The sequence below is a fragment of the Mustela nigripes genome, chromosome 16 (genome assembly GCF_022355385.1).
Source record: "Mustela nigripes isolate SB6536 chromosome 16, MUSNIG.SB6536, whole genome shotgun sequence".
Classification (NCBI taxonomy): Eukaryota; Metazoa; Chordata; class Mammalia; order Carnivora; family Mustelidae; genus Mustela; species Mustela nigripes.
In genome coordinates, this window is record NC_081572.1 from 14,102,646 (window position 1) to 14,245,283 (window position 142,638).

A 142,638-nucleotide genomic window follows, 5' to 3' on the forward strand; every position below is an offset into this window, starting at 1 on the left:
AAGGCAGCTGCTTAACCGACTGAGCCACCCAGGTGCCCCTCTGGCGTCCCCTGAGGACTGAATCTCTGTGCGAATCCTGCAGGAACATGGATGCGGGCTGCTCACCAGAGGAGGGACTCCACTACCTAGACTGGTGAAGACTGAGCCAAGCCAGTATGCGCTAAGGTGGGCCCCAGCACTGACCTGTCACTGACTTTCCCCCTCATCAAAGTACTAAAAATCCAGCCCTGGGTGGACAGATTTAACAGGACCATGAGATGAGTGATGCATGATAAAGCACGTCCTGTCCACCACACTAATGCTCCCCGCTTCCTGCCTTCTCTCCCCGCCTTTATCTGCTCCAGCCAACCCTTTCCTCTCACAGCCTCTTTGCAATCTTTCCCTGGCCTTTGCTCAGAGAACCAGCACGAGGGACCCTTCCCTTTCTGCTGTCTCCCTCGAGCTCTAACATAAGCCACGGTAAAAGCCTTGTCTGGAACTTTCAGTTTGGGCTCTCTGTTGCTTGGCTAGCCCCAGGACCTGAAATGGTAACGAGCCGGTAACCACCGGTGTGTTCCGGTGTGTTCCGGTGTGGAGCCACCGGAACGCTCACACATCGCGGGCGGGACGGTAAGATGGTGTAGCCACTTTGGAAAACAGCCTGGCAGTTTCTTGAAACGTTAAGCATACACCTACCATACCATCCAGGCATTCTCCTCCTGGGTATTTACCCAAGAGAAATGAAAGTGTATGTCCATACAAGGGCGTGGTCCAAGCAGTTCTCTCTATTAGCTCAAAATTAGAAACTATCCAAATGTTCATTAATAAACAATGATAAGCAAACTGTGATATATTCATGCAATGAAATACCACTCACCAAGAAAAAGAAATTAATATTTGACGACGCTGACTGAGAGAAGATAAATGCTCCCCCAACTAAGTACTGTATAATTCCATTTTATAAAATTCTAGGAATAAACACTTTACCTATAAGGACAGAAAGCAGGTAGGTGTTTGCAATGAGGGATGGTGACTGTGGGGTAGCTATTAGAGAGGTTACGTATTAATTTACGTGTTAGAGAGGTTAGTTCTTTGTCTATGATGTAAATTGCAAATATTTTTTCCAGTTTGTATTTTTTTCCTCTTGACTGAACTGTTTTTTTTGAGGAGGGCTGATGAGGAGAACTTTTTTCATGGAGTATAATTTGTCAGTCTTTTATAATTTCTGGATTTTAAGTGAGAGTTAAACCAGACTTCACCATTCCAGGGTCATGAGGAACTCTTTCATGTTTTCTTCTAGAACTCCTATGGCTTCATTTGTCCTTTCAAATGGTTAGTCCATTTGGAATTTATTCTGGTGCATGGTGTGAGTGGTGGGATACAGTTTTTCTTCGACGTTTCTTTTAAGATATTAACACTTATTTTGAAATGAAGTTTTATTTTCTCATGATGTTCTAAAAACTATTAGCATTGTGTACGAAACAATGACTAAGTCCTAGAAGTTTACTTTGGGACTTAGGGGACATGGGGTGGGGCATTAACCACCGTTGATTGAAAGTCCCTTTGAGAAGCAAAGTTTGGTTAGTCTGCCATAAGCGAAAGTTATCTTTGAAGCCAACATCTATTTTGGGACTCATGGTGTTTCTTTTTTTCTCCACAAATAGAAATTTGGTGGCTGGGTGGAGGTGATTTCCAGTAAGTTGTTGAAGAAGAGAGTTTACAGTGGGGAGTAGACAATACCAAACACCGAAAGTAAATGACACAAAAGAAAACATTCCTTTTTGCTGCATGACTCTTTAATATCTCTTCTCATAACTTCCACTGAATCATAGAACAGAGAGAGAAGTTGTTTTCTAGAGAATAGAAGTCTTTGGTTTTCTTTGGTTTCTATTTGTCCCTGACTTAGCTTTACCGGGTACAGGCTCAGAGGGGTAGCATTTCAGAAACAACACTGCTCTCTGACCTCAGGGCAGTAATCTAATTCAGACAGTACGGTTAACTTATCTTCATTCACCCAATCACCGATTCTACTAATGAATTTTTGTTTCTGTTATTGTTTTTTTGAGAGAGAGAGAGTGTGTGTATGGACTCCTGGGTGGGGGAGGGGCGGACAAGCTGGTGAGGGGATCTCAAGCAGGCTCCACTCTCAGCTCCAGTCAATGGGGAGGGTTGAAGGGGGGGGGGGGGCATCGGGAGGGGATAGGTTTCCATCTCACGACCCTGAGACCATGACCTGAGCCAAAATCACCAAAGTAGAGGTGCCCCTCTACTAATGTTTTTTGATCCCCTACTAGGTACCAGGCTCTGTCCCTGTCTTCATGCAGCCAGCAGTCCCCTTGGGGGAGGACAGGCCATTATGGCACACTATAAAAAGTGTCTCACAGAGGGAACACTAGGGAGGTGAGGGATCCAGAGGAATGGCAGTTCAGTGTGGGGAGACAGGAGACAATTCTGCAAGAGTGGATGCCTAAACTGAGTTACGATGCATGGGTGGGAACAGACCAGAAAAGCAGAGGGGGAAGAGTCCTCCAGGCAGTGGAACAGCATAGACAAAGGCGCAGACACATGATGTGTCCTGGGAACTATAAATTCTAGCAATCAGAATATGGGGGCCAAGAAAGAATTGGTGAGCGCCTTGGCTGGAGAGGTAAGCAAGGACTGGGTTGTGGAGGATTGTAAACCGACTCTCTCTGGAGGGCAGTGCGGAGCCATCATAAGGTTCCAAGCCCGGGAGTGAAAGGAACTGATTTATATCTCAGAAGGCTCTCTGTGGCCTGATACACTCTGTGCATATTTAAAGGTACAGGCTGGGGGTGCCTGTTTGGTTCGGTCAGTAGAACATGTGACTCTTGTTCCCAGGTTCGTGAGTTCAAGCCCCACATTCAGCATGGAGCCTACTTAAGAAATAAAAAGTAAAATAAAGGTTCAGGCTGGAGGGAGTGACCAGAAAAACATGCATAGCAGGAGCCAGGGAGAGCCTCCTAGGTACACTAGGTTCCAAGCAGAGTTTGCCACAAAGCAGCTGGTCTGTCTGGTGAACCTGCAACTTTCTGGAAAAGTCAGCCCTGTCCCACAGCATTGCCAGGAAAGGCGAGAGGTCCAAACTCATGCTGTGTGGAAAGAGGCCCCTGGGCAGCGGGCGTGGGAGAGATGTGCTCAGGAAAGATGGAGAGATCTTGTTGAGTGTCCAAAGAGAGAAGCCCTTTGGGTAGAGGTCGGAAAGAGGGAAGAACCCTCTCACACTGCCATGAAAGAGGCTCCAAACCCAGGTGAGACAGGAGGGTCAGGGGTACCAGAGGCAAATGTCACTTGTGCCTTTAAAACAAAGAGTCTGCGTTCAGTGGCCCCTCAGGAAGGCCAGTCATTTCCTGAGGAGATATCAGGCGGGCCCATACTTCATTGTTTCCAGTTTCCAGCAATGGCTGCCATTACCTGACCAGCACCACAGCCAGTCTCTCTGCAGCTGCCAGAAGTTACGAGAGTGGTTTCTCTACTTTCTCAGGGCAGATTCATCTGGGCCACGTGGGAAGCGTCTTCTGCCCCCAGGGGCATGGCCCAAAGGCAGAACTAACTGCCTGAGGTCTTGTCTCTCAAGATGCACCTGGAGTGGGCCCAAGAAGGCAAGATGTGGCTTGGAGTCCTGCTCATGCTTCTGCTGTGTGAGTTTTTATCCTCTTCCACATTACTTAAAGTTCATGAAACTCGAAGCTGATGGAATCAACATATTTCTTCTGTGTTTTCCAGGTCCAAGCCTTGAGGGACAAGAAAACTGTAAGTTGTTAAGTTTCTACCTAGCTTTGCTGTGTCTTTTCATGATGCTTAAAACTCACATCAAATTGCTTGGGTTTAGTGGGTATAAAAACTGGGAAAAATATTCCAGTCAACAGCTAACATGTATTCCCCCCCGGCATTTCTAGAAGGCTTTTAGAAGAAAACCCTCATTCTAAGCCAAGTTCTAATCAGCATGTTCTAGAAGTCGTATACATTTTTTTCCCCTAGAAACAAGTGAATTGCTATTTGTTTGGATTGGAAGCTGATAAAAAGAAAAGGAGTGATTTCGCATTTTATTTCTTGTCGTTTTTACCATAAATGTAGTCTCCCCATCCCCGATTGTTTTTCATCACAAATGAGATGTAATTAATTTGTTAGATTCATGAGGACAGAACATAATTTGTTGTTATGGCTTTTTCTTCTAAATGATCTATAACAGACATTGGATTTAATTCCTCACTGACCTGGGAAGCTAAGATTCTATCTGTAATATTTTGCACTCATGTCCATGGAGGGGGCTTCTGCCCAGCTTTAAAATTTCGTTTATCATTCATTTTAGAGCTAGTTTTGAATCTTTAAGATGCTCGGCTGCGTCAGGGTCTAAATGGAGGGAGAGCCCACAGAACAGGACCCCTTTACCAGCGCAGTCACTTCATTCCACAAAGAATGGGGGATGGTTGTACAGCTCTTTGGCAATGGTATATGTGCATGAGGCTGGTTGGCTGAGCCCAGGCTCTGAGCAGTGAATGGCTTCAGGATCGGGGAGGCTAGCGCAGCTACCAGCAAAGCCAGTTTGCGGGTCTCCTGCCCCAGTGTTCATGTGCTTTGGCTGGCTTTTGACCCCTGCAATAACCCGAGGAGGCAGGGTATCCGTTATCTTCCTACCATCCTAATGAACTGATAAGGTCTCTGTCCTCAGAGAAATAACCAACCAGACCAAGCCAGAGCCAGTTAGCCGGGCGCTGGCAATAGAACTTCTGCTGTCTGAAATATGACTCTCTGTCTGGAACCAGAAGCCCAGCTCAGATTTCTTTTTTTTTAATTTTTTTTAAAGATTTTATTTATTTATTTGACAGACAGAGATCACAAGCAGGCAGAGAGAGAAAGAGGAAAGCAGGCTCCCCACTGAGCAGAGAGCCCGAAGCGGGGCTCGATTCCAGGACCCTGAGATCATGACCTGAGCCAAAGACAGAGGCTTACCCCACTGAGCCACCCAGGCGCCCCCCAGCTCAGATTTTTAAAGTCGCTTTCACCTGGCCTCTCGGAGCCTTTTCCCCAATCTGTAAAATGGGGATGTTATGAGCATTGATCCCGTAGAGTCAGTTCGAGGATAAGGTGAGCTAAGAGGAGGTGACTCAGCTGCAAGGCAGGCGGTGACTAATGACAGTTTACTGTCTGGTCCTAGCCCTCTTTCACAGTCACAGCCCCTGCGCCAGCCCCCCACTACCCGCGTACCCCCCATCTGTCCGCTGCTGCCCACATACCCCCCTCTCGTCTGTACCACGCCCTGCAGGCGCGCAGGCTGCTGCCTTCTGCTCCCCAGGACCCCCAGTCTCGAGTCTCTTCCACCTTCCCCACCTCACATGGATGTCCACGGCTCCCTTCCCAGGGTTCCTGGAGAAAAGCCTTTGGTCCATTCAGGGCCGACCTCAGAACGGCAGGACTTGGAGCACTGGAGCAGGGGAGACTCTCCCACTGCTTCCTCAGGCCGCCATCCTCCACCTTGTTTTAACCCTTGAGGAAACCGAGGCGCAGAAGCCATGGGGGGCTTGTGTGTGGTCCAGTGGGTGTCGGCAGCGTGGGGGCCAGGACCAGCTCTCCCGTTCCTGCCGTCGCGCTCATGTCACATGGGACAGGCATGACCCGTCCGATCACCCCACATTGCGGGCTCTGTGGTTGAGGTCCTTGGTTAGCCTTGGCCCTTTCTGTTCCGTTTATCCCAGGCTCCCCCACCCCCACGCCAGCCCTCCGGCCTCAGGAGATGACCTCAGAAAACACTGCAGTCTGGAGGCAACTCCCTCTACTTCCCGCCCTGCCCCAGCTCCGGGCTTATCTTCCTCCCCACCCATCCTCCCGGCTTCAGCCCTGTCGCCCCTCGTGGCTGACGTTTTTGGGGGGGGGGGGTGCAGCCTGTCCATCTGGGCTCTGAGCCCATCCCTCACAGCACTCCCGCCCCAATCTCGCTCTGTCATTCATTCAGCTCCCCTCCGCACTTTAGTATCTCTCTCCCCCACCCTCTTCTGGCTCTTTCTCCTCATTCTACAGACACAATCGGTAGCTCTTGTTCTTTTAGGAATAAGAAAAATCACAAACAACCCACCTGCCTCCAGACTGGTTTACGGCCCCTGTCTCTGCAACCCTAGCTCTCAGTCTGCCCTCACTTAGTATTCTGGCCTTAGTGCTTGGTCCCCACATCTCCCTGGCACTGGAATCTTCTCACTGAGGGGTCATCAAAGACCTTGTAATAACAAATGCCATGAATACTCTTTAGCCCTTAGTCTTCTGCACCCCTGTGATGCCTGTGCACAAAGCCTCCTGCCTTGAGCTTCTAGACTCTTCCTTGGTGTTCTCCTGCCCCTCTGACAAACCTTCTTCCCCTTATTCCAGAGGAGACTTGAACTTTCCCAGGGTCTGAACGCCGTTCCCTGGTCTCTGCAGTCTCTGTGGTTCTGAAGTTCAACGCATCCCTCCACTTGTCCACATCCCTGCCCTGGTCCTCTTCGCTGAGCATCTGGCTCCAGAGAGGAGCCAGTGGCCGACATCTCCTAGCGGTCCCTTGGGCCCCTCAAACCCAGTGGCACCACTGGGATCTTGTCCCGTTTTTTTATCTTTTTCTGGTGTTCTCTGCTTCGGTGGACCGCACCCAGTCCCTCCTGGATACCTGACCCAGGAAACTTGCTTTCTTTGCCTCAACCCTCACATCCAATCCCACAAGTCTTTTCTTTATTGTGCTGATCTATATATAACAAATTTGGCTACTAATGACAGTACATTCATAATGCCGTACAGACATCTCCACTGTCTAGTTCCAGAACACTTTCATCACCCCAGAAAGCAAGTCCTTTCTCGTCCGCTAAATATTCTCAAGTCTACTCCTTCCCAAGGTCCCTCCATGCCTGCCCTAGCACAGGCCTTCTGGGCTATCACTGAACCGTGGTCCAGGATGTTTACAGGCCTCCGGTCTCTCCCTCCAGCCCACAGTGATCTTTCTAAAGCTCGGGTGTCATCTTGTCACCCCCTTCCAAATACCCTCAGACAGTCCAGCTTGTCAGCACCCCAGGCAAGGCCCCTCCTACCTGGCGCCCGCCCCTTCGGGCCTCATAGTCCAGTTCCTATAACTGCACGTGCCCAGAATGTGCTGATTTCCCGGTTCTAGGTGGTTTTGCCATGAATATCTTTGCTGTAAGCATTTTCGCTGCATATAATAGGCCGTAGGCAATCTTGCTGTGAAAGACTAAGTAACAGGTTGGCAGTTTGTTGGTTTTATCAACTGGTTGAGTTTGGTTTCATTTCTCCATTGACACAGGCTCCATATATTTTTTTAAGATTTTATTTATTTATTTGACAGAGATCACAAGTAGGCAGAGAGGCAGGCAGAGAGAGAGGGAAGCAGGCTCCCTGCTGAGCAGAGAGCCTGATGTGGGGCTCGATCCCAGGACCCTGACACCATGACTTGAGCCGAAGGCAGAGGCTTACCCCGCTAAGCCACCCAGGCACCCCTCCATTTTTATATTACATAAATCTTGGCCCTCATGATGGTCTATACAGTGGTGCAGAGTTTGAACCCACGTTTCCCACAGAACTTGGGAACAGCTACTAATGGGCCTGTGACAATTGGCCAGAACAAACAACAGTGTAGGAGGCAATTCGCCTTCTCGATGTAGTACAGAGTTCTGATACAAATATGCATCCTAGTATTTGGAAACACTACCTCTCTTTTATTTTTATTTTACTTTTTTATTTTTAAGATTTTATTTATTTATTTTTAAAATATTTTATTTATTTATTTGACAGAGAGAGAGAGAGACAGTGAGACAGGGGGAGCAGGGCGTAGTGGGAGAGGAAGAAGCATTCTCCCTGCTGAGCAGGGAGCCTGACACAGGGCTTGATCCCAGGACCCTGGGATCATGACCTGAGCCAAAGGCAGATGCTTAACGACTGGGCCACTACCCCACTGAGCCACCCAGTTACCCCAAGATTTTATTTTTAAGTCATCTCTACTCCTAATGTGGGACTTGAACTCATGACCGTGAGATCAAGAGTTGTAAGCTCCACACCAACTGAGGCAGCCAGCTGCTCCAGGATTCTACCTCTCTTCCTGAGGAAGAAACTTCAGTTAAAAAAAGAATGAGGCGCCTGGGTGGCTTAGTAGGTTAAGTGTCTCCCTTCTTCAGCTCAGGCCCTGAGGCTGGCTAGCGTCCTAGGATCAAGCCCCACCTCAGGCTCTCTGCACAGCAGGGAGCCTGTGTTTCCTTCTCTCTCGGTCACTTCCCCTGCTGGTGCTCTCTCAACCACTCTCACTCTGTCAAATAAATAAAAATCTTTTTTAAAAAATGAGGAGACCCATCAACAAACCAAAAAAAAAAAAAAAAAAAGAAAAAAAAAGTATAATTCTATTAACAAAAGACTTTGGGGACACACACTTAGGTACAATCCATGAAATACAATCAGTTATTTACATAGATTTGCCATGAATCTCCACACATTTGAAACGTATTCAGTTATTTTGTGTTTTACAATAGCTTTCTGATTTTGTTATTCATTCCTCATGCTTTGTTATGTCCCCTTTAATGAATGTCCCTCTTTTATATTTTGTGATTTTATCTTTGATGGCAAAAATGGCTTTGCAGCAAATAGTTACGTGGTTAAAACGCTTGCAGCAAAGAGGGTCCCTGTGGAAATACCGAACCTGTGAGTCCTCTTGCCCCTGTGCCCTGGTACATGCTGAGCTCCGGCCTGGGGCGCCCCACCTGGTCCAAGGCTGGTTCAGGAAGCTCGTCCTTCAGACTCCCGTGGCCCCTCCTGGGCTGCCCTTCCTCTCGGTGCGTCTGGAATTGTCCTTCGGTTATCTGGGTCCCCGCCAGCCAGTATGGTGTAGGACAGCAGGGACGATTTCTTATCTACCTGCAATCCCAGCATCTGACACAGGTGCTCCATAAACATCTCACTGAAGGGGACCCAAACCGAGATGGGAGATGCTTGGGATCCAGACGAGATGGGTCAGCACATTCTCCACTGAGCCCCAGAGTTCACCAGGGGCTCTGTGCTAGCTGACTCCCTGTAATTTTCCTGACAAAGGGGGAGGAGGGGGGTGCTCTTCTCCCTCCCTTTCTGAGTCATTTCCAGGTTGCCGGAGAGGCTGGCTGAGTCACGATGCCTCATCTTCCCAAGGAGCCCGCATCCGCTGATGGGGGGCTCGAGGTCCAGGAGAGCAGGCCCCTTGTTTTAGGGTCTAGTGATTTGGCACAATGGTTCATGGGTACCTTATCTGTGCTCTGGTGACTGTTACATGGGTCCCCCTCTGTCAGCCTTCCTCTGTCCAGATTGAAAAGATCTGACCTCCTTAGGCTGCTGCCTCCCCAAAAAAACTTTGATCACAATGGTTCTGAACTGTTTGGGCTCAGGAAAGAAAACTGTGGCTCCTCTCTCCCCACCCCACCCCAAAACCCCACACTTGAAGGCGGTTCGTGGGCCCCCTCCCACCTGCCCGTGAATCCCCAGGGGGGCCAGGTGTGAACACTCACTCTGTTGTGTGAATTGTGAGAGCTGTACACAGCAATCCAGCTTGGCTGTTCCCCAGCAGTTCATTCACGAAGACGACGATGTGTTCTATACTATCTTAACAATCGGGTAGAGATTTTTGAAGAGGAGATTGGTGGCATATCGCTGCTGAACTACTTACCCCCAAATGTAGTGACTCAAGATAACGGTTTTTTACTTCACAGCGTCTGAGAGTCAGGAACCTGAGGGCTCTGGCTCAGGGCCTGTCAGGAGGAGATCGCCCAGAGAACGCTGCTGGTCAGGAATACAGTGAACAGAGGGCTTGTTTGGGGCTGGGGGGTTGCTTTTAAGCTCACTCTTGTGACAGCTTCTCACCACGTGGACCCCTCCAGAGGGACGCTCACGGCTTGGCTTGGCTTGGCCCAGAGGGAGTGATCCTAGTAAAGGAAAAAGTGCTTAAGGTAAAAGTTGCCGCGTCTTTTATCATTTCAGAAGCAACAAAGCAACACTTCAGTGTGTTTGGTTGGAAGACCAACCCTGGTATGAGGTGGCAGGGTGCCTGTAGGACTCGTGGAACACGAGCCTCCCTGGGGGCCATCTGGTCTGGCTACCATGAGCGAGGACATGGAGGTGGGGACGGTGGGCGTGTTGAAAGCTGGGCCGCTGCTTTTGCTGGCCTCACATCGATGAGGTTTTGAGCTGGGTTTCATAAATTTACAATAAAGTTATTGATACATTTTATAAAATCCTTTTCCTTCTTCCATTTTGCCTTCCTTGTCCCTTGTCTGTTGCTGTTGGCCACGGGAGTGTGACGTTTCTTCCAGTGACCAGGCTGAGTTGATTTATTAAGCAGATGTGTGTTTGTGGCTTAGAAAAAGCAGTTGGCCGGAGTGCCCCGGGCTAGTGGCTCTCATCCTTTTGAAAGAAACACCACCTGATGCTTTAGCTGATTTGCTTTAGGGCTTCTCTAAGAAGGATGTGCATTAGGTCTACATAGGTAGGAAGCCCAGGCAGGGATGATGCTGAAGCTGGAGGGTCTGGAATAGAGAAGGCTTGGGATTGCAGATGGTGAGCTCCGGGGGAGCAAAGACCGTGCTGATCTCACTCTTTTGTGAGCTTCCAGTATTGGACACGGTGCCTAGCACAGAGAAGGCCCCTTGAACATGGGCCAAATGGTGCTAAGGAAGAGGGAAGGGGCTGTTAGCCGGGGACCAGGATCTGCCCCTCAGGGCTCTCGGCTGCCTTGGCTCAGTCATTCTTCAAGGCTGAAAGACAAGGGAAGGCAGGTACTCATGTTCCCCATTCTATAGGAGGAGAAGTGGTAGCTTAGAGGGGTTGAGAGACCCCCAGCATCCCCCAGCTAATAAAGTGGGGGTGATGAACCCCAGGAAGTCTGGAGAAGTCAGTAACCTGGGAAATTAAGAAATGATTTTCTTTTGAGAAAATTTTGTTAGAAATAGGGAATGGATGCAGAGTTTTGGCACCCTCGAGACTAAAGTTTGGCTCTGTATCTGTGACTGGCAGACCTGGCTAACATTTCTCAAGCACTTCTTCTGTGCCAGGAACTGTGTTTCTCGTACTTAAACTTAGGTTCCCATTTATCCTTACTATCATTACGTCCATTGTATGGATGGGCGAACTGAGGCTCAGAGTTCAGGAACTGGCCAAAGCCACACAGTTTGTGAACGGAGGTGGGATTTGACCGAGGCAACCTGACTCTGCACTTACCTCATTCTCCTGTTAGAATCACTGTGCTAAATAGCATGGTTTAAAATGAGGAGAAGGTAGTGTGGAGGGGAATGAGACTCCTGTCCTTACCTGGGAAGGGACCAAATTAATTGATGGGAAACTAAATATGATCCAAAGAGATTTTGTTTTGAGAGCTCACTGAGCAGCTCCTCAGACCAGGACTAGTAAGGAATAGACAAAAACAAAAAAGGGAGTTCTAAGCATTCATGCTACAGGAAATAACTTGCATTTAAACAACCACTTTGCTTCATCTTGTCAACTGATCAGATGCCATTTTATTTTTGTTCATTTAATTGCTCAGAAGAAAGGGACAGGTGTGGACTGTTGTATTCATTTTAAAACCTGAGACATATTGTAGCCAAACCAAATTCTAAATTGTTCCGAAAGATTTGGCTTTATTAAAAGAGAGAGAAAGAGGGGTGCCTGGGTGGCTCAATGGTTTAAAGCCTCTGCCTTGGGCTCAGGTCATGATCCCAGGATCCTGGGATCGAGCCCTGCATTGAGCTCTCTGCTCAGCGGGTAGCCTGCTTCCTCCTCTCTCTCTGCCTGCCTCTCTGCCTCCTTGTGACCTCTGTCTGTCAAATAAAAAATTAAAAAATCTTTAAAAATATAAATAAATAAATAAATAAGTAAGTAAATAAATAAGAGAGAGAAAGAAAGACAATCTTTGCCAGTATCTCTGGTCAGCTAGCTAGCTATCTATACCATTTCTTACTTGAAAAATAATTTGGGACCACTTATAACAGTTACTATTATTGTTCAATAGGAGAAAATCAGAATGGGAAGGAAGAAAAGGCAAGCAAATAAAACTGGGGGGTTCTTTTAGCATATAGAAATTCATCCCAAAGTTTGCTAGAAGCAGAGATGAAATTTTGGGTTTATACTTCTTAGCAGTCAAAGCAAAAATGAAAACAACATCCATTAGAAAAATTTCAGAATCTACAAGATAGAATAAACACAGCTTTTTTCTTTTTTTAAGATTTTGTTTATTCATTTGACAGAGAGAGAGAGAGGGTGAGCAGGTGGGGGGTGAGGGGCAGAGGGAGAAGCAGACTCCCCGCTGAGCAGGGAGCCCAATGAGAGACTCAATCTGAACACCCCGAGATCATGATCTGAGCTGAAGGCAGACGCTTAACCGATGGAGGCACCGAGGCTCCCTAAACACAGCATTTGCTGATGCAGTTGAAACCCAGTGAAATCATGAACAACATCCTTGTGGCATCCTGGACCAGACAATATCAGTTTCCATAAGACAATTTCTCACCAGCATCTATTAGTTTCCTAGGACTACCAGGAAACAGACTAATACAGACTGGGTGGCCAAAATAAGATAATTCATTTCCTCTTAGTTCTGGAGGCCAGAAGTCCAAGACTAAGATGTCAGCAGGTTTGGTCCCTTCTGAGGCCTCCCTCCTTGGCTCGCAGATGGCTGTTTGCTGCTGTGTCCTCATACGGTCAACCCTCTGTACGCACGTCCCCCCCCCCCCCCCCCCCCGTCCAAATTTCTTCTTATATAAGGCCACCAGTCAGTTTGGATTAAGGCCCATTTTAACTCAGTCACCTTGTGTCAGGCCTTTTGCTCAAGCCCAATCACTATCTGATGTTCAAGGGGTTAGGTTTTCAATATAGGAACGTTGTGTGTGTGTGTGTGTGTGTGTGTATTGGGGGGATGGAACGCAATTCAGTCCCTACCTAACAGCGTTTGATAGAGTGCCAAACTTAATTTGTTAGTACCAGGCCATAAGGGACCATAGCCGAATGGTTCAAGCTTGCAGGTTTCTGAAGATCTTCCTCTGTCCCAGGGTAAAGAGATTCAGGTTATGCAGGGTACCCAATAAATATACATTCATCAAGCACAGCCCATGAATATTTTTGTGATCAAAGTATCTGAGAAGAACTGAATTTGAGGAGCCTTACTTAAGCCATGTGACCCTGTTTTGCTTGAATAACATGGGGTGCCCACAGCCCCACACTGTCTCTGGCCCCTGAAGTCCTCATGGGCCATATAAACTTTAGGTCAGAAGCCAGACTCTGCCTGTCGAAATCTACCTCTTGTGTAAAAGCTGTGGGGTTGGGGGGGGGGGGAATAAGTAAGAATTTATCTTTGTATTTGCTTATAGTTGTATAAAGACGAGCTGGAAGAAACGAAAATCAGTGCTTACTTCTGCAAGGGGAGGTGGGAACTGGGTGGACCGGAAAAGAATGGGAAAGAGACTTTACCCTGTATCCTCATACAGAAAATACATTCTCTTTTGGGGACCTCAGGGACACAGAACTAAATTGATTATAATTCCTGGCTCGTAACATACCTTCATCTGTGATCTATGCACAACTGCCTTTTGTTTTATTTATAGAGACATGCTTTTAGTAACATAATGAATTCACATGAGCCTGCCACCCAGTGCTAAAATGAGAACATCACCAACACTATATCTTTCTGTGTATTCCTATTCGTATACCCCTCTTCCCTTCAGAAGTGACCACTATCCTGTTTTTTTTATATTTATGATCTCCCTCTGCTTTTCTCAACGTGCATTATTTCAAATAATGCCTATACAATATAGACATCATATCCTCTGCCTTTGGGGGTTTGGAAACGCTTGACTGCACTGGCCACTTACACGTTTCAATAAAATGTTTCTAATCTCATGATTGTCCTATTCACACTTCATGGAAGCCGATGAGACAGGAGGCTCACGAAGCATACCAGACACAGTAGCTCCCAACCCCAGGTCCTGATGTTGGAGAGATGGCCTCCTCGAGAATGGGCACTACACACAGCCACTCGCTGCCTGGTCGCTGGGGTCCCAGGAGCCCCTGGAGGCTACACTGCAGAGGGTATGATCATACCAGTCTGATGTGGTCAAGGACACCGTGGCGATGTTCCTGAGATAAGAGGTGTGTCTGCTCTCCTTCCCTTGGCATTTAGCTTTCACCATCAACCACATCTACATGGAGATCCTGCCAGGCCGGGAGGTGCAAAATGGGCAGAACCTGACCCTGCAGTGTGTCGTGGACATCAGCACCACCTCGCACATCAAGCCTCAGCACTGGGTGCTGTTCTATAAGGATGACGTGCTGTTTCACAACATCTCCTCCGTGGACACCACCGAGAGTTATTTTATTCCCCAAGCCCGGGTCTATGATGCAGGGACATATAAATGCACCGTGATTCTCAACAACAAGGAGAAAACCACCTCGGAGTACCAGGTGTTGGTGAAAGGTGAGTCCTTGCATTTGAGTGAAGCTCGAGCTGATGCATTATAGCAGATGTGAAGGCAAGAAGAGTAATTGAGTGGCCGGGAACACCGGCCGCACTCTTCCCACTCCCCTGCCTGGCATTTTCCTAACCTGAAAATGTGGGCTTTAGACATGCTCCCAATATGCCAGGCTGTCTCTCCTCTCCGTGCCTTTGCATATGCTAGTCCATCTCCTGGGAATACCCGTCTTCCCCTCCTGTCCTTACCAACTGCTTTTCCTCCTTCAAGAATCAGCTTAGTGATCTCTTCTCTGACGCCTCCCCAAGCGAAATCGATCACCCCCAGGGTCCTGGTGCTCACAGCTCTTATGCAATCTCGGCATCCAGTGGTATTTGTAGAAAGGCCATATGCTAACTGCTGACCCCGGCTGCTACGTCCCCTCTGCCTGGCGTCTAGTTTGGGCAAATCCCTCAGCCTCTCTAAACTTTAAAATTCTCCTCTGTGAAATGAAGATAACAGTGATCCCCAGCTCGGGGAGTTATTGGAAGGATTAAAAGACATCTCGTAGGTGACGTGCTTAGTATAATTTCCAGCACATAATGAGTTCCCAGTAAATGGTAATTACCATTTCATGGTATTGGAAGCATTTCTCACGCACCCGTCTGCTCTTCTGGAATGTGCGATCACAAGGAAAGAGATGGGCTTTGGTGCCTTTTTGTATCTTGAACAAAGAATCTCGCTCATAGTAGGCACTCAATAGATGATCGTGGAATAAATTAACCAGAAGAAAAAGGGAGGTACAAATGGAGAAACGAGGGAAATCGTGGGGAATTTGGGTTCAGAGATAGAGGATTCCATCCATCCACGCATGGATTTCCTCCCTCAAGGAGCATTTCCCAAGGCTGAAAGTCAGGAAGAAAACCAGATGCAAGGCGTGAAAAAACATTAGGTCGGGGCCAGCCCTGGAGGCAGTTGCTGTCTGGTGGGGAAGAGAAACATGTACAAGAATAATTAGAGTCTAATAGTCACATGATCTGAGTGCTTAGGGAGCACAAAAGTGAGTGGAAACAATTCCTCTTGGAGAAGGTAGGGCTGGCTTCCTGGGGGAAGGGACACTCGGTCCAGATACAGAGGATGGCATAGGAGTTTGCTCGACGGTGAAGTTGAGCAAAGGCAGAGACGTGGAACATAGCATGGGTGGAAGAGCAAAGACTGAGAAAGATTGGCAGGGCTGAATTTGGGCAATGTTGTTGAAAAGAAACCTGCTGGCAGGCTTTTGAAACTTAGGGTAATTTTTTTAAAAACTTGGATGGTTGAATGGGTAGAGTTAGTGAGGTGAGCCCTGTACTTCCTTGACAGTGGCCACCATGACTGTCATTTCTGCATTTTTGTGTTCATGTTGGTCATCAGAGCAGTCATTGTAAGAACTACCCCCTTATTAGGCCCTCATGAAGTCAACAGTTAGAAGTGCTTTACACACATTTTATTTAACCCCTGTAGTAGCACTGGGAGCCAAACATGGTCCCCCCCCCCCCACCAATCTAATCATTTCCAGGGGCAGTCACAGGCTCAGAGAGGTTGAGCGGCATGTTCATGCCTTGGAGTTGCTCCAAGGCAAAGCTGGTTAGAACCAAGATCTCTTGGACTCCAAAATTGGCCTCTCTAACTCTTAATCATTATTGGTTTTTGAGGTAGACAAAAGGCTATTCATTCATTCATTAAATATTTATTGAGTCCCACTCTGAGCCAAGCCAAGAACCCAACAATGAGGAGGACATGACCCCTTCCTTTGGGGAGATAAGCATGAAGCAGGGGAGTACTTTCTAATAGATACTGGCTGTTTTGTTTTGTCTGTAATTGTATTTATCAGTTGAGAAGACTAGTCTTCCCAATGGGTTAATAAACTCTGAAAGCACAAACCACCTCTTAAACGTATCTGGTATTTTTCAAAGTAGCTGCTATAGCTCTAGGCACATACAGGTTCAATAATTACCTGATAGGTAGTAGAAACAAAGCAGAAGACCCTCCAATGGGCTGAATTTCCCAGCTGAGGGAAGCTTGCATATCTACAGCAAATGATACTAATGGGCTTTCTCTTCTCCCCAAGGAGTGTCTGATCCCAGAGTGATACTGGACAGGAAAGAGGCAATAGAAGGCGGGGTCGTGATGGTCAATTGTTCTGTCCCAGAGGAAAAGCCCCCAGTACAGTTCACAATTGAAAAACTCGAACTACACACAAACAATTCAAAGCAAAAAAAAAAAAAAAAATCGTATGACCAGAATTTTGTGCTGCTGGAATTCTCAGTGGAGGAGCAGGACCATATTATATACTTCCAGTGCCAGGCCAGCATCTTCTCTGAGACCCACATGGAGTACTCGAGAACCATCAGGAGTGAACTGGTCACCGTGACAGGTCAGAGTCTTACCCTCCTTTTTAAAAATCAATTTTTCTGGTTTGCTGGTTGGGGGTGGGGAGAAAGGGCCCAGAATTCCGGAAGCAGGCAGGGGCCTTCTGGGCTGGGCTGCTGTTCTCAAGACTGTTCTTAACTACCTAAAGATTATGTTTATTGTTTAACGTGTGTGTGTGTGTGTGTGTGTGTGTGTGTGTGTGAGAGAGAGAGAGAGAGAGAGAGAGAGAGAGAGAGGAATTTCCCAAACAAAAGTTTCACAAATCATCTTGATATATGGGGCATTTTGGTATTTTCTGTTCCATTCTACTTCAGTTTTTTTTTTTTTTTTTTTTTTTAAGGATTTTATTTATTTGACACAGAGAGAGAGATCACAAGTAGGCAGAGAGACAAGTAGAGAGAGTGAGGGAAGCAGGCTCCCTGCTGAGCAGAGAGCCCGACCTGGGGCTCGATCCCAGGACCCCGAGATCATGACCTGAGCCAGAGGCAGAGGCTTTAACCCACTGAGCCACCCAGGCGCCCCTCTACTTTAGTTTTTTAAAACATTGGTCACGACTCAGGGAAACGATGCACTGTGGAAACCACAGCTTTAGTCCAACACGGGTCAGACACCAGGAGGTGGAGTCTGGAGGGAGGGAAGGGCATGAGGTCCTCAGCCTTTGCCTCCCACATTTGATAAAGGACTCCCCTCTTCTACCCACCCCTCATCACCGAGATTTTGGACAAATAAACCAATGAGGTGTCCTAAGGCATGCTCTCTAGAGAGAAAAGCCATAACAGGGAAGCCTGCATGTGCATGTCCAGAATGATGGGAGCCCTGGGACAGGCAGCCCGCAGGATGAGACAGGACTCACGAGCCAGGAAGAGTCGAGGGAAGGCACACCCTAGTGCAGATAGCCTCAAGTCTTATCTATAGGAACCCCAAGGTTTGTCATAAATACCCTCCTGCTTGTGGTATCTGTGTCACCACCCCATTGTGTATGGATATATGTCCACATATATACAGGGATGATAGTATGTATATATAATATTTTTCTGATTATAATACATGGTGTGGGTTTAGTTTTCAGAAAATAGGGTACAATATAAAGGGTAAAGTGACAATCATTCACAGCACCACTGCTCAGAGAAAATCACTGGTAGGTCCCAGCCTTGTTCTGCTTTATGTGCTCACGCACACACACAACTTTTATTGTGTTCTTCTTTGTTTTGACAAAGAAATACAACCTGCCAAACATACTATTTTATGACTTTTCCTTAGCAGTATTTTATGAACTTGGGTCTGTGTCAAGACAGACAGACCTTGGTCAATCTCTGTGGCATCTCAGAACCTTATCCTAGAGAGAGAGGTACCATGATTTACCTCATTTTTCCAATGATAGACATTTAGATATTTTCCCAGGTTTTTGTGGTTAAAACAATCCTGGAATACACATTCTTAAACTCATCATTTGGGTACTTTCCCAAGTATTTTGTTTCATTATTATTTCCAAGGTTGATTCCTGGCAGTCAATTTGTTGATTCAAATGTTTTGTGCGTTTGAAATATTGACGTGTCTGGCCAAAGCGCTTCTCAAAATGGCTGAACATTTCCATCAAAAGCGAGGCTGGTGTTTGTTTCCCCACATCCCTACTCTCACAGAATATTATTTACTTTCATTATTTTTGCCAGTCTGATTGAGGCACAGTGATATATCACTGTTCTTACGCTTTGTATTTCTTTGGTCTTTACTGAGGTTGAGTGTGTTCTTTGCATTTATTGGCCTCTTACATTTCCTTCCATAAACTTCCCGTTCATATACACTTGGCCCATTTTTACTGTTTCTGATTGGTTTGTTTGAGTCCTTTATAAATGAAAGGCATTAGCTCTTTTTGGAGTGCTATGCACAAATTTCCCCGAGTTCATCATTTGTCTTTATGATAGGTTTTGCATGCAGAAGTGTTTCATCTTTATTTAATTGAATCTATCCATCTTTTTCTTTTTGGCATTTGTTTCATGATTCATACTTGAACCTTACTAAAGGTTATTAAATTAGGGGCACCTGGATGGCTCAGTCAGGCTAAGCAACTGGCTCTTGGTTTCAGCTCTGGTCATGATCTTGGTGTCGTGATCTCAGGATCGTGAGATCAAGCCCCCGCCCCCCCATTCTCTCCCTCTCTCCCTCTCTCACAAATAAATAAATAAATCTTTAAAAAAATTATTGAAGTAAAAATGCACTTATGTTTGCTCTTACTATTTTAATGTTTTTTAATTTCCTGCCTTTAGATCTCTGGCACATCTGGAATTAATTAAGATATAAGAAAAAAAAACCCTTTAGTGATTATTATGCTCTTCCATAGGGTAGTTGTTGAGTGTCCTAAAAGGTGGCCTCTCTTTTTTGACTTTTATTCAGGAAAACAGACTATTTTAAAAAATATTTTATTTATTTATTTGACAGAGAGAAATCACAAGTAGATGGAGAGGCAGGCAGAGAGAAAGGGAAGCAAGCCCCCCACTGAGCAGAGAGCCCGATGTGGGACTCAATCCCAGGACCCCAAGATCATGACCTGAGCCGAAGGCAGAGGCGCCCCAGACTTTTTTTTTTTTTTTTAATGATAGTTACTTATTGTGAAGTTAGATGACTTTGCAGAAAAAAGGTTAATGAGTTAAACTACTTTGGGCATTTTTAAATGTCCCATCTGATTTTGCATAGTTGGCCATCTGTGTGTATTCTCTAATGCTCTGCAATTCGTTTTGCAGAAGCAAAGGTTTGTCCCTACTTTTCTTACCAGCTCCTGAAGATCCCATGCCCTGGCATCCAGCCCATACCTTATCAAAGCAGTGTTTTCCAAACTGCATAAGTCATGAAATCAATTTAGTCAGTCAAGGCCAACGTTAAAAAACAAAACAAAACAAAACAAAACAACAGAAGAGACAAGAAATCACTTTTGGGTGGGGGCATATCGTTATTTAAATGTGCATTTCCATGAAGCAGCACAGTCGTTGTCACTTTTGAAAGCTATGGAATATTTATACTGATGCCATAGTTCCGTGAAGTGGTGTGAGAAGAGCCTAGACAATTCTCTGTGAGCAGGGGTGAGAGTCTGTTTCTAATGCTCTGATTATTTTTGAGGTCGTTTGGAGAAGATTCTGTAGATGAGCTCTAGAGAAGGTGGTTTCACCTTTGGGAAGCTCAAGGGAGGATTGCAATTAAGTCTAAAGATGAGGGGCGCCTGATTGTCTCAGTCATTAAGCATCTGCCTTCAGCTCAGATCATGATCCCAGCATCCTTGGGATCAGAGGCCCTGCATCAGGCTCTCCACTCTAAAGGAAGCCTCTTCTCCCTCTCCCACTCCCTCTGCTTGCGTTCCCTCTCTCACTGTGTCTCTCTCTGATGAATAAATAAATAAAATCTTTAAGAAAAAAAAATAGGCTGAAGATGCAAGAATGAGTGAGAAGGGAGAAGTGAGAAGTTATCAGAGCGACTTAGAAGGTTTTTGGGGGGAAAGATTGAATTTTTTTCATTAACAAGGAAGAACAGTGGTTGGCAACAAAAAGCAAAAGAGGGAGGGACCTAAGTGCCTCTTCCCCTCCCCCAGGTTTGAACCTGAGTCCAACCAGCTTGTCCTCTTCTTGTAGAATCCTTCTCTACTCCCAAATTCCACATCAGCCCCGAAGGAGTGATCACAGAAGGAGATCAGCTTCACATCAGGTGCACCATTCAAGTGACCCATCTGATTGAAGCGTTTCCAGAAATCATAATCCAGAAGGACAAGGAGATTGTAGCGCACGAGAGCAAGGACCTGGAGGCCACCTACTCTGTGATGGCCATGGTGGAGCACAATGGCAACTACACGTGCAAAGTGGAAAGGAGCTGGATATCCAAGGTCAGCAGCATCGTGGTCAACATAACAGGTAGGGCTCCTGCTGGAGGGTGTGGGAATAAGGCGGGCCTGAGCAGTCCCCATGCTAGAATGCAAAATGGCCAGTGAGGGCCAATGCTTCTGCTCCTGCTTGTCTCAATGATGTGCTCAGGTGGGTGTGTCGTGCTTAAGGGGGAAAGTCAGTGCACAGCCGGTAAGCAGTTAGCCGTGGTGGTCACGTGTGGAACCTCTGGCATCAGATACCAGCACTGTCGCTCACTACTTCGGTGACCTTACTTAAGTTATACAGCTGCTCCGTGCCACAACTCTATGAAACAGGGATAGTGATAGCACTCAACCTGTAGGACTGTTACAGTGACTAAGTGACATGTCTTGCTATAAAGCACCTCATACAGAAGAAGCCCCTGGTGAATGTGAGCTAGAATGTCTATTATGATATATAGCACATTTATTTTTTCTCTGGGCCACATTGTAGGCTAGATCCCAGACACAGGTTCTCAGACAGGGTCAGGAGTGACAAAGCATTAATATATTCAAAAACAATAGGAAAAATTCCCTTTTGCTGAACACGGTGTGAGTGGTTTACCTATGTTTTCAGTTAATGCTCGTAACAAAGCTATGAAATAGCTATCATGATTCTGCATTTATGAATATAGAAATTGAGGCTGAGATGTTACGTCATTCACCCCGCAATCACAGGGTTACCAGATGGCAGAATGAGTCATCCCCAGGCCCATTTGACTACCAAACCTATGCACTTAAAAGTTCTATTAGACTTTTTTTCGCTTTTCCTGGATTTACTTCTCTCCATAGTACCTATTACAAAAAAAATATACTCTACCTCTACCTGTTTATTGTATGTATCTAGGCACTAGACTGTAAGCCAATGGGAGCAGGGACATTACCTATTTATTCCCTGTTAAGTCTTTAACACCTAGAATAGTGCCTGACACATAGTAGGATTTCAATACATATTTGCTGGGGGAATGAATGAACATTCTCTCTGCCCTCCCTCAGGGCAGAGAGAATCAGCACTTCTTGGTTGCCAAATGAAGGTGTTCATTCATTCCTTCATTTACTGAAAGCCTTCAAAGTGTCAAGCACTGAATGTAGAGTCATAGGGACAATCCATAGTATCACAGGTAGGCTGCCAACTTTCCAATGTGGTGATTGGTCTATGTGTCAGATCCTGATGGTCTATAGTGTGTACTAGCAATTTATCATTGATAATGACAAATATCTTGATAGTACATGATGTTTTTCACTGGTAAGACATAGTACCTCATTAGCGAAAAGTATTCAATTGAACATACATTGAGTGCCTACTGTATGCTGGGCAACTTATTGGAGATAGACAGCTCTAAGGTTGAGCTTTGCTCTTAAAGAATTCACAGACATAAATAGACCATTCAAATGCGATATCATGAAAAAGTACAATAACATGGTGGGCAGACTGCTGTGAGAGCAACAGGGACCAAGTGGTGAACCAACTGACTCTTGTATCAGTCAAAGCAGCACCACTACCCTTTGGGCCAAGCTACTTTAGGAAAGCATAGAGCATCATTGGTCCCTAAGATACTACTGTTGTAGGTGATCACCTACACCCAGAAGTCTGTATCATGTGGGGTATACAATTCATTCAGTGGATCAGTCTCCCTGGTCCAAGGTTATACTCAGCCTGCCCTTCCCATCCCTTCAACCTGAGTGCTCTGTGATCCTGACCTCTGCCCTTTCTACATGGAGCTAACTGAGCCATACCAGGGCTGGCATGCATCCTCACGTTCAAGTTCTTTTAGGCCTTTGGAAATGTCTCCAGCACCACTTATACCTCTGTTGCTATCGAGCCTCACTGTTACTCACTTCTGTTACTATCGAGCCTCACTGTCAATGGCTCTATATAGTGATATTAGCAGCTCACAATAATTTTATGAAGATAAAAGTCATTGAATTAGTCATTTGTCTTTGGGGAGAAATGACACCTTTGCCTCCCCTAGCCCTGAAACTATCCACCTTTACAGATCCAATCTGTCACCAGGTATAGTTGAGAGTCTCTCAACTCTGTCCTGTCTTCCTATATTTGTAATCACATCCTAACACTGGCCCTCACACCAGGATTATCTATTGCAGGGGTATCCTGGACCATCTCTGTTCCAGTTCATTCTTCAACCAGCTGTAGGAGAAGCACTTCTAATATGGCCCCTATTTGATATCACTATTCATGGACTTAAACTCCTGCATGGTCATGATCCTTCACTTTGACCCCATCCCTGTCCCAACATGCCTCCTACTCTGACCACCCTTTCCCCTTTGGCTACTGAAAAACTTCTGTTTTCTTTAAAGACCAAGCCCCAGATATCCTTTGAAGCTCCCCCAGGAGAGTCCCATGGTCACACCTCAGTTCCCACCACACTTCTGCTCCCATCTTCAAGTCAGCAATCCCTGCAAAGATTTAGCATCTGCCACAACCACTCTGCATAAGCTCTCAAAAGACCAAGTCTGGGCCTCAATTCACCTTACATCATTGATACTTAAAACAGAACATGACACATTGTGGGAGTTCAATAAACATTCATTCAGTGAGCAAATAAAAGACTAATTCTGATTAGTGTACGTGATGGGCCTGTCTGTTATATTACATCCTTTACAAAGGGACTATTGTTCGCTAACATTTCATTCCTAATTCTAAACCATCTTACACGTACTTCTGCAGGATGGTTTTTACTTTTCACATTTTCGTTTACATATTTTTAAACAGAGAGTCATTTCTTTGGGATTCTTGCTATATCATTTTTTTCACATTTTTTTGATATCCACCCAATGAGCTTGTAAGGCATTTTAGGATGTCAGTCTCTTTGGTTCCTTTCCCCTCCCCCCAACCTAGAGCTTTTGATGCAACAGTCCTGCAACAGTCCTTTCCTGATTTTCTCTTTTCTCTCTGAAAACAAGTAAGTCAATGATTATATGGAAGAAAAAGATGGAGTGTGTCTTAATAAAATATAGGTTAATTATTAGGCTACCACCTTATTTGAAGTTTTATTTGATTTTATTGAGGAAACTAGGAAGGCATTGGGGACTGATTACAATGGAAATGATTTCTATAGCTATGTAACATCAATGATAATGACAGCATTGATTTGTACCCACAAACCTGTATGGCAGGTAAATTTAGAATCAGTAGAATTTGATTCCCTGACTCCTGGCTGCATTCTCAAACCTGTAGTCTAAGAAGCTTTCCTAGGAGGAACTTTGGGTCTCTGTTCCTTTCTCAATATGCAGATAGTGTCAAAAATTACTGACTCCTGGGGCACCTGGGTGGTTCAGTTGGTTGTCTGCCTTCTTTTCTGGTTGTGATTTCGGGATCTTGGGACTGAGCCCCATGTTGGGCTTCCTGCTCAGCAGGGAGTCTATTTCTTCTTCTGTCCTTCCTAACCCCTGCTTGTACTCACTTGCATATGTGCCTCTTAAATAAATAAATAAAATCTTTAAAAAAAGTTACTGACTCCTTCCTTCTGCATCAAAAGCCAAAATCCTGAGCCAGAGTGTACTTGCTTACACAAAGGACCAAGTCTTCACAGCAGCTAAGTAGTTAATTAGTAATTTTCCAGTATCTGAAAATAAAAACATATCCCATAACAAGATCTTGACATATATCAGGGAATATTTAAACACGGAGATGCCAAGACTTCTTAAAAGTCAACTTCTGTCTTTACTGCTGTTGACATTCAACCTGAATTACGGTACTGGTGACTCCTTAAAGTGGCGTAGAATGTTCTAGTTTACAAATTATTCAACCTTGGGTGGCTTCAGGTGTCATCGTCATCGTCATCTTTCTCTGTGGGAAGCGTGGGAGGGATGGTGGCCAGCTGCCACTTCTCCCCAACCTCATGCTCTCACTCTGCTTCAAGCCTGTACTACATCCCTCCTGCTTCTAGTCTGGGCCCCGTCAGTCCCTTCTCCTTCCAGATAGCTCGCTCTAGCAGAGCCTGATGCCATTCCCCTGACCCAGACTCTCCATGGTTCCCATTGCCCCTAAGATACAATTCACACTTCTTTAGGTGGTTCCTAAGGTCCTTCAAATCTATAGGTCTTCCTGTGACTGCTTCTGCTCCCACTATGTTCCAGAATGCCTGAAATTTCGGGTACTGCTTCCTGCCAGGCCTGTTTCACTGCTTCTGGAGAGCTTCCTGCAACAGTCCTTTCCTGATTTTCTCTTTTCTCTCTCCGTAAAGGGGCTGTGGGAGTGGTGCCCAGAAACATCTCACCCTCTTCCACTCATTGGTCTTTCAGAGCTATTTTCCAAACCAAAGCTGGAATCTTCCACCACCCGTCTGGACCAGGGAAAAAGCCTGGACCTGTGGTGCTCCATTCCAGGAGCACCTCCAGCTAACTTCACCATCCAGAAGGAAAACACGACTGTGTCAGAGTCTCAAAATTTCACCAGAATCGTCTCAGCAAGGGACAGTGGGACATACACCTGCAGAGCGAGCGTGGGCAGGGTGGTCAAGAGAAGCAATGCAGTCCAGATAACCGTGTGTGGTAGGTACATGTTCACTGGCTCAGAGAATCTTGGGATGGGACAGAGGCTGTTTGTCACCAGCTGCCACCCTCTCCAGGCTGAAGGCAGATCAGACTGGGGCAGGGGAAGAACTTGGGAGAAAGAGAGAATAGTGAAATCAAGAGGCCAAACAAGTGGGTGTGTTCCCACTCAGAGTACCAGGAGGAGGCAATACAAGGCAAGCATAGGCAAAAGTCAAGTTCATGCCTTTATTGTGGCTGCTTGCTGATGATGGAGCTGAGCTGACAAGATTCTGGCTGCTAGAACAGGCTCCCACTCAGGGAGGAAACACTCCTTATTCAACAGCAAACTTTAGGATCTAAGTCCCTCATTTTTTATCCATATCCTGGCTGACAAGCAAGCCTAGGTCTTCTGGTGGGCAGAATGTAGGTGCTGGGACCACCTAAAGCCATGCTTCCCAGAGCTGACCGTGCGTGCAAAACCTGGTTAGAAGGCAGGTTGAGATGGAGCCAGATTCCACATCTCTCACTAGTGCCTGCCTTGGGGATGCTGGGCCGTGGACCGCCCTTGAAGTAGAGGTCGAAGTGAATGTGGAACTCTGGTCAGGCTGTCACAGGCTCTGCTGTGACTCAGTCACTGTCCTTTAGTTTAACCTATGGCTATGCTCTATGCAGCCAAGATCTTACTCTCTGCTCAAACGGGGTCATATTTTCTTGTCAACTCTCTCTCTCATCATAGAATTCCAAAGGAAATGATGTAAGAGACAATGGCGGACTATTACATTTTATAAGCTTTATAAATAAGCGAACTTTTCAATAAGGACCTAGTAGAATTCTTTTTTTTTTTTTTTTTTTTAATTTATTTAGTCAGAGAGAGAGAGCGAGAGCGAGCACGGGCAGACAGAGTGGCAGGCAGAGTCAGAGGGAGAAGCAGGCTCCCCGTGGAGCAAGGAGCCCGATGTGGGACTCGATCCCAGGACGCCGGGATCATGACCTGAGCCGAAGGCAGCTGCTTAACCAACTGAGCCACCCAGGCGTCCCAGGACCTAGTAGAATTCTTGCTTCTCGAGGCATGCGATTTACTCTCAAACGAGGCTGAGGCACTGAGGATTTGTTTTCAAATCGAATCCATTTGGGTACTTGTTATAGATCTTCTGCTTTTCCTGTATCTTTTCTCAACCCAACAGCAACATACGGATGTGTGAGCGTACAAACATATAAACGTGTATTTAGGAAGATGTAATGTTTTTCTTAAATTGGTGTCACCCTCGTTTTTGTTTACAGCATTCGTTTCTCCTCTCCCTCGCACCCCCACTCCTCCCCTTATGCCCACACACATCACCTGTCCATCTTCAAATAGTCCTGTGAAGGTAGGTGAGACAGGCAAGTAACTATGGTCAAGCCAGAGAAGCGAAGAACAGAGTTTGGAGAAGGACCCTCTTGGGCTGGATGTTTTGTTTCTGCCTTCAGTGTTGTTCAAGCTGTTTCTCTGTCATTCTAGAAATGCTCTCCACGCCCAGGATTTTTTATGACTCCGGCTCTGAAGTGATCAAAGGACAGACCATCGCAGTCAGTTGCCAGTCTGTAAATGGAACTGCGCCCATTTCTTATCACCTTTTAAAAGCAAATACCATCTTATATAGCCATGACATGAACTCGAATGAGCCTGCAGTATTCAAAGACAAACCAACGAAAGATGTAGAATACCAGTGTATTGTGGATAATTGTCATTCCCATAATGAAATGGTCAGCGAAGTTCTGCGGGTCAAGGTCATAGGTAAGTTGCTGTGCTGGGGGAAGAAATCTTGTGGTTTGGGGGCTTTACTTCACATCTTCAAAGGTTTGGGGTTCCCCAGGGGTTGTACACACTAGTGGTTGGTACTCGTGCAAAAGCCCTAAACATGCCATGTGGCAAAGCAGGACCAAGACCCAGGTAAACAGGGCCAGAAAATATCTGGTTGCTCTTGGTGTGGCCAATGACATCTCTTGGCAGAACCTTTCAACTGAACTGCTGAAATATCAGAGTAAAGTGTCCTGACATCAAGAACCACTAAAGTTGTGTTATGGGGCTCCCTTTTTAGAGGAACTGACCGCCGTCTCTGAGAATTGTAGACCAGAGTTCTTCTCCGCTGTTGACCCTTGATGTTGAAGATTCCATCATGTGCAGAACCCACAGCCATGAGAGCTGCAGACTGTGGTTTCATGGGACTGACACTGTCATACTCAGGAGAAATAGACTGTTGTGCGGGGGTGTATATTTTCCATTGAGCCTCTGACTTGTCATCTCTCAGAAGGCCTCAGGACCACCATTGTTTGCATCTCTGAGATATTCCACATCCTTTTGCAAAAAGCCTAATAGGCTTCTCCTTCTTCATCCTCCTTCTTGTTTAATAACTGCCTATCTGCAGGTACCACTGTGGACCTCTTAAGTAGGATAGAGATTCTTGCTTCTATTAATGTATGGTCCAAAAGGAGCCATATATTTCAAATTAATATCAATATATATAAAGCATCTAATGCTATAGGGCATACAAAAAAAGAAAACATATTGTTTTCAATGACATAGCAAGAAACACAGGATATCCTGATTAAATAATGGAGAAATAGTTTAGTGTATTTGAATGACAGTGCAAGTAAGCATAGAAAAAAAATGCTGCTAGGGAACCCATTATTGTCACATGGACTATCCTTACAACTATGGTGATAGAAATTTGGGCCATGAAAGGGCGATCATCTAGCTTGAATCCAAAGACCTGGGTTGGGAGCCAGGTCTTGACAATGGGTCAAGAAAGGACTGGGTCAAGAAATGGCCAACCAGTTAAATACATGAGCAAAATGTCTCCATGGAACTGTTCAAAAGACTGGGTAGATCAGATGGCTGGAAACAAAAGATTGGGACTGGAAAATCATTGGATATAAACTGAAAATGTGACTGAGCTCAACTGTGAAGGGCATCGAATGCTGGTCTTTAGAGTTGAGAATTTGTCCTGTATGCAATAAGAGCCAGAAGAGGAAAGGGGGTCATGAGGAGGATGGAGCTTGGGGGAGATGAACTGGGGGGCTCTATCTCTTAGAAGTGGAGACTTCAGACCTCACAATAGCTTAAGAAGTCAATGCAGAGGCCCATGTGAAACTGTTTAAGTTGGTTTAAATTGGGTCAATAGTAGCAGCTAACATTTACCATGAACCTTGACCATGTGGGCATCCCAATGTGAAGTAGTCTAGTAAATTATCCCCATTAATACTTACAATAGCCTTGTAAGACCCATGAAAATACTATCCTTGCTTTATGATGATGCAGCAAAGGCTTAAGATGAACAGCTGATGGGGAGTGGGACTGGGAATTGGGGTTGGGCAGCCGGGCTCCTGAAGCTGGTTTGCCACCACCCCACTGTGCTTCAGCAGGAGAGAGACTGCCAAATCAGGCTATACCCTCCAGGACTCTGCCCTTATGGTTGACTTCCACCCTCCCATCTGGGTCCTGGTGCTCCCTTTTGTGGTACTGGCCTCTCCATGGCCTGGCCGCCCACTGCATGCTCAAGGAGGTGATTCATCTCCAAGTCATATGTCAGGGGCGTCTGGGTGGCTCAGTCAGTTGAGCATCCATCCGACTGTTGGTTTTGGCTTAGGTCATGACCTCAGGGTCGTGAGATGGAGCCCCACATCTAGCTCAGAGGGGAGTCTACTTGGAATTCTCTCCCTCTTTCTCTCTGCCCCTCCACCTGCTCTCTTTCTCTCTCTCTCTCTCTCAAGTGAATGAATAAAAAAGAAGTCAGATATCAGTCTGCTGACCATTCCATTCTCACACTAATATGGAGATCTCCTTGGGAAAACAATTGAGGATCAGAATTTTGGTAATCAAACTTGGAAATGGTTTATAGGAGGAAATTGAGTTCTGCTTGGATCTGCTGGGAATGCCAGGTTGGCAGGGCTTCCTGGTGGAAACACCCAGGTCAAAATCAAGACCTGGAATTCAGGAGACTAATTGGATTAGAGCTATCTATTTCAGCATTAAATGCTCTGTGTTTATGTGTTAAATACACGAACAGAAGCTATGATGTAGGTGAAATCGCCAAAGAGGAGAACGGAGATAGAAAGCCAAGGACTGAATTTTGTAAAAAGTCCATATTTGAGGGGCAAAAGGAAGAAAAACTAGTGAATAAAGAGGGAGTGACAGGTGAGGAGGTTAGAGAATCTGGGCTGGGAGGCATCAGAGAAGCCTCAGAGGAAGCCACACTGGTTCTGGATGGGAAGAATGGATGGACCCCTATTAAGGACTGAAATTAATCTGCCGAGGACTCAGGGATGGGATCGTCAGGGGATCGGGTGACCTTTGCCGTTTCTTCAAAACTGGAGTTGGAGAGCAGTTTCCAAAGCAGAGGGATGGAAGTCAGGTGACAGGGGTAACAAGGTGGGGAATGGGGATGCGAGAGCAGCTGGTTTCGAACATTCATAAAGGAGAAGGTAGAAAAACAAGAACAGCTAAAGATAGTGGGTCAAGGTTACTCATAAGACCTGGAAGTGCCATCCATCTTTGTAAGCACAGGAGGGAAATCACACACACACACACACACACACACACACACACACACACTCAACAGGATACAGAGATGAGCTGTAGTGTCAGGCTGAGGGGTCAGTAATACTTGAGGGGTAAGCGAAGGGAGGTGTCTCCAGGAGGCATCGGTTGCTGCCCTTCTGGGCTGAGGGAGGAGGGAGACATGAAGGACGAGGGATGAGGGTGGTGAATTGAGTAAAAGGCACACACAAGTAAGTGAAAAGATATGGTAATTGACTCTCTCTGCTTGAGTTATTTCACTCAGCATAATCTCCTACCGTCCCATCCATGTTGCTACAAAAGTTGGGTATTCATCCTTTCTGATGGAGGCATCATACTCCATTGTATATATGGACCATATCTTCTTTATCCATTCATCTGTTGGGAAGGGCATCTTGGCTCTTTGCACTGTTTGGCAAACTGTGGCCATTGCTGGAGCACTGGGTGTGGGGCATAAACAATGAATCTTGGAACACTGAAAAAACAAAATTAAATTTAAAAAAAAAAAAGAAAAAGGGGTAAAATTTAGCATAGGGGAAAAAAAAAAGGCACAGACAGCCCTAGTCTCTGTCACAGTTCAGCAGGAGGCTGGCTTTAAGCAGTGCTGTGTCGTGTTCTGTCCCTTGCATCTCCCCCATTTCTCAGCACTGTCCCTTTCCCTGCCTTTCAGCCCCGGTGGATGAGGTCAAGCTCTCTATCCTGCTGAAAGAGGATGTGGAGTCTGGGAAGGCCGTCGTGCTCCGATGCTCCGTGAATGAAGCGTCTGGCCCGATCACCTTCAGTTTTTACAGAGAAAAAGAGACCAGGCCCTTCCACCAAACCACCTTGAATGAAACCCAGGCCATTTGGCACAACTCAAAGGCTAGCAAGGAGCATGAAGGACGGTATTACTGCACAGCCTCCAACAGAGCCAATCATGTTAAAAGCAGCCCCCAAAGCAACATACTGACAGTCAGAGGTGAGTCAGGGTCTCAAAAAACAGGGGGACCTAGTGTGACCTCAAAGGGTGAGGCCAAGGCCTCACCCCTTGGAAGAGGAGGTGGACCACTGTTTAGCTCATTTCACTGAGGATTAAGAGACCAATGTCCTCCAGGCTCTTTTGTTGCAAATGACAGACACACATCCAAACTATATAAAAGAGGAATTGGTTATTACAAAAAATTAGAAACTTTTCCCATAGTCGTAATTCCAAATTCTTGGTCAAGAGATACCAGTTGGTTCATGTTGGGTCAAATGTCCACCCATGGACTACCTATGGCCAAGGGGATTGGGTCATGCAGAAGGGACATAGGGGAGCCCACACAAGTCTGTAGAAGGTGCTCTCCTAGCGAAGGAGAAGGGCTGAATAGACCCCAAAAATGAGTCAACTTCAGCCCAGTGGTCCTTTAAACTGATGCTATAGTACACAAACAAAAAACACACAAGAACAGTTCTGCACCAGCTGTGAACAGTGTCTTTCAGAAGTAAGATGCTAGTTACAAGGACTATAAAAATTAGTCTTATTTGTTGCTTGAACCTGGTATTATTTCTTGCTGGCAGAGGAAAAACCTGTGTTTGTGTTTGTGTGTGTGTGTGTATTTTTTTTCTTCGTTTCCAGTCTTTCTTGCCCCATGGATAAAAGGACTTATTGCAGTATTTGTCATTGGAGTGATAATTGCCGTCTTGGTACTTGGGGCCAGATGTTATTTTCTGAAGAAAGCCAAGGGTGAGTACAGTTCTTTCATTCCATTCTGATAGGTTGCTCTGTCCAGGAAATGGGCCATGGACAGGAGGGGCTTCAGTTTCGTGGAGGCCTGGTGCTCTGCCCCACTGGGAACCAAGGAGACACAGCTGAGAACAATTGTTTTTCTCTTTGTGGTGTCACCTTGATAATCAAAGACTTTGGCTTTGGTGGGCCAAAAGGTTTTATTGCCCTTTGGATTTAGTTAGGCACAAATGAAAGCAACTGCTTTCCTAGTTGGACAACCCAGAAAAGATGCATTGGAGCGGTGGTGAGGGGGGGGTTGTAGCTATGTGTGGTCAGAAGATACTGTTTCATGGGGTTGACCACACCCAGTCCTGCAGCTGGCAGAAGGCTACGGACACCTGCCCTGCATAGATTCCCATCCACTGAATGCCTCCCAGTTGATCTGCCGTTTGTGCCATGATTTCTACCCTGTGCTTGAGGTTAACCACACATGGAAAGGAAGTCAAGATCACCCAGACACTCAGGAATCAGTCAGCCATCATGAACTTAAGGAAAAGGGCACAGCCCCAGTAGATTCTGCATAAATTTTTGTGGAGTGCAGCAGTTTCTTTTGGAGCTCCAGACCTGCTGCAGCCTGGGATGGGTGGGGACAGATGGGATGAGGCGGGGCCCTGGGCTTTTTCTAGAACAAGAAAGCTGCAACCCTTCTGGGAAGACAGGCTCCAGAACCAGCCCCTTGCTAAGGTCTCAGGCCAGCTTGGAATTAAGAGAATAGGACTGATGGAGCCTTTCCTTCTTGGAATCATCTTGAATTGAAGAAAGAGTTGCCTGTTTACCCTGACCTGGTTCCTTGACTTCATCTCCATCACATGCCAGTAAAGAAACTCACTCCTGGCTAAAACAGTCAGAATGTCCATATTTCTGGAGGAAATGATGCAAAATCTCTCGGTATAAGACCAAAAGAATTTTGTTTGGTTGGTTTTTTCTTCTTTTTTTGAAGCGGAATATTATTTGGCTTTCTTTTTTCTTTTTATGGGTATTCAATCTTCAAGGAAGTCAAATATGGTGGAGAGGAGTGTTCCTATCTGGTACAAACATGGATACATTATATTAACTTTGGATTTTCTCTTTCTCTTTCAAAGCCAAGCAGACACCCGTGGAGATGTCCAGGTCAGTGTGTGTATTTTGGAGGGAGGTGGCTGCTTTGTAGACATGCATCAACTAAAGGAAAATTCTGGTCGTTAGAGGGTTTTCAGTATCCCCTGGAAAGCCCAGAAAAATAAGGGTCTTAGGTGTGAGTAGCGTAGGAAAGTGTGAGTGTGCACACGTGCGTGTGTCTTTGGCTCCATGGACGATTGCCAGCTGTCCTTCAATGGGAAAGAGGGGCTTTATTCTGAGGTCATGTCCCTCCTATACTGTTCCTTGTGAGATCCCTTTTTCCTTATGAAACTATACTGGTAATAGATGGAATTTTTAAAATTTGCATACTTGGCAAAATAGAGTTGACCTAAAAAAAAGAAGGTGGTAATATTTTTACTGTTCTTGAAATCCAAAATCTGAAGGTATGGAAAGGATAATTCTGTTCTGGAGAAAAACAGTAGCATAGGATGAAGAATTCAGAGGGACAGGATTCATCTTGGCCCTGACACTTTTTTTTTTTTTTTTAACAAACACCAAATACCGAATTTATAAAAAAGCTTCACATATTATATATAAATTAAAAGAAATTACACAGATTCCCAAGCAAACTATTAAAAGGTGTCATTTTCATTTCTAGTTTGAGGCTAATATTGACATGTATGAGAAACTGTGTGAGAGCAAATAATACTCTTGATCAACAATAATGAAATCATACATACTACTTAAGGCAAAATATTTTATATTTATAGTAACTATAGTGTACAATAATATTCAGTTTGGCAGAAATTTATCTGAAACAATTTCTATACATACAAGAATAGATTCCTAACAGGTAATTTATATGTAAGTGAAAGTAACAAGGACATATGTGTATATGTATTTGATTAATATAGGATAATTTTGGTGTGTCAAATATTTATGAGATGATAGACTATTTAATGAATGGAATAAATAGAATAATCAAGCAATTCTGGAAATAAGTGAAGACCGTCCAAAGGAGGTCAAGAAAACGTTACTTCTTCAGAGCTTGCTACAGTGTAGGAGGGCCCTCACACTTACTTTAACAGCAAAGAGTTTTTATCAACCTTCTGGAAAAATGGTTAGTTTTCCACAGAAGAGAGTAACCTTTTCCTCACTTCAGAAAACTGTTTTTCCCATGATCTTTCCATGATTGTTTTCATAGCTTGAAGTTAGAGCCAAAAAAGTCATATTCTTTCTTTCCTTTTTCATTTCAAGGCCAGCAGCTCCCCTTCTGAACTCCAGCAATGAGAAGATGTTGTCAGATCCCAATACTGAAGCCAACAGACATTACGGTAGAGTCGTGGTTTCTTGCTAAGTGTTTTCCCCTAGCTGGCTGCACACTTCCTTACCCTTCTTAGAAGCAGAATCTATAGGTGGCAAGAGTTCAAGTTGGAAGGGAGGCCCTGTCCTCAAGCAGGGGCACTTCATCTAACCAGTTGTGCAAGGGTGAGCTGATAAGCAAAACAGAAATTTAGGAAGAAAGGCAGAACATTTTACCCTAATCTCACCACCTCCTAAACATGCTGGGGAAGGAAAGGTAGAATGATTACAAGGTTGCAGATACCCCATCCTGGGTTATCGTCTAAAACTTTGAACATGGCCCAGGTATAATCATTATCCTTTTGTTAGAGAGAGAAAGAGAAAGAGAGAGAGAGAGTTATCCACTGAAGTCATCCACTGAAGTCATCGGTAAAAGATCTCAGATGGAATTATTTATCACAAGCAGGAGACAGTTTCCTTTCAGCTTTTACCTCAACTGCTTTCGATAGGCATTTAAAAGAAAAAAGTAGTACAAGCAAAGAGTATCTGATAAGGCTTGGGGCAAGCTTGGGAGCCGGCTTAGTTGGGTGGGGAGTTCTTAATCCCATCCAGTCTCTGAGAAAACTCCCAGCAGGGCCGATAATACTATTCCCTGCAACTAGTCCTGTCCCAGACCAGGTTGGGGGCAGTTTTCTTTATCAGCAGGTCTCGGAAGAGAATGCTGATGTTCTTTTCTAATTGTATAAGTGATCCACAAAATGAGAATTTTAGGATACTCCTCTAGCAGGGCGTACTTGAGAAATATATTTTAAGAATTGAGCAATTCTTATAACTACCAAATCACCCACCTTTAAAAAGTGAATAAAATAGCGCCTGGCTGGCTCAGTGAGCAGAGTGTGAGACTCAGTCTCAGGGTGGTGAGTTCAAGCCCCACACAGGGCATGGAGCCTACTTTAAAAAAAAAATAAACACATAAACAAACAATAAACATAAACAATATGTTTATGTTATGTTAATATGTTAAAACAAACAAAAAAACATAATAAATAAATAATAAGCAGATAGAAGAACCTGGGAATTCCTAAAGTCCATCAAATAGAACAGGAAATAAAGAAAACACACAGTGAGGTATAATCCTTACTAAAAAGTGAATAAAACATTTGTAATAACAAAAGTAATACATTTGTTACAAATGTAAAAACATTTGTAATAACAAAAGTAAAGTAATGGACCAATAAAGAAAGTACATAGTTTAAATTGAATGCTAATATAGACTTACATTAAAATAAGATAAAACATGGAGGACATTGGGAGTTGGAGAGGAGAAGTGAGTTGGGGGAAATCAGAGGGGGAGACGAACCATGAGAGACTATGGATTCTGAGAAACAAACTGAGGGTTTTGGAGGGGAGAGAGGTAGAGGGATAGGAGACCCTGGTGGTGGGTATTAAGGAGGGCATGTATTGCATGAACACTAGGTGTGGTACATAAACAATGAATCTTGGAACACTGAAAAAAATTTAATTTCATTAAAAAGAAATAGGATTCCCCCCCCCATATTTCCAAAAGACAAGAAATACTCTAATTATATTGTCTCTTTGTGGATTGTTTCACTTTATGAAGTATTTTAGTAATCACTGTAAGCCGTTAACTTAAAAGCATAATGGAAAAGTCATGTGTTCTTCAGAAGTATTTATGTTATTTATAATCCATAGAATTATTTTTAATAAAGAACAACTTGATGGGGGGACAAAAGTTAAGAAGTTCTTTTTGCCCACTGAGGTGGCAGCCTGGAGGTACCACCATTTCTTTAAACCACGTTCTCCTGCATCCAGCTCTCTGGTTGGAGCCGGTTAGTTTGCTAGCGTTCTTCGTGTCTCTGCTTACAGGCCCACTCCTTTAGAATTAAGCTTCATTTCCAATGAGCTTGCTCAAAGTGAACAGTTCTGAATCTTGAACAATTCATAAGCAGATGTATTCCTCCCATGGAATGATGGGCATCGCTGGTGTTAGAAACTGACCACTTGGGGGTTGGCAGGGGCCATAGGGGGGGTGAGGAGGGAATCCAGAATCTTCTATGCAGCTGGTGGCCCACTATACCAAAGAGGTTAAACTTGACTCTGTGTGTTTGTGGCTCCCAGTTTTTCTGCAAGTTATATAGGAAACTAGGATTTCTGTTGCCACTCATCCTCTTTGTTATTTTTCAACTAGGTTACAATGAAGATGTTGGAAACCATGCAATGAAACCAATAAATGAAAATAAAGGTAATTATCAAATTAAGTTTTTGGCTTTTTTTTTTTAATTTTTTTATTATTAGAAGCATTTATAGAAAAAAAGACCTCTAGGAAAGAACTAAAACTGTTAAGACCTGGGGATATTGTAACCCTTCCCTTCACCCCCCAGGGACCCTGTCCCTGGCTGCTGTATAAAAGTGGTGGTCATTTGCTCCAAAGGTGCTATCCTGTGTCCTTACTGGAAAGTAACCTAGGGACCCCTGGGTGGCTCAGGAGGTTGAGCATCTGACTCAGTTTTGGCTCAGGTTACAATCTCAGGATTGGGAGACTGAGCCCCACGTGGGGCTCCGTGCTCAACATGGAGTATGGTTGAGTTCCTTTCTCCCTCTTCCTCTGCCCCGCCCCCAAACTTCCTCTCTCTCTCTCTTTCTCTCTCAAAGAAATTTAAAAATCTCTTAAAAAAAAAAAAAAAAAAAAAGACGGTAACCTGAATTCCAGGAGGAAAGAGCTGGGTTATACATAACAGGGAACTATGTACCGGGCACCATAGAAGGACCGCCTTTCTCTTGAATAGTGGAAGTGGGTGTTTTCTATAATAGCATTGGGGTAAATCATCAAGTTGTACACCTTACACTTATACAAGGTTTCATGTCTTTTATGCTTCAGTTAGGCTGGAAGGAAAGTATTAAGGGTCTGGGATGGGGAGAGGCACACAGGATACTTCAGGGGTAATAAAAATGTTCTTTTTCTTGAAAAGGGTGAAGGGTACACCATTATTTATTATTATTATTTGTGTTTTATACATAACTTACAAATATTTTCTGATACTTAAGTATTTAATAAAAATAAAACACACTATTAAAAAATATAAAATACCACTGCTGCTAATGTTTAAAGACAATGAACAATAGATTCCTTGCTGCAGCTTTAAAGCTCAGAAAGATGGGGCTAACTCATTTTGCAGAAGTCGCTTCGCCTCCGGGGTCCTGTCACAAGAACTAAAGATCTAAAGCAGTAAACACCGGTGTCCTCAACCACACATCAGTTTCTGGTGCTGGTGAGAAAGACCGACTCTGAGGCTTCAAAAATAAAACAATAATGTGACTTTGAGCTAAAGACCAGCCATTTTACCAGATTTCACCCTAGTGGCCTGACTGCTTTCATCAGCTTGTTTTTCGATGCATACGGCTTGTGTTCTCGGAGCATTTTTAGGATGGGGAAACCTGTTCCCCATTTCCTGAGATTCTTTCCTTCTTGGAGATAGTTTTCTATGCCTGTGGCTGTGGAATAAGCTTCCAGAGTTAACTGCTGTGGCTGATCCTGAGCTTTTAACAATCCTTCCCCTGTAGGAACAAGGGGGACCTGGGCAGGAGGGTCCCCCCACGTCCTGGGGAGAGCAGGACTCGTCAGGGTCTTCCCCAGCCTGAGGTGTCCCTCTCACTTGGAATAAATAGCCTTTAGCCTGTGTCTAGCTTCCTCCTTGAAACAGGGACTTCTGCAGTCATTTGGAAATCTGTAATGCAGGGGGAGGCCCCCAGAGGAGGTTTTGTCTAACGGCGGGGTGCTGTGGTTCTTTTGAGCAGAGCCTCTGACCTTGGATGTAGAATACACAGAAGTGGAAGTGACCTCGCCTGAGTCTTACCAAGGTAAGCACCAGTACTGGGGTGACCCCCCATGCTTTGTTCTCTGCTGGGGTGTAGACACCAGGGGGAGGTGTGCTGTGACCCAAGGACAAAGGTCCCTTCAGTCGGTCAGACCTGCTGGGCATGCCTACGGCGGGAGCAGGGACGCCTGCCTAGGCTTTTGAGGCATTAAATAAATTTCATTCTTATTTATCTCACTATTAATAATGAGTAGGTTTTCCTGAGCAATTACTAAGTGCTAAGAAATGTGTTTGTTGAGAAGCTTTTTGAGGGCCTCACTGCCCGTGTTTGGACTTTCTTCCAGAGCTATGTTCCTTGCCCGCGCCTAGTATCTTCCTTAAACAGCCTCTTGCACACGGAGCCTGGGGAAATGAAACACATATTTGAAGGTGGTGAGGGCTTGGCTCTTTAAAGAGGGACTCTTGGGGAAGTGCTTCTGAAACCAGAGTCCCCTTCTGTGTGAACAGTGGCACGAGCCTCCCACTTCAGGTTTTGTTTTTCTGTGTGCGGTTCTCTCAGGGCAGCTGGCCCAGGGGGTCCCTGGCTCTGTGGCTCCCTTGGGGACACAGATGCAGAGCGGGCTGCTCCACAGCGAAGGCCAGAATGTCAGTTGCAGTTGCTTTTTTGCCGCCCCTGTCAAAAAAACGATGCATCTCCTCCTGGCTTTCCTTCACCCTAGCCACCCAGAGCCTTCTTGCCCTGCTGGGAGGCTCTTTAAGGCTATATAGCCACACATCCCCCCTCCCACTGAGGCCCAGGACTGCTGCTGGGTCCACTCCACCTGGCAAGCTGAGGGCCCTTTTCCAGACCGGCCATGCATAGCATTAGCCAGAGTCCCAGGGCAATGGCATCCCTTTGTCCTCTCTGGCTCCCTGAATCCGGAAGAGTTTTGGGTTCCTTCCTGCTTCCTTGCTTAGGTCCTGGGCACCATGTCAGCGGGTGTGTGCACAGAAGCTTCAGGTTCCCCTATGGCTCCCGGGCTCTGTGCTACCCAGTGGGGCACCATTCCCACAGTCCGCCACCAGAATGGCCCCTAGGGTTGACGCTGCCCCATCTGCATGATCACTGGGCATCCCACTTGTGAGACTGGACTGGACATGGGAAGGGTGGGGGCCGTGGCAGGCCTAGAGTTCTCTTCCTCTTTATTTTGTTGTAAAGAGGTTCGCTTGTTAACAAAGTAAAGTCCTTGATGGGCCAGCCCTTGTGCAAGCAGCAAAGGTTCATATATGGCCCGTCTTCCCGCCCCCCATGGGGGTAGAGCCTCGGTAGAGCCGAGAAAACACGGAAACGAAGAATATATAGACAGTGCCAGGTGATGGTTAGTGCTCGGAAGGAAAGGGAGCAATGAGACGGCACGAAAGGCGGCTTTGGGGGCTGGCATTGAAGCTGGGGCCTGCAGGGCACAAAGAAGGTGGCCCCAATAAGAGGAGAGAGGGTTGGGAGGACCCAGGAAATGGGCAGGACAGCGTGCGGTGGCCCAGAGCTTGGCTCATCTGAGGATCTGGAAGGAGGCACAGGTCGGTGTGTCGTCCCGGGCCAGAAGGGGTGAAGGCGGAGACAAAGTCCCAGCAGTGGGTCGACTGGAGAGAGATTTCAGAGACATGCCACCGTGGATGACATTTTATGGCAAGGATCATGGAGACCAAATCAGCACAGGTCTGGATGGACGGTCCCGATATCTGAGATTGGGAGGAACAGGTCTGGTTAGGTTAAGCATGAGATGCCGAAGAGGAGACAGCCCCTTCGGGGGTTGGTGCTCAGAACAGAGTCTGGTTCGGCTGCGGCTAAAGGGGCTGTAGGGGGCTCCCTTCCAGCCTTTCCTGGTCCTGCCAGAGCCGCTACAGATGCCCCTTTGTCACCGTGCATCATGGGCTCAGTTCTGGCGATAACAGTTTCCTTCCTCTAAAGGGGAATTCAGGCCCGGGAAGGGAAGGGGAAGCATAAAAAGAGGACAGGGCTGCCCCAAGATTTTGCATATGTGTAGAAAAACCCAGCTGTCCCCAACCCTCCAAACTCCATGGGGTGCTCGAGCTGACAGGGATTGCCCCGGGCTCGGGCCTCGAGGTTCTCATGCTCCTCCCGCAGAGGGCCAGGTCCTGTCCTCGCCTCTGCTGCCCGCTGGGCCAGGACCAGGTGGGATTAAGAGCACCGGGCTTGATGCCTCGGAGGGTTTGGAGTGAAGGCCGATGATAGAGAAAGGATGCCGGGTTGTGTCCTTGCAAAAGGGTCCATTTTCCTTTCTTTGGGGAATGTTTCCATGTTAGAGTGTCTGGTTTTCTTTTTTTGCGTGAGCGTGGGGTGGGCTTTAAAGGGAAAAGAAGTCTTAGGACAGGATGACAAGGGGTGCGTGCCTTGCTAGGCTGTGCACAGCTGTGGTCACCATTCCCCACGTTGCTGCGAGGGTCTCATGAGAGCTAGAGTGATAGCCATGTGGGTGGAAATGGAGAGTTTCTGGAAGATATACGTTGTGTTTTCTGGATCCAGCCTCTTGGGTGCTCAGGGACAGCAGGGGAGGGCCAGCCTGGCCTAGGAAGCTATCCCCTTGCTTTCTCATGGGTGGTGGGTGGAGTGTCCCTAGAGTGGGGAAAGGGCTTTGTGGTTTCAAGGCCAGTAGTGAGTAAACTTGATGTGGTCTTGGCCAACCCAGTTCCCTAACCTCAAGGCTCCCTCTTCCACAGCTGGGGTGGGGGAGGGGGTGAGGCCTGCGTCCAGCAATGCCTCCGACTGGCCGCTGACCAAGGAATCACTGGGGGATGGAGGCGGGGTGGGAAGGAACTTGTTCAGCCCGGTCTGTTGCTTGTTTGCTCTGAAGCTAATTGCTGGGAAAACCCCATGACGTTGAAGCCATCTCTTTCTCTGAGAACAGAGAAAAACAGAAGCCAAAATAAAGCCCCATCCGGAAACATGCCTGACAGCAGAGACAAACAGCCTGTTGGCCTGGGTTACTCATTAGTGGGCAGCTGCAGAGCAGGGCAGGGGTGGTGGAGGTGAGCGGCCAGCCCCGGCCCATCACTGGGGGCAGGACAGGGGGGCAGCGGGAGGAATTGCTGGGGCAGCTGCAAAGATAGCCGCTCGGCCAAGAAGTGGAAACGACCCTGCCACCCGGACTGATCCACAGTTACAAGAAGGAAGGGAGTCAAGTGTGGTTCTTGAGTCCAGAGGGTGTGAGAGTGTCCCCAAGGTGACCAGCGAGGTCTACCGGCCAGCCTGGGGGGGTGTGGATCTTACAAGGTGTCCAACCCCCAGGCTTGGCCACCCCACCCCATCCCTTCCTTTCTTCCCCGCTGGCCCCGGCTCCCATTGTGGGACAGGGTCTGAGGATGAGCTGGCAGGGCCCCAGGACACCTGGTATACAGCGCCTTATACCATCATTTCTCCCCGCATTGTCTGCCCCACAGCCCGGAGCTCCTGAAAGCTCTGGGTCCAAATCACCTTTTCCCTTCCTGGTCCAGTGCCCAGCACAGAGCAAGTGTTAGGATCACACTGGATGCGAGACTCACCCAGGCCTAACACGTTGCAGAATCCCTTGGGGATGTGGCAGATTCCCAGGAGATGCAGAAATCCCTGGAGCCTCCCTGTGCACCCCCGAATCTGGTGCCATGGAGGGAGTGTGGAGAGCGGGGTAGGCATCTCTGCTGGCCTCTTAGAAAAAAGCAGGTGTCCTAGCAGAGGGGTGCTTGGTGGCTCAGCCACACTGGTGAGTACCAGGTTCTGTTTGGTGTCTTGGTGGAGTCCTGTGAAGCCTTCTGCAAGGGCCTGGCCACCCCAAATGTCCCAGACTCGCCTGCTGGGGGATCTGAACCACCCCTCCACCCCCAGCCTTCCTCCTGGAACCACTACCGTTCACCATTCAGCGTCTGATGAAGGACCATGACTTTGATCACCAAGATCTAAAACCTCGGGGAACAGGCTGGTTATACTAATACCTTCCTCAGGCTCAGGGGTTTGAGAGAGCTAGAGACCCTTGCAAGGACATTGACTGGTGCCTTCACTGTCCTATCAAACGTCTATGCCTCCAGGTAGCCATGCAAGGCCTGGGCCCGAGAGGTGAACCCAGAGCTCTGGGTCCACCAGGGAGATAGTCTTGGGGACAAATAATGTTGGTGTGGTCATGGGAAAGTGTCCCCAAAGTGCTGTGTGAGCACAGGGGTCCTGTGTAACTGCCCTGGGCACAGGGAAGGGGTGAGCGTGTTAGGGAGCAGGTAGGTGTGTGAGGGTGTGTGAACCCAGGTGCAGGAACAAAGCTTGTCCTGGGACTTGGAGGACGAGGAGGAGTGGGCCAAAGAGAAAGGGCCTTGCGGGCAGTGAAGGGACACGCTTTGGGTCAGGGGGCATCTCTGGAGCCTAGTGAGTCAAGGGCATCTTGGTGCAGTTAGAGTCCACGGGCGTGGCCCAGCCAGCTGCCGGCCACCAAGGAAAACAACAGCCACTCGGTACAGAAGACGGTCAGGAAGCGTCTTCCCCTGTCTGGGGCTTCGTTTCCGGATCCGTAGAAGGAGAATGTTGGCCACATGTAGAAAGCTACCTTTCCACAGTGAGGCTTCTTGGTCTTTTGTGCAGGTGAGGGGAGGCGGGGGAAGTGGCTGGGCCCCGTCCTGTTTATGGGGGGGGGTGTATATGTACGTGCTGTGTGTGTACACACTGGGTGTGTGTGTATGCTGCGTGTAGACACAGTATGGTGTATGTACAAGTATGTGTATATACAACCTGTACGTAGACTTGAACTTATTTTTTTTTTTTTTAAAGATTTTATTTATTTATTTGACAGACAGAGACCACAAGTAGGCAGAGAGGCAGGCAGAGAGAGAGGAGGAAGCAGGCTCCCCGCTGAGCAGAGAGCCCGATGCGGGGCTCGATCCCAGGACCCTGGGATCATGACCTGAGCCGAAGGCAGAGGCTTAACCACTGAGCCACCCAGGTGCCCCTAGACTTGAACTTAAATAGATGCCCTTATGGGTGCTTTGTCCCCCAAACCCTGAGTCTCCTCAGGGCTTAATGCATTCCCCAGTCCTCTGTCTGCCCTTCTGAAAGAGTCCACACCAGAGGATCTCAGCCCGGTCTGCGTCTTAGAATCCCCTGGAAGCTCTTTAAAAACCCCAGTGCCAGGGCTACCCCAGACCAGTCAGAACCAGAATGGGGCCCCGGTGTTGGCATTTGACGTCAGCTGGCCCGGCAAGATTTTAAGTGGTTCTTTGTCCCAACTGGTCCTTAAAGTCACAGACGATGCCCAGGCTCTAACCCAGGCCTCAGGGGACTGGGAGCCCAGAGCCCTGCCCCCTGGGAGTGGCCAGGAGAGTGGCTAGACACTGGGACACCCTGGCAGGGAAGGAAGGGTGGGGCCCCTGAGCTGGAGGCTGGAGGCTGATACTGGGGACCTCTCCACCTGTGGTCCTTCAGGCCCAGGGTTCCCCTGGAGCAGCTGGACCCGCCCCTGCACTGGCCTGTTGACCTCATCCTTCCAGGCTGAGCGCCACTAGTTAGAGACCAGGATCTTCTGAAGCCAGGACGTGGCCTGAGCTTTGTGGCAAGAAGGTCTCCAGCCCCTGCTGGAGAAGGGTGCTCATGGGGGCAGGGGTTCGTGGGCAAGCAGGGAGCCTCGGACCTTCTCCTGCTTCAGCGGTGGGCTGACCTGGTGCCCAGAGGCAGCTATTGACCTGTACCCGGTCACTTTCCAGGTCTGGAAACCAAGGGCACAGAGACGGTGTACAGTGAAATCCGGAAAGCTAACCCTGGTGAGTTAGGGCCCTTGACTCCCCCAGCCTGGGGGATGGTTCCCCCAGAATCATCCATGGGGGCTTGGGAGTGGGCGGGAGAAGGAGAACTACTGCCCCTTATACTGAAGCTGGTGGCTGCCTCTCTCCTGCCACCCCTAAAACATAGCCACATGTTACATGTGCTGTAATTTAGTCAACACACACTTATTAAGCGCTTACTGCATGCCAGGGATATAGAACCTCACATGTTCAGACCCAGCTCAGGAGCATCTGGGCTGGAGTGCATCCTGGCACCACTGTGTGCTCCCGGGACCCCAGGAGAAGCCGCATGGCCCGACCTGTGCTCAGGTGCCAGCCAGGGCATCTCATCTGCCCTCCCCCCCCACCCCACCCCCACGGGCCCTGGTGCATGATGGGCACCCATAGTTCATAGACAAAGTCAGTGCTTTGCTTTCAAGACGTGGGGGAGCTCAGTCTCTATAAGAACACACTGCCTGGGGGTGGGGGGGCGTAGATCTGCACCTTCCATTCTCCCTTTCTCTGGTGCTAGACCCCAGTTCAGTCCCCGTCTCCACCACTTCCCCCATGAAGATCCTCCCCCAGGACTGAACATGGTACCCAAGCAGACATGGAACTGGGGAAGCTCCCAGCAGTATCATTTTTGTTTCATCATTCTATCCCATTCTGGGGAAATGAATGGAACACAAAGACTCCTTTTACAATTCTGAAAATAGGTCACAGGCCAAAAGGCCAAAAGGAAATAGTCACTATGTGGATATCTTGCCTCAGACCTGTATTTAAGTGGATTTTCTGGGGAGCATTACAACTGGCCAGGAAGCTTCGGGACAGCCCAGCTACTCTGAGCAGGGTCTGCAGACCCACGGCCGAGGTGGTCTCAGGGCAAGTCCAGACCCGTGAGAATCAGAATCTTCAGAACCTGAACTCTAACAGGCTGGATTCCAGATACTGTTGACAATTGCTAACATTGGAGAAGCACTGTCTGAACCACGGGAGACCCCCTTTTCATCTGAAAGAGGAATCTCCCTTTAGTGAACATGTTTTTTTAATGGTATTTTCATGGGTAGAGCAGAAACTCAACCTCTTGAGGAACTTGACACTGAGTGACCAATTTTCAGAAAGCATCTCCGAGGGCAATTTTTGGTTTCAGTGTTTCATTTTGCAATCTCAATACATTCAGAGCCAGCAAAATGCAAATTGAGAAGTAAATAGACATTCTCTGTTCTTCCAGTGTAACAAAAAGCTAGAGCTCCAGTAGGGTTCACCCAATTGTATGAAAACACCCCTTCTGCTCTCCTAGAGGTCCCTGAGATCGTTCACATTTAATTGCTTTGGTTATACAAGAAGGACAGAAAGCTTATTATGTTGGAATATCTCTGAATCCTCACAGTAAGTCCCATTTTACAGATGAGGATACTGAGGCACAGAACAGTTGAAACACTTGCCCAAGTTCGCACAGGAAGCAGGTCCCCACACTGGCCCGCCCTGGAGGTGGATTTCCACGGTCTTGATCACAGATCAGGGAACTGCACTGCCTTTGGTTTTGGGGAAAGGAAGCTGGTGGATTGTGGAGCCCACAGGGGTTGCCTCCAGAGCGACCCCCCCCCACCACAGGAGACCCGCGGGAAGCCTGCAGTCTGCTGTGTCCTGAGCCTGCTGCTGGAGGCTCTTTACAGCTGGAAAAGGCCACCCCCAGTGTGCACCCCGAAGGGTGTGTGTTAGGTGCCCCGCAAATTAGGCTGGCAAAAGACAGGTTAACAGGAGAAAAACCAAGTGATGGGAAACTGCAGAGTGGTTAGAAGTGGGAGCTTATATAGGAAGTTAACCAAGAACAATAAAAATTTTTTGTAGGTGCTTTCTGCGTCCGTTGACTGTCATTTGCCTTCAGCTCATGTCATTTGCCTGTGCTGATGTGGCATGTTTGGAGGAGGCCTATTGTGATTTTCTACCCCTGCTTTAAGGCCGCTGTTCAGATGGGTTCCCTCAGGGTCCCCGGGCTGGTTCTCTAGGCCTGAGTCCTCGGTCCCCCGCTGTGGGAACCCAACTGCTCCCTCTGACCTAAGGCAGGAATGGACTGTAGGCTAACCCTGTAGGGATTTGGGGTGGTGAAGGGCCCTATTTTGCTGACAGACATCGGAGCCCCAGTCCCCGTGCGGCCACTTGGCAGCTGTGTGACTTTGACCAAGATATCTAACTCTTCTGAGACTCCAGTTTCTTCCACTGAGATTAAATGAGAGAAGTGGGGAGATGGTGCACATTACCCCAAGCACCAGTCCTCATAGTATCCCTGTCCTACAGTGAGCATCCAAGCCCTTTTAGCTGAAAGATGCCAGAGAAGCTTGAGCCCAGGCAGAGACTAGAGCCGTGTCCTGATTCCCGGCCAGGGCGCTCCCCCTGTGCAACCTGGGCGGAGTCAGTGGGGCCTTGGGCACCTCTGTAATCTGGTCTCCGACCCAGCACCCAGCTCCTGCCCAGTGTTTGGGGGTTATTGAGAGAGCCCTGGGTCTTGTAGTCAAATCCCCGGTGCTGCCTTGGAAGTCCCTGCTGGCCCCTCACTGAAGAGGCTCCGTCTTGGAAGCCTCAGGAGTTGCTGTTCTGGAACATTTCCTGCTGGGCTGCTGCTCCCCAGGGGGATGGGGGCCGGGGGCGGGGAGAGGCTGGCAGCCTCATATGCTACTCTATGTGCAAGCCTCAAAACCAGCTTGGGGTGGCGGGAGCTCTACTACTCTTCCTGTTCTGCAGATGGGGAAATGGGCCCAGAGGTTAAATAACTTGTCCCGGAGCAGATCCCAAGGCCAGCGGTTGGCAGAGCAGGTTGTCGGAGACAGGGAGGCTGGCTGCGGAGCGCGGCTCCTCACATCTCCTCTCCACGCTGCCGAACCGATGGACCACGCGCTGCTGCGTTTTCCAGCTCTCTGGTCGGCTTCCCATCATTACCAGTCTCCCTAGAGGAGTCGCCTCTGTTAAGAGTGACAGCCGGTATGGTCTGGGTGACCCTGGCTGAATCGTGGAACCTCTAGGGACCCTGGTCACTACCTCAGTGAGATGAGGGGCAGATGCCCGATCTAGATGGAGTGTTCCCAGGTCTGTTAAAACACAGACGGTGCAGCAAGCAGCCCCCTGAATTTTGGATTCAGTAGGTCTGGAGTGAGGCTACTTTGCATTCCTCACAGATTCTCACATATCTGGCTATTGGTCTGGGGACCACACTTCTAGAAGTTTCCGGGTTCCCTTCAGGTGATGCCACTCAAGTGCTTCTTGTTTGACCAGGTGGGGTCTTGGAGTCTTTCCCCCTCCTCAGCAGTCTTGGAAGGATCCCTCAGGGTTGGCAAGCAGAGAGAATCCTCCAACACGGGTGCATGGGTGCGGGTGTAGATGTGGAGGCGGGGGGGTGGAGAAGGGTGACAGCTAATAAAATAAGGGACCTAGTGAGGGTGGGTGTCTGGACAGGCCAGTGAGCAGGCTGCGTGCAGAGCTACGTCTTCTCTAACTTTTCCTTCTTAGATTTTTTTCCTTCCCACCTTAGTTTCTCAGTCCTCGCCACCTTCCAACTAGCCGCACTTCAGGGCTGGCTATTTTGGGAAATGGCTCACAGGGCGTAGTTCTGGCTCTTAACCCCCCTTTTTTCCCCTGAGTGATACAAAGGAAAACTGCTCCTCTAGATAAGCTAAAGGGCATCGGGCAGGCCTGCCTCCAAGGAGCAGCCCCAGGGCGGGGCTCTGGGTAGGACCAGCGCCCTGGGGAGAGGGTTGCGGGGCGACCGGCTGAGGGCTGGCGGTCATCTGGAGGCTGGGGGAGGAGCCAGGTCTTGGCAATCGTGGCTTTCGGCTCCAAGTTCCGCCTTGTCTGTGTGGGAGTTTTAACTGTGAGAAAACATACATCACACTTGGCATTTTAATCACTTTTAAGTGTACATTTCAGTGGCATTAAATATATTCACGCAATCCTACAATCATCATCACCATCCATCTCCAGAGCGGTTCCATCTTCCCAGAGTGAGACTTCATACCCAGTCAACAGTAACGCGTGACTCTCCCAGCCCCTGGCCACAACCATTCTCCTTTGCACGTCTCTGAATGTGACTAAGCTCCGCATTTTTATGTCAAATGAGGTAGTTGGATGGATGATCTTAAGTTGCCTTCCAGTCAGAACATTTGGAGAGTCTCGGTCCTGGCATTTGGAATTAATGGTCATTCGTCTTTGTTTTGGTCTGTCTGGAACCCTTCCCCTGAACATGTTGGTTCTAAGTGACTTCTAAGAGTTACTTTTTAGGTCCCTTGGAGCCAATCCCAATCTTTTACTCACCCTTGATTCCAAGACCCTATAGGTATTTGCACCTAAGCCTGAGTTTTCCTTCAAATCTGAATTAAGTCATGGATCTCCAGGCCCAACTCACTGTGCTTCTGCCGTGTTTGTGTTGGCTCACGTCCACCTGGATGGTTCTTTGCACTGTAATCCTGAGGGGAACACCCTAAGTTGGGAGATAGAGGCTTGGGTTGATTTTCAGCCCTGCCCTTATCCAGTTGTATGACTTGGCTCCCACCCCTCATTTTTCCCTTGGGTGTTACTTTTCTCATTTTCAATAAAATGTCCCTCGCTCATGTGGGACTGCTGCAGAACACTCTGTGTTCTCGGGAGTGTGCTGGGGCTAAGAGCTGTAGTGGGCAGGTGGGTAGGAGTAGTGGGTACTGTAGGGGGTAAAATGGGGAAGAAGAGGACATCTCTTCCAACCCAGTGTCCCCTGCTGGGTCGTGGTGGTTAGGTCTGCTCTTCTGCTGGGAATCTACTATTTCATTGACAAAGAGCTAAGCTAACATCTTGTCCCAGCCGTTAACTCCATCCAGGGCAAAGAAACCCCTGATCTTACAGTTCTCCCCTCTCCAACTCTTAGGTGATTCATTACAACATGTTAGGGAAAGAAGGAGAGGGGTTCTCAGTATTAGGAAATTTATTTCTGAAAGAAACCCCATTGAGAGAAGCCTAAGGAGAAGGGAAAGCAAGCCCTGGAAAAGAGCCAGAACGGGGTTGAGAAAGAGCTTCTGCATCTACGTAACCATGGGCAGGCTTAGCTAATGGAGACCACGCAGATAATTTCTCATAATTTGGTTCTGCAAGGATAGCATTTGGGTTTTTTTTATTAAGTACTTATTCTTTCTCCAGTGATTTGCCTGAGGTCAGGTTTGCAAATCCCAGTCAGCTACAGTGGCTCTGGTTTCAGCATCGGACCTGACTTTCCAGAAACAGGAACAAAGTCTGCTTTTATGTCTCTTGTTAAGCAGTAATGTAGGTAGTCCAAAAAGTGAGTGCTTAAAGAAAGTCATACAGGTTATAGTAACAGGAACCAATCGTTACTGCAGTTGTGACACTCTCATGTGTCACGCCTCTGAGTTCTCTCGATTTACATGGTGCTGCCCTCCCAGGGGGCTCGTTCATAGCTTTGGTGCTCTGAGGTACAGGGTGACTCGGCCTCAAGAGCCCCCCATTTCACCCCCAAACACCACCTCCCGAAAACCTCTTTGTTCACCTGCTGTCAGCTTCCTCCTCCTCTGACTAATCCAGGGAAAGGCTTGTTTTTCCTTTCCTCCCTTGCTCTCCTCGTGACAAGACCTAAAAGAGAGACATTACAGCGGGGCTGGGCAGGGAGCCTCTCCATGAAGGCGTGACTGCCTCTGACTTTCTCCACAACCTCACTCAGCCTGGTTGAACCTCATGCAAACTGCTGTTTCTGGCTACGCAGGAAAATGTCTATCTTTACTCTGAATCAGTGCCTGACATTTTCTAGTGCTCCTGCTCATTCTAAAGGCATTTCATAAAACGACTTGCTGCTCACCTCAGAGCAAAACCTATTCATGTATATTTACCTTGGATTTTAAAACTGAAGAATGAAGTGGTTTCCTACAATCAGAAACACAGTCAAGTTCTTCCCTATGAAAGAAATCAGGTCTAGGATGACATTTCCACTGCTGGGAGCACTGGTTCTCGAGGCAGGAGACATTTTTGGCTGTCATAATTTGGGCAGGGGGTGGAGGGTAGAAGGGGTGTTCTCACATCTAATGTATGGAGGCTGGGAATACTGCTAACCATCTTACAGTGGACGGGACAGCCCCCAGAGCAAAGAATGATCTAGCCCAAGGACACCTGGCTTGCTCAGTTGGAGGAGCAGGAGACTATTCATCTCAGGGTCATGAGTTTGAGCCTCACATTTAGTAGAGACTATTAAAAAATAATAAGTAGGGGCGCCTGGGTGGCTCAGTGGGTTAAGCCTCTGCCTTCAGCTCAGGTCATGGTCTCAGGGTCCTGGGATCGAGCCCCGTATCAGGCTCTCTGCTCAGCAGGGAGCCTGCTTCCCCCTCTGCCTCTGCCCGCCTCTCTGCCTACTTGTGATCTCTCTCTCTCTGTCAAATAAATAAATAAAATCTTATAAAAAAATAATAAGTAAACTCAGAAAAGAATGTCCCAGCCCAGAATGTCAATAATGCCAGTGTTTAAAACAAAAACAAAAACAAACCTGACTTATAAGAACTTAGCTCCTGTGAGTCTTCGAACAGGAGAGCTGGTTTTCCTTCCTGGATGCCTGGGTCCTTCTCAGAAGGTGTCCTGAGCACACCCCACTGAGAGCTCCCGGCCCTGGGAAGAGATGCCAAGTCCCTCTTCAGACATTAACTCTGGATGGGACACTAACCTATACCTTCCCATCCCGGTATCTGCTCACTCAGCCTTCGCCTTCTGCTCTGGCTTTTCCTGGTATTCCAGATGTTTCCAAAGGGGGTAGAAATTGACTATACTAAGAGTAGCTGTCATCAAGAAAGAATTATAGAGCAGAGGGCCTCTCTGTTCCAGCCCCTCTGGGAGGGAGAGAAGAGCACTTGGGGGTCAGTCCCCACCCATTCTGTGGGGTCCAGAGCCAATCAGGCCAGCGGTCACTGTCAAACCTGCCCCAGGTTGCTGTTTCCCACTTGAGAATCCAAGCAGGTAAAGAAGTACTTTGAAAAAAAAAAAAAAAAGATCCTATTTTTTTTTTTTTTAAGATTTTATTTATTTATTTGGGTGGGAGGGAGAGAGCATGAGCAGGGGGAGGGGCAGAGGGAGAGGGAGAAGCAGACTCCCCTAGAGCAGGGATCCTGATACGGGGCTCGATCCCAGGACTCCAGGATCTCAACCTGAGCTGAAGGCAGACACTTAGCTTAACTGACTAAGCCCCCCAGGCGCCCCCACCATATTTTATCTTTGTGGTGATTGCTCTATTACTGAAAAGAAGCAGAAACTACAAGTGTGCATAAACCTAGAGTTCCTTCAGTATGTACCAGCATATTCGAAGTTTTAGTATTTTATATTCATATTGCTTTAAGAAACAGCCTGAGACTCTCGCTTTCTTGTGTCTGATTGCAGAGCCGCTGGGGCTAAGGGGGAGTGGGAAGCATGGGGTCCTTTGGGTCCTTCCAGGTCAGGTTTGGGTTGGAGGTGGGAGTCCTGCCCGGGCCTCACTCAATGCGTGGAAGTTTATACAATGGCTTGACTTCGTGGTCAGGCTGATTCATCCATTTGGCCGTTGACGTCTGCCTCTGGCCCAGCCAGGACAGAAGGGGGCCCCTTAGGAACTTCTGGCCCTGTTCCCTCTCAAGGGGACGCACAATAGAGCTGTGATAAGACAGGGTTGGAGGGGGAAGTGGACTTTTGGAAACAGGATATTTTTAAATTAGAGAAAGAAACAGAAGGGTTGTGACTCCCGTTGCGACAGGTGGGCCCTGAGACTTCCCCAGACTCTGAAGGGACTGGGTTCAAGGTTGGACAGCAGAGCAGAAACTGAGGCCCCTTGGAACGCGACCGTCTATGACACTGAGGACTCGGAAGGGGGTGGGTGATGACGTTCCTGCCATTACCTCTTCCGCCTTCAGGAATGGCAACCACCCCCCATGCCCACATCTGCTTTCTTCCCCAGACCGGAAGTCCCCATAGTTTCTCTATCTCCAGGTTTGTGTCCATGGGGGTTGTTTGGGGAATCGGCCCCAACCATTTGGGCCCCTGTTCATTTAGAAACTATTAGTGGGCGGCCTGATCCTTTCCAAAGGGGCAAACCACAGTCTTCTCTTGCTTATGGTAGTGAAAACCATCTCTAACTAGTAGGCGAGCATGGCTCACTCTCACCATAATGTCTTCTGCGCTCCTTTGCTTTTCTTTACCTCATTCTGATTTTCCAGACCTCTGGTCAGGCCCATCTTCAGCACCGCAGCCTGGCCGGGGCTGCTGGTTCCCCCCACCGCACTCTGGCAAGAACATGGTGTTGAGACAGCCCTTGGGCCGTGTATCCCAAGAGCGATAGGTAATGTTTATACCTTGATCCCACTCCTGGGAATGGACAAACTATAGGAAATATGGAAATAGCTTTATTCCCAAAGAGGATATGGCAGCATTATTTAAAATAGTGAAAACTTGTAAAGAACCTAAATTTTTACAATAAGGAACTGGATAAGTAAACAATTGCACATCTATTTAATGATAATTACGCAGCTACTCCCAATTATGTCTAAGAAGGTGCCAGAGAATGTTCGTGGAATCGTGTTATGTAAGAAAGATAGGCTATGAAATGGCCGGTATTATATATCAGAACTCAGGGGGAAAAGAACCTCTGGAGAGCAGAAAATCACTGGAAGACAAAAGTATCAACAAGGTTTGAAGAGTAGAACCAGAGATCATGTTTATCTGCTACTTTCTACTTCCCTGTAGTTTTCAGGGTTTTTTCCCTGAAATACCTTAATGTGGTACTAATTTAAAAAACAAACAAAAACCTACTTAAGGGGCATCTGGCTGACTCAGTGGAATGTGTGACTCTTAATCTCAGGTCATGTTCAAGCCCCACCATGGGTGGAGAGATTACTTAAAAAATCAAATAAAATCTTTAAATTGTTTTCAATGTCTAGTGAGCTGCCAAGGACTTTATGGGCTTGTCATATGGGGCTACAGGGTCCAGAGGAAGCTGTCTGTGGGCAAAGGAGCCATCCAGCCATCTGGCTGAGGACCTAGAAAGCCTATGACTCTGGGCTTCTTCTGCATCCCACACCCCTTCCTTTTACCTTGGAGTTCCTGAGATTTGAGGGGAGGGGGCCTAAGGCACTCTGCATCTTCTCACCTCCCTGTTATCTTTTGTTTTGCAGATTTCATGGAAAACAGATATTCTGTAAGTATACATTTCATTAACATTTTTTTAAAATAGTCCAGTGAACACTGTAATATTTCTAAACTCACCCAGATTCCGTGTTCCCACGAATTACACCCCTACACCAGCCTTGTCTGTTTTATTAGACCAGGAGCCCCAGGTACGTCGCAACTACCCTGGGACAGGGAAGGCTTGGTCATCTGGCTGACAGGGTGCTCTGGGCCTGTTGTGGTTTCAAATACTCTCTCCCAAGGTTGCAACATTACATCTCAGCCCTCCTGTGAAGAGATACCCCCCATCCATCACCACCACCATGGGAATGGGAACCTAGGGCATGCCCTAGCTGCCCATGAGTAGAGTGCACAGTTCCTCCTAGTCCAGCTTCAGGTTTTGGAAGTGAGGCAGACTGGGGGGTGGGGGTGGGGGAGAGTCTGCTTGAGGAGAGGATCCAACAGCTCATTTAAACTTTGAAGTCTGGGAACCTACGCCAGTCACCCCAATACACCAGGCCTTCTGATCTCAAGGTCCTTGACCCAATGAGGGAATTAGATAAGTTAACACTGATGAGGAAGCAAGGTGGTCCTAACTCACCAGATGCTATGGAAATGCAGAAGAAAGACTGGCCTGGTTAGGGGTCTCCTCGCCAAGGAAGGGGTCGTTGGTATGGGCTGTGAGGAATGAGTCTCACTATATTTGCCAAGCAGCTCAGAATGGGGGAAGAAAGTGTGTGGGGGGCAAGTGCCAGGAAGAGGTCAGTTAGGGTTTGCATGCAAAGGATTCCAATGCCTCATTAAGTACAAGGTTTCACCCTGTAGAAAGCTGAGGATTTAGGAAGCTGCTACTTGGCAGATGGGAATGTTTTTTAAAAATGTAGAAATCCAAAGTTCGAATTTTGCCAAGACCTGTCTTCTGTCTTCCCACTCCTGACCTCTATACCAACTACCCAGCAGTGCGGGGGTTAACTCACTGGGCCTCTAGTACCTTGAGAAAAAAGGAACTGCTTCTTTAAGGTCTGGGAAGAACTCTATGCAAAATTGCTGGTCACCTTCCAATGGGCCCCCTGGCTTCCTTTGTTTAATTCTTATAAAAAAGGGAACTCCTTATGCCTTTGCTGGGCAGGAAACCACTGACATTCTTTTCATGGAGGAAAGCTATCAATCTGAGGAAAAGAGGAATGGAATGAATGTCTTTTTCCAGCTTAAACCCACCCAGACTCCTCAAACCAGAGACTCGCACTGGAAGGGCAGGGGGCCCAATTTACAGGTGGGCTTAACAGCCCGGCCAGGGTCAGCCAGCTAGGTCATAACAGGGCCAGGACTAGAACCTAGGTCAGATCTGCAGACTCCCTCGAAGAAGTGACATCACCCTTCAAGGCAGGTCTGCTGGATCTGCGGGACTGACTTATTTACTTTGTCTTTGATCCAAAGGGTCTCTCTGGACAAAGGCTCTGAACTCCAGGACAGATAGAACTTTCCTTTCCCCCAGAAGATGGCCCGTAGGTCCTGAAGTCTGCTCCCAGGATGCACCTGAGATCTCACTGGCAACCCAGTCTGCCCCACCCCAACCATAAAGCCTTTTTGGCGGGAGCTCTGGGGTGCCCAGCCCTTGGGAGAGAGATTTGAAATCTTTAAGCGAATGCATTTTGTCTATAAAAGCAGCAGGTATAGTTTTGCTAATAATCAGCTGGTGAGGGTCAGGAGAAAATTAATTCAATTGCCCAGCAGGGAAATGGGAGGAGATTTCCTTCCTGAAATCAAACCTGGCGATCATTCCCAGTTGTTTAATGGCCGTTGCTTCTGAAAACACATTGGAGGAAATATCTTAACAATGAGATAGCCACTTAGCCAAATACTAATTTAGTATTGTTTGACTTGCTTCAATGGCACATGCTGACTTCATTTTTCCTCTGCCATTTTTGCCTTGTTTATAAATTGTGCTTGTGGCCCAGGCAGACAGATAACGAGAAAGAGAACACCTTGTACTTGAACGGAAGGGGTGAATCTGGACCTTCCTGGGGCTCTGGATCTTGCAGACAGCCTTGCCTTCTCATTGCCAAAAGGCAGCTCCCCGTCACAACTGGCATTCTTCGCTCCAGGGAGCCAGCCGGCCCCTGGGCCGTGGTGGGAACTGGACTACGAAGGCCAGTCCTCCAGCCGTCTTTGGGGGTGATCCTGTCCTCCTCAAAGCTTCCCAATCTGTAAAACGTTGATGGTGAGACCAACATAAAACACTACCAGCGACCCAATTAAAAGGGTCTTAAGGGCAAAATCAGAAACAACGTGTGCAAAGTATTTTACAAACGCCCATATAAATGCAGCTTGGTTATCTCTTTAAAGACCTTTTTTGGGGCGCCTGGGTGGCTCAGTGGGTTAAAGCCTCTGCCTTTCGCTCAGGTCATGATCCCAGGGTCCTGGGATCAAGTCCCACATCAGGCTCTCTGCTCAGCAGGGAGCCAGCTTCCCCCTCTCGTCTCTGCCTACTTTTGATCTCTCTCTCTGTGTCAAATAAGTGAATTTTTTAAAATCTTAAAAAAAAAAAGATAAAGTCCTTTTCATCACTCTGGCCTTATGAGGTATGGATGGGGGATTTACATCCCTTAGCCCTGAAATGTCTCTTCACAGGATTCAACCAAAGCCAGGCTTTGACTTAAGAGCCGGAGACCCCCTCCTAACCCCCAAACCTAACCTTTCCCTGATGAGCCATTCACTAGCCATGTCACTTTGGGCAGGTTTCTTAACCTTTTGACGCCTTGGTTTCTTCATCTGTAAATTGGAGGTAAAAACGACCCCCCCCCCCGGCCATTGCAAAGATTAAATGAGGGTCTAGCACACACCTGGTTTATTGCAAGCGCTCTATAAGGGGCACATTGTAGAAGCAGGAAGTAGAAATCCCAGAGGTGTTAGAAGCAAAACGACCTTTGAGAGCATCCACACCATGTTCTGGACAGAAGTGGGGCGATTTCAGGACTGTACTTGGGTGGCTGACAGCTGGTCGCTGACTGAAGCACGGGGACAGACAGGTCTTGGATGTGAGCATGTTAACCTTTACTTCAAGGTCCGGTGGCCGGGGGCCCAGCCCTTTGCATCCGCAGTCCTTGCCTCGCCTGGAGAAGGAGAACGGAGGCGTCTAGGGAGGGGCTTGGTCTGGGGCCTGCAGGAAGCCTGGACACCAGGGTCACCCCTGTGGGCAAAGCGGAAGAAATGAAGTGAAAGGAGCTGCCGAGGGCCTGGCAGGCCTCCAGCCCCCTGGGGCCAACACCTCTCTCTTGGCCGGCTTGCCAGGCTCTCTGCTGGCAAAGGAGGAGGCAGAGCCTGGGCCTGCCAGCTGGAGCTCCTTGGACCTGCGTCCTGTTCTGACGGGGCAGGGCCAGAACAAAAGGGGGACTCGACCCCAGCCGCCAGCTCCAGGAACCCACCAGCCTGGCCACAGGGCTCCCGAGACCTGGCTCCCGAGACCTGGCCTCCCTGAGGTCCCCCTGCGGCAGGGCGCCCTCTGCTCCCAGAGGGGCCAGAGTCAGGGCTTCCTTTGCTGCCTGCCCTTCGGGGCCCAGGGCACCTCTACTGCAGTACTCCCCATCCACTCGCCCCCTTGCCACATGCATTTGTCCAAATCTGCCCCACCTTGGAGGCTTTGTCCATGACGCCGTCTGTGAGTCCCCAGTGAGCTCCTGCGGATCGTTGGGAAATCTTCCACGGGGCCACACCGCCGTGATGGGCAGGGTATAAAACTCGAGCATCCTCAGTACAGATAACAGGGTCCGAGGTGGGTCTAGTCCCTGGCGGATGTGCAGGTATCAAAAATCCCATACAAAGCAATCAGCGAACACAAGATGGAATCTTCTTTTTTTTTTTTTTTAACTTTATGATGCAAAACATACACAACAAAATTGACCACTTTAGGCATTTTTAAGTATCCAGTTCTGTGACATGAAGTACATTCCCATGGCCCTGCAGACGTGACCACCCTTTATCCACAGAACTTTCTCATCGTTCCAAACCAAGAGTCTGCCTGTTCAACACTACCTCCCCATTTCCCCTGGAAACCAGAGCTTTTTGGTTTTTTTTTTGTTTTTTAAAGACTTTATTTATTTACTTGACAGAGAGAGATCACAAGTAGCCAGAGAGGCAGACAGAGAGAGAGGAGGAAGCAGGCTCCCTGCTGAGCAGAGAGCAGGATGCCAGGCTCGATCCCAAGACCTTGGGATCATGACCTGAGGCGAAGGCAGAGGCTTTAACCCACTGAGCCACCCAGGGGCCCCTGGAAACCAGAGTTTTCCTTTTCATCTCTCTCAGTTTGACTGCTCTGGGTACCTTGTGGAAGTGGAACCCGTATTTGTTCCTTTTGTGTCTGGCTTCTTTCCCTTAGCAGTGTAATGGCTTCAGCCTTCAGTTGAAGCCCTTCAACTTTTCAACAGACCTAGAGGCAGGGCTGGAGCAAGAAGCCGGGTCTCTCTTAACAGTCCTAGTCTTGCTCTGTGGCTAAGGGTGACCCTCCCCCCCCCCCCATCAGGGACACAACCCTGGGGCACAGCAGGTCCTTGACAGAGCCGGTAGACCTTCTGCTGTGCGCTGTATCTCCGGGGAGGACAGGCTGCAGGCTTACAGAGTTGGCAAGGACAGAAGGGAAGAGTGAGTGTGGCCAGGGGCCGGCCCCACAGGGTGGAGGTCCTGCCGAAGACAACACTGCTTTGGAGCTCCTTTGTGAAGGGCTGTCTGGAGTTTTGCGTCTCTTTCCACCAGACACATCTTCAGTCCTGAAGGGTGTGACCGTAGCTTGTCTTCTTCTCTCTTGTCTCTGCAGAGAACGGAAGGCTCGGTCGATGGAACTTAGGACTGCGGGAGCAGACACTCCTCCGCGGGGGGGACACCCACATTCCAAGAAGAGCAGATGATTCCCGTATTCCAAGAGCTCTGTGCGCTTCCTTATGATCCTGCCCTGCTCCCACCGGACATAGCAGTTCCTCAGGCCAAGTCACCAGTTCTTCATCCCTCCTAAGACCTTTATGTGGGGCACAGAGGGATCCAGAGGGGCTGGTGAATTCCCACCCAGCCCCCCCCCCCCACCAAGTTGGAGCACCCTCAGGAGTGGAGAGCCGCAGAAGGACGTTCAGGGTCAACAGCCCACTGGGATATTTTGAAACTTGAATATTTTATCTCATACAGAGATAAAGAACTTTTCCAAGTATCTTCACACACACAAACCATTTTTGTTTTGCTGTCAATCACTTCCTAGCGAATGGCCTGGCTTAGGGGCTAATTTTTCTCTTTGCCTTTGGTCCTTCAAAGGCCTGTGGTTCTGGGTAGTCCTCGCTCCTGGGTAGACAGGTCCACGGCACTGACCAGACAGCGGCACCCTGTTCCCTCTGTGACCTCGCCTGCCACAAACGCGAAACCAAAGCTGCCTGGGAGTGTCCACTTTGAGATGCCAACTTGAAGCTCAGGTTCATTCCGGGCAATGCACAAAATAGAAAACGACACTGGACCAAGCACAGATGTTCTTAAGCTGATTTTCTATACCTTTTCTTTCTTTTCCTCTACCATGCTGAAGGCAGCAAGACAGGAGGATGTTGGCCTACAGCGGATACTGTTTTTAATAGAAAAATGAAATACATATTTTTCTTACTAATTTTTTTTTAATTTATTCCTTGCTAAAGAAATGGTCTCCTGAGTTCTTAAGATGTTTCTGATGGTGTCTTGAGTGGTTGGATGAGTAGCTGCGACCATTTTGTGGTGGGATTTCACTAGGGAGCAGACCTAACTGAACCCATCCATTTCATTTCCCCCCAGCCGCCTCAGTGACACAGCTGCAAGGTTTTGTATTAAATAAATTTGATCTTTACTCTTCAAAGATCTGTGAAATGTTCTCTTCTAAGAGGCAGCACGCATATAGGATGTGTGTAGTGTTTGAGGACTCCGGGCTTTCTGAAGTCACAAAGAACCAAGCAGGTCTTACCAGCCGGTTGTCTCATATGGGCCAGGGCCTCTGGCCTTTGCAGAAAGCAGAGCCAGAGGTAGTCCGAGTGTCAATCACTGAGTCATTAATACCATTGGCTGGTGCTCAGGTATTTGCTTCCCAAGCCAAAGCCTACCAGGCTGTCCCTGGCAGTTGGGGTTGCCAGACTGAGCAAAAACAACAAAAACCCAGAACAGGATGTTTGGTTAAATTTGAATTTCAGGTAATCGGACTATATTTTAAGTGTAAGTATATCCCCCATAGCATGTGGGATGTACTTATACAGTAAAAGTATTCATTTATCTGAGGTTCAGATTTAACTAGGCATCTCCTATTTTATTTGGTAACAATACTGGCAAAGCACCCTCCTACCCCTATAAGTCGGCCTCACTGGCCTCGGACCACACCTCACTGCCCCGAGGGCCAGGTCCCAATCAGAGCATCACCCTCCTGGGCCCGAAGGCAGAGGGAGCCACGGAGTACGTGTCCTGGCTCTGCCACGTGACAGCAGCAGGAATGTGAAGAAGCCTCTTAACCTTGAGCCTCAGGTCTTCAGCTCCACAATGAGGAGATTGGACTAATGGTTCTTAACATTTGGAGGGTTTAGACGCCTTTGAAAATATGAAAGCTATGGACTCTCGCATTCACACATGCACGTACACACACACCAAGTTGTTTCACAAAAATGTCCTATAATTTCCCAGGTTCCAGGGTCATGGACTCAGGTTGGAAGCGAAGGAGGAGATGGTCTGTAATGAACTTAAAGTCTGACAGTTGAAGTGTTGATGATCTGGGGAAAGCCCAGAGCCACGTGTCAGCTCCTCAGTCCCTACTCCCACCAGGGCCACTGAGGTAGAAGCTGGGACGATCCATTCCTATAGCTTATGACTTATTTATGAAGCGTAAGTGAGTTTTTAATTGTCCTTCCTTCTTACCTGTGTTTCTGAGAGAGAAAACACACACACACACACACGGATTTTTCATAGCAGATTCTGTATCTAAAAATCTAAGTCCAAGATCCTGGTTCAGCTGTCCTAACCAGATGGCATAACCAAGGGTCTAAGCCAGAGCTCCTCCCTGAAGAAGAGCATCAGTCACCCTTTTCAGGAGAGCCTGGTTCTCCTCGGCACTCAGAGCTCTCTCTCGTGTTGTAATGGGTCATTAAAGGACTTACCACTCTCTGCAAACGCGTAGTGAAATTTTTTCCCCTCTTCTGAGGATCCTCTAGAGATCAGCCACCCATTTCAGGAATATACACTGAGCACTCCATCAGCATTAACTGATAAACTGTATTCTCACCCCTTGACAAACGCAAGATGGGCGAGGTGACGCCAAGGTCAGCATTCATCCATTAAAGCAGTGGTTTTCCTACCAGGGAGATTTTGCCTCCCAGGATCACTGGGCCGTGTCTGGTGACATGTTTATTTGTCACAACTGGGTCGGGGGAGCCCCTGGCATCTGGTGGGACGAAGCCAGGGATGCCGCTGAATGTCCCACAACACCTAGGACAGCCCGTCATCGCCAAGAATTATCAAGTCGAAAATACCAGTAATGCCTGCTCTGAACCAGCCAGTTATTCATTTATTTTGTCCCCGTCATGCTCTGTTTTCCCGACACTGTTGGAAATAGGCCAGAGTATAAGAATCACTTGGCTCCTGCTCTTCCTGGAACACACAATCCAGTAGAGATATAGCGAGGAAAGCACCGATTACAACGATGGGACAAAGACAGCAATGGAGGAATTTAGAGCCAATGGGGCCACGGAGGAAGGGCTCCTCACTTTGACCTTGGGGAACCACGGTGTCCCAGAGGAAGCTGGGTCTAACCAGAGACCTGAGAACAGGTAGAGGGTACTGGGTGGAAGAGGCGGGATGAACATGGCTGACAAAGGGGGAGAGTGTGCTAAGGCCCTGAGGTAAGGGAGAGAATGGTGTCCTCAAGGAATAACAGGAAGACTGTCTATTGGTCCCAGGTCCTCTCCTGCCTGAGGATCAATCAATCAGTCCTCTTCAAAAAGCCACCATTGTCCTCTGAAATTTCTGCTGGTCACCTCACTGGCCTGACTCAATATTTGAGAGTCTTCAGGAGAGGCCTTCTGAAAGTTGCTCAACCAGAACTCAGCTCCTGAACACAGTTGTTTTTAAGACCCTCTATGGGTGTCATTAGCATGTTGAAGAGAAAAATCTTCCGCCATAGACCAGATTCTGCCCCTGCTCAGCCCTGTGTGGCTCAAATGAAAAAGTGAACTGCAGGGAAGTGGAAGCCTGGCTATTTGAGGAGAGTCTCCACAGTCAGGGCCCACAGGATGGGTATGGGTAGGATATGGCAGCTGTGAACACCCACCCTGAGAGTCAGGGCGAAGGTTGTGAGAAGATGCAGTTTTCTGGAAGAGAGTTGTAGCTTTTACCAGTTTCTCAGAGACAAGGTCCAAAACAAGGTTAAGAACTATAAATTAGGGATGCCTGGGTGGCTCAGTTGGTTAAGCAGCTGCCTTCGGGTCAGGTCATGATCCCAGGGTCCTGGGATCGAGTCCCACATCAGGCTCCTTGCTCGGCAGGGAGCCTGCTTCTCCCTCTGCCTCTGCCTGCCTCTTTATCTGCCTGTGCTCGCTCGCTCTCTCTCCCTCTGTCTCTGACAAATAAATAAAATCCTTAAAAAAAAACCTATAAATTAATGAAAAACTCATGTATGCTCCATATGATTTGATGTCTGTTAAAACCCCCAAAAGAGGGGCGCCTGGGTGGCTCTGTGGGTTAAAGCCTCTACCTTCGGCTCGGGTCATGATCCCAGGGTTCTGGGATTGAGCCCCGAATCGGGCTCTCTGCTCGGCAGGGAGCCTGCTTCCCCCTCTCTCTCTGCCTGCCTCTCTGCCTACTTGTGATCTCTGTCTGTGAAATAAATAAATAAAATCTTAAAACAAAAACAAAAACAAAAGAAGGGCACCTGGGTGATTCAGTCAGTTAAGCGTCTGCCTTCAGCTTGGGTAATGATCTGAGGGTGCTGAGATGGAGACCCCAGTTGGACTCCTTGCTCAGTGGGGAGCCTGCTTCTCCCTCTCCCTCTAAGTCTCCCCTCTGCTTGTGCTCTTGCTCTCACTCTCAAATGAACAAATAGAAAAGAGAAAGAGAGAGAGAGAAAGAAAAAAAGAAAGAAGAGAAAACAAAACCAAAAGCATGGTTAACCTGTTTTTTCTCAAAGAGTCTAGTTTGTGGACAGTGTTAAGTCTAATATCCCCAGAAGGAGTTGGCTCACCTTGAGATAATTGCTCAAAATAAAGAAAGAAAGGGTGATTTAAGTGTTAGAAAGAGAGAGCCTTCGTCTCTCAAAAGTAATAAGCTATTAGACTATTTTGGTAAAGCAAAGGAACAGGCAGTAAATTAATTTAAAAACTTAATAGTCCAAAGTATTTATAAAGCCTGAATTGTCCCTTCATAGGGACTTTAAAATTCAAGGGAAAAAAATTGTATTTCAACATGAACTTTGAGAATAGAAGAGGAAAACTATTTCTATGTTTCCAGAGGATGAAGGAAAAGGCAAGGTGCCTTAAGACATTGGCTACCTGTTGACTCTGTGGCCTTGGAGATGTCACACATCTTTGGGTTCTTCATCTACAAAAAGAAGGTGTATTCATTCTCTAGGGCTCCCATGGCAAATTACCACAAACTCTGACTTGAAATAAGAAAAATTATTCTCCCACTGCTCTGGAGGCCAGATGTCCCCAGTCAAGTTGCCCACATACTCCTTCCAAAGGCTCTAGGGAGTGTCCAAAGACGCCTTCTTGCCTCTTCTAGTTTTTGGTGGTGGTTGGTAATGGATGGTGACCCTGGGCTTGCGGCTACATTACCAATCCCTGCCTCTGCCGCATGTTCTTCTCATAAAGACACCAATTGTTGGATTTAGAGCCCATCCTAATCCGGCACGACCCCATCTTTACTAATCACTATTTCCACAGAAACTTGTGTTCCAAGGCTCCTATAGGTAGACATAAATTTCAGGGAGACACTGTTCAATCCGGTACAGAAGGAAATAGACAAGATGAACTCAAGTCCTTGCAGCTCTGACTTTCTATGTTTCTAAGATGCTCCTATAAGTAGAAAGGTGTGGCACCAGTGATTTACCCAAAAATAACAATCTCTGGAGTCGTCTACGTCTGGTGTTTGCTCACTGTGATTGCTCCCTTGTGTTTGATGTCTCCGCCTCTGAAATTAACACTGTGTTTCTGTCTCTAACCTTCTTCATGTCCTCCTGCTCATCTCTCTCATCTCTCATCTCTCATCCTTTCCCTGCTTCTTTCCTTTTCCCCTCCATTTCATCTTTTTCCTTCCTCCTCCATCTATGATTACTTGGCGATGATACAGAGTTGAAGTTTGTATATATATTTTTTCCTCTCTTATTCCTTTATTTTACTATGAAAGATTTCCTTAAAAAAAAAAAAAAACTGAAGTAAGTTGACACATGGTATTACCTTAGTTTCAGGTGTACAATATAGTGATTGAACAATTCTGTCTATAAAGCTGTACTCACAGCAAGGGTGGCCACCATCTGTCACCATCCAAGGCTATCACCATCGACTATATTCCCTATGTGGTGCATTTCATCCCCATGACTTATTCATTCCACAACTATAAGCCTGTGCCTTCCACTTCCTTTCACTCACTTTGCCCAACCCCCACCCTCTTCCCTTCTGGCAACCAGCAGTGTGTTCTGTTTATGGGTCTGTTTCTGCTTTGTTTGTTTTGTTTTTTGGATTCCACATACAAGTGAAATCATACGGTATTTGTCTTTGTCTGACTTATTTTGCTGAGCGTAATACCCCCTAGGTCCATCCATATTGTTGCAAAAGGCAAGATCTAATTTTTTAAGGCTGAATAATGTTCGATTGTAGATATATACCACATCTTCTTTATCCATTCTTCTATTGATGGACACTTGGGTTGCTTCCCTCTCTTGCCTATCATAAATAAAAAATTGCTCAATAAACATAGGGGTGCATATATTTTTTCAAATTAGTGTTTTCTTTGGGTAAATACCCAGCAGTGGAATTTCTATTTTTAATTTTCTATATATTTCCTTCTTTTTTTTTTTCCCCCAGAGTGGGTGTGGAACCTGATGCGGGGCTTGAACTCACCACCCTGAGATCAAGACCTGAGCTGAAATCAAGAGATGGACGCTCAACCGACTGAGCCACCCAGGTGCCCCTTTTATCTATTTCTTATATTTATAGATGAGCGTTATAGTTTCATTTATTTTGAGAGCCAATGGAATGGAATATTTTCTGTTTTTCTCTCTCTTTAGGAAAAAAAAGAAAAATGGCTCCAAAAGCCTGCAAAGTTGTTTTTGGTTTCTGTCTATATTTGAACCATTGATGGATTATTTTTCCAAAGGTTTATTGGATTCATTAGGAAAAAGTCCCAAGTTACTGCCTTACTTCCTCCAGATCCTGGGATGTGCTGGTTTTCCTGGAACTTCTTGGCACAGGAAGATCTGGTTTAGTGCCAGAAACTATTCCATTAGTTTCTGGTACAACTAACACTTTCCTTCTCAGGGCTCAGCTTGTTCAAGCCAAAATCTGTAGCACAAGAAAACCTCCCATTGTTGGGGTTTCGAAGGATCCTAGGACAGGACCCCAGGAAAAGGAAAAAGATGCATCAGGGAACCAGACAGACATGGTCTCTGGTACTTGTGATACTTTGCTTAGAAAAGTCATGCTTTTTAGGGGGAAAGATGCTAAAATGTCAAATGTTCACAGTAATTATCCCTTTCCAGTTTAATGTCTACTCAGGAAGTAGACCCCCAGATCTGGAGAGCTTTGGAGTCATTACAAAGGATCCTCAAATACATAGGGACGTATTTTTATCAACCTACAAATGCTAAAAGTTCAATTAAACTCATGTGGGAGTCTTTGCAAGCGTTTTTGTTTTAAAGAAGAGTCCTTACCCTTGAACAGGTTGGGAGCTGTTGGTCTGCCGTATTCATTTCTGAGTTTGTCTGAGTTCCTGTTGCCGTCTTGAAGTGACGTACTTTGTCCAGCCCTGGGTAAGTACGCCTGTGTGCTCCCCGTATAAACACACACATGCACAGCACACTAGAGAACAAGAAAGCCCCAGCCCTCCCCCTGAACAGATCCTGTGCCAAGACCAACACAGGGGCTTCCCTCTGTTTTGTAGGAAGGTGTTGGCATATGGACATGTGAGATTGAAGTCAAAAAGTGAAAGTCAAGACAGCCTGACTCCAAACAGTCCATATATCACTTTTGCTTATCAGATTTTATTCAACAAACACCGAACATCTGGCTTGTGTGAGGCTCTGCGTAGTCCGTGGCCATGCAGAAGATGCCAGAATAAGCAGATGCCTCAAAGGAGCAGGAGCCCACAAATGGCCAGCACAGGCCAGAAGCCCGTTACCGGCTTCCCCGCCCCTCAAAGATGGCACCCCTTCCCACACAGCAGGTTTGTGACAAACCCAACCAGGTCTTCTCTTTCACGAGGGAAGTGGCTGATCTTTGTAGTTGAAGCAGAGGGATCCAGGCCATTCAGGCAAAAGCCCAGGGTTTGATCAGTGCAGAACCCAGGACCGGGTGATGGCCAAGGTGACCTGACACATTGCAAATGCAAGCTCTGGGTCCTCTCACAGCCTACCATTCTTAACATGGCACAACCAATGCCAAGTGGAGAAAGAATATTCTGTGTGTGTGTGTGTGTGTGTGTGTGTGTGAGAGAGAGAGAGAGAGAGAGAGAGAGAGAAAGATGTATCTGTGACCAGCAGAGGCACCGTACAGTGGGAACTCAGTTGAAGACATGGTCACAATGACTTTTGTCTTAAAAAGCACCAGACAGAAACAAAAAAGTCTTGGGAAATATATTAAGTATATTAAAATATTTGTAAATCATATATCTGATAGGGGATTCATATCCAGAATAGACAGAAAACTAAAACTCAATAATCACAAAAACAAAACAACCTGATTCAAAATGAGCAAAGGACTTGGATGACAATTCTCCTAGGGAAACCTACAAATGGCCAATAAGCACATGAAAAGATGCTCAACATCACGGATCATTAGGGAATGAATGCAAATCAGAATCACAGGGAGATACCACCTCCCACTCATTAGAATGGCTTCTATCAAAGAAAATCAAAAGACAATAATGTGTTGGCGAGAATGCGGAGAAATTGGGGCATTTGTGCCCTGTTGGTAGGAACGTAAAGTGGTGCAACTGCTATGAAAAACAATGTGGTAATTCCTTAAAAAAAAAAAAAATTAAACATAGAATTACCACATGGTCTAGTAATTCCACTTCTGGGTATTTACCCAAAAGAATTGAAGCAGGGCTCAAAGGGATTATCTGTACGCCTGTATTCAGAGCAGCATGTCCAAAAACTAGAATATGGAAGCAACCCAAGTGTCCATTGATGGATGAATGAAGAAACAAAACATGGTAAATACACACAGTGCAATATTGTCCAGCCTTTAAAAGGAGGGAAATCCAGCACTATGTTACAACAGGGAGGAAACTTAAGGACATTCAGTGAAATAAATTAGTCACAAGAAGACAAATACTTTAAGATTCCACTGACATGAGGTACTTAGAGCAGTCACAATCGTACAGATAGAAAGTAGAAAGGTGGTTGCCATGGCTTGGGGGAGCACAGGGGGGTTATTAATGGATAGACTGTCAGTTTTATAAGATGAAGAGTGTTACGGGGCTGGAAGGTGGTGATGACTGCCCAACATTACGAATGTGACTAATATCACTGAACCATACATTGAAAAAAACGGTTAGAGTGGTCATTTTATGTTATGTGGATTTTATCACACATGGTACACACACACAAATTTTGGGTGCACCAGGAGGAAAAAATGCCTTGGGAAATCTTTTTAAAATTTTATTTATTTATTTGAGAGAGAGAACATGAGCAGGGGAGGAGCAGAGGGAGCAGCAGACTCCCAGCTGAGCCCAGAGCCCAATGCTGGGTTCTACCCCAGGACTCCCAGATCATGACCCGAGCCAAAGGCAGACACTTCCGAAGGCAACTGAGCCGCCTAAGCAAATCTTTAAATTAAATTAAGTTTAATTTAAATCTTTAAATTAAAAAAAAATCTTTTATTTAAAATCTTTAAATTAAAAAAAAAAAAGACCAAAGTTCTGGGAAATCTTTAAATTAAAAAAGAAGAAAAAGACTAACGTTCTGTAAGAAAGTATATATTGTCATTTGTTCATTCAAATATGTTGGCTAGAATTCATTCACTGGGTAGTCAGAGGCTTTGTAAGAGAAATGGGTTTTGAAAGCACATCAACAGAAAACAGAGCAATTGTCCTTGCCTGGTGGTGGGGGGGACAATTTCCAAGTGGCCAGAAGAGATGAATTTGCTCTGTGTGCGGTCTCTCTCTTTTGGACACATAGTAAACCCTAGCAAGTACATTATTCTAATTGGAGAAACACACATGGCTTCCTCTCCTGTCCTCTCTGCCCTAGAGATCCTGGGCCTAGGGAGATGCCTTTGGGCAAGCAAGAAAAGGAAAGAGATGGTTTGTGGCGAAAACTCAATAAATATTTGTTGGTCATAAGAAAATCCAATCCATGAATTGCCTGGGGTTCAATGTTGACCAAAGATTTAAGACATCAGATACTTGTAGAACATGTTCTTGGATGTGTTGAACTCTGCGTTCTTCTAGATTCTCCAGTTTCCATCTTTATGTTCAGCGAGAGCATCAGAAGAGAATTCACTTGAACCATGAAAGATAGCACATGGTTTAATGCTATACTCTGTGTTCGTGGAGGAAGCGGGTTGCATTCTTTAACTGTGACTTTGGGTATTTTGTAAACATTGGCCAACTTGGAGCCCAATGGATGTTACACGGAGTTCTCCAGTACCAATTCCTCCTGGAAGTGAGTCCCTGCTGAGTACTCAAGGCTTTCTTAGGTCAGACAATGAACACTATGTAGTCCCACGTGCTTCCCGTTTCACTCAGCTGCCAAAGAACTTCGAGCCAAATCCTGCGCCCCATTAGAGTAATTAACGACTGTCAAGTGCCTGTTACGTGGCTCCCTCTTCCTTTAGATGATATCTCTTGCATTTTGATTCCTAACTGTTCCATTTTATATGACCTTTAATCTTGTCCACTGCTTCAGATCCTTTTGGGAAAAGGCCTAAGACAATAAAAATTAAAAAGGTAGCTTCAGATTTAACTGATAGAAACAAGTCCTGTTTTTAAATTAGATTCATGTAGAAGACTAGGGAAAATATTCCTCCAGTCTGTGTGACCTTGAGCAAGTCTTTATCTTGCCTAAAGATCTGTGCTCATTTCTTCACCAGCAAAAATGGGGGGGGGGGTTCTGTTACCTTGAAGGTCCCATGAGCATGCACAGATATTTCCTTGGGCGCCTACTATGGGCCAGACACTGCTCTAGATGGTTGGGCTATATTGGGGAAGAAAATAGACAACGATTCCTGCCCTTGTGGAACTTAGATTCTAGCAAGGGGAGACAAATAAGCAATAAACATAGTAAGGAGATTAAAGGGTATAGGAGAAGGTGGTGAGGGCTACAAGAAAAAGGATCAAGCAGATTGAAGGAAATGGAAGCATGGTTGGGGGCAGGTGGCGGTTTCAGTAGGGATTCAGGGTGGTCGGGGCAAGTCTCATTGAGAAGTAAGATTTGAGCAAAGGCTGGAGGGGCACCAAGAGAGTTAGACAAGTGGAAGGACATCTGGGGAAAGAACATTCTAGGCAAAGAGAACAGCTAGAGCAAAATCCCTACTGTTCGGAGGAAGGAGGCCAGAGGGCTGGGGTCTCAGCAGGAGGGCACAGGAGCAGGTTCCCGGCTGATTACGGTGTAGAAGTAGAAGTTGCTGAATTGTAAGTAGATATGTTTGTTCACATGCTTGTTCTAAACACCTGCTCCTCAAAGTGTATTCTGAGGACCATCACCATCACAGTCACACCGTAGCTTGTTAGAAATGCAGATTCTAGGGGCACCTGGGTGGCTCAGTAGGTTAAATCTCTGTCTTGGGCTCAAGTCATGATCCCAGGGTCCTGGGATCGAGCCCCACATTGGGCTCTTCACTCAGTGGGGAGCCTGCTTCCTCCTCTCTCTCTGCCTGCCTCTCTGCCTGCTTGTGATTTCTCTCTGCCAATAAAGAAATAAAATCTTTAAAGAAAGAGAGAAAGAGAGAGAGAGAAAGAGAGAAAGAGAGAGAAGAAAGAAAGAAAGAAAGAAAGAAAAAAAGAAAGGAAGAAAGAAAGAAAGAAAGAAAGAAAGAAAGAAAGAAAGAAAGAAAGAAAGAAAGAAAGAAAGAAAGAAAGAAAGAAAAAGAAAATGCAGACTCTGGGGACCCACCACAGTCCCACTGAATCAGAACCCCGATGTGCAACAGCCCTGGGGATTATGAATCATATGTGAGAAGTCATGCTCAAAAGAATAGCATCTTTATAAATATGTGGACATTTTTAACATCATACGCTTTACCAAATAAGAGCCTTATCTGATTGAGACAAAGTGGATTTGCTTGTCTGAAATTGCCTTTCCACGTGTGTGGTCCAAGGGCTGCCGAGAGCACCACCTGGTGGTGGCTTAAGAAAATTTACATTTCTAGGACAAGGCTCACATTTAAGATTCTAGTACTTTATCATATTTAAAGATATTGTCGTTTTGGGGCGCCTGGGTGGCTCAGTGGGTTAAGCCGCTGCCTTCGGCTCGGGTCATGATCTCAGGGTCCTGGGATCGGGTCCCGCATCAGGCTCTCTGCTCAGCAGGGAGCCTGCTTCCTCCTCTCTCTCTCTGCCTGCCTCTCTGCCTACTTGTAATCTCTCTCTGTCAAATAAATAAATAAAATCTTTAAAAAAAAAAAAAAAAAACCTTTAAAAAAAATAAATAAAAAAAAAAAGATATTGTCGTTTTAAAACAATTGGCTTGGACTTTTCAAAGTCTCCATGTCAGAAATGACAGAATATGCTGAGAACTGCTCTAGATTAAAGGAGACTCTCTAGTTTCAGGGAAGTGAATGCAACACATATATGATCCTGGATGGGAACCCCAGGCCTTCAAAACAAAACAAAACAAAAGAAAAAAAAGGAAGAAGAAGGAGGAGGAGGAGGAGGAAGGAGGGAGGAACGAAAGAATGAGAAAAGAAAGAGAGAAAGAAAAGAAAAGAGAAGAAAAGCTATTAAGGAATATTACTGGGCCAATTTGGGAAATTTGAATTTGGAATGTGTGTTAGTAGTAGGGTAGTTCTTAAATGTTAGGTTTCCCAAGCTTGATAATATATGGTGGTTATGGAAGGTGTCCCTCCTCTTAGGGGATACATACTAAAATATTAGGAATAAAACATCATGATATCTGTACCTAAGTCTCAAATGATTCAGCAAAAGTGGAGTGTAAATATATATATATATATATAGAGAGAGAGAGAGAGAGAGAAACAGAGACAGAGAGAGGGAGCAAACAGGCAAAATGTTAACAACTAGTATGAATCTAGGTGAAGGATATACACATATTCATTGTATTATTTCTTGTCACTTTTCTGAAATCTTTCAAAATAAGAAAGGGAAACCAGTATCTTTAGACGCACTTTAAGTTGCAAAAAACTACTTGGGCACCTTGGTGGCTCAGTGGGTTAAGCATCCAACTCTTGATTTTGGTTCAGGTCATGCTCTCAGGGTCATAGGGTCAAACCCTGTGTCAGGCTCCATGCTCAGTGTGGAATCTGCTTAAGATTCTCCCTCTCCCTCTGCCTCTGCCCCTCCACCCTCAAATAAATAAATCTTAAACAAACAAACAAACAAACAAACAAACCAAAACCCCCCCCCACTACTTAAGGACACCAAGTACCTGTGAATCAGGTTGTATGAGCTGGGGGACAACTTGAAGGTCAAGCCCTTGAGCCCACGGAAGACTGAAGCAACGGGGATCCCGCCTCTCTGGGCCACAGAAAGAATAGAAGTGAGACCCGGTCCAGGCTTGTGCCTCCAGCCCCAAATCTCCATTTCTGCATCTTTCATTCATTTCATTCCCTTATTTTGTATTATTGTAAATTACAAACTCCAACAATATGGAAGCATAGCGAACAAAATAGAAAAACCCTCGTTAAAACCATTTCCCTGGGGCGCCTGGGTGGCTCAGTGGGTTAAAGCCCCTGCCTTCGGCTCAGGTCATGATCTCAGGGTCCTGGGATCGAGCCCCGCGTCAGGCTCTCTGCTCGGCAGGGACCCTGCTTCTTCCCTCTCTCTCTGCCTGTCTTTCTGCCTACTTGTGATCTCTTTCTATCAAATAAATAAAATATTTAAAAAAAAAAAAACAAAAAACCATTTCCCTGCTCCCATACTCCATGCCTAGAAATAGCCAGCGTGAACAGGTGCTTCCCGTCTTGCCTGCGTTCCTTTGTTAAACCCTGACTAGGCACGTGCTCTGAGGGCAGGGGTTTTGCATCGTTTGCCTTTTTATCCACAGTGCCCGGCCTGGCATAGGTTCTCATTAAAGGTTGGTTGAATAAAATAAGTATTTTCTCTCGCATAAATGGGGTCATTTGGAACGTATTTTTCCTCTGCTTGTTGTTTTCATTTAAAGCAGATACTGTCCTGGTGCCTGGACGGCTCTGTGGCTCTGCCTCGTCGTCTTTTTGCCTCATTATTTTTAACTGCCTGTTGCAACTGCCGGGTATCCCATAACAATGAAGGACCTTTGCTGTTTAACCAGTTCGCTCATTAAAGGGTACTCCCCACCCCCATTGCAAACAGCAGGGTTCTTGCAAACACCATTGTGCACATCTGTGAGTGTTCTCTGGGGGGATTTTCTGGCATGGGAACCGTGGGTCAGAGCACAAGCATATTTGGCATTCGAATGGCTCTTGTCCTCCTTTGGACTCAGTCACAGGTGGTTCCCTTCTCTCGCAAACGTGTTTCCTACCACCCTGGAGCTCACGGAGACCCTTGGCTTCTTGAGCACAGGGAGGCAGGTGGGGCCTTTTCCATCCTCGGGCATCCTCAGGCAGGAACGAGCTGGCCGGAGAGACTTCGGGTGCAGGTGAGTCTAGACTTTGAGAAGCTCTGCCAGGGGTGCCCTTGCTCGGCAGAGTTTCTGGAGACAGAAAGGGGGAAAGAATGAAATAGGACAGCCAAGCATCCTGAGCTCTGAGCTTAGGGGGTGGGCAGCCCCCTTCTCACCTTCTCAGGTCGGGGCACTTGCCTCTTTGCCGAGACTCTGGGGAGGAGGAAACTCATTCCTTACAGAGAGAGCGAGAGAGAAATTTTCTTCTAGGAGAACCCACCAGCAGTTTGAGCCCGGGGGCGGGGACGGATGAAGTGACGGGCGCCTCACAGAGTGGGCAAAATCACCAACCAACCATGCACAAAAAGAAAATGAGTCTGTGTGTTCCTAGGCTGGAGTAAACAGTAATTACATCTCAAAAGCTTGCTAAATGTCTCTCCCAAAGAACCACCCAGCGAGGCAATTTTTCTTCCGCATTTAATAGCAACTATTCTTGTATTCGTTCTCATCCAAAGTGGCCATAATCACGGGTTGTGAGAAAGACAGGCCCCCTCATCAGCTGTTGGTGGGAGCGGGGAGTAGCATGGTCTTTCTGAAGAATCACTCCTTCTAAGAGCTTTAAAAACCTCCCCACCCTTTGGCTCAGGGAGCCCGTTTCTGGGTATTTATCCTGAGGCAATATATAGACCCACAGAAAAGATTTATCTATGCAGATGCTCGTCACAGCCTTGTTTATAGGACAAAAATATTGGAATTCACCTAAGCAGTGAGCTTTAATGAGGGCTACGTTTTAGAATCAACTGGAAGTTTACTGAACCCATGAACACACACGCAGGCACACACACACCCGTGCACACGTGCACATGTGTACACGGGGGCAGAAGCCAGGTGACCTCGCTCCAGGGGGGGGCATCTCTATTTTTAACAAGCTCGTGCAGCTCATTCTTATGCTAATAACAGTTTGAGAACCATTAGCCTGGTCCCTTTCGCAGGTTTTTCTTTAAATTTGTTTATTATCATCAGGCACCTGGGTGGCTCAGTGGGTTAAGCCTCTGCCTTTGGCTCAGGTCATAATCTCAAGGTCCTGGGATCAAGTCCCACATCCCCATCTCTGCTCAGTGGGGAACCTGCTTCCTCCTCTCTCTGCCTGCTTGTGATCTCTCTCTGTCAAATAAATAAATAAAATCTTAATAAACAAATGATTTTGTTTATTATTATTATTATTATTTATTTATTTATTTGTAAGAGAGAGAGTGAGAGCGAGCACAGGCAGACAGAGTGGAAGGCAGAGTCAGAGGGAGAAGCAGGCTCCCTGCGGAGCAAGTAGCCCGATGTGGGACTCGATCCCAGGACGCTGGGATCATGACCTGAGCCGAAGGCAGCTGCTTAACCAACTGAGCCACCCAGGCGTCCCATGTTTATTATTATTATTATTAATCTCACAGTGGGCTTGACATACTTTTATAATCAGCAAAATGTATCTTGAAAATAGACCAGAAGACAATAGGAGGGTCAGCCTGCCAACACCGACTAAGTACTGGGTCCTATTCAGGCATTGATTCGGAAATAGAGAAAGCACGGTCTGGCCCTTGGTGAAGTTCACAACCTTCCACGGGTGACAGCCATGGGAAAACAAATCTTCAATGTATGTGGAGAAACGTGATGAGCTAGGTAAGAGCGAGGTTCACTGCCATCAAGGCAGTGATTCGTTCTGGTTCAAAGCCCTGGGAAACCATCTCTAGAGCAGGAGACCTTTCAGCCAGTCCTTGAGGAGGGAAGGAAGAAAGGAAGGGATCAGCATTCCAGATTAAGGGAACAGCCCGTGCAAAGACATGGAGGCATGAACAGCTTCACGTATTTGAGAAAATGTGAGCAGTGAGGTGGGGCTGGAGTAGAAATTTCTACAAGGCACAGGAAGAGGTGAGCTTGGGAGAGGCAAGTAGGGCCAGCTCTGGGGCTTGTGCACTAAGTTAAGGACCTGCAATTTGAACTGGAGAGCCAGTGGTTGCCAGACTGTGTGCCAAGGAACACTAGTCCTCCTGCAGATTGATGTGTGAAGGGGTCCCGTGGCAAAATGCCTTTGGAAAACTCAAGGCTAATGTGTTCTTTGATTTTTTTTTTTTCAGTTGCAGGACACATCAAAGCCTTCAATAGACAAATATGCCAGGGATTCTCCAAGACAAGGCAGCCTAGGGAATATACCTCCGATCTACTTAACTATAGACCCGCCACAACCACACATACACACACCTCGTTGCTGTGGACACTGTTTTTTTAAAGAAAAAAAAATTATTATTAACATCTTACATAGTGGTGTCCCCAAGGGCAGAGTTTGGGAAATCCAATTGTGATTAGTAGTAGGTTGCCCATGAGGAAAATGAGTGAAATGAAAGCTTAGGAGTCCCACAGACCTGGGTTCAAATCCCAGTCCCCCTGTTTACCAGGTCAGGGACCCCGCCAAGTCATCGAAGCAAGGTGCCTCATCAGTAAAGTAGGACAAGGACGAACTACCTGGTGGGCTTTTGGAGAGGAAATGAAAGTACGAGCAAGATGGTAGACAGTAGGCGCTAAGTAGTTGTCGATCACCGTTAGGATCTTTCCATCCATGTTTCAGAAAGATCCCTCGGCAGCTGGCCTGGAGGTGCTCAGCCCACTTCAGGCCTGCAGGCAAGGGAACGTGCCTTGCTGCTGCTGGGGGAGGGCAATGTTCCGCAGCTGCAAGAGGCAGGAAACCGCAGGACCGGGCAGCCTGATGGAGCCAGAAGGGACCATGGACAGCATCACTGAGTCTAGCTCCAGTCTGGGGGTCTAGGGGTTGGTAGGAATTGTTACGGGGACAGAAAGTCTAGGCAGAGCAGCATTTTCGGGAGTGTTAAGCCCGAGTTTTTGCATCCGAGAGACCACCAAGGAGCCAAGCACCGATGCAATCACACGAGTGTTTATTTGACAAGCTTAAGCTTGGGCCCAAGTATACCCGACACAGCGGAGTAGGGACCTGGACCCCGAACCAGATTACAGTCAGAGTTTTTAAAGGCAGAGTAGGGGTACTTGGCGGTGGGGTGGATGATGTAAGTCTCTAAGGAATTTTGGAAGCGAGGTCTCCAGGACCTTGAGGGGCTAGCTATTGTCTGGAGAAAAGGTTATTCATTACCAGTAATAAAAATCTTCTCATGAGACCCTTTAGATGTATATCAGTGGGTCATATGCTTGGGATTGATTGCTGACACTATCTTGGAGGTTTAGCGAGAAAGTTTCACATTTTTCCTATCAAGTGTCCTTGTTAGTGAGATTTAGGTTTAGGAGAAATTTAACTTTATTTATATTTCCTTCTGTTTTATGGTGGGGAGGGCGACATTAGGGTTTGGGGAACTGAGTTACTTGGCCCTGGAAATTGGGCCATTATTAAATCTCTAGGACATTTGTAAACCAAGGGAGACTCCTGTTTTGCAGGATTGTGATTTCTGCAGGTTAACTATTTGTTTTTCTTTTAGGGCAGCCAGGGGTGGCGGAGGAATGTCACACATATGACGGAGGGGAGCAGGTGGAGAGGGGGTGCAAGGTGCCAGCTTCTGCTTTGCCAAGATGGCTGTACTTATGTCAGGGCTAGACTCAAGGCTAGGTACAGCCTTGTTTTTCTTGGCCTCCACAGGGAGAAAAACAACAACTGAATTGCTGGGTGTGCAGAGCCCTCGGTGTTGAACTCAGGCCCTTAAGCCTGACTCTAAAAGCTTCTCCTTGATTTATTAATTTTTTAAAAAATTGTAGATGCAATGATTACTCCCAGTTTCAAATCACATTTCATGTTCTTTCTCTCTGCTAGACTTAGAGGGGTTTTATTATGTCTGTTCCCCAGCCTGTAATAACAAAAGAAGGGAGAATAAATTTCAGGCAGGGAAATCAGTTGCTCAGCTCTTGCCCGAAGATTTCCACAAATGCAGGTGTCCGGGTGCTGTCATTTTAGAAGGTGTTCAATAGTACAGCAGCCATGGGGACTGGGGCAGATTGGGGGGCTACCCTTTGAATAGATGCCAGCGGCACTTTGATGTTCCCACCCCGAGAGACATCAGTAAACCCCTTATGATCCTGTGGGTTCACCAGCAGTCCACCACTCGTTATAAAAGACAAATAGTAATAAGAGGACTTGGCCAGATGTGTGGTTGAAGGCAAATCTGATCCTTGAGTCCTCCTAGGACGATAGCTCAAGGCAGCCCCATTTTTTAGGTGAGGATATTGATGCTTCCCAAGCCTAAGTCACTTGCTTGAGGTCATACAGCTTAACTGTGGCAGATCTGAGATTCCAGCTCAGGTCTTTCTGGTTCCAAAAGTGCAAACTCTTGCTATCCCATGTCCTCGTGTCTTTGGAGAAGGGCACAAATAAAATGCTTGGCACAGTGCCTGGCACGTAGGAGACACTTGGTACAGGTGGGCTGATCCTATTATCAATATTGTTATTCCTGAAACTCCAGTTGTAGAATCTGAGAACTACTGCCTTCCCCTCACCCCCCCAGCCCCATGTTTGTGCTGAGTGTTCCCATCGGCATTTCCTTTAAGCTTAATGGCTATTGGAGCTGGAGGAAAACCTCTTCTTCTACCCCAGTGTGGGGGTTTTACAGACAAGGAAACCAAAAGCTGGGACTTGCCTGGGCCTCAGGCAAGTGAGGAGGGCAGAGGGGGACACAAGCTCAGCTCTCTTGACTCCCTGGCTGGGACTCCATTCACTTCCTTGACTGGGCTGCCTTACCCATTCCCAAGAAGCCAGCTTTGGACTAAGGCAGAGGCTCCAGAAAGTCTCCTTTTATTATTATTATTATTTATTTATTTGTCAGAGAGAGAGAGGGAGAGAGAGCGAGCACAGGCAGACAGAATGGCAGACAGAAGCAGAGGGAGAAGCAGGCTCCCTGCCGAGCAAGGAGCCCGATGTGGGACTCGATCCCAGGACGCTGGGATCATGACCTGAGCCGAAGGCAGCTGCTTAACCAACTGAGCCACCCAGGCATCCCTGTCTCAAGGTCCTTAGGTTAATCACGTCTGCAAAGATCCTTTTCCCATATAAGGTAACATCCACAGGTTCCAGGAATTTGAAAGTGGCTATCTTTTGGAGGGCCATTTTCCAACAAACCACAATAGCTAGATAAAGTCACCTTATCAGCTAGCTAGCTTTGGAGGCCCTGGGGGATGGGAGCTGGAAGGAGAAGTTCAGATGGGGAGAGAAAGGAAGGAAGAGAAGGAGACAAGCCAGAAGCCTGGGCTGGGCCCTCATCTGGTGGGCCAGACAGCCCCTCTGAGTTTTAGGGGTGCTGAATGAGCAGTCCGGGTGCTGACTAAATGCTCTTGGGACAGAGTCAGCAAACTCTAGGCCACTTCTGGATGCCTGTTATAAAGTTTAATTGGAATACAGACATGCCCATTTGTTCCATATTGTCTGCTGTTGCTTTTGAGCACAGGTGAATAGGCAGAGTTGAGTGATTGCAATAGAAACCATATGGCCCACAAGTTTAACACTAGCTACCCTTTAAGAAAAACGATCCCAATCTTTGCACTGGGAGGTAAGGGAAGCAGGGAAATGACTCTCTGTTCCTTTTTTCCCCTTGTCTTTTTCCCCTCTGTGTTTCATTTTGGGTAGTTGCCAATGCTATGTCTTCCAGTTTACTCATCTTTTCTCCCGCAGTGTCTAATTTGAAATTAATACCATCCAGTGTATTTTTTTCCCCCTCGGACATTGTATTGTTCATCCCTAGTAGTTTAGTCTGGATCTTTTTTTCCTGTTTTCTATATCTTTACTAAACATGCCCCTTCTCCTCTATCTTCTCATACATAGGGTGTATTGTTGCTGTTCTTATGACCTGTCTACTAGTTGTACTATCTGCAATTTTTACATCTATTTCTATTGATCGACTTTTTTTTCTCATTGTGGGTCATATATTTTTCTTTTTGAATGCCTGATAATTTTTTATTGGATATCAACCTGTGACTGTACAAGTTACCAGTTTATTCCCTCACAGCTACAAATGAATGTGTCAGGGTTCACCCTGAACTCAAGCATTTCTTCTTTGTTGCCGGCACCGTATTAAGCGTTGTCGGTAGGGGGCGCTAGAAGGACGCTGTAGTCAAAGAGGCTTCTCTTCTTTACTCTAAGGCACTTCTGTTGGCCTCTTACTCCCATTGCATATGGCTGCCGGTAGAGTATGGGGGACATCCAGGGGGCAGCCTCACGAATTACAAGGTTTTCTGCCCTGGCTGGTAGCAGCATGGATCATTCCTGGCCCTGTGTGAGCTCCAGAGATTGTTCTCTCTGTTCCGTTCAGGGGGGGTCCATTCTCTGGCTTCTGGTAGTTTCTTCATGTGTTTGTGCTGATCAGCACTTAGCTGATGACTTGAGCAGGACCCTGTGCAGATTTCTGGAACTTTCTGTTCCTGAAGCTTTCTTCTCCAGGTCTCTACCTTGCAAAATAGCTGCCCTGGCCACCCAACTCCACCTCCTCAATTCAGGGAAGCTGCCAAATTCCATCTGATTCCCACTGCCCACACCAGGACCTGCAAACCCTTCAGGCAGTTAGTTGGGGCAGTCGCAGGGCTCACTACATCTGTGACCTATCTCTCCACAGTCACTGACCCCTGCTGCCCAACATCCAATGTTTGGACCACCACCGTTGCATATATTTTTGTCCAATTTTTAAGTTGTTTCAGACTGGTTCCTGGTACTCCATCCTGGTCAGACTGGACCAAATTTCTAAACCTAGAGAAATTCAGGAGATTTAAAAAATATCCTAATTTTTTAAATATCCATTCATTCATTCATTGCATGCACAGAAAATTAATGAATACCAGCCATCTGGAGGCATCAATGAACAAAACACACAAAAAATCTCTGCCCTCCCACAGCTTACATTCTCAGGGCAACTGAATAAGAAAATTCTCTGATGCTGTGTGCACCCACCAAACACGTTCTGGTGAGGACGACCGGGCTGTGAGGCTCCCTCCTGATCTCCCCGTCCCTGAGCTGTACCGAACTGCAGCTCTGTCCTCGTTCCTTCCCTCCTCCAGGCAGTCACAGCGCCCACAGCTCCAGAGATGGCCCCTCCTTTTCTTTCCCGAGATAATTAATAGAATTCTTCACACCGCTTTATCTGTGCATGCCTGCGGAAAGCAGCATGATGAATGCCTCCAAAGCCTCGAAAGTATAATTTATGTTTTTAATTAGATCTTTCTCTAGCATCATGGAAGGCGTTTTCTTCCTTCCTATCTCTGTAGCCTCACACTTGCTCTTTAGCAAATAGATGGAGATCAAACCTTGCGCCTTGCGGAGTCACAGATAACCAGCCCTAATCATCACCTTGCATCTGACAACTAACAGCCAAGGCCTTATTTATGGGCTCTGTTACCTACTAAACCACCCCCCTTCCCTGCCATGTTCATCTTTTATTATTCTGTTTTAAACTGGGGAGATAGCCAACACCATATCCATCTTCTTCTGCCATACCGCCCCTGGGTACAGACTGGGTAATGGCCATATATATTTATGCATATATATTTAATAACAGCTTGATTGAGATATAATTCACATGCCATAAAACACATCCTTTTAAAGTGTACAATTCGGTGACTTTTATATATTCACAGAGTTGTGCTACATCGCCACCATCAATCTTAGGACATTTTTGTCACCTCCCGAAAGAAAGCCCAGACCCCCGATAGTCCCTCTTATTCCCTTAATGCCCGCAGCCCTAGGAAACTACCAATCTACTCTCTCTTTCCATGGATTTGCCTGTTCTGTCTATTTCATACAAATGTATCAGATAGTATGCGGTCCTTTGTGACTGGCTTCTTTCACTTGGCGTCCTATTTTCCCAGATCACCAAATCAGTACTTAATTCTTTTTTATTACCAAATAAGACAGCATTGTATCGAAGTAGCATATTTTGTCCGTTCATCCGTTGATGGACATTTGGGTTGTCTGGGGTCTTATGAAAGACACTGTCAGACACATCCATGCACGAGTGTTTGGGCAGTAGACATAGATATTTAATGTTAATTTCCATTGGCACTTTGGGTGATGGTGTGCTTGAGACAAAGTCCGTGAAGGTGGCCATGAAAGCCAGTCTGTGTTCTGACCGCTGCACTGAGGGGGCTTCAAGGAGAAAGAAGACAGGAGAGAAGGCTGCTTCTTAGCAAATTCAGCCTAATAAACAAGATTCGAAGACTTGCTTTTTGCCGGGCACTGAGATGGGTGCTGGGCCTGTAACCTCCTGCCTCCCCTCACCTCCCCTTATTAGCATCTATTCTCTGCCAGACTCCAGGACGTGTACCCAAGAGTCTTCGCCTGGTGGAAGAAGCAGGTGCTTGCCTTCAGGATAATAAGTTCCCTGGTGACAACAGTTCCTGTCCTGAAACAATAGTAGCCCACAAGAGGAGCCCTCCATCCAGTTCTGGGAAATCAGGGAAGGCTTCTTAGAGGGGGTGACTTCTGTTGTTCCCACATTGTACGCCACAAATTTCTAAACCTACAGAAAGCCTTACATACTCATTACCTGGGTGTAAGGACTGTTAGTTAACGTCTTGCCAGATTTTTTCTGAACAATACTTTAGGTAAATTTCAGCTGCCGTGGCAGTTCACACCTAAATATTTCAGTACAATTTTTTTAAATGAGGATACTTTATTGTATATAATACTCTTATCACCCGAGCATAAGTCATAATATTCCTTTAATATCCTTAATACCCAGTTCATATTCAAATTTCTCCAGTTATTTCCAAAACATTATTTATGGTTGCTTTGTTTGAAAGAGGATCCAATTCAGGTGGGGGTTCCCTTTAATCTCCAACGTGAAGGGAGGCCGAGGGGGCTCTGTGCACAGAGGAAGGTCCCCAGCAAATTTGCAGGAGGAGCCTGATGTGCCCAGAGCCTGGGGCTGTGAAGAAGTTTCCAGCTGGTTCTTGCAGTGGCCCCCAGGCTTCATGATGTCCCCTCAGGATGGGAAGACCTTGAACCCGTCCTTCAGCCCAGAGAGAGGTTCATCCCTTGATCAGTCGCTCTAGAAACTTCCCCTGATAAGTGATTCCATCATAGCTCACCTCATGCTCATGAGGGGGATGGGTCCCGCCTGGACTCCCAAGACAGTGCTCTTTCTACTGCCTCACACTGCTTCCTCCAAGACAGGAGACCTTCCTTCCATGGGCATGCTGGGACGCTAGGCCAGTGACAGATCCTGACTGTGGGACATCCCAGGGGGCGCTCTCGCTTCCCCAGTTCTCCAATGGGCTGCTGTGGTGTCCCAGGGTGACTCTTCTAATTCTTTTTTTTTCTTTTAAGATTTTATTTATTTATTTGACAGAGAGAGAGATCACAAGTAGGCAGAGAGAGAGAGAGGAGGAAGCAGGCTCCCTGCTGAGCAGAGAGCCCGATGCGGGACTCGATCCCAGGACCCTGAGATCATGACCTGAGCCGAAGGCAGCGGCTTAACCCACTGAGCCACCCAGGCACCCGACTCTTCTAATTCTTGTGCTGATCGTCAGAGAAGGGAACAGTGGCAGTCTCCATTCTGAGCTCTGCCCTTGAGAACAGCTACCTGCCCCTGAGGTGGGCTGGGGGCCACATTTTGAAAATCAGATCCTACTTCCCAGCAGCCACATATCTGTATCTCAGAGATGGCGCTTCTTTCTGTGATGGAAACTCATTCACCTTATTGGCCTTATGTATACTGACAGTCCTGGGTACACACGAGGAACACTTAAACTCGGCCAGTGGGGCTGGAGGGGCCTGAGGCTGGGGCCCCTCTGACCGGCTCTGACTGCCCCCAGCACAGCGCTGTGAAGCCCAGGCATCAGGTGCTGGGTGGGGAGGGGTCTCCCGGGCTCATTAGTAGAGTGTCTTACAGTCCAGCACCTCCATTTGCAGTTAATTGATTTCAACCAAGACACAGAGCAGCCAGAGCACTGAGCACTGGTATCTGCTGACCCATCATGGTCAGGGTCGAAAGAGTGGTGTGGTTCATGGTCTTAATGACCCACTGGTCCCTGGACCAACAGAAACATCTCTGTGTCTGCAGGGATGCCCACTTCAGGATACCCTGCTCCATATCATCATGTACTAACCTAAAGGCCTGGAGACACACCCCGTCCCCACAACTGGACTTGCGTGCTCCCAAAATGCCTCAGGCCCCACGATTCATCCTTCCCCCAGAGAGTATTACTTGTGTAGATGATGAAGCTTCTCCTTGTCCTGGGTATTCCATCTGGATTCACTCTGGGAAGGAAGTAGGGCTGTGGTTTGAACCCGGTATTTTAACTCATAGGTTCTTTTTCAAGATTTCGGTGTTGTATCTTTTAAAAGTATTATTATCTAGAAATACCCATCTGTATATAATAGTAATGGTGATAACAGTTAAAAAATAATCCCTGCTAATAATAGCTTTTATGTATTAGACACTGTTTTAAGGGCTTCGGGCTGTGCAAACATAAATGAACTGTAATTAAATTTAAATACAAGTGTAATTAAATGATTATAATAAATAATCTAATCTTCACCGCACGATGACCCCGTGAGGTAGGTATAACATCATTATCTTCATTTCACAGATGAATCTAAGGGTTAGCAAGGTTAAAGGAGGAAATCTTCTGCCTCCAGAGCCCCGCTTTTAACCACAATGACGTCTATGTTACTTTTGGATGTATTTAAAACAACACCGTACTCCGGAGGAAGTTTTCCAGACTCTGCAGGAAGAAGAGAGAGACCAGCAATTCCGGGAGGGACATCATCTGGAGACTCCCAGATCCCCAGACCTGCTGAGGTTTTGTGAATTGAAGATTCTACACCACCTCATGCTCAACCTTGCAGACTACCTGCGTTAGAATTTCTGGGCGAAAGCAACAAAACTCATTATGTCAAACTTCCCCAAACGACTCAGATGCAGCTGATCTAGGCACCAACCTCAGGGAACCTCAGGCCTACTCCCTCCACTTCACACGACGAGAGACTTGACAGCTAGTCTAGCGCCTTAGAGAACAGGGGTGACATGGGAAGGGTCAGGTGTGGGGGGAGCTATAGGGGAGGGGGCCACTCTTCTCTCAGGTGATTCTCTGGTGGGCAGGTGTCAGCTGGGTTTTCTCTGCACTGGCGGTAAACCCTGAGACAGCTGGGCTCCTCTGTAAGTTGGACACACTCAGTGAACACAAGCTTCCAGAAATGCTCCAGCCGGATATAGAATAGCTATGGGACAGGTGAGTTAGATTCATGTAGGATGTCATATGAAAGGACATGAGCCATGTTTCTCATCTGAGGACATTTACATGAGGTACCCAGGATTCCCCCCATGCCCACAGGCTGAGATGGACCTTGCGTGAGAAGTCCCATGGCAGGAAATTCAGCGTGACATTTATGCTGCGTATTACAACATTGTCAGTTTAATTCCGCATTGGATTTTTGTCTAAGTAGTTGCTGAGTTTTATCACAAGGTGGCGCTAACGGGCTTGGCGGACCATAGTTTTGGGGGGGCAGTTAGGCCTTGAGGTCTTTAAAAAGAAACACCCAAGATTGCTCAGCTTCTTAACTGATCAAATCTCACATTCCCCCCACCCACTCTGCACTTTCTAGTTTTTGAGGGGCACCACCACTCAATGATAAACTGTTATTTTGATATATTAACTCGGACACTTTTTTTTCATGGTTGTGGCTTTGGACTAGTATGATTGGTTAGTCATTTTAAAACTTGATATATTTTTCTTATTACAAGTTCATCATAAACATGTTTATTGCTGTCCATTAGACAGCGAACATATATTAAGGGCTCACTTGAAACCAGGCACATTAGCTGAATGTTTTAAGCACATTTTTCCAGAATCCTCATGATAGTAGTGCCTACCCACTTAGATGGACACCTATTACCCATGTTTTATCTGAGTAGAAAGATGCTTAATTGCCTTTCTCTAATCATAGTGCTGTTTCATTGGGTTTTACTTAACGATTCACCTAGTGTGTCCATTCCATTTATTGCCAAATTTCATTATTTTAGATAAAGCGTCAGAAAACATCTTTACACTTAAAATTTTTCCGGATTCATTGCTGGAGGTGAACTTCTCTCATCTAAATATCTGGAAGGCTCTTGATAAAGATACAGCACCAAATATGAGAAAAATTTCAGGAAAACAAATTCTGGATATTTTATTATATTATATTGTATTATATTAAAGAATTATTGTTCATTTTTCTAGGCATGCTAGTGGTACTGTGGTTACATATTTGGAGAACCTTTCTTGGAGCAGCGATTGGCTCAGTCAGTGGAGCATATGACCCTTGATCTCTGTGTCAGGAGTTCCAGCCTCAGGTGGGTGTAGAGATCACTTCTTAAATAAATTAATCTTTTAAAAAAATAATAAATCTTTCCTAGAGATGCATAGTGAAGTGTTTACAAGTGAAATAATATTACCTAGAATTTACTAAAAAGTAATCCAGTTGAGGAGGGAGTAGGGGATTAATAAAAACAAAAAATTGGCATGTGTTGATCATTGATAAAACTCCATTATGGGTACACAGGTATCCAATAATGCTGTTTTTTCTACTTTTGCTTATGTTTAAAAATTTCTATGATAAAGGGCTTAAAATAATACCCATAAAAATAATCTTATAATCAGAGAAGCTAGACCCGTAATTCCTATTCTGCCTTATTCCGTGAGAAAGGCAGGAAAAATGGGATAGCTCTCCAGAGTAGTTTAGCACATCCCTCTCTTCCCATCGAACAAGAGTTAAGGTCTCCCTAAAACCAAAACATATCAATCATTTTTGTTTTGGTAAGACTTTTCTTTATTTTTAATAGGGTCATAGAGCTGGAGAGGGTCTTTTTTTTAATTTTTTAAAGTTTATTTTTTCTCATTAAAGGCCTCATAAACACCATTAAACATATAAAAGGTTTTTTGATTCAACATTACTTCATAGCTATCTAGTGAGCCCCCTAGCTGGAGTTCTACCAGGTAAGGCAGGTTGAATAAAAACATGAATAAGACAAGGTCTTTATACGCCAAGCTCCCAGGCTAGGGAGAGAGACACATAAGTATCTCTGAATCATGTTAATCTTGCTAAAATCCAGCTACACATGTCGAAAATGCTAGGGAAAAACAGATGGGAATGATTAAAGTTACCTAGATGAGGGTAAAGAAGGCTTATCATAGGAGGTGATATTTGAGCTGGGTCTTAAAATATAAAAAGAAACTGACCAGACATTCAGGCCAGATCACGCATTTAGGAGTGGAGGGCACAGCAAGACCAAAGAAACAGTGTGATGGAGAGGGTCCTTGAGATCTGGCCCTCATTCTTCTAAATGACTGAGATTCCTCTTTTGAATTATAATCAATGCTCTATGACAATTTTGTGCACTCACTTCCAACCCTAGCTTGGGGTAGGCTTCAAGTTTCTGGAACTGTCCAGTGTTCCCTTCCTAGGGGACAACCTCACCTATCGTTTTAAATTTAAAAATTGTGGGGCACCTGGGTGGCTCCGTGGGTTAAAGCCTCTGCCTTCGGCTCAGGTCACGGTCTCAGGGTCCTGGGATGGAGCCTTGCATTGGGCTCTCTGCTCAGTGGGGAGGCTGCTTCCCCTCTCTCTGCCTGCCTCTCTGCCTACTTGTGATCTCTCTCTCTCTCTCTGTCAAATAAATAAATAAAATCTTTTAAAAATAAATAAATAAATAAATTTAAGAAGTGAAATGTTTTGTATGTTCTGGACCAGGGTAAGCATTGAGCATTTGGAGACTCTCCAGGAGAGGTCCCAGCATCACAATGAAAGAGAGTTAGGGGCGCCCGGGTGGCTCAGTGGGTTAAGCCGCTGCCTTCGGCTCAGGTCAGGATCCCAGGGTCCTGGGATTGAATCCTGCATCGGGTTCTCTGCTCAGCAGGGAACCTGCTTCCCCCTCTCTCTCTGCCTGTCTCTCTGCCTGTTTGTGATCTCTCTGTCAAATAAATAAATAAAATCTTAAAAAAAAAAAAGAGAGAGTTAGTTATGCTCTTTTTCCCTCTGCTCTAGCACCCTTCCATTGTTTTACTCCCATCCCTCCCCTCTGGCACTTCTTCCTGGGGCTGGAACCTTCTATCCACCTACCTGCATTCTTGCCCCAGGATACATGGGCTTCACCATGCCAACTCTGCCAGCAAGCACCGCCCCCCCACCCCCACCCCCGCACTCACTCAGGGCAACTTGTCCCCAGGCAGTAGACCCAGAAGAGGAGGCTGAGGAAAGAGTGTGACCAGTCTTGGTTTTTCAGTCTTCAAGAGTCCTTATAGGTGGAATCTTAAAAACAAAAGCAACAGAACTCATAGATGCAGAGAACAGATTGGTGGTGGCCAGAGGTGGCGGTTAGGAGGTGGGTGAAATGCGTAAAAAGGGCCAAAAGTTATAGACTTCCACTTACAAATTAAATAAGTCCTAAAATTTTTTTTAAATAAAAAATAAACATAAAATAAATAAGTCCTGGGATTACAATGTATGCCATGGAGACTCTAGTTGCTAATCCTGTATTGCGTATTTGAAAGTTGCGGGGAGAGTAGATCTTAAAAGTTCCTATGTCAAGAAAAAACATTTTTTGTAACTATGGGTGGCGTTAGATGTTCATTAGTCTGACTGTGGTGATCATTTTGTAATAAACACAGAAATCGCATCAGTATGTTGAACACCTGAAAATAATATAATGTTACATGTCAATTACATCTCCATTAAGAAAGGCAAGAAAAAAATAAACTAGGTGCTTAGTAAATATAAGAAGCCTTCAGCTTTTTTTTTTATTTTTAAAGATTTTGTTTATTTATTTGACAGAGTAGGCAGAGAGGCAGGCAGAGAGAGAGAGAGAGAGAGAGAGAGCGAGAGCAAAGCAGGCTCCCTGCTGAGCAGAAAGCCCGATGTGGGCCTCGATCCCAGGACCCTGGGATTATGACCTGAGCTGAAGGCAGAGGCTTTAACCCACTGAGCCACCCAGGCACCCAAGCCTTCAGCTTTTAATAGATGAGTAATTATAAATATGTTTTTTAACATTTGATATTTAATATTAGATATTCTGGGGGTTGGGGAAGAGTTTTTGAGAGGAACCTAACATTAGCATGCCCCTCTCCCTCTGTTTTTCCCCAACTTGGCCAGAGAAACAGGAATTTCTACCTATCCTTATATATTCCATAGGATTTAGGAAATAAAATCCTTCAAGGGGAGAGAATCCACTCTCTCAAACAGTACTCCTCAGGTTTTTATTCGGTTGGTGGATGTTGGATACAGTCAGTGGAGTCGCTGCTCTCTTCTCATCACACAGAGGAAGAATTTTTGCCCTTTTCCCTAGGCCTTGGAGACTCCCTCCTATGCATTCAGAGTCTGAGCCTCTTTTCTCTCACGGGGCTGCTTTGTTCCCTCGATGGGACATGTCAGGGCGAAGCTTCCAACGCCTAGAAAGAATCGATGTCTGTCCGATCACCAATGGAGTGCGAACGAAAACTCCAGCTCATCCCAACAGCATCTAGCCTAACAGTATCTCAACTGCAGGAACTTTGCCCGTCTGGCCTTCTGGTCGACAAGGCTGAAGGCAGCCAGGACCCTTCCAAGCTCAAGCTGGTGGAATACGTGTCTACAAGAGCCAAGGAGAGGAGAGTTGATGGACGTTTCCTGTTGCCCAACGGGCCCAGAAAGGGCCCTTCTCATGATGGGCCTCATCCTGCAGAAGGAGAGAGAAGCGAGGTATGATTCCTGATCTCCTGGAACTCACCATCCAGGGGTGGAGATGCTAGTAATGACTTGAATCACCCTGTCGGTCAGTGTCACAGAGCAGACACTCGGCAGCACCCGCGGGACCCAGACCACTCTGATTTACAACTCGGGGCCAAAGGAAACGGTCGCCGGGGAGACCGGGCTCAGTTTCACCTTTAGAAAAGGAAGATTCTAGTAAAAGTGAAGAGGCGTTGAGAAGAAGGAGGTAGATATCGGTGAGAAAGGTTGGACAAGTTGGGATTTAAATTGTTGGATGTCCAGAAAGGGAGACAAGGGAAGGAGGTTTCAGGAAGTTCCCTGGACACTCCGTCTGCATAAACACTAACGAGCATTGTAACAGATCTGAGAATTCTATAGCCAAGCTCTTGAAAACGTGACTGAGAAAGAATCACGGCTCCATGGGAGGCTTGAGTGATGCCAATCAGGCCCCACCCAGACTGCCCTGTCCTTTACTGCTATGATCCCCTCCATGGAGATTGCTTGTTCTGGGCACCTCCTGCCTAGACCAGGTCCTTGCAGAGGAGCCCCAAATCTTCTTATCTGGCATTTTATTTTTTGGGGGGGCATCCAAGTATTCTGTTTCCCAAACACCATTAGCACTACATAATGGAAACGGAGAGGGGTGGAGGGAAGAAACACCAGCCATCCTATCACACCACCCCATATCAACGCCTTGAAATTTCCATTTCCGACCCTTTGTGCCAGATGAAGAGAACAGGCCCGCAGGGACAGTGTTTGGTGACCACAGCAGACATTCCCGGGCCTGCCCTGGCCAACACCCCACTCTTACATTTCCTGGCACCAACAGACAGATGGACGTCCTGCCTGCTGGATAGGAAACAGACCACCAGAAATGTGTAACCAGACCAGAAAGGCTAAGATTGCCATCTCTGTTGCAACCTGGCTCTGAGGGGATGTGAGAAACCAGACTAGAGGAGCCAAGTCTGGAGGAGGTGAGCGGTAGCCTGTAGACGTTTTGGAAAGGATTGAGTCAGGGTCAAGGAAGACAGAGAAGCGACCTGAGATTTGGCAGGGTCCAGATATCAAGGACTTGACAGGAGCGTTTCAGGGCAGCAGTGGAGGCAGAAGCTTCTCAGGAGCAGGTTATAGAGGATAATAGGAGAGGAGGAGAACTTTCTGGAGAAGTTATGCTGGAAGGGATGGTGGAGCTTGGGAACCAGAGGAGGGAGTCTTGGGCTAGAAAGAAGGAACTTTTCGGAAGAGAGCTGCTAGGGCATGTTTGTGTGTTGGTGGGAATGATCTAGTGGAGGGAGAGAAAGTGATTATGCAGGAGAAGTTGGAGGAGGGGGACGGGCAGATTGAGCAACAAACTCCTAGGAAGGCAGCTACATCAGCCTCTAAAAGACCGAGGAGGGCACCTGGGTGGCTCAGTGGGTTAAGCCTCTGCCTTCGGCTCAGGTCCTGATCTCAGGGTCCTGGGATCGAGCCCCGCATCAGGCTCTCTGCTCAGCAGGGAGCTTGTTTCCTCCTCTCTCTCTCTGCCTGCCTCTCTGCCTGCTTGTGATCTCTATCAAATGAATAAATAAAATCTTTTAAAAAAAATAAAAAATTAATTAATAAAAGGACCAAGGACAGGAAACAGAGGGTATGCATGAAGATGCCACAGGTAGACTGTTGAGGAGAAGACGGGGGGCTTTCTGTCCCCCTGGGCCCTTGTGTCTGCGGATGAAGGATATGAGACCAGCAGCTGAGAGGGGGGAGGCGGTGTTGGGCATCTGCTGGGAGAGCGGTCAGACTGTCCCAGAGAGCAGGAGCGTGAACCTACTGGGGAAAGGCAGCCTTGCTGTCCGGCCTGGAGTGCCCATGTAGGGGGGGAGGGAGTCTTTCGGGATGGATGTAAGCTCGAAGCACTGAGTGAGGGTGAAAGCAGAGGGTCCCCACGGGGGCTGCTGGTGGCTGTGGGGAAGGAGAGAAGCAGACACATTGGAGAGGGACTTGCTTGTGGACTGGATATGGCCAGGAGAGGATGAAATCAGGAATAACTCACTGGGGCGCCTGGGTGGCTCAGTGGGTTAAAGGCTCTGCCTTCGGCTCAGGTCATGTTCCCAGGGTCCTGGGATCGAGCCAGGGAGCCTGCTTCCCCTGCTCTGCCTGCCTCTCTGCCTACTTGTGATCTCTGTCTGTCAAATAAATAACTAAAAATCTTAAAAAAAAAAAAAAGAATAACTGATTGTTATTGACTCGAGCAAGCAAGTGGGGCGGGGGCATGGACTAAGATAGGGGTGGTAGGGACCAAGAGATGCACGTGAGGAATTTTAACATGAGCTGACTAGGAGGCATCATAGAGACAAGCAGGCAGGAAGGCTGGAGCATAAGGGGGAGGTTTTCTCCTCTGCTCTGCTCCGCAGTGCATGAGGCTGACGCGGGAGCCGGACCTGGGTGTGGCCTCACCATCCTGACTTGCACAAAGAGGAGAAAAGTCTCCAGCCCTTGACTACAAGCTCCTTGCAGACAGGGCCCATGTTTTGTTCACTGATGTATCTCCAGCGACTTGCAGAGCACCTAGAAGGCAGTAGGCTTTAATCAATATTTTCTGTGAAGGTAGATGAATAGCAGGTGATGATCCTGTAATAGTGATCCCCCAGCCTCCAGAAACTGGGTGACTTTGTAGAGTCTGGGACAGATACCTTCAGAGCTTCACAAGAGAGACCTTGCTAATTACAATGATGACAAGGATTTGGGGATGACTTACAGTCAGCGAGGACCAATTACTCTTCTGAATAATCAGCTAAATGGGTCACACCATGATTGCTCAGAGCAACACAGGCAGGGTGGCTGGAGGGGGCGGGGTGGTCAGAAGATGGGAGAAAGGCAAGTTCAATTCCACCAGGGAGCTGGGTTTGCTTAGTGACCTCGGGCTAACGACTTGGCTTCTTCCATCCTGTTTAATTTGTTTTGGGGGGGTGGTTTGTGTTTTTTTTTTTTTTTTTTTTTTAATGGAATGGATAGAGATCTACCACCCCAGGTGGCCATAGGCACCACTAATAAAATTGCAGCACGTTTGTGGCAAACAAGGGAACCTGAGAAACCAGAAGCTGACACGAGTTCTCAGAAGCAGAAACTTAGCCAGGGGCCTGGAGTGTGCACGCGGCACAGGAAGAAAGAAGAAGGAACTGTGTGGGGTGAGGAACAGAGCTGCCACAGACACCAGATTTTCCTACAATAGTAAAGTGACGACGTGGCAGGCAGCCAGGTAAAGAGCCATAAAACAATAGACAGATGGAAACATACAGAATGGAGGGCACGCAATTGCCTCACCTCTGTGATGTTATAGGAGACTGAAGTCCAACAAAGGTCGTTCATTTATTCACCGGGCATTTCTCAAGAGCCAATTATGGGCCCAAGTGCCGGGCCAGTGTTTTGGTTAAATATTGTGGCACAATACATTACCCCAAAACTCAGGGGCCTAAAACAACCGTCATTTTATTATTTCTCACATATCTGTGGTTCAACTGATCTCAGCTCTGTGGTTCTTTTTCTCCACAGGGTGATGGCCGAGGCCCCAAGTTATCTGGACAAGGCAAGACTCGGCTAGAACCTTCAAGATGGCTCACTCAGAAAGATGGCGGTTGGTGCCGGTCTTTGGTTGGGAGATAACCCGTATCTCTCACCTGGCATGCCTCGGTTCTCTTCTGTATGGCTTCTCTGCCTGGCTTGGGCATCTCAAAGCATGGTGACTGATTGCCAAGAGCCAGGGAAGTGGAAGCTGTCAGTCTCCATATTGCCCAGGCTCAGAAGTCCCGGAAGGCCACTTCTGCTGCATTCTATTGGGGTAAAGCCAGTCATAGTGTGTGTAGTAGTTACCTACTGCTGCATAACAAGTGATTCTAAAACTTAGTGGTGTAAAATGATGATAAATATTTATCTCTCACATCTTCTGTGGGTTAGTTAGGAAATATGGAGCAGTTTTGCCGGGCAGTTCTTACTTGGGATATCTCATGAGATGGCCGTCAAAATGTCAGCCAGAGCTGTGCTCACCTGAGGGCTCAACTGGGATTGGAGGATCCATTTCCAAGATGGCTGACTCACTGAGTTGGCAAATTTGGGTTTGCCCTTGGCAAGAAGACTCAGTTCTTCTGGATGGGCCTCTCCATGACCTACATGAATATCCTTGTGACATGGTGGCTGGCTTCCTCAGAGTGAGCGATCCAAAAGACTAAGGCAGCCCTTTATAAGTGAGCTTCGAAGGCAGACTTCATTGTGTCTGCCATAACTTTTTGTCACACAGGCCAGCCCCAATTTGCAATGAGAGGAGACTGTGAAGGGACACGAATGACCAGGAAGTGAGGACCACTGGGACCATCCTGGAGGCTGGAAGTCACGCCAGGCCCGTCCAAGATTCCAACGGGTAGAGAAATAAACTCTACATCTGGTTGGGGAGAATGGCCAAGCCTTTGTGACCATCTTTACTCCCCCACAGCCCAAGGCCCAAGGGAGTTAGCAGAGGACTAGACAAAAGAGCTTTGTGCTTACAGAATTTACAGTCCAGACCACAGGTCTCGCTCCTACAGTCCAGGATCACACACAAAAAACTAGTGCCAGAGAATGGCTGTGTCTATCATATTCTTTATACAGATGGCAAGCCTGAGGCTGAGAAGAGAAAAAAAAAAAAAAAAAGGCCAATAATATGCCCAAAGTCATACCATAAGTGGCAGAGCTGAAATTAACACTCAGACCCTTCTGACCCCCAGTCAAGCCCTGTTTTCCCACAGCCTATACTGCCATCCATTATTTACAGTGTTAAATGTCAAATAGGGAATACAACATTGTATAGAGTATGAAATAACAGCTATATAAATCAAATTATGCTTTTAAAAAGAACAGAAAGAGGGGTACCTGGGTGGCTCAGTGGGTTGAGCCTCTGCCTTCAGCTCAGGTCATGATCCCAGGGTCCTGGAATGGAGCCTCACATGGGGCTCTCTGCTCGGCAGGGAGACTGCTTCTCCCTCTCTCTCTGCCTGCCTCTCTGCCTACTTGTGATCTCTGTCTGCTAAATAAATAAATAAAATCTTTAAAAAAAATAAAAAGAACAGAAGGAAATACAAACAAAATGTTGACAGTTTTTAATAAGTGGTAAGAAAATGAGGGAGGTTGTTTGGGTTTTTTTTTTTTCCCCTTCTTCTAGGTTTCTGTTTGTTTAATACTCTAAACTGAGCTTCTGTCACTTTCACAGTGGAAAGCCACAAACCATTTCCTGCTGTGGTGGACCACACAGGCCCAGGAGGAGAGTGGGGTGCTGCGGGGGTTGAGGGGGCGCTGGGGGAGCAGTGAGGAAGGAGCCCCCTACCTGTGGATTTGGGTTCTTCCTCTGCTGTTGGCTGTTAATTAGCTCACCTGTGCAAACAAAGCTGAGCCCTGCACTGAGGTGTAGGAAGAAGAACCTTGTCCTAGAAAAGACCTATGCTTCCCACTCTCCAGGATTGGGTAGGGCAAAGAAAAGTAGAGGGTTGAGGTTTCTCCTTGATGGGATATATCTATCGTGTTGTTTCCTGGTCTGAGATCAAGATGACTTCCTCTCAAATATGAGCTTACATACTGACAGAATATTTGATACTGATGCTTTCCTTCAAACTCCAATATAGGTAGCCATCATAGTTGAAACTATTTGGTTGTTTAAAGTATTAAGAGTCCTTTTTGGGGCGCCTGGGTGGCTCAGTGGGTTAAGCCGCTGCCTTCGGCTCAGGTCATGATCTCAGGATCCTGGGATCGAGTCCCGCATCAGGCTCTCTGCTCAGCAGGGAGCCTGCTTCCTCCTCTCTCTCTCTGCCTGCCTCTCTGCCTACTTGTGATCTCTCTCTGTCAAATAAATAAATAAAATCTTAAAAAAAAAAAAAAGAGTCCCTTTTTTTGTTCCCTGCAACCATGCGATCTCTTCTTTCACTTTTATATTTGAGGCTTAAGCCTGTCAATCCATCGTCTTCTTCCCGGTCCAGAGTGTGTTTTCCCTAGAGTGAAAAAACAACAGCTTCCATTAACTGAGCAACTACTATGGAAAGATGCTATATTAAGCATTTATGCATACAGTTAATCTTTACAATAGTATATGATGTGGGTATCTCAGTTTACAGATAAGAAAACAGGGCTCCAGGAAATTCAATATCTTCTCCAAGGCCACACGGCTCAGAAATGACAAAGGTGAAACCTGAACCAGGTCCAAAATGCCCCCAAAGCTACTCGCCTGATGCCGATTCCCTAAAATGAACATTACAGCAACATCAAAAGACATTTGAAAGCTTGTATCCCGATACCCCATGATGGCAGTTTGGGGAGGACTGTACAAGGTTCTCTTTTTGAAAATGGACTTTGTATCAGAAATGTCTTAAGCACCACACCACTTGAGAACTTCCAGCTACGGCCACCGTGGCCGATTCCGTGGCCATATCCCCACGAGCTTCCCAAACATTTCCTTTCCTTAAACTCTCCCTCAAATACAGACCATCCCTTCTCTTCTGAACTGCAGAGGTGTTGAGTAGAATAGATATGCGGAAATGACCAAGACGAGCAAGCCCACTTTCATTTCAATTCTGTTTAACAACCTGGTCAGGAGCTAACATTTCCCACTAACTCCTGGGAAATATACCAGGGTGTGAATATATAATACATACTATATAAATCTCCTTTCCAAGATTTAAAAACCAAAAACAAAATGCTCAACCTGCCCCTATGTTTAGGTGGATGTATATGTCACTAAATGTCCAGCTGAGCCCTCCCATTTCTGCTGCTTAAGGGGTGATGTGTTCTGGTGGGGATAAAAGATGAACGACTGAGCCTACCTTTATTGGCGGCACTCCTAAGCTCTCATTCCTGGAGTCAGAACTATGCTCCAGGGTGATTCTGGGCAAGCTGGAGATTGAATTTCCCATGCTGCAGTGGAGCAGTGGGCCTGGTGGTTGGAAGACAGCAGGGATGGTGGGTGACATCAACATTATCAGGAAAGCAAGGGAATAACCTCTGTACTGTGTATTCATTCTCTATGAGCATTGGGGTAGTGGGCCTGGGAGGTAAGGCTTAGAGTAGGCAGGGAACGGGAAGGAAATATCAGTCTTTCTCCCTAGAAATTTCATTCTGGCTGGTCCACACCAGTTGGAAGCCACCATTCCCCCAGTGTCCCAGGGAATGACAGAGCTTTGAGACATTTGTATTTGATAAACGCAGGTTTCACATGCTAACTAGCAGAGCAAACAATTGACATCACCTTGCTGTTTGCTGTTCCATGATGGCTAGGAAATCACAGAGCGTCAGCCCACTGATGGAGGAGGCCTCGCTGAAGGCCCTGAAGACTTCTCTCAAGCATCCTTTCCCCCAGATGCTCGTGTCTTGATGATGGTGTGAGTCCTGATTATTAGCAGATTTTTATTTTATTATTATTTTTTGAACAAAAATATATTTTTAAGATTTTGTTTATTTGACAGAGAGAGAGATCACAAGTAGGCAGAGAGGCAGGCAGAGAGAGGAGGAAGCAGGCTCCCCGCTGAGCAGAGAGCCTGATGTGGGGCTCGATCCCAGGACCCTGAGACCATGACCTGAGCCAAAGACAGAGGCTTAACCCACTGAGCCACCCAGGTGCCCCAGATTTTTATTTTAGAAGGAAAACCAGATGAGAAAATCTTCTCTCCACCGTGTACCCTCTACCCACTACCACCCGTTGTTTTGAAGCCTCACCCCAGTGCTGGTGCAGAGTAAACAGAAAGTGCTAGAAGTCTCACTGTGGCTGATCATTCTTCATACAGAGCAGAGGGAGGGGAAACCCAGGAGCTGACCATCTTCAGAAGTTCCAGTTCTTTGGCCACACCTGACCTTGTCATCACTCGAAATCATTCTTCTCTGAAAACCTTGCCTTTACCATCCCACTCCGAATGAAGGCAACTCTGGTTCCCCTCATCTCTCCCGGCACCACGTGTTCCCCCTGCCAGGCTCCCCTCCCCATCCCCTCCCCCGGGGTTTCCCTCTATCTCCATCCAACATAGGACCCGAGACCCATCACTTCAAATCCCCTGTTGTCAGTATCTGAGCTGTTTTTCTTTTTTTTTTTTTTTTAAGATTTTATTTGTTTATTTATTTACTTACTTACTTGTCAGAGAGAATGAGGAAGAGAGACAGAGCACAAGCATGGGGAGCAGCAGACAGAGGGAGAAGCAGGGGTCCCCGCTAATCAAGGAGCTCCACGTGGGACTTGATCCCAGGACCCTGGCATTCCAGGACCCTGGGATCATGACCTGAGCTGAAGGCAGACACTTAACCAACTGAGCCACCCAGGTGGCCCTGGGCTGTTTTGTTTTCCTCCTGCTCCTGACCCTGTGAATTCGTGACTCTGATTTCCGCCCACCTGGGCCCCCGCTGCCTAGCCCCCTAGCCCTCCGCAGTCCTGGAGCCGTAGTAAGTGCAGGAGCCCATGGCACCGCCCAGAATTCTCCCTCTCAATCTGGCAGCTCCTTCTTTCATTTCTCTCAGAGGCTTTTCCAGTTCTTTACTGTTTCCTTCAAACCCCTGTTATCACCTCCCACCTACTCTCAAGAGATGACTATGCTTCTCACTTTAGAGCTAAAAAAGTAGGAGCCAGCAGGCAGGAATTTCCTCAACTTCCTGCTTTCCACCTGTGAATGAAGCTGCGCCCACACCCATTCTTAGTTGCATCGAACTTACTGTGGAAGCGAGGACCCTCTTCCTGCCCCAGGACTACTCCCCTGCCCTGTGGGCCTCCTGGGACCCCATCCTGTGGGTCCTCTCCTGCCCAACCTTTTCTTTTCTTTTTCTTTTTTTTTAAGATTTTATTTATTTATTTGATAGAGAGAGATCACAAGTAGGCAGAGAGGCAGGCAGAGAGAGAGGAGGAAGCAGGCTCCCTGCTGAGCAGAGAGCCCGATGCAGGACTCGATCCCAGGACCCTGAGATCATGACCTGAGCCGAAGGCAGCGGCTTAACCCACTGAGCCACCCAGGCGCCCTCTGCCCAACCTTTTCATTCTCTTTTCTTAGCTCTTCTCTTCAGCCCAGCTCCGGGGGTCCTCTGCATTTCCAGGCCCCCCCTACACCGCTTTGGTCAGTGACCCAATAGTTGTCTAATATCCAAATGCCAAGGTTCACGGTTCAGACCTCTTCCAACTTGAACCTTCGGAGGCCATGTTGCTATCGACCACTTCCTCCTTCTCCAGTCTCCTCTCCCTTGGCTTTGGTGACAACGCTCTTTCTGGGGTTTTTATCGCCTTTCTGGTTTCTCTTCTTCATAGCCCTATTCTGGCTACCCCTAAAACCTCATCTGTTCCCCAGGGGTTAGTAGCATCTACTCTGTGCCCCCATAGCCCCTGGGCTTACATTCGCGGAAGCCTATAGTGGTCTATCAACTTGTTGATCTTTCTCTACTAGCTCTAGTGCCCAAATTCAACCTTCTTCTTCTTCTTCTTCTTTTTTTTTTTTTTACACTTTTTTATAGTTACCTTCATCTCTATCCTCAGTGCTTACAACACCACCTGGTACATACTGAGCTCTCCGTGTTTGCTCATTAATGGTACAGCTTGCAGCATAACGGGTCCCTAGCCTTTGTTAAGGATACAAGTGGATCAACTTTTCTGTTTTTGTATATGTCGCAACCACTTCTCGCTTCAAAAGTGCAATGCAGTGTCAAAACATTGGATTAAAAGGGGGTGCCTGGGTGGCTCAGTGGGTTAAGCCTCTGCCTTCAGCTCGGGGCATGATCCCGGGGTCCTGGGATCAAGCCCCACATCAGGCTCTCTGCTCTGCAGGGTGCCTCCTTCCTCTTCTCTCTCTCTCTGCCTGCCTTTCTGCCTACTTCTGATCTCTGTCAAATAAATAAAAATCTTAAAAAAAATATTTTAAAACATTGAATTAAAAACCATAGAGCATTTTTGTTTGTTTGTTTAGAGTTTCGGGAGAAAATAAGGTTTATCTTGTAATATCACAACGGGGAATAAGTCAAGTATACCAGAACCCAGGTAGGCTCAAGCTGCAGTCCGGGTTATGAGAGAGACCGGGCTGATGGCTGCGGACAAAGAGGGAGGCAGATGCCAGAATAATACTAATAACTTGGGCTTGAATTTCTATGACTTTTACCTCTACTGTAGGTACAAAAGTTTATTTTACTTTGTATAAAAAATCCCAAGTTTCACGGAGCAGCTACTAGGGGGATAGAGTAAGGAATCTTGCTTCATATCTGAATTTGCATCACAATCCCTGCCCTTTGTCACAGGGTCACCATAGGAAGTCACAGATGCCAAGCTCTAAAATGACTCTTTTCATTTATAAGTTCAAAGTCCATGTAGATTCATATACATATTCTTTATTTGACTGGATTTTCATACCAGCCCAAGGGCCTGGTGAATGATCCCATTTTATAAAATTATCCCATTTTATAGATGAGCAATCAAGGGCCAAAGAGATTTAATTATGTGACTTGTTCAGAGTCAAACAGATGTAAGTTAGAGCAATGGAACTTCAACTCCAGGCGGTGTCTATATCACAGGGTCTTATGGTGAAGGTTAGTGATATTTGCTTCTTTTTGCCTTCTGAAGTTATCCATCCTGTTTCTGGCAGCAACAAAGGGCATTTTGCCAGGCACTGGAGCAGAGCAGTTAGGAGGATCCTGGTCATTAGGGTCATGAATGCTGGCTCTTTCTTTAGCTAGTCTTGTGATCTTGGACGTGTCAGCAGTCCTCTCTGGGCTTCAGTTTCTGCATCTGTAAAATGGAGAAAATAGCAATCCTATCTACGACACAGGATTATTGTAAGGTTTCAGTGAATTAATATGTGCAAAGGTCTTGACAGAGTAAGGCACATAGTAGCCTCTTTTTTTTTTTTTTAAGATTTTATTTATTTGACAGCGAGAGAGAGGGATCACAAGTAGGCAGAGAGGCAGGCGGGGGTGGGGGGTGGTGGAGGGGCGGAAGCAGGCTCCCCACTGAGCAGAGAGCCTGATGCAAGGGCTCAATCCCAGGACCCCTGAGATCATGACCTAAGCCGAAGGCAGAGGCTTAACCCACTGAGCCACCCAGGTGCCCCATAGTAGCCTCTTAATAGGTAGGATGTGTTAGATTATTGTTATTATATATTCATTTATTTTTCAAAGAATCCAAATTCCTCACTTTTCAAAAAGAAGGGATTCTTCTAAGTGTTCGTGCTAGATCTTATTGGCCTCCACTTTGAGGTCAGATTGATGAGGCATTAATTAATCTAATATTTATATAGGGCTTGGAATAGGCACAAAGGAGGGTGGGTACCCTCTGATGCACCTTGTCAGTTTCCAAGGACCCTTGCAGCCATGCAGCTTCAGGGGTTGCTCCCCGCCAAACCCCCACCAAGGTGGAGATTTTAAGATGTGTCCAAAAAGAATCTGGGGCTATTTCTCCACTGATAATCACCCTTCTTGGACATTTCCACAGATCCCATGAATGGAACCCTCTCCTGTTGAGACAAGAGCTCATTTCCCTTTGGGAATGCCAAGAGGAGACATGGTAATACCAGGCAGTGATATCAGCAACTCTGAGACTGAACCCTGACAAGGGAGATCGCTGTGTGGAGCTGTCCCTGCAAACACAGCACCCAGCAGATACTACAACAAAATAGGGGGTGTTCTGTGGAGGCCATTTGCTCCTCATAGGAGTGGTCTAGGGGGACAGGGCTGACCTTGAAACTGAAGGCAGTAACTTCTGGGTCAGATGTATATCTGGGACACTGGGGATGAGGAGAGGAATGTGGCTGAGAGGGCGGGCAGGGCTCAGGCGCGTTGGAGGGATGCTCCAGAGGGCCAAGGCGTGCTCCAGGGCTTATGACTGGGTCTGGGTGTGTTTGCCATTAAGATATTTCAACACTGTCTCACCAGTCAGAGGACAAGACTGGTTTCTTGCTTCATCACACCCCGGTTCCCTTCAAATTCAATTCTTCGCAGGACGCTCTCAGGGAACTGCTCTGAGTTTCTTAGTAGGCGACCTCCAGCCCACTAGAGAGTCTCCCAGCCATATTACTGATTTTGAGGATAAAAAAGGGTTTAGCTTTATTTTTGACAGTTAAATTTGAATTTCATGACTATGATGGACTCGAAAGATGCACCTGAGCGTGCGTGGATCTGTTTGTACCATCTACATTAGATTCACCTCGGGGGAGGGATGTTGAAAAAGGCATATTTTCTCCAGACCCATTCCAGAAGTGGACAATTAGAGACTCGGGTGGGACCTAGGGATCTTCATGTTAAAATCCTCCATGGTGAGACTGAGAATGTGCCTTTTCAAGTGAATTTCTGGGACTGGGCGGGATAGATGACGGCCTTCTAAAACCCAAATTTTAGTGAATATGCCCCGCGCGGGACCCCTGGTTCTCGTAGCCTCAGTTTCTCCCTCCAACCCGGCCAGGTTCTGTCTCCACTTGTTTGCTAGACTGCAGGAAGAGTAAATTAATAAGTGCAAAGAACTGAAGAAAGCTTTGCAGCCCGAAGAGAAGAGAAGCTCTTACCCCTCCCATCCGGACTTCTTAACAGTAACGCCGCCGCCGCCCCTCTCTAGCCCCGTGGGCGGCGGTCCCTTTAACAGACCTGGCCAATCGCGCGCCCATTTCCGCGGCCGCTCCCCGGCGCGCGGGTAGGGGCTGGATTGGCCGGGCCTGGCGCGCGGCCTGCTCCGCCCCTGCCGTCCTCTGGTTGGCGGCGGCGGCCGCGGGCGCGGGGCGGGTCTGCCGGCGGGGCGGGGCGGCCGATGCCCGGGGGCGGGCGGGCGGCAGGACAGCGGCCGGAGCTGGAGCCCAAGCCGGATCCGCGGCGGCCGCGGAGCACGGGCGTCGGCGCAGTACAATGAAGGAGCCAGCAGAGCCGGGGTGAGCGCGACTGGGGCCGGGCAGGGGGGCGGTGGAAGGGGCGTCCGCAGAGAAGGCCCGGGCTGGGGGCGGTCCAACCCCGCTGGGTCCCGGCTGCGCTGGGGGCCGGCGGCCGTTGGTGAGGCGGGGCGCGGGGATTCGGGCCCCCCCAGGTCTCCGCCCCGCTGTCACGGCCCCGTGTTGACGGAGACGCCCACCCGCGACGCCCCCGGGCGAACCCCTCTTTCCTTCGGGGTCGGGTGTGGCGGTTTAGGCTTGACCCCGACCGGTGGCGGCGGCCAGCCCGTCCGTTCCCCCCCCCCCCCACCGCCCCCGCCTCCCGTACCCCGAGCCTGCGGTCCGCGGGTTCCCGGCTCGGCCGGGACCAGGGAGGGCAGTCCACACGCAACTAAGGGAAAACAGCTTGTAAATTTATGAATGGGGCCCCGGGTTCCTGCCGCCCCCCTCGCCCACGTCACGAAACGCTTTGCAAGTCAAGAACCGCGGTTACTTTTACGCGGATCTGTCAGGGGCTCGCTGCGCTCGGGTTGTTTCCCCCAACTCCTGGAGATCGCCGGTGGCGGTGGACAGGGGGCGGCGGCGTGCCGAGAGCCGGGGGATCGGAAGGTTAACAAGTGACATTGGGCTGAGGCCTAACGCCAGGTGCCCTGCCCGCGAGCGCGGGTGTGACGGTGGAGGCTGTGGCTGCTGGCCGCTGGCGAGCACACCAGCGAAGCCGAGGGACCCGGAGAAGGAATGCACCGCAACTCCAGTTGCACCATGCACGCCGCCCGAATTGCACGGCCGACGCGGGAGTTGGTGCAGGGGAGTTTTCCCCTTTTAAAAACGGTTTTTTGGAAAACTTAGCCCCTCAGTGGGTTGATGGTTACTTAAACCATCGGTTGTTATGGTTACAGGGCATCAAATATAAGGGCAAAGTCTGTTCCCACCCTCGCTCTTTTTCTCCAAAGCTATGAAGTACTTTGTCACTACGTTTTACAGACGCTGCGCTGGAAGGGCATACTTTTTTAGAGTTGAAGGGAAAGCGTGGGCTCCTTGAAGGCAGGGGTGGTACCATATTCCTGTTTGAAGTCCACCGTGGCAGCTCTGCTCAAGAATTGAAAGGAACCAGCCTGCTGCATGTTTGATGATCCCCATCAAAGGATTTAAAGGAGTCCTTTCAGGAGCCAGATGTGAGGTGGAAGAAACCAATGAGTGGCTGTTATATGGAAACCAATAAGGAAAAACGGAGGGGCAAATGATCCTTGAACTCCAGAGTAAGGGGGTATTTGAGGAGTCTAGGTTTGAGGGGTTAGAACTAGGTGACACTGTGAAGCTTATCTCGTAGGAGGTATTGGAAGAGTCATTCCAAGCAATCATTCTTATTAGCTTTTCTTTTTTTTTAAAAGATTTTTATTTATTTATTTGAGAGAGAGACAGTGAGAGAGAGCATGAGAGGCGAGAAGGTCAGAGGGAGAAGCAGACTCCCCATGGAGCTGGGAGCCCGATGCGGGACTCGATCCCAGGACTCCAGGACCATGACCTGAGCCGAAGGCGGTTGCTCAACCAACTGAGCCACCCAGGTGCCCCTTATTAGCTTTTCTTAACCCTTAAGATATTTTGGTATTTCAGATTCTTCCAGGAATGGGTAGTTGTCCAAACTTTCAGAAAACAAGCCTCCTAAGGTGATGGGTACAGAGTAGGTCTTTAGGCAGACAGTTTCTTTCACATGGGGCTCTCCAGGAGTGTCAGTGAAGGCCTCCAGTCAGCGTATGGAGGGCTCTGGGTGAACTCAGCTTGGCCTGTTCATTTATCTGCAGGAAGAGGGGCTGTGCCTGAGAGGAAGGAGATTAACAACCCGATTCAAGTTGGAGGTTGGTGGTAATGGAGACAACCGACAAGGGACCCAGGGACTGGGACAGAGTGGGGGAGGGCAAGTGCAGGAGTTTGCTTGGGCTGAGTTTCTGGGGCCTGGAGGTTTGAAGAGAGGAGAATGTCCTCCTATGAGAGGGTTGGAGAAATCACATGTACCAAATGTATTGTTTGTTCATTAGAGATGATGATTTTAGAATACTTCTGGAAAAGCAGAAGAGATTAGGCTTTCAGGTAGAATAAATGTACAGGGTGTTTTGGAGTCTTCGTCAAAAAGAAATTGTATGTAGCTGAAAAATATTCATTTGACTAATGTTTTTTTTTTTTAAGGTTTTATTTATTTGACAGACAGAGATCACAAGTAGGCAGAGAGGCAGGCAGAGAGAGAGGGGGAAGCAGGCTCCCTGCTGAGCAGAGAGCCCAGTGCTGATGCTGGGCTTGATCTCAGGACCCTGAGATATGACCTGAGCGGAGGGCAGAGGCTTAAGCCACCTAGCCACCCAGTCGCCCCATCATTCGACTTATTTTTATTAAGTCGGTAGTGTACCAGAACCTGGAAGGCATTGTGGGTTATGGTGGAAAAAAACAAAAGGGGTGGAGGGTTTAGTTCTATGTGCCCTATGATTTGCCTTCCCTCCAAGTCAAAAGCTCTCTTCTGAGGTTGTTCTGAAGTTCTTGAGGAAAGAAAGGGGAGAAATGCACAGAATATTATTTAATGTAAGAACAAAACAGAACAATGGGAAATTCTTCCCACTTTAATTCACTTCTGGTATCAAATTGAAACTTCAAAGAGTGGTTTTCTGGGCGCCTGGGTGGCTCAGTTGGTTGGACGACTGCCTTTGGCTCAGGTCATGATCCTGGAGTCCCGGGATCGAGTCCCACATTGGGCTCCCAGCTCCGCGGGGAGTCTGCTTCTCCCTCTGACCTTCTCTTCGCTCATGTTCTCTCTCACTGTCTCTCTCTCAAATAAATAAATAAAATCTTTAAAAAAAAAAAAAGAGTGGTTTTCTGTTTCAGGTTTGGCATAAGATAATCTGCATTCTCATATCTATTCACTGGTATCATTTCATGGTATTGGTTCCTGTTCTTTTTTCCCTTTCTGCTATCTATTTATTCAAAAACTTGGAAGTTCATTAGACAAATACTGTCCCTGGCCTCTAGGTGCTTCCACTTCATTTTCTTTGCCAGACTATCCCTCAGCATCTACTTTCTTCTCTCTGATCCTTATTCTCCCCTGAGGGTCCCCCTTGGGCATTGTTGAGGTCACAGGGAATGTTTGTTCTTTGATTCTGTCCCAAAGCAGAAGGCAACTAGTATAGAAAAGAAAGCGTTTGCTGAATTTCAATTCTGTTCTGTACTACTATCTTTCTCTCTCTCCAGGAGATCTCTCTATCAGATAGATGTGGATGTGGATATAGGTATCTTCTCCAGTCCATGAGCAGCCCTCTAAGGGAGATAGATCTTGGGAGCTTCATTTTATGGACAAGCAAACTGAGGCTCTGAGCAGCCTCAGTAACTTGTCTAGAATGATAAGCTGGTTAGATAGTGGAGCAAGAATGTCAGTCGAGGACTTTGTGATTCCAAAACATGCTTTTTCCATTGTACTATGTTGCTTCTTCCAGAAGACGTATGGCAGTTGTAGCACAGTGCCTTCTTTGGACGTATGAAAGGTCAGGTTCAGAGATGTTCAGAGAATTGCCACAGTTACTGTGCTTATGGTGGACCAGGAGTTAGCACCCTATGTCCTGTGTCTCTACCTGGTGCCTTTTTGGGTCATTCGTGTGGCTGCCAGGAAATTTGAGTTTACTGCTGTGAAAAGGTGACCTGACCTACCAGGGCATATCCCAATGCTTCCATTTAGCAGCTGTGTGACTTTGGGCAAATTATTTTTTCTCTTTCTGTACATCAGTTTCTTTATCTATAAAATGGGACAGTATTCACATTCCAACAATGGTAAGACAAGTACAGTTTTTCTCATTTTAACATTTCTGAAGAAAAATATCTTATAATCTATGGGGTCTCACAGTTGTAGTTGGCAATGATGTCCTTTTTTGGTACATAATATAATGGTACGTCTTACAGTAGTGGGCTCTAGATCAGATGAACTATAGTAGTGCATTCTTCATTTTTTAAAAAATATTTATTTATTTGAGAGAGAGAGCATGTACGTGCATGAGCGGGGGGACTGGCGGGAGAGGGAGAAACGAACTCCCTGCTGAGCAGGGGTCGGACGCGGGGCTGGATCCCAGGACCCTGAGATCATGACAAAAGCAGACGCTGAACTGACTGAGCTACCCAGGCACCCCAGTAGTGCGGTCTTTATAGGTAGTTGTGGGGATTACATGAAGCCACTCCCGTACCTGGCACATAGTGGGCACCCAATGTCAGTTGATGGTACTGAATGACAGGGTTAGGGTTAACTGGTGGGTGGCTCTGGGCTGAAGCCGGTGAATACCTCCAAAGATTTGCCACTTGGAGCCTAGGCAATAATCCTTGATCTGTGGGCCGGAGGAACGTTTTCCTGTTTGCCTGGAACTCTGTCCTTTGGCTGACTCTTGTCCCCATGAGGAGCATTAACTCTAGGAGCTAACGAGCCATGGGCAGACAGCTCCCTTTGTCCTGCCTGTTCATTAAGGTCTTTGTCAACTTTAAATCCCAAGTTAAAAATAAATATCATTATAAGAAGATTGGAAACCTGCATAGTCTTACATGTGAATTTTAATGCTCCTCAAGGTTATATACAAGATTCTTGTGTTTCCCCTTTCAAAACTCCTTGTGGTGTTTAATTGCTTTGGGTAAAGTATCATGAGATGCCATTACACAGTAGGGGCCTAGGAGGTCATGAATGTGCAGAAGCCTATGACTAGCACTGGATGAGGCAGAGAGAGCTCTAGAGTGGGCATCGGAAGGCCTGCTCCCAGTCCTGGGGTTTATCTTGGTATTGTGTGTGTTCTTGGGCCTCGAGGCTCTCTTTTCCAAAATGAAGACTTGATTTCTCAGTCTCCTCCGCTGACTCCCTTCGACACAGTATCAGATTTTGTGAGTTTATGAACTAAGGATTTGAGAAGTTATTTACTTATTTATTCTTTTAAAAGATTTTATTTATTTGACAGAGAGGGACACTGTGAGAGAAGGAACACAAGCAGGGGGAGTGAGAGAGGGAGAAGCAGACTCCGCGCAGGGCAGGGACCCCCGAGGCAGGGCTTGATCCAAGGACCCTGGGATTGTGACTGGAGCCAAAAGCAGATGCCTAACGACTGAGCCACCCAGGTGCCCCAGAATCTGAGAAATTAAATGGTTGAAAGGAGTTCCTTCATTCAGGGCTCGTGAAGTCTCACTTGGGTGTCTGTTAAAGCAGAAACCAGTAGTCAGGTGATAACAATATGAGTAACTCTCATTTATGGAGAATTGCTGTGTGTGCCAGGCACTGTCTCTTTTTCAGTTTCACACGGCCCTTTGAGTAGGGGAGACCATGGTCAATCTTATTGTAAGATGAGAGCACTGAAGTTCAGAGAAGTACGAACCTCATCCAAGGTCACACAGCAAAGATGAGGGCTTCTGTTGCTCTCCAATGCGAGCTCTTTGGTTGCTTTCAGGTGGACTCTGCCTGTTCTTGGAATCCTCTCAAGTCACGTGCACTGGGCTCTCTGCTCAGCGGGGAGCCTGCCTCTTTGCCTACTTGTGATGTCTCTCTGTCAAATAAATAAATAAAATCTTAAAAAAAAAATCTGAGTTCTTGTTCAGGGCATCACTATGAATTGGGAGAATTTTGCTCAACCTTTAAAGAATAGCCCCTGTGCCAGTTGCGGGCGACCTAAGTCCTTGAAAGGCAAGATTTTCCTTTGGTGAACAGAAGCCACAAGCTGGGTCACCGGGAGCATAAGTGGGACCGTTGAGAGCAGAATCCAGTCCTTCTTTGTGGAGCTGGTGGGATGGGAAACGCAGGTGGGCTTTGAAACAATCAGGGAGCCTTTCGCTTTTGGGTTTGCCTGGAGTGTTGGTTTTTTTTTTTTTTTTTTAAGATTTTATTTATTCATTTGACAGAGATCACAAGTAGTCAGAGGCAGACAGAGGGAGAGGAAGGGAAGCAGGCTCCCTGCTGAGCAGAGAGCCCGATGCGGGGCTCCATCCCAGGACCCTGGGATCATGACCTGAGCCGAAGGCAGAGGCTTCAACCCACTGAGCCACCCAGGCGCCCCTGGAGTGTTGGTTCTAAGGGCTTTTCCCCAGGCAGGTTATTGGACCTAACAAATTGAGTGCCTCCTGGGCTTATCTTAATAGTTGAGATGGGGGCACCTGGGGTGCTCAGTGGATTGGGCCTCTGCCTTCGGCTCAGGTCATGATCTCAGAGTCCTGGGAATGAGCCCTGCCTTCGAGCTCTGCTTAGCAGGGAGCCTGCTTCCACCCCCCAAACCTCTGCTGGCCTCTCTTGTCTACTTGTGATCTCTGCCTGTCAGATAAATAGATAAAGTCTTAAAAAAAAAAAAGTTTTTTGAGAATAGCACAGGCAAGCAGAGCCCACTTCAGTCTTAAGCTTCTTTGGGATTTGAGATTAAACCCACCCCTCAGATCCCTCCTGCAGTAACCTTTCAGAATCACAACAGGCACTTCTGAGTTTCATTTCTCTGTTGTTTCTTACAGCTGGCGTAAGCTGGGCTGTTTTCATATTCAATTTTAAATTCCTTTTTGCATCTAACGCTGCCTTTTAAACAGTGTTCCTAAAAATGGTCATATTTATCATTTGGGGCTTGAAATAGAGAATTTAAAAATCTTTTCACTGAAAGGACTGACTAAACAATGATTATTACGCGTTCAATAAATATTTGAGCATCTACTGGAGCCAACCATTGTGCCTGTCCTTGGAAATCCAGTGGGGAGCAAAACAGATGTGGTCTCTGCGGGCACATAGCACATTATCTAGTCCAGACAGTAAACAAGTCAAGAGATGTATACATTGTATGTGTATATTACATTGTGATTTAAGTGTGAAGGCTCCTTCCTAGGAAGGGGGAGACTGAGAAGGAAGAAAGGGGGGGAGCTAGCAATTGGGAGTGTCCAGCAAAGCATTTCTAGAGGGAACAGGATGCATGTAGAAAGTGTGGCATGGGGAGGAGAGAAGGGAAGAGGTGTGGAGGAGGTTGTGGGACGGCCAGTCATCAGAGCCCTGCAGGGTAGAGGTGAAGACCCCTGGCTCAGGAGCCAGATACTTCTTTAGGGGACTTGGGGATTTCTTAGGCTCCTGCTGCCTCAATTTCGCATCCTAAGTGGCCGTTAGGATAGAATGAGCTGATGTCTGGGGATTCTGGAGGACGTTGCGAGGCACGTACAGGAAGGACTGGGGCTAAGGGTTTGCTGATTCTCACACAGTCGGCATCTTGACTTGGAATGGATGAGCTTCTGTTCGTGGTCAGCATTTCCCATCATTCCATGTGTAAAGTAACCACAGGGCTGAAGTTGAGACGAGATGGCTAATATGCATCTGCTGGGCACATTCTGAGGTGGCTTGGTGTTAGATGCTCTGTGGTGTGCTAACCATGGAGCACCTGTGCCTGGGGAGCACTTGGCAGGGAGCCTGGGCCCCGTCTGCCGTGGGAGCCGTGTTCAACAGGAAGCTTTGTTGCTCAGCTCCTTCCTGCAGCTGTCTGCTTTGGGGTTTGATATGGAGGGTAGATTTTTAGCCCCTTTTTCCCCCCATAAAAGGAGGCAGAGGCCAGTGGCCTCACTACCAGGCGATCAAAGGTGACAACTCAAGAGTTGCTAAGTGGTACCCACCTGAACTCCATGCTCGATGAGATTTGGTGTGGTGCTTTCTTAGGGAAATGGCCACACCTCGGGATCATACAAGAGGAAAACTTCATGAAACGAGTCACTGGCTTTGGTTCTTTGGCCTGTTTTGGTTCAGTAAAATAGAATCCCAGCCATATCAGAGTTTGTTAGTATCCTACAGGGTATTTTGTTAGAGCTGATCAAATTTGTATATAATTTCACTAGTTCCTTTTAAAAAAAATTTATTCTGGAAACATTTTTTAAATTCACAAAAGTGGAGAATAATATAATGAGGCCCATGTATCTATCATTGTTTCAATAATTATCGACATGTTGCTAATCTTATTCCAAGATAGTTTCCATTTGAAGCATTTTTGGTGGATTTTCTGTCACAGTATAAATGTATCTTTGTAATATAAAATTATATGGTAGATATGGTCCTAGAGAAAAAAAAAATATCACATGCTGCCTAATTACAGGACTGGTGTGAGTAGTTGAAATTCAGAATCCTAAATGAACATTTCTTGCAAGTCTGCATAGTCTTGCTTATGAAAATTAGGTGTCCCTGACCTGGCTATATAGGGAAGGTTATAACCTTGGGGTCTCAGGTTGGCGCCCCATTCTTCCGATGACATACTCCGTGAGAGTGATGCCTCCTGAGCCTGGGACAGGAAGCCCACCCAGACGAGAAGGCCACCCTTAAAAGTTGGCAGGAGAATGCATTTCAAGTCTGGGACAAAGGCACAGAACATGCTTCTTCTGTGAGATGGGTCTGAACCCACTGGACAGCTCCAGGCATGGATTCCCAAGACTCTTTCCCCCCTTATTTCCCGTTCTGGATTATTCTACTCTAAAAACTGTTTGACTCCTTCTATGGACCCAAGTTTTGAAGAGCCGTATCTCAGGTTTCTGCTTGTTTTCTACCACGCTTGCATTCATTCATTCATCACCCAACAGACATTAAAGGAGGTTGCGCAATGGGTCAGATGGTGTGCTAGGTACTGTGTCTACAGCAGTGGGCAAAACTGACAAGGTCCTTGCCCTCCTGGAGGAAGGAGAAAAGCAGAGGTCTGCTAAAAAATACGTCCTAAAGAATAGTGAGAAGTGCTACAAAGGAAAGCACAAATGGGAATGAGGTGAGGGGGTAGAGCCGTTTCCTGAAGAGGGAGCAGGTGGTTCAGTTCCTGAAAGGCCTCCCTCCCTTCCTCCTGGGAGCAGGAAGGTGCCTAGAATATAATAAACCAGGAGGAGAGAGGCATGGGCCCAGCTGAGGCAGAAGGCAGGAGGGGCTGGACCATATAGCACTTTTCAGAACATGGCTCCTAGTCCATGAGCCACAAGAAGCTCTCATAGGGTTTTGAGCAAGGATATGGTACGCTCATGTTAGGATTATGTGTTTAAAAATTTTTAAAGATTTTATTTATGTATTTGACAGATAGCACAAGTAGGTAGAGCAGCAGGCAGAGGGAGAGGGAGAAGCAGGCTCTCCACAGATCAGGGAGCCTGATGTGGGGCTCGATCCCAGGACCCTCGGATCATGACCTGAGCCCAAGGCAGCTGCTTAACCGACTGAGCCACCCAGGCGCCCCAGGATTTTTTTAAATTTTTAAATTTTGTTTTTAAGTAAGCTCTGCACCCAGTGTAGGGCTTGAATGCAAGACCCACCCTGAGATCAGGAGTCACATGCGCTGCTGATTGAGCCAGGCAGCGGGCCCCCATATTAGGAATTTTTAAAACCACTTCCACTGCTATTGGGCGAATAAAGGGGAGTCACTGTGGGGAAAGCCATGAGGGGGCTGCTTCTGTCTTCCAAGCAAAAAGGTGGTCGTTTGGACCAGAGTGGTGGCAGCGAAATTGGAAAGAGAGAGAGGAGAGGTTTAAAGATAAAAATCACAGCACTTGGTAAAGGACTAGGTGAGGGCCAGCTTGCATTTGCAGTGAAAAGAAATGTAAATTACTTCTGGCAGAAAACATTGGCTGTGCATACTCTGCAACTCACTGGTATTACACTTCCCTTGGCACCTGTTTTTCAGAATTTCTAGATAAATTTAAAGCTGCTCTCCTTATTTGCTCTTAAATCTATTCTTGACAACTGTCACCCATTTTTGAAACATATTCATCGAGCATCTACTATGTGCTGGGGAGAAATAGGTGAGCAAGACAGCCCAGGCCCTCAGCCCATCTCCTCCGCACCTCTCCATCCTCTGGGCTGGGGTTGCCTTACCTCCTGAAGCCTTCATATGGGCCACGTTGCCAGGGTTCCTGCCCCAGCCTCAGGAGGCATCACTTGCTGAGTATGCCATCGGTAGCATGGGGCTCCAAACTGAGGCCTCAAGGGCAGAGTCTTCCATATGCAGCCCACAGTCAGGGACGTAGTAGTCTTCCTCTATCTAGAAGATGGAGATTGTGCCCTTTTCCTATTTGTATTTCCTCCCTCTGACACTCCTCACTCCCTCCCCAGCTCTTATCAGCAAACCAGAGTGCTCTACCCTTGGGTGTTCAGCAGGTGTTTGTGAATAGCCCCCATACTACTCAAAAATAATGCTAGATGGGCCCTAAAGAGGGCGCTAGACAGCAGTAGGGGTGGAGGGATCTTCCTGATGTTGGGAGATTGACCACTGGAGAGAAAAGAGGCAACTGTGTTTAGACCTGGCCCTGCAGATGGGCAGACTTGCCCTTCCTTCTGAGGCCAACTTCTAGATGAGGGGAGGAGTCTGCCTCCTCAGATCACCTGTCACTTGGGAGGGAGTTACAGGAAACACCTGGATCTTCACCAGAACTTTCAATTTCTAAGCAGGAAAAGGACTTGAGGCAGAGATGGCAGTTACATTTCCTTTATAGCTTTTGCGATTGTGATTCTGAGAGAGAAAACTGATGTGGGACGTTATTACCTGGTTTCCTAGGTAACTTTCCTTTCTTTTGTTTTGTTTTGGAAGAATGGATTGGGTCCCCAGACCAGGTCCTCTGATAACCAGAGTGGAGGTATTTATCGAGGATAAGAGTGATGTGTTTTCTGGGAGACTTGCATGTCTGAATATTAAGGGGATCGAAAAGTATATACATGTTAAAAAAAAAGCATACAGGAAATTTGCAGAACCAGATAACATAGAGACCTTTGTGACTCAGCGGCAGTGTGGGCACCAAAGTGGTGCCCAGAAACTCTCCAGTGGAAATTAGCACCGAAGCTGCTTGAGAACAGCGCAGAGGGAAGGGGTCAGGTATCTGTCAACTCATGCCTGAGGGGGAGCAGCCAATGTCTCCAGGCACTGGAAACCTTAACATCACAGCCAGATAAATAAGTGATCCGCTTATTGGAATTGGATTGGCATAGACTGAAATAGAGCAAAGGAGTATGGGCACACATGGCCCCAAAGAAAACCCTAGGAGAGACTCCTCTGTGTGCCTTGACCGCAGAAGGCTGGCAGCAAGCCTTCCAGTCATGATGGCAGGACCAGGTATGTAATCGTAGGACGGCCTCCCAGACTGAGCAGGCAGTGATTTTGTTCCACAGGCAGATCTTAAAAGAGGCCCCTGGCAGATGTAGTAGACTGTGAAGATGTTTGTAGGTGAGTGTTAATAGAAGTGGACCACATGGTAAATTTTAATAGCACCTTGCTGATATTTTACCTCTGAGAGCAGGTAGAGGGATGTGTGTGTGTGTGTGTGTGTGTGTGTGTTGGGTGGGTGCTGTTTGGACCTAATGATGACAAATAAGGAAAAGCCAGTTGAGGGTGTGGATAGGATAAAGCCATCCAGAGGGCAAGGGAGCTGGGAGATAAGCCCAGAGCTGGGGCTTAAGGCAGGCTTGCTCCACAGCCCCTGCTCTTGGAGCATTTCCTGCCTCTTTCTATTTCCTTTGATAAAAACGATGGAACCGCTCCTCCCATTCGCTGTACAGGAGCCATCTTGGTGTCCTCCAATATAGATGCCCTTTGGAAATGACCTTTAGAGTATCAGGCCATGGCAATGACTAATTTGATGTGGCTCCTCCTTGGGCTGCCATCTGCCTCAACTCCCCCACTCCCTCCCCGCCCCGCCCCGGAAGAATTTGGAGTAGAAACTGCAGTACCTGTCCTAGAAGTCTGAAGGGACTTGTCCTCAGGGCAAGTTGAGCTGCTTGCCCTGGCGAAGTTCAGAGGCAAAATTGAAGTGGAAAATAAGTCAGAGTAGTAGAAAACCCATGGGAAAGGAGTTGCTTTTGTTTTAATATCCCAGGGTAGACTAATGTCTGTGGGGATATGATGAGTGGTATTCGATCCTGATGGGGAAGGTTAATAGTAAAGCAGGAACATTAAATTTTTTTAAGGCTAAAACTCCCAACAGAAATGACTATTGATCATACTCTGAGCCAGAGGCTGAACTTCTTTGGTCAGCCTAGCTTTTGTTTTAAGGTCTGACTGCGATCAAGAGGGCTGTTGGCAGAGGCTTAACAGCCTGAAGCGAATTTTATCTCATGAGGTCTGATTTGTGGGACGAAAGTCTTGTGGAAGGGAAAAACATATCTTGAGATTCTGAATTAGGTGAGAGTTGCTTTGGCAGCAGATGTAGCAAGGGCAGGGCCCAGAATTTTCTGGGGGCAGGTGATCAAGAGCTCCTTCCAACTGTATGAATTTATAATTCATACAGAGTGTTTATCTCAAACAATAGAATTTTAAACGTTTAAAATATATGACCCACAGCTTAGACGGCTTCCAGGAATTGCAGGATTCAAAATCTCAAAGTCCTTAGCTGTACTGTGGCCTAAGAATTTGAGCATTTTGTGTGATTTGGCAGAGTTGACCCAGTAGCTCCAGTTTTCCCGCCCAGAAACATCCTGTTGCTCCTTCTGGACTCTGGCACGGCACTGCAGCGGGGGCCGGTGGTCCCTCGCCCAGCATGGCATGGAGCGTGGGTGGGCACTATTGGTTGGTAAGTGTTCAGTACTTCAAAGCAAGCCAAGGGGAAAAGTGTGATTTTTTTTTTTTTTTGGGAGCCACGTTTTTCTATTTTTGGAGTTCATACAGGGGCCCCAATGGGCGTGTAAAGGGAAAATGAGGTTTTTGCCACCGTAAAGCAGGGTGGTTCCCTGGGTCAGCCCTGTCAGTTTGTATTTCTGCCCATTGTTGTAGAGTACAAACCCGGATCTCTCACTGGTGTGATGCTATTGCTTAGGGAGGGGGTGACCCTGCGACACAAGCAGGGAGCTCTCAAACTAGCTTTGGAAGCTTTCATCGAGCCAGCTTGTAGATTTCATGGTGATTTGGGGCTGGAGAAAGGACTCATCAAACGGGTTGTCCCCACCTTGAGTTAACCTGGGCTGGGCATCCGTTGACGCTCGAGCATTCAGCAGATGACGCCGCTCCCAAAGCAGTGGCTGTACTTGGGGACTGTCACAGGGCAGGTCCACACTCTCCTGGGCAGTGAAAGGCAGTCTTCTGCAAGTCTCTTAAATGAGAGTCTCTTAAAAGTGTTCACCCACTTTGTCATTCTTTTTAAGGAAGGTCTCGAAGAATCTTAAAGCAAGTATTTGCATAGCATGAAACATGATACATTCTCAATTAAAAAGTGGCTAATTCAATTTTTTTCTTCCTGATTAATAGCTTAAAAGTCAGTGTGCCAGTTTTTCTTTCTTTTTTAACTTAGGCAAGCACTTAAGTATGTTTTAGAATATTTGCTTTTCAACTTTTGGTTGGTTGTAAAGTGTCTAGAAAGGAACCACCTATTTTCCCACGAAAGTCTTGGCCACAGGAGTGAAAAAAAAAAACAAAAACACCCCACAAAGCTTTTGTTGTTTTCTTGGGGCAGGACTTCACCTTGCCCTTTCTCTTGTCCTGCCCAGACTTCTAAAAGACTGCATACCCCACTACCCAAAGGGTGTACATCGAACCTCTATACATGTTCTTGAAAATAATGTAATGAGTTCTTGAAATCCGGGTTGTTGTTGTTTTTAAGATTTTATTTATTTATGTCACAGATAGAGAGACATAGAGAGAGGGAATACAATCCAGAGAGTCAGAGAGGGAGAAGCAGGCTTCCCGCCGAGCAGGGAGCCCATTAAATCGGGGTTTTTAACCTTGGGGAGGGGAAGGGAGAAGTCTGTACCTGCTTGCAAATTGAATGTGAAATCTTGCGGGTGTTTGTGGATTTGTGTTTGGTGGTGATAGGGTCATATGTTCGTCAAGCTTTCACACAGCCCTCGAAGGAGCTGAAGTTTCTGTACCTCTCACTTAGAAAGCTCTGAAGCCAGCTTTTGAGAAAGGAAGGACCAATTAACAGTAGGGAAAGAACCTAGATCACAGTCTGCCAGAGGCATGGTGGGGGCCCATGCACGCTAGCCTGGCTTCTCACTCATCATACCTGGCTACCTCTGGGTCCTCGAGAGCCTCTTTTCTCTCTACTGGCCCCTCTCCCCTCTTCAAATCTGTAAGGTACCCTTTGCTCAGAGAGCACTGGATGAACTTGTCCTACAAGCCCGGTGCCATGCGCCAGGATATTTTGTCCTTGGCTTCTTTAGTCACTTTCTTTTGGTCAATGCCCTAACTGCCTCCTAACTTCTCCGAGGCCTCTCTTCTCATTTTTCTTGGGTTTCTCTCTTATACCACCTTCTCTTCCTCCCCTTCTTCCTCCCCCCTCCCCTCCCTTTTTTTTTTCCCCCTTAATGTAGTCTAAGTTAATCTGTTCCCCGCCATTGGCTTTTCTGTTCCGTCTGGTAATTCTTGTCTGCAGCCAGAAAGGGGGCCCTGAGCTAGACAGAGAACCAGGAAGCCTCCCAGCCCTGTGGTTCTGGATGGTGGATCCTGCCCCTCCCTGGGATGTCTTGGGGGTCTCAGCTTGCTACCTGCTTCCATCCGCAAAGTCCAGCCATCTGCTCTGGTGGCCTCCACCCAGCCAGGAACACACACATGCATTTGCTGTCACAGGCTCCTGCCTTTCCTTGTGGACCTTGTATGTATCCCATGATGGTGAGCTCGGTTCATGAAAGTATGATTCTGTTCTATAATCCTTATTCCAGTGCTTCCAGAGGCAGAAACAACAGAAGTTATTGCTTCCAGAAAGACTGTTCTTCCAGGGGCAGGCCAGTATATAAGAAAGAGAGCATTGGTGACAAATGTGCATCATTGCAACAGCAGAAATTTAAATTACAGTGAAAGATGATCATTTTCTACCTTTGGTAGTTTAAGCTTCTTTCCCTCTCCGAATTTCTCCCAGTGCTCTGGGGAGCTAAGGCTCTGGCCCTGAAAGGGTTTGGGCAGAAGGTCTCCTTCTTTTCCTGCTTTTGAGGACTCGTTAGCTCCTTGGCAGCGCTCACCTTCACACGGAGGTGGGCATGCGGTCCAGGAGGCTCTGCTTAGGAAACCAGATCTCTTCATAGATAGAGCTGTCTCATGAGCTAGTAATGCAAGCTGTTGGTAATTACACAAAACCTACCGTGAAATTCATCTAAAATTAATGAAGACTCAGCACTGTGGATGTTAAATACAGAGGAAGTTATGGCAGTGGCCCTCAGTTATCTGAGTAGGTTATTTCTTGCTCATCTTTATGCCTTTAGCTGGCTTCCCTTTGCACCCCATTGTGCCCGGGGTCTCCCTTCCCACTCCACTCTGCTCGGTTCACGTTCCTCCCACGCAGACCCATTTTAATGGGAAGCTACCAAAAAATGCCATTTATTCCCAAATCAATTGCTTGGGATTATCCATTCTACTTTTCTCTTCTGTGAACACAGAGAAGTGAAAGGTCCGATGTATTTAAAAGAAAACAGTATGGGGCGCCTGGGTAGCTCAGTTGGTTAAAGTCTCTGCCTTAGGGTCAGGTCATGTTCCCAGGGTCCTGGGATCGAGCCCCACATTGGGCTCTCTGCTCAGCAGGGAGCCTGCTTCCTCCTCTCTCTCTCTCTCTCTGCCTGCTGCTATGCCTACTTGTGATCTCTGTCTGTCAAATAAATAAATAAAATCTTAGAAAAAAAAAAGAAAACAGTAAAAATGTATGGAGAACAAATATGTGTGAGTGAAAACCAGCTAGATTAATAGAACATGTCTGCTTTTCCTGACATTGATTTTTTTCTTTTAAAGGAGCATTGTTGGGGCGCCTGGGTGACTCAGTGGGTTAAGCCTCTGCCTTCGGCTCAGGTCATGATCCCAGGGTCCTGGGATCAAGCCCCGAATCAGGCTCTCTGCTCAGCGGAGATCTTTAATTTTTAAAATAATTTTTAAAATCTTAAAAAAAAATAAAAATAAAGGAGCATTGTTTATTACTTCATTTAGTGTGTAAGTCAAAATTTAAAGATCTTAAGATCCTTACTTACATAGACTTGAGATGAATGGCTAGGATACTTTGAGACTAAAATTTATATTGCTTTGGTGATAGGCTTTGTAGGTATTTCATGCCTTGATTTAATAGGAAGGATCTCTGGTCTATATGTGCTTTTTTTTTTTCTTTTTTAAGATTTTTATTTATTTATTTGACAGAGAGAGATCACAAGAAGGCAGAGAGACAGGCAGAGAGAGAAGGGGAAGCAGGCTTCCCGCTAAGCAGAGAGCCCGATGCCGAGGCTTGATCTCAGGACCCTGGATCATGACCCGAGCTGAAGGCAGAGGCTTTAACCCACTGAGCCACCCAGGCGCCCCTATCTGTGCTTTTATGTGACTTGAAAATCAACTAACTATTCTATTTGAACAGATTTCAGTTAGGACAATGGTTTTCAGACATCTCACAATGGTGCCATTCTCAGACTCTTACGACAGAATTGTCAAATTATAGCAAATAGTGTCAGAAATAATTTTGCAATTTTCTCAGCAGATTGTAATTTCTCCTTCTGTACATCTCGTTGTTCTGGAAATAATAGTGTGAAGGTACCTTTTCCCAGAACTGATTATTTTCCAAATACAGTGGTACCTTTTGGTTTAGAAGAAACAATAGAGGAAGATTGTGGTCCAGGAGACAAGCAGAGAACAGGGTGTTTTTTTTTTAGCCTTTCTTTTATTACACCTTTGGCCACATTTTTGAAGAGAGACCAAGAATTGCCACATGTGTGAAGGAATATTGGCAACTGGATAGAATCGAGATGAAAGTGAGATTTTCAGAGTAACAAGGTCCGGTTTCTTACGTAGGTTGTAGAAACAAAGGATATGTGATCACAGTAGGTCTAACAGCTGCGGTTGGTGGAAGGGGAGAATTCATGAAATCTGCAGGATATTTAAGTTGGTATGATATATAATTTCCAAGTTAGAAAAACCACATCAAGAACAGTGGTTTGTTAAGACCAAAATAGAAAATCAGTTTTTAAAAAATGGGAGGAGGAATGTACACGTATGCATCTTACAGGATGTTGAAAAAAAAATAACCCGGGACACAGTCCGGTGAGGGAGCCAGAGCGCAGTGGGAATAGTGCTTTAAGGATTACATGTGATGTAGAAGCACTCAGTCAAAGAAGAAACTTGCCCAGGAGGAAGGTCTCTGTGGAGATGTGCCCTGCATTTTGAGTGAGGCACTAGAGCATTGAAGACTCAACATTAATTTTGATCTTTCTTACGAAGCTGGATAAAACAATATTGTTTCTGAGGAAAAAATAGTCGTTTTCATGAGGTGTCAGAGCCCCTGGGGTGGAAAATGCCAACAGCGAAGAATCCCAAACAAATTCCAGAATCAACATCCTCAGTGCAGACCTCACACTGACATGTCATCTTGATTTACCCTGCTGGGAGGTCCAGCGGGCTCTTGTTGGACACCCCAGAAATGCACGAGATCCACACCCAGCAACCAAGTATGGGAGCCAATACTCTGGTTTCCTAGTATTTTTCCTGGGAAAGACTGTTTGATCTGAAACAGTTCAAACCAGAGCTGGCTCTGAGGAACTTTGGTTTTGGCCGCGTGGGTGGCTCAGGTGCTTAGCCTTTGGCTCAGGCATGATCTCTAGGTCTTGGGATCGAGCCCCACATCGGGCTCCTGGCTCAGCAGGGGGTCTGCTTCTCGTTCTCTCCCTCTGCCTCCTCCCTGCTCATGCTCTCTCTCTGTATCAAATGAATAAATTTTTAAAATCTTTAAAAAAAAAAAACAAAAGAAAGAAACTTTGGTTTCCCAAAATAACAGATGAAGTTCTGCTACTCCCTCGAAAGAGCAGCGTTTTAACTTTTGGAACGTGCACCCCTTTGCGCCTCTGAAAGCTACGCACCGTCTCCCAAGGAAACCACACACGTACGCTCAGACCAGATTTGGCCCATAAGATGTTAAGAACCCTTGATATAAAATAGTAAAATGGAAGGTTTGGAAGAGAATGTTAGGAAGGAGTATGCTGCTGGTGCTGATGCTGATTTTTCTCTGGAGGGTCGAGGTGCTCGCTGGGGAGTGTGCATTGTGGGTTGTTGGACAGTAAGATTTAGCAGGGCTGGAATACGCAGCTAGGCCTTTTTTTTTTTTTTTTTTTTTTTTGAGATTTTATTTGTTTGACAGAGAGGGATCACAAGTAGGCAGAGAGACAGGCAGAGAGAGAGAGAGAAGGAAGCAGGCTCCCCGTGGAGCAGAGAGCCTGATGCAGGGCTCGATCCCAGGACCCTGGGATCATGACCTGATCCAAAGGCAGAGGCTTTAGCCCACTGAGCCACCCAGGTGCCCCAGCCAGGCCTATTTTGAGAGAGTTGTACAGTTTGAGAGTAGTGCTTCCAGAAGGTGCAACTAACTCCCTGCTCCCCTCGAGATCTGGGCCCAGTGTTTGCTGTCAGAGGCTTTTTGGAGAAGGCCTTTGTAAGTGCGTTGTTGATTATGTGTGTGTGACAAAGCAGGACCAACTCTGCATTTATTTCCCTCATTGCTCATATCCTTTTCCCCTTAAAAAGACTGATACATACTTTGATCTAGTGGGACTTAAGAGCCGAAAATTAATTTGTTAGATAAATTGCTTGTTAATGTAAGTTAAAAAGGAGGCATTGCATACTTACTATGCACAACAGGATTTCAGAATTCTCTCATTTGAGAATATATATTCTGTAAGAACTGCATGTATTGGATTTGTGTCCTGCTTTCAAATCCTCTGCTCCACTTTCCAGTGGGCCTGGCGTGTGATACAAGCTGGGAGTGGGGTGGTTCTGCTCCAAAGGCAGGCCCAGGAGCTACAGGTGGATACCTTGGAGTTCTGTTGATGGCAACAGCTCTGCGATTTCCACTTCTGAATCCCTGGTAGATGGTGACTTGCCGAGGAGCTTTTATTATGCCATCGAGATCTATAGGGCACCTGGGTGCCTCAGTTGGTTAAGCATCTGACTTCGGCTCAGGTCATGATCTCTGGGTCCTGGGGTCGAGCATGTTGTTGGGCTCCCCGTGCAGCAGGGAGTCTGCTTGTCCCTCTCCCTCCCCTCTGTGCCTCCCCTGCTCCTGCATGCACGTGCACGTGCTCTCTTTCATATAAATTTTTTTTTAAAACCTTAGAAAAATGATCTGAGAAGCCACTACCACCCAGAGGTATACCCCCCTTCTCCTGAAGGATCCTTTCCTTTGACAGCGGCTGACTTGGAATTTCAGTTTCCTAGAAGAAACGCATTTTCCCAGCAGAAACAACATTTTGTATATACACAGTGGTTCTGTAGAAAAGAGTGGTACCATGCTCATAGCCTGTGTTAGGAAAGGCTTGTGTTGCTGCAGAGGATACGAGTAGAGGTGATCTAGGTGTGAAGTTAGATCTCACTTTCTCCTAGCAGGTGTTATAATATGTTACATTCTGGCGCTAAAACTTGGTGCCCAGTTGCTAAAAATATACTAGACTCTAAATGATATATTCATTTTCTATACCGTATGGAATATCCTGAAAAGGCCATAAACAGGTTACATAGGTATTAAGTGCGGTGTTCTTTCATTCATTGAACCAATAAATATTTAAGTGCCTACTCTGTAGTGCATATATTCTGAGAGGTAACAAGTAAGTAGCCGTGTAACACGATGTCAGGTAGTATTACTGTTCTTAAAAATAAAATAAGGGGCTGGGGAGGCCGTGCTTTTAGAATGAAGTGGTCAGGAAGGTCTTTCTGAGGAAACCTTAGAGCTGAGTCCTGCCATTGTTTTTACTACAACAAATTTTGGGGAGTAACAGTTGTCTTGGGGGCCTTGGAATTCAGTGAGGCATCTTTGCAGAGATTTTGACTGACTAATCTGAAGCATCTTTTGAGGAGTTGGGACTTTGGTATCAGTGACCTTTTGAGAGAGTGACTGGCCTTATTCTGGTTGGTATCCTCTTTTTTTTTCTTACTGTCAGTTTTCCTGTGGCAGGAATAGGAGGAGAGCAAGTTGCCTCTGGCTGTCGTGCTGGTGGTTCAAAGCAGACCAAGCATCTCCCTACTCTTGGGTTGCCTTTGAACTTGACCACTGAACCTCGCTTTCTGATGTTATGCGTGCCCAGCAGTCTTTAAAACGCACGAACTGACCCTCCACTTGTCGCTCCATGAGGTCTGACAACCTGAATGCTTTCCCTGAAAGGGTCCCCACATCCAGAGGCCAGCTGACCTGAGCGTGGCCGAGTCCCAAACGCAGGGGCCTGGGTACAGACTGAAGGGTTACAGCTATTGGCCTAAGGCTTTAACCCCCCCTCTCCTCAGTGTATTTTTTAAGCACTGAATCACATCACTTCTCGGCCTTTTGGCTAAGATCAGGTGTAAGCACTGAATCATAAAATTATAAAACAACCTTTTTGGAAATAGTATATACTTCTGCCAGCGATGCTGCCTTTGTTCACACGTGGGGCCTGTTAGCCTCATGCTTACTTAAGCCTGTACTCAGTCGTCCCGGGATACTTCAATAACCAGTATTTGCATCGGGCTGCGATGGACAGAGCCAGGGCCATACCCCTGCCCTTAATCATCACAACATCCTGTTGTTACTGCTGCCCCTTTACAGACCAGGAAACTGACCACACCTGTCAAGGCAGGAAGGGCACTAGTCACACAGGGAGAAGCCCGTATAAAGGCTTGTGTGGAACTCCTTTCATCCCCACACAGATGCCACGGGGTAGAGTTTATTTTTCTCATTCTGTAGATTAGAAAACTGAAGCGCAAAAACATTGTGTAACTAGCCCGAGGTCACGCAGCTGGCGAGGGAGTCACCCAGGTGGGGTTTGCAAAAGCACGTTCTCACTCCCCTCCGGGCGCCTGCCTCACCTGGCTGAGGCCCCCTGGCCCTTGCTCCCTTCTTCCCTTTGTAACTCCTGCTCTGCCCCCGCTTCAGTGTCACCTCAGCCACTTTGCCTGGTACCTGAACCTGGGTCAGGCAGGCCGGGCTGTGCCAAGCCGAGCAGTGCTTCTGAGATCCCTGGGGGCTCACAGGTGTTACACATTTGTGGGTGAAGAGCTTTATACACACACATATATGTACATACATACACTTACATATGTGTCTGTGTGTGTGGAGATGCAGTGGAAAATTAAACTCTACATTCTTACATTTCTAAAATTGTGTAAATCAGTATAGGTGCTAGTTTGTGTTTTTTCCTCATTTATCATTATTTCATTTGCGTATCGCCCGACTTCTGTACATACTTGCTATGTGTTGTTGTTGTTTCAAGATTTTATGTATTTATTTGAGAAAGAGCATGAACAGGGGGAGGGGCAGAGGGAGAAGCAGACTCCCTGCTGAGCAGGGACGACCCCCCCACCCCTACAACTTGAGGCTCAGTCCCAGGATCCCGGGATCATGACCTGACCTGAAGGCAGACACTTAACTGACTGAGCCACCCAGGCAGCCCCATACTTACTATTTGTAAGGACTATGTAATATTTCCCATTAACACAGTTAGGATCCTTGGTTGTCCATTTGAGTTGTTAAGCTCTGGGGCCTGACAAGGAATGGACCTGATAGCATTTCTTCTTCAGGAAGACAAGTTCTGAGTTTGGCTTAAGAAAAAATAAATGGTTTTTGAAAAATTGCTCTGTAAGTTAGAGACACTTATTCACTATAGTTTCAGTGGATTTTATTTGGAAACGTGTAGTAGACATTTGATGAAAAACAAATATTTGGTTTTTCCAGATTGGGAGTTTACATTTGGATCCCAATGTTATAAGCAATCATAACTAAAACTTTTAAAAACTTTCCTTGGGTGTGATTTACATATCTAACCAGACAAAACCCTTTTCAGAAGCTAAAGCAGAGAGGATTGAATTGACAAAACTTTTTAAAAATTAAGATTATCTCGGGGTGCCTGGGTGGCTCAGTGGGTTAAGCTCGATCGAGCCCCATGACAGACTCCCTTCTCAGTGGGGAGTCTGCTTGTCCCTCTGCCCTTTCCTCGACTCACTCTTTCTCCCAAATCAATAAAATCTTCAAAAAAAAAAAAATAAATAAAATAAAGAAAGTAGTTACAGCTTAGAATTTTTTTAAAAATTAAGATTATCTTGAGGCAAAGGATGAAATTGACAGGTGATCACAGAAAACACCTTCTGAAATAAATATCCCAACGTTCGACTTCTACAGCAGAGGATTAACATCAAGGAAATAGCTGCTTCTTCCTTTTCCCCTGTGGTGTTGGGCATCACTGAAGGGAGTTGCCCGGACCCATTTGCTTTGCATTTCTGCCCTTAACTAGCAATGATGACTTAGGCAAGTCTCTCAACTTCTCTATCTCCTATTCCTCATTTGAAATGAAAACGCCGTTCGTGCCTCTTAGAGCCAGAAGTGAAATGAGGAGTGTCTTGATGTATCCAGGACTTATATCTTCAATCATAGTTTTTCCCTGTAACTCAGAACTTCAGATGAATTGGTGCCTGCCAAGTGAGCTGCCCGGGCAATGCCAAGATTCCCCGCACCCCACCCCAACCCTGTTCCTCATTTTAGGAAACAGTTCTTTTTCCTGCTTCAATTTGAGGTTTCTTCTTTGCTGCCTGATTTAAATTAGGGTCCTAAAAGTTGAAGAAAAGTGTGTGTGTTTGTGTGTGTGTGTGTGTGTGTGTAGAATAGTAGATGGCATTAAATTTCTCTTGAAAGATGTTCTAAAAAAGTTGAATGTAGGCAGATATATGCAATGGTTTTATTGCATATGTTACTTGCACAGTATTGTTAGAAGTTCATGACTTTGAACTTCGACTTTGAACAAAGAAAATACTTTGTTGGGACGCCTTGGTTGCTCAGTGGGTTAAGCCTCTGCCTTTGGCTCAGGTCATGATCTCGGGGTCCTGGGATCGAGCCCCACATCAGGATCTCCACTCAGCGGGGAGCCTGCTTCTCCCTCTCTCTCTTTGCCCACTTGTGATCTCTGTCTGTCAAATGAATAAATAACATCTTAAATAGGGAATGAGAAAGAATGTCATTCAGCAAATTCTCTCTCTACTGTTTGTTTGCTTTCTTAATTTTTATTTTTTAAGTATTTATTTTAGAGAGGGAGAGAGCACGTGTGCATGTGCAGGAGTGGGAGGAGGGGCAGAGAGAGAGAGAGGGAGTGGATCCTCAAGCAGACTCCCCACTGAGTGCAAAAACCGACCCAAGGCTCAATCTCAGGACCCTGAGATCATGACCTGAGCTGAAATCAAGAGTGGGATGCCTAACGGAGCCACCCAGGTGCCCCTTGTTTGCCATTATTTGTGAGGAACCGTTAGTCTCTCTTCCTGGTGGTTGTGTAATAGTATCAGTTAGTGAATCAGAACTTCTAGCACCTTTCTTTTTTTTTTTTTAAAGATTTTATTTATTTATTTGACAGAGAGAAATCACAAGTAGATGGAGAGGCAGGCAGAGAGAGAGAAAGGGAGGCAGGCTCTCCGCTGAGCAGAGAGCCCGATGCGGGACTCGATCCCAGGACCCCGAGATCATGACCTGAGCTGAAGGCAGCGGCTTAACCCACTGAGCCACCCAGGCGCCCTTCCAGCACCTTTCTAACATCCACCCTTGGAGGCCACCAAATGTCAGACTCTTAAGATGTCCCAAACTGAACCTACTATGTCCTCCTTAAACTGATCCTTCTCTTATCCCCAGACTTGGTAAATGGGATTGCTGACCACTGTCTTGTAAGCCTAAAGCTTAAGGCTTGTCCTTAAAAGACCTTCTTTCTCATTCCCTATCCTCCCCTTCAAGTCCCTCGCATGTCATCTTCTCTCTCTCAGTCCCCTTCTTTCATCTTCACAGTCACCTCCCTTGTCCGGGCTATTGTCACCTCTCGCCTAAATGTAAGAGTGTAACTGATCATTCTGAGTCCCTTCTTGTCCCTTTCCAGTATGCTTCCACACTGTACCCAGAGTAAGCTTTCAGAATGTCTATCTGATCACCGTCATGCTGCCTCTAGACCACAAACAATAATCCTTCAGTTGTTCCTCATTGCTTTTGGGATAAAAACCAGTTCCTCAATGTGGCCTTCAATGTCCTGCATGACCTGTTCCTTGCCCACCTCTCCAGTCTCATGCTGTGTATGCTACACCTACATTCAAGGGTTCTCCTTTGGATTCCTCCATTAAGCTGTGCTCCTGCCTCAGGTCCCTTACTCATGCCATTCTGCCTGGGGACCGCCCACACTACCATCCCAGCCAGCTCTGCCTCATCCTTGAAATGTCAGCCCAATTCTACTTGTTCTAGGGACCCTTCCATGACTGAGCCTCAAACTGATGGGGTCTCCCCTCTGGCTGTACTCTCTTGGCACCCTTCGTGTTCCTTCGTAGCCCTTGCATTGACTATTTGATGGTCTCTACCCCCTGTCCTCTAAGCTCCCTGAGGGCTGCTCCAGTACTGTGCTGCTATGACATTGTAAGGCAGGAGGCAGGTGGCAAGCACTGAATGCTAAAACGTGTCTCTGCTCTCAGAGCTTTAGTTCCACATGTCCAACTAGAAAGGTTTGGCTGAGATTAAAATGTCTGTGCAAATAGACCTGCACCAGTGCGTAAACTGTGAAATCAAGAGAGCCTTAGATCTACTATCAACGCCAAATGCTTGTTTTGGATACATAATAAATGGAGAGGAAAATGAATATGTCTTTAGGTGCTGTTTTTGAAGTCAGTTTCTGAATGGTCACACCTTTACACATTTTGGATGAACATTTCGTGGAGTGGTCACGTAGGGAAAACCTGTGGTAGCGACTGCCTGTGATGGCTAGTATAAAAGGGAAGGCAGAGACATCAGTAAAGTCACCAGGTAATCAATAACATGGGTGGACCATTTGCTACATACAGCCGTCGCCTCTGATGCCACCTTCCACTGTCTCTGTGAAGTCCCAGCTAATTGTGACCATCTTCCCTAGGATGCAAATACGTTCCACTAGCACACAAGAAGAAATGTGCCACATTTTTAGGGTTTTCTTAAGATTTTTGTGCATGCAATAGAACATTTACTTATGTACAGCAATAAAGTGTGTGTGTGTGTGGGGGGGGTAGAACATGTAGTCCCTAGGGCTGATACCGGCCTGCTGGATTTCTTTTTGCTGTAAGTTGTGATCTACTATAAGAAAGTCTTCCCAATGTGGAACGTAGTTCCCTAATAGGTTGATTACTATCCCAAGCAGGCTTTGAGGGGCCTGGAAGAGTAGAGAGAAGAATAAAGCATTTTATAGCCTGTCCTATGAATTACTGGGACTTTTTAAGAAGTACTTTTCATTGCTTCACTGAGTTATACTCAGGGTCCACCCTGGAATTGATGCTCCCTCCTGGACAGATAGTGTGAAGGTCTTTGTCGTTCAGCAGTGAGCTTGGCATACAGCCCGTGCTCAGTAAATGTGGAGTGGTTGGAAGCTTTTCTTGAAGCACAGACCACTGGTAGAGAGCTTCTGTTGCCCATGGATCCATTTGCCTTTGGAAATACATGAACGAGGCAGTTAATAGGGGTGTAGAGCATGGCCTTGGAGGGTGAGCCCCAAGCTAGTCGGTAGTTTTCTGTTGCCTTGGTAAGTTGCCCAGAACATTCCTCTTTTTTCCCCATCTGCAAAATGTGGGAATAATACTAGCTCCCTACCTCACTGAGTCACTAGTCTTGGGTGAGATCTTGTTGGTAAGGCCCTGAGGCCTGGCGCGTGTAGAAGTTAATTATCAGAATCCCTCTGCTACATCCTCCCACGCCCAGATCGTGTCTCCCTTGGATCTCTGTGGGCCTTGGCCCTCCTTTCCTCCGGGAAATAATTCCTGCTGCTTTAGGTGACTGGGTGTGTATGCTCAGGACGTGAATGGTGTTCTTTACCATGGACATTTAAATGGCTCTCAAAGCTTTTGGAGGAAAAAACCCCTTGTATGATGACCGTAATACATTGTTTTAAATAAAAATAACTGCCAAACAGAGTCTTTTGAGAACAAGTAATAATATTTCCTTGATATACTTTACTCCGTCCTGTCCACGGGGAGAGAGCATCGTGGTTAATTATAACATTTCTGTGCCATTGGTGCCCATAACTTCACTGAAGTTCATGAAGTGCTGTCCCATTTATCCTTTCTCCCAGCAATTTGAGGAGTGGGTTTTCACCATCATGACCCTCATTTGACAGCTCAGAAACTACAGTCCCAGCGAGGCTGCTCCCGAGCCAGAGCTCTTCCCAGTTAGCCTCAGCTGTCCCCCGCTATGCCTTTGGGTGTTGAGTTATCTCTGTGGGATTTTATGGTATCCTTAATTACACTTCGGTAGCCAGAAAATTCTGCTCCTGTTTTGGCATTTTCCTTTGGCGGAGAGTCCTCTCTGAGGACCCACATGAGCTGGAAGACAAAAGCCAACAACAGACTCAGCATCGTCACCTGGAAAGGGCAGGACACTGCTGTTAGGCAGTTGCTGGACCTATGAACAGAAGAACATCAAGATCACAACTTTATACCGTTCACCCCTTTGAGATGTCAGATGGAGGCCCAGTACAGCCGTCAGGTTTAGACTGCCTCCCAAATTAGATGAGGCAGTTTGGTTCTAGGCTGTGTACTCGTGTTTTTCTGGTGATGAAATGCTCCTTGTGTGTGTTTTCCCTGATTCGCCAAGAAACAGCTTTTTCTCTTGTTACTTTGTGCATCAAGTTTGTGTATTTCACTTACCCTTCATTTCTGCCTTCTCTCCTGCTTTGGGCCCTTAGACAGTGATGAAACAGACCTTCACAATGGGCAGCTGTGGAGGCCCTGGCTGGGGTCAACTCTATACCTGGGGTCTGGATTTGCGGGGGGATAGGCTAAGCCCCAGGAGATGAGGCCACAGTTTCAGGGGCAAACAGTGCAGTCAGTTATATCAAAGGTCAAGAGCAGAATTCAGTCCAGTCGTGTCCTGTGCCCATGGAAGCAGGGATCCACCTCTCATTCTCCATCTGAAAGATCTGAAGTAGTTCACTGATTAACCTTGATGGAGGTAGGCCTGCCCCTGCCTTTCTAATGTAGGCACAGAGCCAGGTCACCTCTTACAAAGGAGTTGTTGCCTCTAAGGTAGTGTCTTCTAACGTAGATGTAGACTGGGTTAACTAGTTACTGGTGCCGAGGAACAGCTGATAATGTGCCTGCAGCTGAGTTCCTGGGGATTTCATGATTTCATCACCCTTTCGTGTGTGTGTGTGTGTGTAAGTTAGTAAGTGAGTGAGTATACTGCGTTCCTGATATTCCAAGGTGATTTAGACCGGTGAGTCTTTTTTTTAATTTTTTAAATTTATTTATTTATTTATTTATTTGACAGAGAGAGAGAGAGAGAGAGAGAGATCACAAGTAGGCAGAGAGGCAGGCAGAGAGAGAGAGAGAGAGGAAAGCTCTCTGCTGAGCAGAGAGCCTGATGCGGGACTCGATCCCAGGACCCTGGGATCGTGACCTGAGCCGAAGCAGCGGCTTAACCCACTGAGCCACCCAGGCGCCCCATAGACCGGTGAGTCTTAATTCCATGGCAGGTATTGGGGCAAATGTGTGCACATACATAGGCTGTGATTACTGGGAAATTGTTTCAAATTCTTTGTCTTCTAATCCCCCCTTCTCAGTTATTACATGTCTTGAGATGGGGAGGGGTGGCTGTGTCATTGGCATAAATACATTCCCTAGGATTTTCTGGCACACCTCCGCTCTACCCAGTCCCCAAATGCACTTGCCCACTTACCCTTTGGTTACGAGGGACAGGAAGGTGCTCAGAGCTGGGTGGTAAGAGCCCACCACAGTGTGCTGGGTGGGGCCGATCTAGGCTGGTGGTTCCAACCTGACATCTGCAAAGGAGCCCATGGGAGGCAGGGAGCCATTTTCAGTATTTCAAAAGGCTTCAGACAAGCTATGCATTTACCCGGGACAAGGACACAAAAGCTACCCAAATCATCAAGTTTCTTTTCTTCTGTTTGGAATTGCCAAGTCTGTGTGGTTTCATGCTGATTCCAAGTGCTGATTGGCTGTGAGTTACATAAGAACTTTTGAGACAGGATTGGTCTGACTCTGGATATTGTTATTAGAGCTGGTATCAGGTCTCTTTCCCCAAACTGAATGTTCTTACTGCCTTTAGAATGGAGTTGACCTTGACTATCAAAGTTAAGCAACTGATTCTTTCTTGCTTACTTAGCAATGTTTATCATCCTTATACCTATGGCAGTGATTTGATTTCATAATGTTATTTAAAACCCTTTATAGGGTGCTTGGGTAGCTCAGTCAGTTAAGCATCTGCCCTCAGCTCAGGTCATGATCCCAGAGTCCTGGGATCAAGTCTGTGTTGGGCTCCCTGCTCAGTGGGGCATCTGCTTCTCCCTCTCTCTCTGTCCCTTCCCCTGCTCGTGTGCACATATGCGCTCTCTCTCTCTCTCATGTGTGCGTGCATACACACACACGTGCTGTATCTCTCTCTCAAATAAATAAAAAATTAAAACCCTTTATAAGTATGGATTATTGGTTAAAATTTGGATCAGCATTGAAATGCAAAAGCAGTATATAGTATTAGCCCAATTACTACTAAACATCGTTTGTTAGAATCTTGGCCACAAATATGTGGCTAAAGTGCAGAAGGGACAGAAAAAAATGTTGGTAGGACTGCATATGTCATTCAGTGTCTTTATTTTATTTTATGTATTTTTTAAAAAAGATTTATTTTAGAGAGAGAGAGGATGCACGCACACACAAGTGTGGGGAGGGGAGAGGGAGAGCGAATCTCCTGGCGACTCTGCTGAGTGAAGTGCCTGATGCTGGGCTTGATCCCATGACCCTGAGACCACGATCCTGAACCGAAATCAAGAGTCGGAAGCCCAAATGACTGAGCCACCCAAGGTGCACCTGGTGCCTTCATTTTAAAAGCGATCCTTTTAACCAGCTCTACAGTAAAAGCAAAAAAGACAACTCACAGTAAAGCATCAACTATTAACCTTTTGTCTCTGTAGCCTCCTAGGATCCTGTTGGCTGCACTTTCTTTTTTTTCCATGCACACCCTCCCAAGTTCTACTTTTTCATGTTGTGCTGTAATGTATAGACTTTTCCATATTTCTGCTTTGCCCCTATGTTTGTAATTCTTAATGGTCACAGCTGCCTGAACTAAAGCTGAAGTCAGCCAGGTGGGACAGTCTAGTTCAGGTAGTTAGAGAGGCTGGGGACAAGCTGTTTGATCCTTGAGAACGTGGTTGGGTGGGGTCAGCTCTGGCCCCATGGGCACGGATAAAAAGATGTGCTCGTGCGTGCTGCGGATAATAATAATTATAATTTCCATGTGCTAAATCATTTTCCCAGCAGCCCTTCTGAGGTGGGCACTGTTATCTCTGTTTTATTTGAATAATGAGGAGAAAGAGGCCTTTTGTGATAATTTGTCCAGAGTCACACGCTGGTCAGCAGTGCAGCTGGGGTCGGAGGCTGGGGCAGTGTAACACCAGCGTTTAAACTGGTAACCGGGTTTCTCGGACTTCAGAAGACTTCCCACCTTCTATCTTCCACCTTCATGCTCACCGCAAACATATCTGTTACCTGCATTAAAGTCACAGAGGCTTGATACTAGAATAAGCCGGAGCAAATGCTTCAGGTGAGCCCAAGCCCCAGGAAACCCCCCTCGGCATCAGAGCTTTGTTTGTCCTCCTTGGGGCAGAGTGGGGCAAACAGCCAGGCCACAGTCAGGCTTTTCTTTCACTCCATCCTGTAGTCGGCCTTGGAGTTTCTCAAACTTGATTGGGCACAACAATGACCGCACAAGGTCACCTGAAGTGTTTGTACTGTACTTTGTAGGGTAATCTTGGCTCTTGGTAGATTTTTGCCCTGACCTTAGAACTTAATTGCCACTGATGAGTGGCCACCAGATTCCTAGTTAGAAGTTATCTATGTGCCCTGCTCTATCCTCTGGACAAATTAAAAACGTTCCCATGTTCTCCCTTATGCCTTTTCCATGTCAATGCTTAGAAGTCATCGAAGCAGTTCTTTCGCTGCCTGGAGGGGCCAGAGAGGAGGTGTTTCCTCTGACTGTCGCCTGGCCCCTATGTGTCTGGGACTGGCGGTCCAATTCCTCTATTTTTCCAGGGTCTATTGAAGTTTTACACAGGAGTTAAAACAGATTCATGTCCTTGAGCTGGATTGGAGATTGGACTCCAGAAGTCCAGTTGGAACAGGTGGGTGAGAAGTGTCTGGGTTTACACCCTGGGTTTCTGGTTTCCTATTCTCTAGAACTATCTTTTTCTGGAGTGTGTACAGGGGGGTCCTAGTTCTAGGGTCCTGACATTATCTGAATTCAGAATGTGATTTTGTTTTGAGTTATGTTCTGTGTGGTCAAAAAGGTACATTTGTAGCACGGTGGCATTGTGGACTGCGTAAATTTTGTGGGCTTAGGAACCTCTTTCCCATGTATTTTCGTTCAGGATAAATGGATTTTAAATTTCACACAGTTGACTTACCGATGAACTTTTGAGACTCAGCCCGCTCTTGGGTGAGAACTCACTTACTATGATTACTTGTATGGCATAAATGTTGTAGGTGGTCAGCTGACAGGCCAGAGTTGTCTAGGAGGAAGGCCTGGGGCTCAGTTCAAGCATCACTAGCTTCATGGAGGACATTGCACTTGACGAGGCAGAGACAAGAGGGGAAGGCACTTGAAATACAGGGAGCTGCCTGAATGAAGGTGGGAAGGAGGATGGTTCTCACACGAGGCAGTGGCTCATCAGACCCCACCAGAATGTTGGGAACACATTGGAGAGTAACTGAAAATAAGGTTGAGTAGATAGAAGGGACCGGGTTATGTTGGACCCTTAAAGCCAAAGAGATTAGATGAGACACAAGATAGGTCTTTGAGCAGAAGAGGGACATAATGAGAGCAGTGTTTAAAGAAGGCTAGCTGGGGCGCCTGGGTGGCTCAGTTGGTTAAGCCACTGCCTTTGGCTCAGGTCATGATCCTAGAGTCCCAGGGTCGAGTCCCACATCGGGCTCCCTGCTCAGAGGGGAGTCTGCTTCTCCTACCGACCCCTCTCCTCTCATGCTCTCTCTCTCTCTCAAATAAATAAAAAAATCTTAAAAAAAAAAAAAAAGAAGAAGAAAAAGAAGGCTAGCTGGGTTGCAGAATGCCATGTGGGCTGGATTCTGGGGACGAGGGATGAAACCAGAAAGAAACGTTGAGGTATGAGATGATGAAAGAACTCCATCAACAGGACTCGGGGAACAAAAGAGGCTTAGAGGATAAAGAAGAGGAGAACATTGGAGATGAAGCACTGGGGTTGGAGCCTTGGTGGTTGGAAGATCAGGGGTCCCTTGATGGATGAGAGGGAGTTAGTGTGGGGTCAGGTTGGGTGGGCAGGAATGAGGGGACAGATGGGTCCATTTGGTTTAGAATTAGGCCTCTTTAGACCTAGATAGGATCTCTTGTGGGTGTAGATTAGAGAGGAACAGCTAGAATTTCTAGCCAAGGAATGGATTCGTGTATGTAGTTGGGTATGGGAGACAAGATGGCAACTCCTACCACGTTCCCAGTGAATTAGGGGCAAGGCCATCTGCTTAGAGGGAGAAAAGAGGGAGAGAAAATGGGAGGCCTGGATGAGAGACAAGGCCTGATATCATACCAGTGGGGGATCTGACCAGGAAATCAGTGAGCTAATTCAGGAATTTCCTGGAAACAGCAATGTCCTAGCCCAGGTCTGCATGCTGTAGTCACCTCTGTAGCTGGGATCTGGAGCATCCCCCACCCCGCTCTCTCCCCCCACACCCTCCCTACCCAGGATGAAGATCCCTAGCAGTGGGAAGGACTTGTAGGCATGGGGGTGGGGATGTCTTGCAGGCGATAGATAGCGGTGTTAATGATTTAGACGGGGTAGTACAGATGGTGGTTTGATCTGATAATACAGATGGTGGTTTCGTCTTAAAAACTAGGCCAGCCTTTCTCTTACCTTGCTCTCTTCCCCCATTTAAAAAAAAAAAGCCAGGCAGAGTAGGAGGGGGATCATTTTTTGTGAGAGGGTATGGAATGTGTCCTGTAAGGATAGATGGGAACCTGGAGGAGGTATTGTTTGAATCCACAAGAGGGTGAAGCCTTCTGTCGCCACAGCACACGTGAGCACTGATTTTCTGTCTGCATCTCATTCTTCGTAGACTCGGCAGACTCTCCACCTAGGACCAGAAGAAGTGAGGGATGTTTCCACAGCTGGGCTAAGCAAGACAAGATCTAGAAGTATTTGTTAATCTGAGATGAATTGTTTCAATATTATTAGAAAAATATTTTGACTTAATTGCCTTAGGCACATTAATGATTTCAAGCGTACTCTCATCCTTTTGCTTGACTTGGGCAATTGCCAAGAGTTTCTCTGGGCAAAATGAAAATGTTGGAACTCTAAGTAGGTTCTGTTCCATGAACATTGAATCATAGAACCATAGATGTACAGAATCTAGAGCTTTCTGGAAAGCTTTCTCGAAGATGAGGAGGGTCCCCTCAGTTTATAGTGAAGCAACCCAGGGTCAGGGAGGTGAAGTGGAGTAGCGCCACCACTGTCACTTGAAGGTCTTGGTCCCCCTCGGAGTTCCTGGCCCTGCCGCCTCATGGCTTCACTCGGTATGAATTTTCAGAGGCTGATTCTACTACCAGCTGAACAATTATCAAAATCTCACACTTGGGTAGAACTGTTGGGCTCGGTCTTATCACTGGGCTGCCGCCAGCTCCAGTCCTTCCCTGTTACATCCACAATGGTGGTTGCGTGGGATGGGGGGATTTTACCTGATGGGGCCTATAGGCAAGTAGTCCTCCTCAGAGGGAACTGCAGTCTGGCCATTTGGCCATCCAGGACTGTGTCTCTACCAGGAACACAGTACCTCGTGACCTTGCAGGTCTTGAACATGGCCTTGGGTTTCTTGTCTTCTTCCCTTTTCTCATGGTCTGCCCTTCACAGAATGTACTCTCGACACTCTCTGAGTCTTTGTGGTCAGCCTGTGAAATCTATAAGAGCCAGCTCTCCACTTTCTTCAAGTTACCTTCTCTTACTTTCACCCGTCTCTTCCTTTCTCTCTCTCTCTCTGAGATTTTTTCCATTTCTGAGGAATTGATCTGAAATACTTTCCTCACATGGAAAAGCTGAGCCATCCGTTGATATGAATGGATTCAGATATGTGAACTAGGTTTTCTAGTTTACAAATATGATTTGGAGGGGAAAAAATCCAAAACTTTACTGTTTATTTTGACTAGAAAATATGGAGGAATGATTGTTCCTGACAGTCTGTTTTACTAAAGTTAAGAGTGTGATCCTTGTGTGGGCACCAGAGAACAATACGCATGTTACGTTTACTATTGTCATCGTTTTCTGCAGCGATTTCGGAGACTGATGTTCTTAAGCTGATGGAATGGGGAATACTTTCTTGGGAAGTGTAAAACCCAGAAACTGCAAATAAGAGATTGAGAGAGTCAACACCTCAAAATCCAAAACTTTGTATATTTCAAAATTAAAAGGCAGGCCAGAGACGGGAAGTGATATTTGCAATAGACAGTAGACAAAGTGGTAACTGTCCACGACTCATAAAGTAAATTAGAAAAACCCTTGAGCAAGAATGATGAATGACCAGTTGACAGAAGAAGGAAAACAGATGGGGAAAAGCTTGAAATGATTATCAAAGTATTGAGATGCCTTTTTACCATTGATCAGTTGGACGATAATTAAAAATAATGTTCGGTCTTGACCAAAATTCAGGGTGGATACTTTATATGCTGCTGGTAGGAGAGTAAATTAGCAAATCGGGCAAATTTGCAAGACAGTTCCAGAATTGTCAATATGCACTTCCTTTGACCCATCAGTTCCACTTCTAGAAATGTATCCTACAGATAGGCATGCTGTGGACACAAGATTTATCTTTTCAAGATAGCATTGTTTCTAATAGTGGAAATTTTTAAAAACCTCAAATTTCTATCAAAGCAATGAGTAATTGGATGATAGTGTATCTATATTACGTAAAGAAAATGTGTGTGTGTGTGTGTGTATACCTATCAATTCACTATATAGGCGTTCGAAAAAGTTCAAGAAATAGTGAGGGTTGCCTGGATGGCTCAGTAACTTACACATCTGCCTTCGGCTCAGGTCATGATCTTGGGGTCCTGGGATGGAGCTCCGAATCGGCCTCCCTGACCTGCGGGGAGGCTGCTTCTCCCTTTCCTTCTGCCTACCCCCCACCCAACTCTCTGTCTCAAATAAATAAATGAAATCTTAAAAAATAGTAGGTGAAAAACAAACTGCAAAGCAGTATGTGTAATATGATCTCATTTAAGACTAAGAAACAGCTTTATGTGTTTGTGTGTATTTATAAATACAAAAGGACAGGGAGGAAGGGTACTTTTTTTTTTTTTTTTTTTTTTTTTAAGCAAAGATACATTCCAAGCAGTTGATTTGAGGGGAGCAGTTTTGGAAGGTTTTTACAATGAGTTTGAAACTGGTTTTTGTTGTTGTTGTTTGTATTTTTTTAACTGGAGTGCAAATGTATAGATGCTATGTAACCCTATATTTTCACTTCTAAAACCTCATTTATTGAGGAAATAATCAGAGACAGTCAAAGGTTGCATATAGGATCATAATGCATTGTAGAGTTGTTTGTGATAGCAACAAATTCCAAGTAGTATCTTGTGTTGAAACAGTTATGTTATGGAATAGTCAATTTTAGGTAACTATTTAAAATCATGTGTAGAAGAATCTCTTGTTGACTTGAGGAAATACTTAAAAGCACAGTTAACATCTAGGGAATGCTTGCTTTGTACCAAAGACCATGCTCAGTGCTTTATATAAATTGTTCTATTTAATCTGAAGTCTTTTACCATTCCCATTTTACAGATGGAGAAACAGAGGGTTGGCTAGTGTAAATAACTCGCCTGAGGGTCAGACTCCTCCCAGGCTGGTGGAACTGAAGCCAAAGGCCTCACTGATACCCATATGCTAGATCACTTCACTGTGTAATCTTGTGTATAAAAACATTGCAGGCATTCATATGGTGTGACTCATTTTATAAAAATGAATCTTTCTGTGCCTTAGTTTTCTTTTGGGTAACTTATGGGAGATGGGCTAGTGCAATTTTATATTCCAAAGATCATGATTTCATTTTAAAGATTGACATCCATTTACATGTAATTTTTTTTCCAGATTATGAAAATATTTGGAAATACTTAGATCTAGAAAATAAAAATTACTGATAAGCTCAACTGACAGTGCTGCCCGCCTCCCTCTGGTTTTGGCTGGTGTATGTGTGGAATGAACCTTACTATTTTTTTAAGATTTATTTAATTTATTTATTAGAGCACATGCAAGCAGAGGGAGGAACAGAGGGAGAGGGACAAGCTTAGGCTCCATCTTACAGCCTTGAGATCATGACCTGAGCTGAAATCAAGAGTCGGACGCCTAACCGACTAAGCCACCCAGGTGTCCCTGGAAAGAACATTATTGAGGAATGTACTGCAAAATTAGTTTCTAAAAAGTTCTTACCAATTTTGTTCCAACCATTAGTGCAATAGTGGGTTTATATCAATGTGCCCTTGACAACATCATACATTATATTTTAATGATGGGATGTTGGCATTTGATGACCCAGATTGTTTCACTGATTTGTTTCCCAGCTGATATTTTTAGTAAGTTGAACTTTTTTTGTTTGTGTATTGGCCTTTTGAACTTTTGGGTGAATTGCCTGTTTATGTTATCTATTGATGATGTATCAGGAATTATCTATTGATGATACCTGCCTAAACTTGATCATTTAAGACTTAAGAAAGACTATCAGGAAGTCCTTATAAGGGGAAGTTTCAATCTCAGGTAGAATGCATTTTTCTTACAAGGATGAATTGGTGGTCTATGGTTAAAACGTGATTTCTTAACCACTTGGGATTTATTTGACTTTAAAATTTAAGAAATGAGGAGCGCTTGGGTGGCTCAGTCGGTTAAGCATCTGCTTTTGGCTCAGGTTATGATCCTGGGTTCCTGGGATCGAGCCCCTTGGCCGGCTCCCTGCTCAGTGGGGAGTCTGCTTCTCCCTCTGCCTCTGCCCCCTCCCTGCTCCTGCTCTCTCTTGCTCTCATGCTCTCTCAAATAAATAAAATCTTAAAAAAAAATAAAATAATAAAAATAAAATTTAAGGAATGATTGGTGAAAGGTACACGGCATTTCTTTGTATTACTTTTGCAACTTACTGCAAGCCTCTGATTATTTCAAAATAAAGTTTTAAAAAGTTCAGGTTATGGTAAAAGTCAGGGTCCCTCCTGTTAGTACTTGTTGAAGGCCTTGATCATTCTGACTGGTAGAGCTGGTGGGTGTGGAAGGCAGCAACATTTGACAACAGATCCAACGCCAAACAAGGGCAAGGAACATTGCCTTTTTTGTTTTTTGTTTTTTGTAACTTGAAAATAATTTCAAAATTTAAAATGATTGCAAAAATAAAAACTGAATAAGGAGCACTATGTACTCTTTCCCAGATGTGCCTTTTGTTAACATTTGACCCCATGAACATCAGCAGTTGAAACAGCTGAACCATGTTTATGTGGTGACCACAGCCACTAACCACTCTTCTTCTTACCCTCCTTCCAGATTTCTAACACTGGTCTCCTGGGTTCCAGGCAGGAACTCACCTGAGCAAAAGCATCTACACCCAGTTTTCAGATATCTTAAGAACCTACAGGGGTTCTGTTTCCTAAGATTTAAATATAAATCCAAACACTTTAAAAGCTTTGAACAGTTGGTTCCCTGCCCCTCAACTCGGATGTTAACCTTCCTCCCCTGCCCCCTAGCAGAGCCCCTCAGCTGTAGCTGACCCAGCTGTTTAGCTGCTTCTTGTTTCCGACTTGTTCCCATCTCAGGGGCTAAGGTTTCACATCTGCAATTTTCTTTTCATGTCTAGGCCATAGACCTGATTTTTCTGCTTAAAAAAAAAATTCATTTCCAGACTTCTTTACTTGATTAGCACCAACTGATCTGGGCCTACCTGTTCTAAGTTTCTGTTTTACTTGAGTGTCTTTTTGCTTTCACGTAGATGTCCTACACGATTCCATCTGTTGGCTCCTTGAGTTCCCCTCTGTGGATAGCAGCGGTGTTATCCTCTTTCCGCCTCCATAGGCCTCATGTGGTTGTGCTGGAGGCATCACCTGGTTTTGAAGGAGTTCTTATGAACTGAACTTGGATTCCATTATCGGAACTAGCTAGCAGTCTATAAAGCAAAATCCTAACTGTGTCGCTGCATTTGAACACCTTTTTCCTCCCAGGTGGGCCTTCTCTGTGGCAGGTGAAAAGGTCCAGGCATTGGCGAAGAGGGTGACCACAGTAAGCCTGTGGTCGAGGCGCAGGACCCTGCTGGGTTGAAAGAGACTTTGGGGTGTGCGTCTTAGAACCTGAAAACTAATGGGAAAGGCGTTCTCAGTTTCTGACAGTCAGAGTGCCTTGGGAAGGCTCCCTGTGCTGAAAGTACTTTCTTTCCTCTTTCATTTCTTTTTTTAGATGAAACTTAAGGCCAGAGCTAGTTCATTATCTATAATGTCAATATTGATTTTTGTTTGCGAGGTGGAGTATTAACAGATTAGAATGGCTGGCCATTCTCAGCTGCTTCATTGAATTTCAATGAATCAAGAGACAGCTATTCGGGTGCACTTGAAATTTTTAGACTAAGTCAGACCTTCCTGTGATGGTTGGTTTGACCAGATTCAGCTGTTTTCTCTACACCATCAAGGCAGAAAAATAGTCTTAAGGCCTCTTCCCTACTTTTTATAAAACCAAATCCTATTTTTAAAAAAGCACAGATAAGGGGTATTAAGCCATCCTCCGCCACACAATGCAGCTTGCCTCTTTTCCCCTTCCAGGAGAAGTTTTTGAATTAAAAGTATTGACTGACACAGCCCAGGCTAGCAGACGGTACTCACACATCATACGTCCAAGTGCAGGCTTGTTCAGAGGCAGCAAATACCCAACAGGCTGAATCTTACAAAGACAAAGCATTTTAATAATGATCTTGAAGGATTAGTGATGCTTCTGAAAAATGAGGCATATTCCAGACAGGCTTGCCTCCTAAGATCTGCTCTATTACTGTGCCCGTGTTATCTGGAGACTAGCTGAGTTTTTTAATCAAAATTGTTCTTTTTGGGACCCCTGGGTGTCTCAGTCGGTTAAGCGTCTGCCTTCAGCTCAAGTTATGATCCCAGAATCTGGGGATTGAGCCCCACATTGGGCTCCCTGCTTCTCCCTCTCCCTCTGCTGATCCCCTTGCTTGTGCTCTCTCTCTCTCTCTCTCTCAAAAAAATAAATAAAATCTTTTAAAAAATTGTTTTCTTCCTTGCTTCCCTCCTCCTCTTTTTCCCTCCTCCAGTGCTTTCTCTAATCTAGTATATGATTTAGAAATTAATAGTAATGATAATAATAATGGTCACATCATTTTTTAAAAAGACTTATTATTTTAGAGAGAGAGAGTGTGTGTGTGTATGTGTGCGTGTGCGCATGTGAATGGGGGCAGGGACACAGGGAGAGAGAGAGAGAATCCCAAGCAGACTCCTTACTGACCTTGGGGCCTGATGGGGCTCAGTCTCAGGAGCCTGAGATCATGATCTGAGCCGAAATCCAGAGTTGGACTCTCAACTGACTGAGCCACCCAGGCACCCCTCACTATTTGTTTTAATGTGGAAGGACCAAGTAGATGAATTGCTGGTCAGTGAGTGACCTGGAAGGAACTGTGTTCTCTTTTTATGGCCCTGTAGGATGCCAGGATTAAATTGTTTCAAAGACAGCTAGAAGTAAGAAGGACAATTTTTATTAGAAAATTAGCTCCCCGCCCCGAAAAGAAAATCACCAGAATTCAGGAAGGTTATTACATCTGAGTTAATAAATGCCAACATTGAGTCTTGAAATAGCTTTTCAGTTTTCATTATATAGTCTGATTTATTGTTGATTGGTTTTTCATGGCCTAATTAATGCTGATAACCTTTTTGAGTGACTAGAAATAAAATAAATTTCATGGATGTTTCATATCCTAACCTTGACTGTACTGTTTGAGAGCCTCCTGGACTTCACGACAGGGAGGGCAGTTGGCTCCTGGCTTCCTGTTTAAGGTCTTTGTTTTTTATGAGTTCAGGTTAGATGGGAGCTGAGCCATTGATTTATTCCTTGTTTTAGACTGGATAGAATCGAATCCAGCATAAATGCTAGGGAAAGAAGCCCTCCTTTGAAGCTTTCTCAGTCTTATTTATTCATTTTTTTTTTTTTTTTTAAATTTATTTGACAGACAGAGATCTACAAGTAGGCAGAGAGGCAGGCAGAGAGAGAGGAAGGAAAGCAGGCTCCTCTGCTGAGCAGGGAGCCAGATGCCAGGCTCGATCCCAGGACCCTGGGATCATGACCTGAGCCGAAAGCAGAGGCTTTAACCCACTGAGCCACCCAGGCGCCCCTTATTTATTTAGAGAGTGAGTACAAGCCCGTGCCTAAGGAGGGGGAGAGGCAGACAGAGAGGGAGAGAGAATCTTAAGCAGGCTCCTCTCTCTCAGTGCAGGCGGAGCCCTATCTGGGGTTCGATCTCACAACCCTGAGATCATGACCTGAGCCAAAATCAAGTGTCAGATGCTTAATGGTCTGAGGCACCCAGACGCCCCTTATTTATTTATAGAGAGAGGAGGCTTTCTCAGTCTTAATGAGAACAGTGACCATCTTTACAAGGCATAGGAACTTTAAAGGAGAATTTCAGTCAGGATCTTAGGAAAGACAGGTCAAGCAGAACAGTTTGAAATGTCCTTTTTCCCTGAAACATACCCAACCAAGGCTAAGGTTCAGGGAGCATTGGGTTCCAAATAGCTGTTTTTTGTTTTTTTGTTTTTTTTTTTTTTTTACTTCCCAGAAGTATGGGAGCATAAATACAATTGCATTTGTTACCTTAGAATGTAACCACATAGTAAAAGCTGAAGAACAGTATGAACTTTATGAGTAGAATTGTTTTCATTGGCATGATAAGGAGTTCCAAGTATTTTAGTATTTCATTGTAAAGTTTTGAATGAATATTTTTAAAAATATTTTTTAGTTTGAATTTATGCCAAAACATACACAGCGTAAAATTTACTGTCTTCACGGTTTTTGGGTGAGTGATGTTAAGTATATCCCCCTTGTTATGCAAGCAAGCTCCAGAACTTTTTTATCATACGAAACTGAAAACCTGTACCCACTAAACAGCAACTCCCCATTTCCCTCTCCCCCAGCCCCCAGTAACTGCCATTCTGTGTTCTTTTTATTGGAATTTGTCTACTCGAGGTACCTCAGGTAAGTGGAATCATTCGGTGTTTGTCTTTCTGTGACTGGTGTACTTTGCTTAGTGTGATGTCCTCAAAGTTCTCAGAGCCTAAGGGGGCCTGTTGGTCTGTCGTTTACTTGCTGCTGAGTGGATGTAGCCTTCTTGGGTTCTAGTTCATTGTGGTAAGTTCTTCAGTTAGTGCTCTACCTCGGTCAGCCCGGAACTTCGATTTCTGCTCAGGAGATCGTGAAAATGAAAGCTCCAGTTTGCCAGGAATCATCCAGTGCTCTAAGGGCTAGCCTGGCTTCTCCAGAGCTCTTCTCTGGGTTCCCGTGGGCCTTAGCCTCAGCCTGGTTTTTCCTTTCCCAATTGTTAAAGCTTGAGTGCTTCTAGAAGATTCTTTTTTCTTTTTAATAGCAAATTCAGTGTTAATTGTTTGCAGCAGAATGGTGAGCCTGATGATAGGCCTTGCCTTCCTAGACACCAGACCTCTAGCTTCAGTTTATCAATGTTGCCTCTGCTACCCCCCTCCGTTCTGGGGCTGGATGTGGTTAATCTTTAGCCCCATTTTGCTCACAACCAAATCAGACTTTTGTTCAGACTCACCTCTGGCAGGAAATCCTCCTCTTTGGCAACATGAGCTAGAGGCCCTCCCCTCGTAGGACTCAGGAGTCAGGGTCAGAGCCCAGAGTCCTGTGATCTGCTGATGGCTTTGGATGAAGGAGACCTGTTGGGAAAGAAATTTCCTTTCTGGCCTTATACTTTCTGAGGGCTTGATAAGGTTGTCTCCTTTTCTGGAGCCCGGTTATAATTGAGTTGAAGTAGCGGGCAGGAGCTAGTTATTTTTTAAGATCCTGGATTGTCAGGTGGATGATGAGATGACTTTTAATTTTTCTGCACAGCTGGTCACAGGCTGGTGGCTGCAAACTGAGCTTTTAGCTCCTGGGAGAGCTGTCCCTAAACGTCGGTGAAGGAGCGCAGAGGGCGGGTACAAGTCCAAGACAAAGCAGTCGTAAAGAACGTGTGTGACATGCCCGAGGAGGCAGCCTGCTTGGTGAAAAGGGCATCAGGACATCAGTGTCAAAAAGCCGTGTCTAACTTCCCCCTTCTGAGTCAGTGCCATGGCCTTGGACAAACCACGTTATCTTCCTGGGCAGCAGTCAGGTGCTCTTTTCTCTTGACCTTGGTCGTCCTGCAGGGCTGTGACTGAGAGGGTCTGTTTTGCAGGCCCCAGCAGCCAGCCATTGGGAGGACCGAGCGGAGGCAGTGACCACTTGAAGGGTTGTCCGGAACCCAAACCATTGTCTCTGATTCCATGACATTCCATTACCCAGCAATGTTGGTCCTAGAAGCAGCTTTTCTTCGGTCTCATCTCCTCATTTTTCAGATGAGCAAACAGGGCCCCAAGATTTTCTTGTGTTTAAACAGTAGTAGTGCTGCTGTGGCCTCACAGGGCTTGTTTTATCCATATTTTATCAGGTGAAACTGAAAAGAACTGATCAAATACAAACATAAAAATAAGCATTGAAAAAACCCACAAATTGGGCACCTGGGTGGCTCAGTGGGTTAAGCCGCTGCCTTTGGCTCAGGTCATGATCTCAGGGTCCTGAGATCGAGTCCCGCATCGGGCTCTCTGCTCCGCAGGGAGCCTGCTTCCCTCTCTCTCTCTCTCTCTCTGCCTGCCTCTCTGCCTACTTGTGATCTCTCTCTCTCTGTCAAATAAATAAATAAAATCTTTAAAAAAAAAAAAAAAAAAGAAAAGAAAAAGAAAAAACCCACAAACTGGTGAAATAGAGCCAAGGCTTTGGTCAGCAGGGATGTGGGGGAGTTTACATTGGGTCCCTGAGGCTACCACCTGAGCCTTGGAGAAAGACACTGGGGGGTAAGCCAGATTGCCCGCCCTTAGTGGGCTTCCTGGCAGCCAGCTCTGCATGGGGTCTAGCTTGGGCCCTATTGGCTGACACAGGCCGTGAGATAGTCTGATCAGAGATGAGCAGAGGTGCTTTCAAGTCGCAAGTCAGGGGACCTGACCGTGTGGAGGAGGACTGGGCAAGTAGGCCCCTGGGGGTGGCCCTTCCTGGGCAGGTGCTTGCTCATGGTACCACAGGCTCCTGGATACACTGTTCTCTCCCTTTGGCTGCTGCCTGGCCCTGACTTTGCCCACGGATTCCCAGGCATCCTCGACTACACTAAGGCCTCTCTCCACTCTTGCCTTGCTCCCAGAGGACTGACTCACACTGTTCAGCACCCAAGTTAGGCTCTGTCTTTACCCCTGTGCCCACAGTCATTTTAACATGTAGCCATTGCTGCCAAGGATGCAGACTCCGAGCAGCAGAGCCTTACAGGTCATCCTTTATGTTATTAAAGCAATTTAAAGATTTTATTTATTT

At 46.5% G+C, this 142,638-nt stretch overlaps 2 protein-coding genes and 3 long non-coding RNA genes across 8 annotated transcripts in view; 3 read left to right on the top strand and 2 right to left on the bottom strand.

The window, feature by feature from the left end:
- Positions 1-3,126: 3,126 nt before the first annotated feature.
- On the top strand, positions 3,127-58,481 carry PECAM1 (platelet and endothelial cell adhesion molecule 1). 2 transcript variants are annotated; one of them, XM_059380267.1, is made up of 16 exons: positions 3,128-3,638; positions 3,724-3,750; positions 14,150-14,443; positions 16,528-16,833; positions 20,447-20,722; positions 24,979-25,227; positions 26,708-26,983; positions 30,435-30,722; positions 31,362-31,469; positions 32,594-32,621; positions 33,828-33,904; positions 36,082-36,135; positions 37,689-37,751; positions 43,424-43,480; positions 52,633-52,655; positions 57,435-58,481. In XM_059380267.1, the coding sequence occupies exons 1-16, from the start codon at positions 3,575-3,577 to the stop codon at positions 57,462-57,464; spliced, it is 2,220 nt and encodes a 739-aa protein (XP_059236250.1). In that variant the 5' UTR covers positions 3,128-3,574; the 3' UTR covers positions 57,465-58,481. The 2 variants fall into 2 exon arrangements, with proteins under 2 accessions (XP_059236251.1, XP_059236250.1); XM_059380268.1 differs by lacking the exon at positions 43,424-43,480 and having other exon boundaries at positions 3,127-3,638.
- Positions 55,432-59,864, bottom strand: LOC132004143 (uncharacterized). The gene is made up of 3 exons (XR_009400426.1): positions 59,761-59,864; positions 56,255-56,409; positions 55,432-55,814 (listed from the first exon to the last, which is right to left on the bottom strand). It is a non-coding gene; the product is annotated as an uncharacterized LOC132004143 (long non-coding RNA).
- Positions 59,865-60,196: 332 nt separating this feature from the next.
- Positions 60,197-64,616, top strand: LOC132004142 (uncharacterized). Its single transcript, XR_009400424.1, has 3 exons — positions 60,197-60,429; positions 63,679-63,778; positions 64,534-64,616. It is a non-coding gene; the product is annotated as an uncharacterized LOC132004142 (long non-coding RNA).
- A 32,981-nt stretch (positions 64,617-97,597) lies between these two features.
- On the bottom strand, positions 97,598-99,880 carry LOC132003823 (uncharacterized). The gene is made up of 2 exons (XR_009400328.1): positions 99,783-99,880; positions 97,598-98,014 (listed from the first exon to the last, which is right to left on the bottom strand). It is a non-coding gene; the product is annotated as an uncharacterized LOC132003823 (long non-coding RNA).
- A 137-nt stretch (positions 99,881-100,017) lies between these two features.
- Positions 100,018-142,638, top strand: part of TEX2 (testis expressed 2) — a 105,029-nt gene continuing 62,408 nt past the window's right edge. For all 3 annotated transcript variants that reach the window (XM_059380589.1, XM_059380590.1, XM_059380591.1), the window contains exon 1: positions 100,018-100,139. The gene's annotated coding sequence lies outside the window, so the exon portion shown is untranslated. The remainder of the gene's footprint in view (positions 100,140-142,638) is intronic.

Coding starts and splice junctions, on each gene's coding strand:
- PECAM1 (XM_059380267.1), top strand. CDS start 3,575: ATGCACCTGGAGTGGGCCCAAGAAGGCAAGATGTGGCTTGGAGTCCTG. Junction 25,228..26,707: donor AGTCCAGATAACCGTGTGTG/GTAGGTACATGT, acceptor CTGTCATTCTAG/AAATGCTCTCCACGCCCAGG. Junction 30,723..31,361: donor CAACATACTGACAGTCAGAG/GTGAGTCAGGGT, acceptor CTTCGTTTCCAG/TCTTTCTTGCCCCATGGATA.